We start from the raw sequence: 144,179 nt of genomic DNA, 5'->3' as shown, positions 1-144,179 counted from the left end.
TATCTTGGTATGATAAACTATGTAACATGATTCCAGTAAAGATAAAGGGTTTCAATATTGCTAAGGGATTAGCTTGGTAAAAGTTGATTACTTTTCTTGTCTAGAAGGTTAGAGGTAGTCTTCAAGGAGAATCCAATTTGGGTGAAGTCTATGGTCGCGTGGGGTGGTTTCTTTTGATGGACTTCCATTGGCCTAGATTGACCTAGCTAGGGCTAGAGATACACAAAGGAAGGGCTTGAGCCAGTGGGAACATCTTTGGGATGCTAAAAGGGCTTATTGGAAATTTGACGAAGAACTGAATGTATAGTTTCATCTTAACCAACATGAGGTTTCAATTCTTTGTATTGTTTTCTCCTTCATTACCTAAGAGAGGCCGAGAAATCTAGGCCATTGCAACTCATGAGACTTCTAAGGGGGAAACTCTTATGAATTTCCGATCATCTTAACTATAGAGTAATCAATGGAAGGCGAGAGGAAAAGTCTTAAGGAAAATTTTTGTTGGAAATGTGTACATACACTTGATGGGGTAGAGATATTTAATCCATTATTTAAATAAAATATGTACTTTAACGTGTAGAGCCCTAAATGGTGGATGAATTGACTTTCGGAGATTTGGAAGAAAAAACAACCACCGGGCTAGTTTAGGCACCATTGACCTATGTTGTATCTAGCATGTGTATGATGCGCTCCTCACAGCTTGGGTGCACAATGTTGAAGATGTTGTCAATCAGAAGGACCAACGTGGCTCCAATGGTTGAACGTAGAGTAGAAGCAATGCATGATCATCCTGATCTGAGAAGTCTATGGGCTTCCATAAAATGCAAGAAAAGGAGAGATACCCTAATTGTGAAAGTCATTGCTACAATGATGATGTTTTGGCATGAAAATATAAGAGTTTCTCCAAATAGAAAGGACATCTATAAAAAGGACACGCTTTTACTCGAGACTTGTAATCACCTGAATGGCTTGATGTTGTTGCCTCCGCCCTAATGGCAATGATCAAATGCGTGCATCTGCAAGCTCTTCCTGCTACTATTGCTCTGCAAGGAGTCTTCTTTCCTCTCGTTGTTTTTTCCTTCATAGATGTTGCAAAAGTGTCTTCCATTATTATTTTGATACGATGCCAGCACTTTTCTCGACTCGCAATCTATTCTTTGTGCCTTGACCTTGCTTTTTAGCTTTCTAGGCTTGTTTTCAAGCACTTCAACAATGGGTACAAGAGAAACAAGCTCAATTTTAGGCTGAAAAACAAGCTCAATTTGAGGCTAAGAAACAAGGTCAAGACCCACTCCATGACTTGGCCCCACAAAGTATTGATCACTTCTTGGCCTTGGCATCAAATCCACTTCTTGCACATGTTTATGCCTCTAGATAGGCTCTACACCAATGCATCTGACCTAGCACCTAAAAGGAACAAAAGAAAAAGAAATTATTTTCTATTGTTCATCGCTCAAAAGTTTGCCTAAATTAGATCAAAGTGGATTACTTCATCCATAAAGAAGAGAACTCCAAAGCAATCAATTGACTACCATTTCCCATATCTAGCCAAGGGATGCGTCAATTTTACGAGCAAAAACCTATGAGCAGGTTTATCCGAGCGTGTTTTTCAAGAGATTTTTAAAAATGTTTTTCTTTAGGAAACATGGTTTTTACACTTTTATTTTCACTAGAACTAGATCCCTTTATCATAAAAATATACAGACTAGTCACTCATTCATTTTTACACAACACATTTTTCTTATTTAGAGACATCCCTTTGTACCCCTGTTATTACCTTAAAAAAGTGTTGATTCCTTTAAGAAACATTCCTCATAATCACTCTCAATGTAATAATACTATGCATATATAATTACTTATTAACACATTTATATCATATGATAATATCTTTTTAGTGTTTTTATAGCATATTTATGGACATGTTTCTAAAGAAGTTTAAATTACTATAAATAAGTATTAACTTGGGCTTATATATCACTCTCATAAAATACATGTAATATTTAATGCTATATATGGAAGATTTTCCAAAATATAACTTCATAGATGTGCTCAAATGGGGTGTTCCGATCAATTTGAGTGGTTGAATGACTATATTTGGACATTGGATATGAAAGTTATGTCACTTTTAAAAGTGCTGTCCAAGGTAGTTTCGCCAGCGAAACTACCTTGGGAGACTTGCTTCAAAGGGGTTTCGCTGGCGAAACTACCTGGATGGCTTGCTTCAATAAGTATTCTTTGAAGAAACTCTTTCATGAAGATAGGTTGAGAGAGGGTTTTCAATGTCACCCCCTATTACGTAAAAGTTGTAAGAAGGATCATAAGGGAATTTTCATAGAGAAGTCTACTCTACATGTGGGTTTCTTCAAAAGCCATCCCATTATGCTCTCACCATTCCTACAGATTCACCTAAAGATTTTTGTATAAAATAGGCATTGCTATAATACTTTGCATATTTCTAAGTGAAACTATGTTTTCTTCTGATCGATTTTTGCCATATTTATGCATAGTTGGAAGCTTTTTTTTTCCTTCGCTCGGACGCTCGGAAGATTTCACTCAGAAAATGCTCATCCCCCTAGCCAAGTAGAGATAGGTTTATGGTCTGATAAGGTGAGGGAGGAGAATGTCTTTTGTTTGACATACATACACTCGTGAGACATTACAGCCAAATCACCACAAATCTCTTCCTACGTCTCCTACTACAAATAATGCTAGCAACATCAACAGCAACAAGTTGTAGGATCATCAATCACACTCATCTAATCATGTGCATCTTATCGATGAGGTCCAAATTTTTAATCATGAGTGAATGTTCTTCACAATTAAACTTTAAAAAAAATAGTCTCTCAGGTGATGCTTTTGCATTGAATTGTGCTCCCCCTCCTACGCAATAGTTGTTGTAATGTTTTGTTAGTAAAAAATGAAAACAATGAATGAATCATTTAAAATGATTCTTTGGCTACTGCAAGGTGGTTAGATGTGAGTTACAAGATTAAATCCTCCCTTGGGTGCTTAGATGGCTACTCTTAGGTGGGTAGGTTTGATTACAAACATATGGGCTGAAGGTGGCAAGGTTTTTGCTTCTTAATACATGTTGTCAATCACATTGTCTTCTTTGCTTGACGTAGCTTGATGCATGATGCTTTGTTCTACCATGTGCCTTGATGCTTTATGTGTGGATGCCATGTTTCGAGCTATGGTCATCTCATGCACTTGAGCTTTTGGCATGCTTATGACAACGATGTGTACATCCACCCTTTGATTTGTCATTTGTTGCAAAGGTCTTACCAATTGATTTCTTTCAATATTGGCAGTGTCTAATTGCATACAATGATTTTTACTTGACAAGCGTATAGAGCTCAAAAAGACAATGACTTTTCCTTTTTGGAGTGTGTCCAAATTCCTCTTGGATTGGAAGTTATGGCTTGTCGAAGATTATCTGAAGAAGATGCCTTTGATGATGATGATGAGGCATACGGATTCACATGCAGAATTCAAACTGTGCATGTTAAATCATCGCTATATAGCGATGTTTACCAGTGTCACTATATAGCGACATTTACTAGTGTTGCTATATAGCAACGTTTATCAGTGTCGCTATATAGCGACGCTTATATGGCAACTATTCTTTTTCGACGCTTATCATGACATAAATAACGACCTTTGTGCTCGTCAAAAAAAACTTTTTAGTATAGAAAGGTTTGGCATTTCTGTCGGAAAAGGACCTATGCCTTGTAGTGCAAGGTTCTTGATCGGCTTGATCAACTTGATAACTCCTTGCTCAACCTGATAACTACATTCCCCTTTGGAATTGCAATCTATATCAATGTACACTATTTCATTCTTTTGCATATCCTCACTTGCAAGGTACATATTTTGAGGCTCATTGGCATAATGCATGTGACCTATCTGTGGCTTGAATGGCCACCTAGCTAATTTGATCTTCCACAAAAATTCCCTCGATTGCTGCTAGATTGACCTCCTTGGTCATACTTATTGTTGCAGCAATCTATTTTATAGTGTTTAAACTATGATAGTAGTTGCATTGAATGCTTGACATGTTGGTGGATGAATTCCCTCTTCCTTTGTTGGAATGATTTCCTCTTATATGATGATGGTGATGTTGCTATGGATGCTAACTTTGATGCTGATGACCGCTCCACTGAGATGCTCTTCCTCTGCCTATGCCTCTACCTTTACCTCTATCTGAGGCTATGAATGCTTGGTTGTTAGCATTACCTTTGCATGCTTCAATGGCCTGAATCCTGAGCTCTTTACCAAGTAATAGGGACCATAACTCTTTCAATGTTGAAATCTAACTTTGAATGCCACTACTCTAGACTAGATTCTAGTATGTCTCTCTTAGTACATTCAAGATGACTTCTATAGGATTCATTGTCTTTCTTGCTCCTTTGAGCTGATTGTTGTAATCCTTGATCCTAAGTCCTAAGTATGTATGAATGACCAGTTTCATTGCTGTTGCAAAAAATCTCATTGATCTACTTTCTTAATGTGAGAATCTTAGAAGTGTTCTTAGATATATAAAGAGCTACGAACATATCCCATGCTTCTTTTGATGTCTTCATTGTGTTGAGTTGTCCAAACACATTTTGTTTGATCAAATGACATGCATGTTTGTATTTCCTATCCCATTCTACCTGTGCTTGGGCAATGGCAAGATCTAATGCAAATGTGGACACTGTTGGTGCAGGTGTAGAATCTTCTACTTGTGCTATAGCAATGGCGAGACTTGCTATTGGACCATCAGATGGTCTAGGTGTAGATACATCAACATACTCCCATTTGTCTTGAAGTACAAGGATGTTTTCCATTATGCATTACCATGTGCCATAGTTGGAGTTATCTAGCATAGCATATGACTCCAAATTGAGGTTGCTAGTGGTAGATATAGTGCAAGAAATATACTATGCTATATGCATTGCAATGCACACACACACACACACACACACACACACAGGGAGAGAGAGAGAGAGAAAGAGCAAGTAAAGTTGCATTCTTTCCATACCAACTTATGAATAACTTTTCAAAACTTAAGTACTCATCATTAAACTCAAAAGCCTTTCTAGCAATCCAAATGAACCAAAGTGCATGTGCTCTGATGATGATCCATGTGGCATAAGGTATCTTTAGTGCATCTCCTAGTAAAAGTGACTTCCAATTGATTAGTTATGGTTGGTCAGCACATCTCTAACCTTTTAAATATAAATTATGATGTTAAAAATATGCCAAAAGATTGTTTCATCAATGAAAGGGGTCTATTGGACTCTATCTTTCATTAATTATTTATGAAAGAGGCCCATAGACCCCTTTCGTCAAAAGACTATTTCGTTGATGAAAGGGGTCTATTGGACTCTATTTTTCATCAATTATTAATGAAAAATAGAGGCCAATAGACCCCTTTCGTCGATAAAAGTGTCTATGGGCCTCTATCTTTCATGAACCATTAATTAAATATAGAGGCTAATAGACCCCTTTCATTGATGAAAGGGGTCTATTGGCCTCTATATTTAATTATTTTCTCCAAAAGGGGTCTATTGGCCTCTATCTTCCATTAACAATAAATAAAAATTATTTTCTCCAAAAGGGGTCTATTGGCCTCTATCATTAATTGAATATTAATCAAAAAGATATTTAATTATATGTCAACCTCACACGGTAAAATTATCAACCTCACAATTATGAAAAATTATCAACCTCACACAGTAATGATGTTTAATTAAATGATCACTCATCATTGCTACATTCTGATTTAGTAATCAAATTTGTATGATAATCATTATAAGTCATGGTTCCTATTAACATCATAGTTTGGTAGCATTTCTATAGCCAGTATGTCATCCCGTCATGGTGAATAAAATAAACGCATTGATTGTAATGATTTGAAATAATAAATATGAGTGCTAGCTAATAAAGAGGCAACGTTAAGTACTTGGGTTGGTTGAGGACATGTGGTGGTCCCTTGCTAGCAAAGGTGTTCTTTATCATGGAAGAGGGATGATTATTTCTATAAATATCAATGTGAACTTTAATTTTTATGAGAGCCCTTAAGAAACAAAAGGGGTCTATTGGCCTTTAATTTTCTTAAGGGCTTAAGGGCTCTCATGAAAATGAATGGCCAATAGACCCCTTTCATCGACGAAAGGGATCTATTGGCCATTCATTTTCATGAGTTTCCTTGGATGAATTATGGATTGGATTGGCTATCTGATTAGTTCCTTCGTAACCCAGGAAAGGTCGGTATCCTAGCAGAAAATTAATGATATGGACAGGTGAAGAAATACACTATGTGGTTTAAGGGCACATCACGTGGTTTTCCTATACACCACATGATATTTTGACATATGTACGCATAGCACTTAGAGATTTTTTGCTTCCCTTTTAGACACATGCACTATTATGAAAATAAGGCAAGGAGGGGGGGGCAAGGAGACGAGGAGGCCTTAGGAGACACAATAGTGTATATTCGAGATATTGTGTGATTTTGTGGTTAATAACTTGTTCTTGTGTGCTTAATAACTTTTCTTTGTATGATTTTATTGTCTAGCTAGTCTCCTCAAGCCCCATCATCTCATCAAGTGCAGCTTCAATTAGCAGCATCACAATCAAGCTTCAGGTATTTTCTATTTTGAAGCCTCTTGGTCTTTCTTTGTATGCTATTAAAGTAATGTTGGGCCTTAATTGACCTTGTAAGTCTATTCTATGCCATGTGATGACTTCTTTTTTTAAATGCATTTGTGTCACATTGGCAGGATGGTAAAAATAAAAACTTCTGAGAGGAGGGGGAGAGGTGGAAGAGGAGAACGAGGAGGCAGGAGAGGTGTAAGGACAAGTAGCAAGAGAAGTTTGCAAGTGGAATCTACACCTAATTTAGAGTTTCAAAAAGAGGTAGAAATTGGAGTTGAAGAGGATAAGGAGATGGAAGACTTTGAAGACACTACTATAATTGTGGAGGAATCTTCTAAGAAGAGAAAGAAAGAGGATAAACAACTGGATGAGGAGTTTGAGCAAGAGTTTCTTGCTACACTTGATATTGGCAAGGGGAAGGATGTTATTGAATCTCTTGCAATCAATCCTGGAAAGATTACTCCCTTGATCCCATTATGTCATTGTGTTGTAAACACAAGAGTGAGAGGCCTACGAACTGATATGGATAGCCTAAAGCAAGCTCTAGAGGCAGAAAAATATATTCAACAAAAAGGAATGTTGATTTTATCTACAACACTTCCGGATGGTGTTTCACAAGAGGTGACAGATAAAATCAAACAATCATGGGATTCTTGTTGGAGGGATGTAAATGTAGAATTTGAGGCCCAGATTGTTGATGATGCTGATTGGTAATTTTTGTCTTGAAATATGTTTTTTGTGTGGGAGGGGAATCACCGTACTGTTGCATGGATGTCTCTAATTGAAGAGAAATTCAAGACATCAAAGGCATGGCATATTCGAGTTTTAGCAAGTTTTATTACTCCAGAGAAACAAACAGAAATGAAGCTAATAGCTGCTCTTTAAAGGTTCAATCTGTAAGTGCGAGTTCTTGCTTATATGTGTTACCTTTTTTCGAGCTTTTAAGGGTTTTGTGAACAATTCTTAATATGTTTGAAGCTATATATTTTTATTTTTCAACCTTAATGAAACAGCAATTATTAAAACAAATCTCAAGGATTATTTGTACAACACGAAGACAATGTCTTAGTGTGATGAGAATGAGTACTTATCACTTTTTTCTAAGGAAGAAAAAAGGACAGTTGAAAAGCATAGGGCAAATGAAAGTAGTAAAGGATCAAGTACTTGGTATCCTTTGACATCTCTGATGCTAGGGAGAATGGTATTTGCAGTAAGTTTCATACCATTTGTCATGGATGTCTTTTGAATTAGAACTAACTAATTCATTGTACTCATTCATTTCTTTGGAATATATTTTAGCCACTATACAAGCAAGATTATGAGGCAAAGCTAAAGGAACTTCAGCCAAATTTGAGTGTTACTGATATGGAGAAAGCACTTAAAAGTATTTGAAAGGATGTGAATCTCAAGTACAATCGAAAAATGATCAAGGTATTGTTAATTTAATGATTCTTTACATAAAGTTGACTTTTTAAAGTGTTTAAATGTTTTTTGAGATTGAGAAAGAACTCATAATATTAAAAAAGGATGTAAATATGATGTTTGTTTAGAAAATGATAAAGGTATGGGATATGCATGTATTGTATGATCAGAAAATGCAGTTGAGTGTGACGATTGCATGTATTGTTTATATGTAGATTCTGTCTATTGTCAAACCAACAAATGGTGAAGATTGGTTTAATATCTTGTGGAGCCTCCCATTTGATGATAAATCATCCATTGTCACATTGGAAAAGTTGTATAACATCTCCTTTACAAAGGTCTCAAAGGAGACACAACTAGCAACCCTCAGGATCTTAGGGTCAGATTCAAATTTGAGAACAAGTTATGGGATGCCAAAAGCTGATAGAGAATTCATAAAGTGGATGGCAAAAGAGGCATGGATGGATCAGTTGCTTTGTGAATCTAAGAGGTTACTCTCTCAGGTCTTGGTTGCTAGTCAACAAGCTAGCTTTGTGCTTCCTCAAGATCCTATGTTGAGAGAGTATTTTGGGGAGATACAATTAATGAACAGACTTGAACTTTATGAAGATTCAAAGGGTTCAATGACTGTTGCTACAGCTGCAATAAGACAAATGGAGATGACAAGGGCATCTCGACGATTGGTATTTAGGTAAGCAATACATGCTTTTTCCTTTTCAATTAAAAATCCATCTTAATTATTTCGCTTTTGTACTAAGACTCTTATTGTATGCAGATTCTTACAATCCTTAAAAGCTGTTGGTAAGATTGAAAAATTGTTGCCCATATGTTGAGTATGGACAAAAATTCAAGACTTGAAATTCTGTATGTACTCTCCAAACATGATAGAAAAAGAAGGGAAGCAAGTGCTCTCTGAGTGGGAGAGAAAGAACTGCCCATGGTGGCTTGATATGAAAAAAGGATGTTGCATCAAGAAGGAGGTAGAGTTGTACACACAGCATAAAAAGGGAGAGATGGGTTCATCAAGCTCAAATTCAGTCCATGAGGATGATGCAGTCATTGAGATTCAAAAAATCCTTGAGAAGATGACTAAAAAGGACAAGGATGCAAGTATGGAACTAAAGAAGGGTGGTAGGCCACCAAAATATCCTGGTACTAATAATGGTAAGCTCTCTTGGTCTTTTTTCAAGCTATTATTTGTTTGTGTAATATGTTGTTATCACTTTGTGTCTTTACATATGTGGTGTGGATACAGATGTGCAGGTACTATAGTCTACACCCATTTTGAAAGGATGTAAATGGAAAGATAGGTCTATTTGCTTTTTGTACATTCCATTGACCTCTCTAACTTTGAATCGGAGTGGCACATGTGATGCTTCACATTGCAAGGTTTAGTGCTATGATTATGTCGAGTTTGGGAAGCAATTGTCTATCTCAAACTTCACACAAGCCTATATAGACATGAAGGAATACTTTGTGGGTCTTGGAGGTGAAAGAAAAACAAGAAATGGTAAGAGTGTTGCTTGGGCTGCAGATTTTGTTATTCTTGATCTGCCTACACAACTAGAAGCTCTTGGAGTAGAGGATTCCACATCTCCATCTTGGAATTTATTAACAGAGGACCATGTACACTACTCCTTGCTAGTAGCGGCCACAGTTGTTTCAGATTCTGACTAGATCCTAGTTATGTGTGCTCCTCATGTTCTTCATTTGGTTGAGCATTATGCTAGGATCAGTAGATTGGAGTTTGCATGTTGAATGTACATGCAATGCTTGGATGCATATTGTACAATCAAAGTTGGTGGTATTGATCATAAGGTGAGACAATTGTCTTACAATGACCTGTTGAAAGAACTTATGCCCTTGTATAATGAAATGGCTTGTACTAAGAATAAGTTTAATTCTTTTCTTGTCTTTAGGTGGATGTTGTGGTTTTGTGCCTTCTTCATCGGGCTGGTATGTCATGTGTTTGTAATCCTGGAAATGCTTCCGTGGTTGGTACCAAATTGGGCATTGCTTTTGGAAGTAGTTTGTTTCATCATTATTTACCAACAAGTGAGCAGACTATAAAAGATGGAGAGAGTATTCCATGGAGAGGTGCAATGGAGAAGGCTCCATGCATGATGTTGTACTTCTTGGAGTTATTGTGTCCAATTTTTGGACATGTGGTGGACTTAGGTGCTGAGACTGGTTCTATGCAAAAAGCATGCGTGCATTCTAGGAGAGCATGCTTATCTATTGAGAATGATCCTGACATTTGCAATTCTATATTGCAACCATTTTTGGATGGACAGAAAGGAAAGGGAAATGTGTTAAGCAACTATGGGACTCTAAATGATTCCGAAGATGTGGAAATGGTTGTTAATCTTCTAGATGAGTAGTAAGTATGCTACTCTCGTCTTTTATCTTTTTAAACCTATTTGTTGGAGAATATTATTATCAATGAGGCATTGATATTGATTGATCCATTTTAGCTTTTTGCCTTCTTATGCAGGTGCTATGGCTGAGATGATGTGTAATGACATTGCATTCAATGCCCCCATCAAAGAGAGAAGGCATCATCGCAATATCTATGTGGATGACATCAGTAAAGAAGATTGAGTCTAGTGATTTGACATGAGTTTTTCCCTTCAAGCAATTCATTTTGCTTGTGATGCCCTAGTATTGAACATGCATAACTTTTGTGGTGTCTTGCACCTATTTCATTTGCTAGAGATGTAGTAATCATATTGAAGAACTATTAGTACATCATGTGAGTACCCATGAATATTAATCTCAATATCACATATTCAATTTTGAGCATGTTGGTTTCATAAAACTTTTTCTATTTGCTAGAGATGTGACAATCATGTCATATCTTAGTTAAGGTTTGCATGTCAAAACTATGAGTTGTGTACAAATCATCATCATGGTGAATTGAATCTGAAAGTATCTCCTTGATGCAACTAATAAATGTTTCAGCATAGATGCATGCAAATTTGCACCCTAAATTCTTCACCATGTGACTTGCAATCATTTCATCGATAAATCACTATCTATCATGATAGTATGAATGATGGATGATATAGGTGGAGGGTGTTGAAATGAAGTAGACATGAAAAGTAGTTTTGTGAATAAAGGGATCTTATAAGCCCTAAATACTATTGGAAAGAAATGTAATTAAATGTATATAGCATCTTTGTGGGGTAGTTTTATGACTAAAGGGTGTGTGATGTTAGCGGCATCTTTGTGGGGTAGAAATGTATATAGTATCTTCTTGGGGTAGTTTTATGACTAAATGGTGTCTGATGTTACGATAAAATTATCTACAAAATCACAATATAGCCCTTTTTGTGTCACTTCCCCCCCAAAGGAAAGACCTACAAATCTTGATAAAATTTTCTAAACCTGATTTAGAAGGGCACTAGCATGAGAGGTAGAAAATGAAAATTGGGTAGATACAATGATTTAGGAGAACTCTTCTTCCTGCTAGGTTGGCCGAAAGACCTCTGAGTCTATCTATTCTCTTCCTGTCTAAAAATCACTCCCATATGTCCTTTTTTTTTTGCTTCTTTTAAAATTGTTTGAACACTTAGCACAGCATTTTTCATTCATGAGAGCGAGATTCTATAGAGGAGAAGGCCATGTTCCATTTTTCAATGACCTCTTTCTAAACAGACTGAAGTTTGAATAAAGAGGGGTCTGCTTTAAACCATGAGATCTCTCGCACAACAACATAGAATACTTACTTTCATTATGGGCTTCATTGAAGCCTTTTGCATCTTCTCGACTATTGGGGACATTTTGATCTCCTCTGCGGTTGGCTTCCTCAGGCTTTGGCTTCTTCTCTTTGGGTTTACTATCACTATGGCTCCTTAAAAATTGTTCGCCAGCTCAACTACGACAAATCCTCCATTATGTGCCGCTTTGGTACCACTTACTTTTTGAACATCTTGCATGCTAACTATTCCTCCATGCTTAACTCCCATGCACCACTTCTCACCTCAGCCATGTTTGTGTACCTTCCACATGCAAGTATTTGCATGTGGTCATCAAGGATTGACATCATTTATTGATGTTTATAATTAAAAAACTATCGGCTAAAAGTTTTAAGCTGAGATTTGCCAAAGATACATGAAAAGTGCTAAATGTTGAGAAAAAAGCTTTATGTTTTGAATTTCTGTGTCAAAATAATAAACATCATGATATTGATTCTAAAAGGAAAAGATACAAAAAGGTCGTGAGTGTTGAAGATGTTTGCTCTTGGATAGATTTTCTTTTCGATAATCTTTACATCACAATAGGTGATTCTTTGTATAAACAAATTATAGGAATCCCTAGGAGCAGTACTTATGCTGTCCTTTTTGCAAACTTTTATCTCTTCACTTATAAATTTGAGTATATGCAATGTCTTATCTCCATCAATAGTTGCCCAATCATTTTACACAAATTGAGCCAAGTTAGGCCTTTTATAGATGGTTTATTTGTACCAAATATCCCTAACTTTTAAGACTTGATGTACAAAGATGCTTGTGCTTTTAGAGAGGGAACCTATCCTCATGAGTCTTGTGAAGTTAATTGCACTTCAAGAGGAGATTCTTTTGTTTTCTTAGATCTTTGATTCTATCAATTTGCTATAGGATTAGAGGTTGATATATATGATAAACACCAACAACTTGAATATATTGATTTACAAAAATGCCTCACATTGATTCAAACATTTCTGAGCTGGCAAAATATGGAGTCATTTCTTCCTAATTCCATAGCTTCTCTCACCTTTGTATAGTTAAGAAATCTTTTATCACTCAATGTAGTAATTTGATCACTTTGTTGATACACAAGAAGTATAATCCAATTTAAAAAATGAAAAAAGTACGCACAATGTTAGATATGAAGTCTTCTTTCTACAGTGTATTGGCCTTAGGCATGTTTAGAATGATTTAACATAAGTTGAAAGTAAAAAGCAGGGAGATGAATAACCCATGTTCTTTTAGTTTCAAAAAAGAGTTAAATTGATTATGCATGTGCTTTCAAAGTAAGGAATTTGATATTACATCATTGTAGGAAGTGGTACATAAGTATAAATGTTTCCTATGGAGTCATTTCTTCCTAATTCCATAGATTATCTCGCCTTTGTATAGTTAAGAAATCTTTTATCACTCGATGTAGTAATTTGATCACTTTGCTGACACACAAGAAGTATAATCCAATAAAAATAAGAAAAAAGTACATAATCTTAGATATGTATATGAAGAGAGTGGGAGAGAGGTAAGGAGTCTCACTTACAGCTTTCTCATATACACAATGGGGGAATACACACAAAGGTGGAGGCTAAAAATAGTTTTCCTGTTCTTAATTTTGAAAGCCAAAAAGAACTGTCTCTCTTAGTACAAAAGGAATAGATGAACCCTATATGTGGGTCTCAAAGCAAATTTAGCTAACCTAGGTGGCATACTAACTAAGCCACTAACTAGAGTACATAAAGATAGCTATCATCTAGCTATTATTCATGGGCGGTGTACCAACCGCATCTACACCTAACAAGTCGGTGTCATAAATGCACAATAGTCACCCTGGCATATCACGAGTGGAGCTCGATATCTCAACACTCCCCCTCGAGCTCAATCCCAATTCCTACACACCAAGTAGGTCTCTAAACTTGCGCAACTTCTGTTGGAACACTGAAAAGAAAGAGTAGAGTGGACACAAACTCAGAATACTTGCTTATAGAATGAAGAAGAGTGAGGTCCTTAAGTAGGCACCTCATACAAGCTCACTGACATCACTGATGACCTCAGAGCTCCACAATCATCTCCTCAATCTGCTCCTAGATTCTCTCAATCATCCTATGTGGCTCTCCACCACCTAACTGTGCTTGTGGGCACCTAACTGTGCCTCTTGCACTCACACATAGAAACATAAGGTGTGCCTGAGGCATACACCTTGAGATATCCCAACAAACCCCCCCTCAAGGAAATGCCTCAGGCTATGTCAAGGATACATCTAGTCTCATAGTTTCTCATGCCATCTCATGGTGGTCAAGGATAAATCTATGGCTAGGTTCTCATGCTAGCAAGGGTTCCCTTGGGTGTAAGGTAAACAAAAAGGGATACAAAAAGACCTTCCAATGGTTATCTCCCCTGCATGTACATGCACACAATGTCTGCAGGAGGTACCATGGAGCAAAACATACACATGGCCTACATCATAAGGTGACCAGAGGTGTTTACAAAACACACAAAACACAATAGTTTATTTTCATTCATTTTGGAGGACTATCCAGGCTGAGTACCTTGACATAAAAAGAGAGATCTGGAGCATACATAGAGATGTTTTAAAATGCATATTCTTCAAAGGATGCCTCATCTTGTGGAGGCTCATTAACTGTAAGTGCATTTTCTATCTTTGCTTTGTCTCTGCAAAACTTCTCATTATGGTTGTTCTTGCCACAGTGCTTGCATGGATTAATTTTGAAGCAGTCCTTTGAAAGGTGATTTGTCTTTCCATAGTGATTGCAAGGGGTATACTTGCCCTTCTGGAATTTTACAGCATAAACAGTGTCATTGCCTATCCTAGTGTCATTGCCTTTCCTGAGCTCCATATGCCTTTCTTCTTCTTGGAGAGCAGAGATAATACCTTCAAGATTAGGATTAGGAAGATTTTTCAAAGTGGTAACTATGTGATCATAATCTTCGGGCATACTCTTAAGTAACACTGCCATAGCATCATCTGGAGAAATAGGAGAGTTGATAGAAGCTAATTGAGTCATAAGACTCCGCATATAGTTGACATGAGCTGCCAAAGTAGTACCAGTAGCCATCTTCAATTCAAAGAAAGAGATTTTAAGTGATAGTTTAGAGATGTGAGAGCTAGCACCAAAAATTAAGTCAAGCTTCTGCCAAGCTTTTGAAGGAGACTCCAAGTCAGAGATATGGTGAACATAATCATCTCCTAAAGCAAGAGCAATGATACCGTATGCTTTTTCTTCTCTAGTTGGATCCCTTGCCGGTCGTGTCAGAGTTGAGGATTCTCCAGCATTGGAGGCCATAGAAGAAGCGGTAGGAGTAGGTTTGACAAGTCCCCATAAGTTCTCCCTCATCAATGCAAATTTCACCTTCATCTGCCATGTGTGGAAGCCCTTTCCATTGAACTTCTCTAGATTCAATAGGGTAGCCATGAGAGGGTCTAACCCAGATATTGGGTAGTGTCTTTCTCTCTTACAAGGCAAAAACAATAACTGAAAGACTTCCAAAATATAAGCACTTGATGTAGCAAATACTAGTGACCAATATTCAATCAATGATGCTTCTTCTTACATGCTTCACAGAGGTGGCTTAAAATGAATACTTTCCAATAAAAAACAGGTCTAACAAATCAAGCAAAACTGAAGCCACACTTGTATTGATGCTATTGAAAACTTCAAAAACTCAGAAATGCTAGAGTAGCATTTTATGTAGCATCATCTTCAAAACTTGTCCAAAATTGTCAAAACTAAAAGACTGAACTTGGAGGGCTTGTAGCTCACTCCTCAAAGCAAAGGAAAGAGGGGTTTCTAAGGCAAAAGAGAGCTGGTATACCACAGAAGATCCTCTGGGAAGAAGAGGCGCAAAAACGCATCAGGTCGCCTTATCTTCCCTCTTTAAAGTCGACTGGTTTTTCTCTGTTTTCAGCTTGAATATGTAGCCATTGCTACTCAGATTTCAACACAGGATAGCTCTAGGTATGGACCAGCTCCCTCTGAAAGGAATTAGAGAAATATGGAGTGTTCTCAGAGAAAACGCAGGAAGAAGAGTCGATGATTTTCATGTAATGGCGACGAAACGGGCGTGGCTTTCTCTGATTCCTCTCAGCCAGAGGTTCGCCCCTTCAAGGTGGATCTCCAGCAGGAAGGACGTGAGAAATGGCTAAGAACCGGAGGAGAACAAGCTTAAACAAGTTTTGGGAAGAAGAGGGAGAGATGGTGAAGAAGAAGATGAAGAAGAAGGTGATGATGTGGCAGAAATGGGCTCAAGGGGGATCAAATGGCTCTGATACCATGTTGGAACACTGAAAAGAAAGAGTAGAGTGGACACAAACTCAGAATACTTGCTTATAGAATGAAGAAGAGTGAGGTCCTTAAGTAGGCACCTCATACAAGCTCACTGACATCACTGATGACCTCAGAGCTCCACAATCATCTCCTCAATCTGCTCCTAGATTCTCTAAATCCTCCTATGTGGCTCTCCACCACCTAACTGTGCTTGTGGGCACCTAACTGTGTCTCTAGCACTCACACATAGAAACATAAGGTGTGCCTGAGGCATACACCTTGAGATATCCCTGTGAAGATAGTGGGAGAGAGGGAAGGAGTCTCACTTGAGGCTTTCTCACAATCACAATGGGGGAATACACACAAAGGTGGAGGCTGAAAACAGTTTTCCTCTTCTTAGTTGTGAAAGCCAAAAGAACTCTAGTACAAAGAAATAGAAGAACCCTATATGTGGGTCTCAAAACCAAACTCAACTAACTAAGGTGGCATACTAACTGAGCCACAAACTAGAGTAGATAAGGATAGCTGTCATCCAGCTATTATTCGTGGGCGGTGTACCAACCGCATCTCCAGCTAACAAGTCGGTGACATAAATACACAACGGTCACCCTGGCATATCGTGAGTGGAGCTCGATATCTCAACACTCCCCCTCGAGCTCAATCCCAATTCCTGCACACCAAGCAGGTCTCTGAACTTGCGCAGCTTCGCTGCGCCCAATGCTTTTCTGAATATGTCAGCTACCTGATCCTCTGTGCTGACATAAACTAGATCAATAAGACCTAGTAAAACCTTCTCCCGCACATAGTGATAATGCACCTCAATGTGCTTTGTTCTAGCATGGAAGACTGGGTTCTTTGCCAAGTGTATGCTGCTCATGTTGTCACAATAAATGACAATTGGCCCATCTGTAGACTGATGCATATCATAGAGTAGCTTATGCAACCATGCTACCTCACATGCAGCCATTGTTGCACCCCTGTACTCAACCTCTGTGCTCGAGAAGGCAACTGTAGGCTGTTTCTTACTGCTCCAAGTGACTGCAGCACTCCCAAAAGAGAACACATATCCACTGGTAGATCGTCTATCAGAAATACTACCAGCCCAATCAGCATCAGTGTATCCATGCAACTATATCTCAACCCCAGCCTCATAAAATAGTCCATACTGCAATGTGGACTTCACATACCTGAGTATGCGTCTAGCCGCATCCAAATGCGGTTTCCTTGGAGCCTGCATAAACTAACTTACCAACCCAACAGATAGCTCAAATCTGGCCTGGTAATAGTCATGTAAATCAAACTTCCTACTATGCATCTGTACATAGTAGGGTCTTCTAGAAGCTCACCTGCATCTGCGCTCAGCTTCACATTCTGCTCCAAAGGAACTGAAATAGGCTTACAGCCTGTCATCCCATATTTGGACAGCATGTCCAATCCATACTGCCTCTGCAAGAGCTGTATCATCCCACTTGGTGATCTAATCACCTCAATGCCCAAGAAATAACGCAGCTCTCCCAAATCCTTCATCTCAAACTTCTGCTTCAATAGCATTTTCACATGAAGGATATCTTCATCACTATCACCTGTGATGATCAAATCATCAACATAAATGACAAGCAGCATAATCCCTTTCTCTGTTTTTCTCACATAGAGTGAGCAATCTGCCTTGGAAATCTGAAAGCCAATAGTGACAAGATACTGTCCTATCTTGTCAGACCATGCTCTAGGTGCTTGCTTCAAGCCATACAAGGCTTTCTTCAACCTGCAAACAAACTCAAGATGAATAGCATGAACATAACTTGCTGGCTGCTCCATAAAGACCTCTTCTTGCAAATCACCATGCAAGAAGGCATTCTTTACATCCATCTGATGTAAAGACCATCCATTTGATGCAGCCATAGCAATGACTGCTCTTACGGTTGCCATCCTTGCAACCGGGCTGAAAGTTTCTTCATAATCAATGCCATATGTCTGTGCATACCCCTTGACAACTAATCTTGCCTTGTATCTATTCACAGAACCATCTGCATTGTGCTTGATCTTATAAACCCACTTACAACCAATTGCATTCTTGCCTTTAGGCAAAGGCACCAATTCCCATGTAGCATTAGCATCCAAGGCATCCATTTCTTCATCCATGGCTTTCTCCCATTTTTCATTTCCCATGGCTTGCTCAAAAGAAGTGGGTTCTAGTTCCTGTATCACTTTGACCATATAGGCATAGTGAATGGCTGTAAATCCATCATATTTCAGCCTATCCATAGGATACCTAACCCTGGTAGATCTGCGCAAAATAGGCTCACTTCCAGGTGCTCTCAAAACATCCCTGGTCTTCCTTACTCCAGGTGTAACAACAGAAGGAATACCCAACTCATCATCAATGCTCTGCTCTGAGCCACTGGATTCACCATCCACATAAGAGTGACCTGCATTCACATCAAACATGGGCTGATCTACCTTCTCTTTTCCTTTTCGTGATACCTGCGTACCACTATCTGCATTGCTTTGAGGAGATTCTCATGATCTCAATCTGCCTGTCCATGGCGAAGTATGTGAACCACTGCTAGACGACACTGCAGGTCCACTGATATTTTGTGATTGCTGCTGTGAATTCTGTGCAGCATTACCATTTTGTGCATCTACATCAATCATCACATTTACTGGTTTATACCAGTTGCTCATCTCATCAAACAAAACATCTCTGCTCACTGTAAACTTATGAGTAGAAGGGTTATAGCATCTGTACCCTTTCTGCTGCAGAGAATAACCAATAAAGATGCACTTCTCAACTTTTGGATCCAACTTGGACCTCAACTCATCTAGCACATGGACATAGGCAATGCAACCAAAAATTTTCAAATGAGAAATATCTGGTTTCCTACCAGTATACATCTCTTCTTGCATCATGCCATGTATTGCTGCAGTGGGAGTCCTGTTCATTATATATACTGCTATAGCAACTGCTTCAGCCCAATAATAATCTGGTAGATCTTTTTCATTTAGCATAGCCCGAGATACCTCTCCAATATGCCTGTTTTTTCTTTCTGCAATTCCATTTTGCTGTGGGGTATGACTACATGAATATTGCTGCTTTATACCATGCTCCTGCAAGAACCTTGCAAACTCATTTGAGAGGTACTCTCCCCCTCCATCTAACCTTAGGTATTTTATTTGCAGGCCTGTTTCTTTTTCAACCATAGCTTTGAAAGCTTTGAAGTGCCCAAACACTTCACTTTTCTTTTTCATAAAATACACCCAAAGTTTTCTGCTGAAGTCATCAATAAATGTGACAAAATAGTGACAGCCACCAATAGATGTAGCTTTAGTAGTCCACACATCAGAGTGGATTAATTCCAATGGCTTTTTACTCTCTTGAGCATGCCTAGGAAAAGGTTTCCTTGCCTGTTTCCCAAATTGACAGGCTTCACAAACCTTGTGCATTTCTGCAACCTTGAATTTAGGCAATCGTGCAACAATATTTTGGGCTTGCATTGATTTAAGTCGCTGTATATTAACATGACCAATGCGTTTGTGCGAGATATCAATATCTGCAACTACACCGGTCCCATGTGCAAATATTGCTGCACTCAATTCAGGCATGTCCACATCCAATGTAAACATCTTGCCCTTCTTCTTTCCTTTTACTATTAAGCGACCATTATTTTTCATATCCTCAACAAAGCAACCATGAGGAGTAAATCTGACCTGCAAGCCCTGCTCAACCATCTGACCAACAGAAACCAGGTTCTTGGTGATGTTCGAGACATGAAATACATCAGACAAGTATTTCTTTTTCCCATCCTGCATAGACAAAGGAATTTTGCCAATCTGCACAATAGAATGTGCAGTATCATCACCAGTCTCCACAAATCCTAGTTTTTCCATTTTCCTTGCATCCTGCATCCATTCAGCATGACCTGTCATGTGGTTTGACGCACCTGAGTCAACATACCACACATCATTGCTTTCTTCTGCACTTGTCACAGAATTTGTCATATGCTGCACCATAAACAAATGCTCATTTCTGTCATCACCCTATCTACTAGAGGATGCATAATTGCCTTGCTGCAATTTTCCATTCATAATGTCATTCTGCTTTTTGTAGCAGTCTTTAGCCATATGCCCCATTTTACCACAGTAGTAGCATTCAACATTGCTGTTTGCATTTTGGCCTCTCTGCCATCCACCACGACCTCTTTGGCTCCCCCTGCCTCTAGAGTTACCACGTCCTCCTGCATAGGACTGGTTTTCTTGCGTTTGCTGCATATTCTGATTTCTACCACGGCCTGCAGATCGGCCTCCTCTACCTCTGCCTCTACCTCTGCCAGCATTTGAGTAGAAGACAGTTTCTTTTGAAGTTCCTGCTGAAAAAGATGCACCACCATTTCTCTGCTCTTCAGAAATTAGAAGAGCAATCAGCTCCTCAAAATCAGGAAATTTTTCACGGACGGCAATGGATGTCCGGAACTGTGCATAATCCTTTCCTAGACCATTCAAGGTCACAGAAACCAAATCGTCATCATCCACTGGCGACCCAATGGAAGCAAGTGCATCCGCAATTTTCTTCACCTTCATGTGGTAGTCATTGATGCTCATGTTTTCTCTTTGCACATTATGCAACTCCTGTTTGAGTTGCATTTTCCTGGCCTACGTATTTGTACATTTTAGCCAAAGTATCCCATGCCACCTTTGGCATACTTGCATCCTGAATATGCACAATCATGGAGTCCGAAATACTAATAGACAGCCAATACATAACTTTCCTGGCTCTCTCATGCCATCCTTTGATGCCATCCTTTGAATGCCTGCATTTTGTGTTGACTGGGAACATTAGGAAGAACAGGTTCTTCTTCATTTCCTGTAATGAACTCCCAATAGCCTTTTCCCATCAAGAAATTCGTCATTCTAAACTTCCATGCCTGGAAGTTGTTCTTGTCAAGCTTTTCAGTGACAAATTGTGAAAGAGAATCAGATGCCATTACAGAACACTGCAAAATATTCTGTCACTGCAAAAACACAGCTTTTGCCTCACACGGGCAGATCTGCAAAACTGACGAAAGTGGTATTTGACCACACAGTCACTTCCTAGTGACGATTTTGCATGAACAGGCAACAAGCATGAATCTGCAACTCCCAAAATCTCTGCACACAGGCATATGATGCAATTTCTGCGGCAACTTTTCACCGACTAGCCGAGTAGTGGTCGCATAGCAAAAACAGGGCCTTTTTCTGAGTGCCTGCGGAGAACTTCCGCCTCCAAAACGGCCTCAAATCAGAAAAATAAAGTCACTGAGGGCTTCGCCCACACCCGCAACATATACTGCGCTCTCGCCACACCGCGAAGGGCATCTCAATCTGAAACAGTGCACTCCTGCACTTCTGGCTGTGCTACCTGCAGAGATTTGCTCCCAAACTCGAAATAGGAAAGCAACACTGGTCCTCTTACCAGGACACCACGAACTTGGCTTGCTTTCTTGAGCTCCTTACCACGAACAAGGCTCTGATACCATGTGAAGATAGTGGGAGAGAGGGAAGGAGTCTCACTTGAGGCTTTCTCACAATCACAATGGGGGAATACACACAAAGGTGGAGGCTGAAAACAGTTTTCCTCTTCTTAGTTGTGAAAGCCAAAAGAACTCTAGTACAAAGAAATAGAAGAACCCTATATGTGGGTCTCAAAACCAAACTCAACTAACTAAGGTGGCATACTAACTGAGCCACAAACTAGAGTAGATAAGGATAGCTATCATCCAGCTATTATTCGTGGGCGGTGTATCAACCGCATCTCCAGCTAACAAGTCGGTGACATAAATACACAATAGTCAGCCTGGCATATCGTGAGTGGAGCTCGATATCTCAACAATCCCAACAGCTTCTCTACACCCAATGCCTTCGTGAATATGTCAGCCACATGATCCTCTGTGCTAACATAAACTATATCAATAAAACCTACTAGAACCTTCTCTTGCACATATTAGTAATGCACCTCAATGTGCTTTGTTCTAGCATGATAGACTGGGTTATTTGCCAAGTGTATAGTGCTCATGTTGTCATAATAAATGACAACTAGCCCATCTATAGACTGATGCATATCATAAAGTAGCTTATGCAACCAAGCTGCCTCACATGCAGCCATTGCTGCACCCCTGTATTCAGCCTCTTACTTGACAAGGCAATTGTAGGCTGCTTCCTGCTACTCCAAGTGACTACAGCACTCCCAAAAGAAAACACATATCCACTGGTAGATCATCTATCAGAAATACTACCATCCCAATTAGCATCACTGTATCCATGCAACTGTATCTGAACCCCAGTCTCATAAAACAATCCATATTGCAATATGGACTTCACATACCTCAAAATGCATCTAGCCACATCCAAATGCAGTTTCCTTGGAGCCTGCATAAACTGACTTACCAGCCCAATAGCATAGCTCAAATTTGGCCTAGTAATAGTCATATAAATCAATTTTCCTACTATGCGTCTGTACGTAGTAGGGTCTTCCAAAAGCTCACCTACATTTGAACTCAGCTCACATTCTACTCCAAAAGAAATGAAATAGGCTTACCACCTGTCATCCCATATTTGGATAGCATGTCCAATCCATACTACCTCTGCAAAAGCCATATCCCACTTGTGGATCTAATCATCTCAATGCCCAAGAAGTAACGTAGCTCTCCCAAATCCTTTATCTCAAACTTCTGCTTCAATAACATTTTCATATGAAGGATATCTTCATCACTATCACCTGTGATGATCAAATCATCAACATAAATGACAAGCAGCATAATACCTTTCTCTGTTTTTCTCACATAAAGTGAGAAATCTACCGTAGAAATCTGAAAGCCAATAGTGACAAGATACTATCCTATCTTGTCAGACCATGCTTTGGGTGCTTGCTTCAAGCCATACAAGGCTTTCTTCAACCTGCAAACAAACTCAGGATGAACAGCATGCACATAACCTGGTGGTTGCTCCATATAGACCTCTTCTTGCAAATCACCATGCAAGAAGGCATTCTTTACATCCATCTTATGTAACGACCATCCCTTTGATGCAGCCATAGCAATGACTTCTCTTACAGCTGCCATCCTTACAACCGGGCTGAATGTTTCTTCATAATCAATGCCATATGTCTGTGCATACCCCTTGACAACTAATCTTGCCTTGTATCTACTCACTGAACCATTTGCATTGTGCTTCACCTTATAGATCCACTTGCAGCCAATTGCATTCTTGTCTTTAGGCAAAGGCACTAATGCCCATGTAGCATTTGCTTGCAAGGCATCCATTTCTTCATCCATGGCTTTCTCCCATTTTTCTTTTCCATGGCTTGCTCAAAAGAAGTGGGTTCTGGTTCATGTATCACTTTGACCATATAGGCATAGTGAATGGCTGTAAATCCATCATATTTTAGCCTATCCAAGGGATACTTAACTTTGGTAGACCTGCGCAAAATAGGTTCCCTACTAGGTGCTCTCAAAGTATCCCTTGTCTTCCTTACTCTAGCTGTAACAATAGAAGGAATACCCAACTCATAATCAAGCCTCTGTTCTGAGCCACTGGATTCACCATCCACATAAGAATGACCTGCATTCACATCATGGGCTGATCTACTTTCTCTCTTCCTTTTTGTAATACTTGCATACCACTATCTGCATTGCTTTGAGGAGATTCTCTTGATCTCAACCTGCGTGTCCATGGCAAAGTATGTGAACCACTACTAGAGGGCACTACAGGTCCACTAATATTTATTGATTGCTATTGTGAATTTTGTGCAGCATTGCCATTTTGTGCATCTACATCATCGATCACATTTACTGGTTTATACCAGCTGCTCATCTCATAAAAAACAACATCTTTGCACACTGTAAACTTATGAGTAGATGGATTATAGCATCTATACCCTTTCTGTTAAAGAGAATATCCAATAAAGATGCACTTCTCAGCTTTTGGGTCCAACTTGGATCTCAACTCATCTAGCACATGAACATAGGCAATGCAACCAAAAACTTTCAAATGAGAAATATCTGGTTTCCTACCAGTGTACCTCTCCTCTAGCATCATGCCATGTATTGCTTTGTTTTTTTTTTGTTAGCTCATTTTTCTTTTCTTACATGTTCTCTTTTATTTTCATTGTAGAAATTTGGACTTTAGACCAACAAAATTTTGAATTTGTATGATTTGGATATATCCTAGTCTTACAAAGTATGAGTATATTTAGTTTTTAAACTTTAGTGTTGTCAATATAGATATGCATTCATGTAATGTAGTCTTATGATTTGATATGCAAAAGAGAGCCTAATATGGGAGTGGTTCTCGGTTCCTATGCTAGCAAGGTAGGGGTAGAGCTGCCCGATTGTGGAGGAGCCTAGGCAGGGCTACTCATCGCTGTCTGCGTTACATGTGCTAAAGCTTTGCTTGGAAGCTACATGAGGTCGAGTTGGGGAGCCGTTGAAGATATGTCCCTCACCATTGAGAGCCTAAGGAACCGGTTGTTGTCTTCTTCTACCTTAGGCTATAAAGATTGAAGATGCTAAGCCTAGAGCTAGTGGCTTATAGGAGTAGCTTGACTGCATGGAGGAGCCGAGTTGTTAGAGGAGGTCGGCTATGGGAGTCGGGCTCGATTGGTTGTGGAGTAGAGAGTCATTGGTGTGAGCTAGTCATTACAACTCGATGAAGGGTTGCCTATGTAGCTGCTTGCTTCTTGTCTTTGCAAGCAAGGCTTTGGTTTTCCCAGCCTATCTCACAAAACCATATCTCTCTAAGGAGATTGAATGCTCTCAGAAAACCTCACGAAGAAGCTTATAGAACTCACAATACTCTCATTCACTAAAGCAGGTAAAGTCAATGGGATAGAAAAATACCTTGTAGCATGGTGTTTCCATATGTGAAATTTAGGTTCAAACAGGGTCCAGTTTGGGTCCCAAACAGATGAGTTAGGAGGGGTAAAGAAGGGGTAAAAGTTGCTTTTTTGGGGGGGGGGCCTTGGTCTTAAGGTTTGGTGTGAAGGGGCTTTAAACCTAACTGACGGATATTAACTGACCCAGTTTGGTTGACTTAACTAGATCAATTACTCTAACTAACCTAGTTGTCTAGGTATGGTTACATTGACTGTAGCTAACTAACCACAGTTAGTTCAACTAACCTAGTACAATCAACTAACCTAAGGATCCAGTTAGTGTAACTAACTAACAGTTAAACTAACCTAACTAAAGTTAAAGATATCATAACCTAGGTTAAAACTAACCTAGGTTCAAACTAACCTATGTTATAGTTAACGTAACCTAGGTTAAAAGTTACCTAACCTAACCTAGGGTTAGTGTTAGGTTTTTTTTTTTTGGGGGGAATACTATGCACGGGGGGCTTCGTCGCAATAGTGTGGCAGGCGGGGGGGGGCAGTTTCGAGCAGGGGGTGCAAGGTAGGGGAGGGGAGGGGAGGGGAGGGGGTGGAGGGATGTAGGGCGGGGGTGAGAGGGGACGAGGGCGGGGGCGGAGGGTGGCATGAGGGGTGGGCGGCGAGTCAGGGCAAGGGAAAGGGGAGGGTTAGAGAGGGGGTGGAGGGGAGGGGTGAGGGGTGGGTGGGCAATGCTCAAGCGGTGGGGCAGGCGGGGGGCACAGGGGCGAGCTGCAAGACGCAGGTGGCAGGAGGGGGTGGCGGGGGGCGAGGGCAGGTGCGGGGGGCAAGGTGCAGGTGGCAAGCACAGGGGATGGGTGACAACAGGCCGAGGCAAGGCACGAGGGGCGAGCACGGGGGCGGGTGACAGGCCGGGGTGAAGCGGGTCTGCGGAAGCGGGGTTTTTCACTAGGCGGGGGTTGGTTGGTGGTTGGGGGGGGAAGATGGTTGTGGTGAGGGGAGGGGGAGAGTAGAGAGGGGGAGGGGGGTGAGAGAGAGAGAGAGAGAGAGAGAGAGAGAGAGAGAGAGAGAGAGAGAGAGAGAGAGAGAGAGAGAGGGAGGGAGAGAGAGAGGGGGAGGAAAAGAGAGAGAGAGAGAGAGAGAGAGAGAGAGAGAGAGAGAGAGAGAGAGAGAGAGAGGGAGGGGGAGGGATACAGAGAGAAATAAAGAGAGAGGGAGAGGGAAAGAGAGAGATAGAGAGGGGGAAAGGGGGAGGGGGGGAGGAGATTGGGGGGGGGGGGGAGGGGGTTGGTGGAGATGGACAGGGGAGGGGGAGGGGGTGGTGGAGATGGAGATGAAGATGAAGATGGAGGGGGGAAAGGGGAAGGGGGGAAGGGGTGGTGGAGATAGAGGGGGGAAAAGGGGGGGGGGGAAGGGGGAGGGGGTGGTGGAGATGGAGCGGGGAAAGGGGGAAGGGGGAGGGGGTGGTGGAGATGGAGATGGAGATGGAGGGGGGAAAGGGGGAAGGGGGGAGGGGGTGGTGGAGATGGAGATGGAGGGGGGAAAGGGGGGGGGGAAGGGGGAGGGGGTGGTGGAGCTGGAGATGGAGGGGGGAAAGAGGGAAGGGGAGAGGGGGAGATGGAGGTGGAGGGGGGCAAGGGGCGGGGGAGGGGTTGGTGGAGATGGAGGGGGAGGGGGGAGGAGGGGGTGGTGGTGGTGGTGGTGGAGATGGAGGGGGGAAAGGGGGAGGGGAGGGGAGATGGAGGGGGGAAAGGGGGAAGGGGGGAGGGGAAGATGGAGGTGGAGGGGGGGAAGGGGGGGGAGGGGGTGGTGGAGATGGAGGGGGGGAGGGGGAGGGGGGGAGGGGGTGGTGGAGATGGAGGGGGAAAGGGGGAGGGGGGGAGGGGGAGATGGAGGGGGGGAGGGGAGGGGGAAGGGGGAGGGGTGATGAAGATGAGAGGGGAAAGGGGGAAGGGGTGGTAGAAATGGGAGGGGGACAAAAGAGAGAAGAAAAAAAATTGACGGACGAAAATCCAAAGGGAGGAAGAGGTGGTCACCCGAACGCTCTCCAAATCTCTCTCGATGTAATGGAATTGTTGAGGAACAATGGACGGTGGGTGGATGGCTAGGTTATCACTGCAAGATGGCTCGAAGTTGGGCTTGAAGTCACTTACAATGTGAGGATGGGAGTAAGGTGGTGGTCGATGGAGAGGGAGTGTCTTGCATAGGGCTCAAAATGAAGAAGAGGATGGAGGCAAAATGTGAAAGATGAAGAATGAGGGGATGGAGTGGGTTTTTATAGGAAATGAGTTTAGGTTTAGGATGAAACCCTAAAGTCTTCCCAAGCCATAACTTTTTATGGATAGCTCGGTTTGCTCTTTTGCAAAAAGGTGAAATGATCGAAATTGCAAGCTCTATGCATTTGTGTCCACTACCTAGCCTGATTTTTTAGCAAGTGGCTTCTATTTAAGAAATAAAGAAAACTTCTTAAGGTAGTAACCCAAGGTTGATGCTTGGGGTAGATATGTTTGGCTAGAAATGGAAAAAAAATTTACTTGCCTTGCCCTTGAGTGTTATGTTCGTGAAAGGTCAAAGTAGTTTGTTTTTTTTACACATACCTACATATGTTTACTCACTACTTGAGACGCTAGTCTCCTTGGTAGCAGCACCAAATATTAGCTCTTTCCTACGGCTTTCATAGGAAGAGCAGGGTTTTCTCAGTATGCAGGGTTTCGAGGCTTTTTGTTATTTTATGGATATATTGGGGTTGGTCGGTTGTAGAATATGTGTAGCTTAGGACCTCGAGTCGTGTTCCGGTGAGAGACGTAGGCTTAAGTGTGGTAAGCAAACAAAGTGCATGTATGTGTAAAAGGAATGTGTATCATCATGATTGAGGTAATGAAGGCTTTTACCTTCATTGGGGGTTGCAGGTTTTAGGAGGAGTTTAAGGGTTAGAAGGAGGTTCCAAGGTTAGAAGAAGGTTCTAGGGTTTACAAAGAGGTTCCAAGGTTAGAAGGAGGTTCCAGGTTTAGAAGGAAGTTCCAGGGTTAGAAGGAGGTTCTAGGGTTTAGAAGGAGGTTCCAGGGTTAGAAGGAGTTCTAAGGTTTAGAAAGAGGTTCCAGGGTCGAAAGAAGTTCCAAGGTTTAGAAGAGGTTCCAAGGTTTAAAGTAGAGTACATGGTGGAGAACTCATCTCCCTTGTAGATCATGGAGATTAAGGGTTGAGGAACTAAGGGTTTAGGGGAGCATAGGAGTGGGAGAAGAAGAAGGTGTAAGAGCATGGGGGAAAGAGGAGAGAGGAGGGAGGAGGGAAGAGGAGGAGGGAGGAGGAGAGAGGAGGAGGACGAGGAGGGAGGAGGAGGACGAGGAGGGAGGAGGAGGAGGAGGGAGGAGGAGAGGGAGAGGATGGGTTGCAAGGTCGGAGGAGAGGGGAGGAGGGGTTGCAAGGTTAGGACATGCTTTTGGACGTGGAGTGCAACGAAGCATGGACACTTGAGACAATTTCTTGGAATACCAAAGTAGAACTCAACACAATGCCCCAAAGAGTCCGGGCTTCATTCCATTATGGGGTATTTATACAAGTTGGAGAGCTTCTCTCTCTACATGTAGGAATTGTAACACATTCTCTCTCTACATGTAGAACTTGCATATAGAAGTTGCATGTACAAGTCGTATGTAGAACTTGCATGTACAACATGCATGTAGGAGTCGTATGTAGAAGTCATATGTAGAAGTTGTATGTAGAACTTGCATGTACAACTTGCATGTAGAACTCGCATGTACAACTGGCATGTAGGAGTTGTATGTAGAAGTCATATGTAGAACTTGCATGTAGAACTCGCATGTACAAGTCATATGTAGAACTTGCATGTAGAACTCGCATGTACAAGTCGTATGTAGAACTTGCATGTAGAACTCGCATGTACAAGTCGTATGTAGAACTTGCATGTAGAACATGCAAGTTGGATTTCTAAGAGGGATTATCTCTAGCCTTATGCAAGTACCCTGCTACTCTACAAACACATTCTGTTCTATCTAAGTCCATGTTGGCACAGAGACAACAGTGTCTTTAATATGTGCAATTGTGGTAGATATGGATCTGCAAATCTTCAATTTCCTCGATATCTCCGTTTTTGGAGTCCACTGTATTCAAATCATGCAGAGCACTCACAATGAGGGAATTTCCTCTGTTTATATGGTAATGACTAACTGGGGTTGCAACCATTGAAGTAAATCATGAAGCCTAATCACCTCTAAATCACTGATTACCCTACATTCTATGACTGTACCCTATGGATGTTAACAATCTCCTTACTAGCCTTTGGTTGAGCTAGTACAATACAATTAATTCATAGTCATAGGATAATTTTAAGCATAGGATAAATCATTGTCATTGAGTAATGTTTTGATTCCCTTTCCATTGATTACTAATTATTACTTTTTATGTGCAAAAACATTGGCTCTACCCTACTATGCAATGGGTCATACATCTAGTAATGGCATCAATTTTAAATCACTTTTGAAACTTATCATATTGGTCCCGCTTTCTACACATATTCTTAGGTGGGGAGTAAGTTTTACGATCTTACCTTTTGGGTTGGGGACGGGACACACACACACACACACACAAATATATATATATATATATATATATATATTAGCTCAGTAAATTTAGCTCACACACATGTACACACTTCTTTCTACACACAGACACCTCTCCCCACCTCCCCCCTCCCCCATTTATTTTTTAAACTACTTTTTCCACTTATGATCTTTACTTTCTCCCCCCCCTAAACCCACCCTCTATTTGTAGCCCTAGTTATTCATGTTATTTGTTAAGTACATTAGGTGACAATGTCATTTGATGGATAATCGCAAGTCAGTAGAGCCAATATTGGGTCTTGAGCCAAATAGGCTTGAGATGGTTTTAAAAGAATGAGGAAGGAGAGTGATGTAAAAATATTAGGGTTGGCCCTCGGTTTAAAAGGTAGCATGTATAAAAGGCCAAATGGTTGGCTTTGGTCTTCACTTGTTGGCTGCACACATTGGAATACAAGCTCTCCTCCTCCTCTTTCAAGTTGTCTCTTATTCCCTCATAGTCAATTTTGTGGTTGCCATGTTCTCTTCTCCTCTTTCCAACTTCTTAATCCACCTCTCCCTTCTCCACTTCCCTCTCCCCTCCCTTTTCTTGTCCTTATGGATTCACAATCCACAACAAGTTGAGACTCGCTAGAGCAACACTAGTGGATGTCATTTGCATGCATTGTGCTCAACCTAGAGTAGCTTCAAGGAGTACTCCATCGACACTCCTATAAGATCCTCATGACAAGTGAGTCACCATCATAGACTATACATTTCTGGCACCATTTCCAAGGAGTTATAGGTGCACTTTTGTATTGCATTTGCTTATGTCATTACCCACCCATTGCCCAATGCTAAGTATTGAAAATCATTTGGAGTGATTTTAAAGTTATTTTTGTTTTTTTTAGTGCTCAAAGTTTGTAGGAGGTTGATTGCTAAGGTATGTATGATGGTCAATTTGTTGCAGGTCTATTGTCAATGCCTCTTGAATTGTGTGGTTGAACTAATTCTCCTTCATAATTAGACATTCTATTCTAATTCTTAAATTCAATGGTAGAGATAGAGGACGATGATGGGGATGGTGGAGGTGACTTGTGTCCTTTCCAATCTAGGCTTCCTTTCCCACATCTCAAACAACACAAGTATGGAGCACTCCCACTTAGTATTTTGTCTCACTCAACTCCCATTTCAGTGCATGCAACACTCAAAGAGAATCCACTGTTTCTTTTGTAGCATGAAGTGAAAGCATCCTCACCTCTAAATTCTCTTCGAGCTACCTTCAGCAAGGAACACTAGGGCCTTGACCTCTCAGATCTTTCCTCCTTTCCCCCGATAGTGGACAGCCATCAAGCACCACCTTAACAACATGTCCAAGACTTTTGAAGAAGCAAGGAAGGCTAGAAAGCTCCTTCTGACTCCCAAGGAAGAGTTGTCAAATGAGGAGGCTCCTCTTCCTTCTCGGGTTGAGGAGGTAGCAAACTTGGCAATCTTGCAAAGCAGTTGTGGTGCTCTCCACTCTAGAATAGTGATGGCTAGCCACTCTCAACAAGCTTCAACACCTGATGCCTCGTATGTGGGGGCTCTGCAATAGAGCAAAGGGGGTTTCTTTTCAACACCCTTCTGACAAGGATACAACCTTTTGGCATCTAAAATGTTTGATATACTTATATGTAAACACTCTGTAAAAAATGCTAGCTCATTGAAGTCATTTTAATTTTCAACCATGCTATATAAAGTTTTAAATTTGAGTAATGTTTGGGTGAAACACTATTTTACCATACATTGTGAGCATTTCGTAATGACATGTAATGTTTTTTTGTGCTCCTTATATTTTTAGGAAATCGTCCTATGAGTCTAACTTAAGCTCAAGAGAGGAAATCACCAAAAAACACATCTACACCAAGTTGTGATTTTTTTTAAATATTTGGATAGATGGGACTTGAGAGGATTTGTAAATGCTACTAGCAAAGAGATCAACAAATGCTCTTTAAATGGTAGCACTTTTGGGGAATAAGGGTAGGATGAATAAAGACCTATGGAAGGTGTGGTAGGTCATTAGGGGTGATAGTAATTAATTCCATATGGAGAAGGAGAAATAAGATGATTTTTTAGTGCAAGTACAGTCATGGGTGTTGTTTTCAAGAAGTGGAATTTTCTTTGAGATTAGCTCTCAATATTGTAAAATAGAGCATGCATATGCTATGGATGAGTGACCCTTTTTTAGTAGCCAATTTTTGTACCAAGTCTTTTTTTGGGCCTGACTAGCCCTATAATACAATTGGCAATTTAATTTTTTTAATAAAGAGCATGTGGGTGACAAGCTGTAAGATCAACAGATACAGATCTTTGTTGTAACTATCTCTTGTGAGACTAATATTTCTTTTTTCTTATATTAACATATAGAATATTTATACAAAAACCTCATTGATTCATGAAGGCGGTGAGGGATCTAATTGATTAAAGCTCCATTGTTATTCTATCGATACAAGAAAGTTCAGCCTACTATGTCCCCCTACAGAACTTAAAAAATCAAAATTCCTATTATAAAGAGAGCTTTACTTATATGTCCCCTTGGAGAATTTAGAACAAAAATTCCTATTATAAAGAAAGCTCAGCTAACCTATTACAAAAAGCTCAGCTTATATACAAACATCTCCGCTTAGTTGGTGAGCCAGGCAATTTGTCGACATAAGAGGACCTCAGTTGTTAGTGAGCAAGCTATAGTATCATTGAAGCTTGCTACCATTGATGTAACCACACGTCAAGCATAGCAATTCTACATGCTCCTTGGGGGGGTATTTCTACTACCCAATAGGGACCCATGCCTCTATATTTAAGCTTATACCCCCAATAGGTACCTTCATCTCATTTCATTTGCACCTAGTGTCAAAAAAACTCCCTAGAAGATCATTTATGTGGCCTGGTCAACTTGGCTTTGTGGCCCATAAAGACTACACCAATAAACACCATCAGTGTAGGACTCAAATATAGTTATTAGGTGGACTAAATCAAGCAGATTACTCATCCAATTAAGGTCCATCCGCATCTCAACCAATCTACAATCGTGGGAGAGAGTTGCCACTACCTTGGAGATAGCTAGGAATAAGAATGGAATCAATTGGACCTAGGACATAGCCAAAGGGTGGAGACAAGGGTGGCGTAAGAGGAGAGTGGAGCAAGACATGAGGGTCAAGATGTGTGAAGTCAAAAATGGTGGTACAGACGAGGGTAATAATTGTGAAGTTGACAAAGGTGGTGGAGATGAGGGTGGGAGACAATGGAGCAAGAGATTAGGGTGGGAGACAAGGGTGGAGCTATGTGGAGTCGACAAGGGTGGTACAAATGAGCATAGACCAGTGTGAAGTCAACAAAGGTGGTGGAGATGAGGGTGAAGCAATGTGCATTAAATAACTAATACCCACCAAGCCACCTCTACGAGTTTGTCATCCTTCTAGTTAAGCTGCATTGATTAAATTATCAGCAATTAGTTGCCTCATCACTTCAGAAGGGCCATCAAAATAAAATTTTCCCAATGTGGCACTTGATTTAGCCGAGGGGAAAGTGCAAAGTCCCCAAACCCCAGTCCAAGCATGTGATTGATTGGCAGCTTGATTTTTATTAACAAGTCAAAAGTGTCAGAGTGTCCTTCTGTGTGCATGTTGCAATGAATGCATCAATATCATTGTCAGTATGGGCATCAATAACTAAGTGTTCTCAGTGTCATTATAAGCATCAGTATATACGATTCTTTTACAAAATTAAACAAAAATTATGTGGGGCAGGATGGGGCTTGTTGCTAGAGCATAGAGTGGGAGTGGCAAAGCTAAAGCAATAGGTGGAGCGAGGGGTACTAGAGCCAAGGGTAGGGAGTGAGGCATGCAACGGGTGTTGTAGGCTATGGGAGGACTGGAACTATGGACCTACAATGTCACAACATGGCTAATTTAATGGGATAGGACAAACACCAACACAAATAATAGAACAGACACAAACACAAACCAAATAAGAAGTGGAAAAACAATAAATACTTGCATGTGGAAGAAAAATAAAATGAATCCAAAGAGGCATAAAACTTGTATAAGAAATTCAAGTCCCACTTTATACGTATGAAATGCCACTCAATAGGCCTAGGCACAAGCTCCCAAGCTTATTGAGAGCATGGATCCATTTCATAAAAATTAGTGCATAGATTTGACTTATTCTTATTGTGCTTAAAGTCTCCTCAATCGCCTTGGAGATTTTGAGCTAGAGTCAAGGTCATTAATTAATGCACTAAACTACTCCAAAGTCTTCTTTCAAATTTAGCACGTTAATGCATTTATAAAAGTGTCTTGGTCACCATTTAAAATGTATATAATGCTATATATATAACTAAGTGGATAAGGGTTTCCTTTTAGTCCACATATGCTTGATGGTATTGCATCTTATCTAGTACCATTGACCATGTGCTAAAGTATACACTTTTTGTAAAATAATAATTCATGTGGTAACATTTCTAACAAGTTGGAATAGTGTACCTCTTCAAATTAATTTACCGCTAACAGAAATGGCAACAATCCATTTGATATCTTGGTAGCTCCATGCACCAAAGTCATGAACAACACCATTTGTTATGGAAATAGAAAGGATGAGATGAGTGCCCAAGTTGGCCAAAATATAAGCTTAAATACAGAGGCTGACAAAGTGAGGGATCAAGGAGGATTGTAACACCATGTGAGAGACATAAGGTAGACAACAATCAATCTATTGTATGCTTTTGCAATACAAGAGATAGGCTTCTTATGTCTACTAAGTCATCTGTGTATGAGGTGTGGAAGCTGCCTTTGCTTGGATGGAGCTATGGCATTACATGCGGGCACTGAGTTGGAGAGTCACATTGAAGGAGTTGCAAGGGTCCATGTAGGAGGAGCTATGCTCATTGACGTAGCATGTTGGTGAGTAATGGGTTGCCATGAAGGAGCGTTGATGGGGCTTTGAGCCTTGGCTACTCCAATTGCTTGGTTAGGTTGAAGTAGATGTAGATAGGCTCCCAAAGCTCTCTTTTCCAAGTTCTCTATGAACAAAAATGTCTCTTTGGAGACTCAGCACACTCTTTCTCTCTCACAATGGGAAGACCAAAATTTCAAGAACTCTCCTTCACAAAAACATCAAGAAACCAAGAAGGAACTCTCTCACTCAAATAAGATCTCTCAATGAACGGAAATGCTTGACGAAAATTTCTCTAGGTAAAAGAGCTCTCTCAATCTAAAACTAAAACTAACCTAGGAGAACTCATGAGCTCCTAAGGCATGCCTATAACTAATCTAGGAGACTAGACCTAAGCTCTGATACCATGACAAAGTGAGGGATCAAGGAGGATCATAACACCATGAGAGATACATAAGATGGATAATAATCAATCTATTGTAATCTATGCTTTTGCAATACAAGAGATAGGCTTCTTATAGAGATAGCCTTTTGAATAGTCAACACTTGTGGCATCCTTTGATCCACATCTTTCCTTATGGATATCCTTGATCCACATCTCCACATCATGTAGTAGTCCATAGCCTGGGGTGGCCACTTTAATTCTTTCCTATACCATAACTTAGCCTCTAATTATGTGCTCATGGCACCATATCTCAACAGAGGCATGAGTCCCTATTGAGTGGTATAAATGGTTAACCCCCCAAGGAGCATGTAGAATTGCTATGCTTGACATGTGGTTACATCAATGGTAGTAAGCTTCAATGATACTATAGCCCGCTCACCCTTCATACCCTTCAAAATGTGAAATCTGTTAAGGCGGGGTTCTCTCTTGTACTCTCCATCTGGTGGACCAAGTGAACACTCCAACCAAGCCAACCAATTTGAGGGATTCTTTAAGGTCCTCCCAAGATTGCAATTCAGCACCCCTTACTAGAGTTCCCAAGCCCTTCCATATGTCCTTTCTAATCTCTATCAGCAGCAGCTAGAGAGATGCAAATGCTAGCACTATCATCAAGTTCATTTACAAGAATATTATTATTAGATTTCAATGTCCACTATTTTGATTTTGGTGTCCCCTAGAGATCAAATAATTTGCATCACCTTGATTCACTTAAAGTAGTAGCCTATCAAAGGTGGGAAGCAGTTTTAGAGAGCTACAGTCCATTCACTCAGGCTGAAGTTTGGCCTTTTGACTAAGGACACAATGATTATGCTTTGTGCAACTTTTATGGCATGTGTAGAGGAAGGTATGTGCAACTCATAGCCCTACTTTGCTCATATCTTTTTAGTTGCTTGGTTAGCATCAAATCATGTACAAATATGGGCTATTATTTTGTAGCTTGCCTTCACTTGGTGAGCCATGACGTACATGGTCAATGGTAATTGAGTTTATAGTCTTGTTAATACTTTGTGTTCAAAAACATTTAATTTGACTTGTTTAGATACAGATGTTATACTTAGTAAGGTGGTTGGATCTTCCAAAGGCACCTGTGGATGAGGAGTTAGGGCTCTTTAACTTGCACACAATAATCATGCAACAACATTGTAAGGGTGCACAATAGGTGTGGGCTAATTCTTGCAGTAAGCATTCATCTTATCATGTTTTTTGTTTTCTATGATCTATTTGATGTCCACTTTTTTCCATGAGAAAAAGAAATTCAAGTCATCTTGAATCTATAGGTGCGTCAGTAAAAAGTAGCAAGAGTTAGCTACTTAGACCGAATTCCATGTAAAATTTGTGCTCATATCTATTGTGATAGAAGAAGGTAGTATATGAGTTTATGCATTCACCTGATCATTTAAGATAGATGGGATTGTCTTTTTCTTTTAAGGTTGTATCATAAAATTGATCAATGATATTAAAAAATATCCACATGGGATGCAATAAAAATTGTTGAGAAATTTCCACATGGGATCCAACAAAAGAGAATTTCATAGCATCATGCTTTCAATTCACAGGCCATCACTTTTGTATTTACAAAGTTTTGTTTATTGGTGGGTTTACTATGTGGTAGTGTGTGATGTCTCTTAATGTTGTGGTGTTGTTGCATGAACAAACCATATGTTAACAATATAGATGGTTGTAAGTCTATTCTTTATCTTTTATAGGTATGTTGATGTTTGTTAGTACTGTGAAGATAGTGGGAGAGAGGGAAGGAGTCTCACTTGCGGCTTTCTCACATACACAATGGGGGAATACACACAAAGGTGGAGGCTGAAAATAGTTTTTCCTCTTCTTAATTGTGAAAGCCAAAAGAACTCTAGTACAAAGAAATAGGAGAACCCTATATGTGGGTCTCAAACCAAACTCAGCTAACTAAGGTGGCATACTAATTGAGCTGCGAACTAGAGTACATAAGGATAGCTGTCATCTAGCTATTATTCATGGGTGGTGTACCAACCGCATCTGCAGCTAACAAGTCGGTGACATAAATGCATAACGGTCACCTTGGCATATCACGAGTGGAGCTCGATATCTCAACACTCCCCCTCAAGCTCAATCCCAATTCCTGCACACCAAGCAAGTCTTTGAACTTGCGTAGCTTCGCTACGCCCAATGCCTTCATGAATATGTCAGCTACTTGATCCTCTGTGATGACATAAACTAGATCAATAAGACCTAGTAAAACCTTCTCCCGCACATAGTGATAATGCACCTCAATATGCTTTGTTCTAGCATGATAGATTGGGTTATTTGCCAAGGGTATCCTACTCACGTTGTCACAATAAATGACAACTGACCCATCTGTAGACTGATGCATATCATAAAGTAGCTTATGCAACCAAGCTACCTCACATGCAGCCATTGTTGCACCCCTGTACTCAGCCTCTATGCTTGACAAGGCAACTGTAGCTGTTTCTTGCTGCTCTAAGTGACTGCAGCACTCCCAAAAGAAAACACATATCCACTGGTAGATCATCTATCTGAAATACTACTAGCCCAATCAGCATTAGTGTATCCATGCAACTGTATTTGAACCCCAGCCTCATAAAATAGTCCATACTGCAATGTGGACTTCACATACCTGAGTATGCATTTAGCCGCATCCAAATGTGGTTTCCTTGGAGCCTGCATAAACTGACTTACCAATCCAACAGCATAGCTCAAATCTGGCCTGGTAATAGTCATATAAATCAAACTTCCTACTATGCGCCTATACATAGTAGGGTCTTCCAAAAGCTCACCTGCATCTGCGCTCAGCTTCACATTCTGCTCCAAAGGAACTGAAATAGGCTAACAGCCTGTCATCCCATATTTGGATAGCATGTCCAATCCATACTACCTCTGCAAGAGCCGTATCCCACTTGGTGATCTAATCACCTCAATGCCCAAGAAATAATGCAGCTCTCCCAAATCCTTCATCTCAAACTTTTACTTCAATAGCATTTTCACATGAAGGATATCTTCATCACTATCACCATTGATGATCAAATCATCGACATAAATGACAAGTAGCATGATACCTTTCTCTGTTTTTCTCACATAAAGTGAGAAATCTGCCTTGGAAATCTGAAAGCCAATAGTGACAAGATATTGTTCTATCTTGTCAGACCATCCTCTAGGTGCCTGCTTCAAGCCATACAAGGCTTTCTTCAACCTATAAACAAACTCAGGATGAACAGCATGAACATAGCTTGGTGGTTGCTCCATAAAGACCTCTTCTTGCAAATCACCATTCAAGAAGGCATTCTTTACATCCATCTGATGTAAAGACCATCCCTTTGATGCAGCCATAGTAATGACTGCTCTTACAGTTGCCATCCTTGCAACCGGATTGAATGTTTCTTCATAATCAATGCCATATGTCTATGCATACCCTTGACAACTAATCTTGCCTTGTATCTGTTCATAGAACCATCTGCATTGTGCTTCACCTTATAAACCCACTTACAGCCAACTGCATTCTTGTCTTTAGGAAAAGGCACCAATTCCCATGTAGCATTTGCTTCCAAGGCATCCACTTCTTCATCCATGGCTTTCTCCCATTTTTCTTTTCCCATGGCTTGCTCAAAAGAAGTGGGTTCTAGTCCCTATATCACTTTGACCATATAGGCATAGTGAATGGCTGTAAATCCATCATATTTCAACCTATCCACAGGATACCTAGCTCTGGTAGACCTGCGCAAAATAGGCTCACTTCCAGGTGCTCTCAAAACATCCCTGGTCTTCCTTACTCCAGGTGTAACATTAGGAGGAATACTCAACTCATCATCAATGCTTTGTTCTGAGCCACTGGATTCACCATCCACATAAGAGTGACCTGCATTCACATCAAACATGGGCTGATCTACCTTCTCTTTTCCTTTTTGTGATACCTGCATACCACTATCTACATTGCTTTGAGGAGATTCTCATGATCTCAATCTGCCTGTCCATGGCAAAGTATGTGAACCACTGCTAGAGGACACTATAGGTCCATTAATATTTTGTGATTGCTGCTATGAATTCTATGCAGCATTACCATTTTGTGCATCTATATCATCAATCACATTTACTAGTTTATACCAGCTGCTCATCTCATCAAATACAGCATCTTTGCTCACTGTAAACTTACAAGTAGAAGGGTTATAGCATCTATACCCTTTTTGCTACAGAGAATAACCAATAAAGATGCACTTCTTAGCTTTTTGATCCAACTTGGACCTCAACTCATCTGGCACATGAACATAGGCAATGCAACCAAAATTTTTCAAATGAGAAATATCTGGTTTCCTACCAGTATACATCTCCTCTGGTGTCATGCCATGTATTGCTGCAGTGGGAGTCCTGTTCATTATGTAAACTGCTGTAGCAACTGCTTCAGCCCAATAATAATCTGGTAGATCTTTTTCATTTAGCATGGCCCGAGATACCTCTCCAATATGCCTGTTTTTCATTTCTACAAGTCCATTTTGCTATGGGGTATGACTGCATGAATATTGTTGCTTTATGCCATGCTCTTGCAGGAACCTTGCAAACTCATTTGAGAGGTACTCTCCCCCTCCATCTGACCTTAGGCATTTTATTTGCAGGCATGTTTCTTTTTTAACCGTAGCTTTAAAAGCTTTAAAATGCCCAAACACTTCACTTTTCTTTTTCATAAAATACACCCAAACTTTTCTGTTGTAGTCATCAATAAAAGTGACAAAATAATGATAGCCTCCAATAGATGTAGCTTTAGTAGTCCACACATTAGAGTGGATTAATTCCAATGGCTTCTTACTCTCTTGAACATGTCTAGGAAATGGTTTCCTTGCCTGTTTTCCAAATTGACAGGCTTCACATACCTTATGCATTTTTGCAACCTTGAATATCTGCAACTACACCGGTCCCATGTGCAAACATTGTTGCACTCAATTCAGGCATGTCCCATCTAATGTAAACATCCTGCCCTTCTTCTTTCCTTTTGCTATCAAGTGACTGTTATTTTTCATATCCTCAACAAAGCATCCATGAGGATTAAATCTAGCCTGCAACCCCTGCTCAACCATTTGACCAATAGAAACCAGGTTCTTAGTGATATTCGGGACATGAAATACATCAGATAGGTATTTTTTTTTCCCATCCTACATAGACAAAGGAATTTTACTAATCTGCATAATAGGATGTGCAGTATCATCACCAGTCTCCACAAATCCTGGTCTTTCCATTTTCCTTGCATCCTACATCCATTCTGCATGACCTGTCATGTGGTTTGACGCACCTGAGTCAACATATCACACATCATTACTTTCTTATGCACTTGTCACAGAATTGGTCATGTGCTGCACCATAAACAAATGCTCATTTCTGTCATCACCCTATCTACTAGAGGATGCATAATTGCCTTGCTGCAATTTTCCATTCATAATGTCATTCTGCTTTTTGAGGTAGTCTTTAGCCATATGACCCATTTTACCACAATAGTAGCATTCAACATTGTTGTTTGCATTTTGGCCTCTCATCCATCCACCACGACCTCTTTGGCTCCCCCTGCCTCTAGAGTTACCACATCCTCCTCCAAAGGACTGGTTTTCTTGAGTTTGCTGCATATTCTAATTTCTACCATGGCCTCTACATCGGCCTCCTCTACCTCTACCTCTACCTCTACCTCTTCTAGCATTTGAGTAGAAGATAGTTTCTTTTGAAGTTCCTCCTGAAGAAGATGCACCACCATTTCTCTGCTCTTCAGAAATTAGAAGAGCAAACAACTCCTCAAAATTTCACGAACGGCAATGGATGTCCAGAACTGTGCACAATCCTTTCCTAGACCATTCAAGGTCACAAAAACTAGATCATCATCTTCCACTGGCGACCCAATGGAAGCAAGTGCATCTGCAATTTTCTTCACCTTCATGTGGTAGTCATTGATGCTCATATTTTCTCTCTATACACTGTGCAACTCCTACTTGAGCTGCATTTTCCTGGCTTGTGTATTTGTGCTGTACATTTTTGCCAAAGTATCCCATGCCTCCTTTGGCGTACTTGCATCCTGAATATGCACAATCATAGAATCTGAAATACTGATAAACAGCCAATACATAACTTTTCTGGCTCTCTCATGCCATCCTTTAATTGCCTACACTTCTTATTGATTGGGAACATTAGGAAGAACTAGTTCTTCTTCATTTCCTATAATGAACTCCCAATAGCCTTTTCCCATAAGGAAATTCATCATTCTAAACTTCCATGCTTGGAAGTTGTTCTTATCAAGCTTTTCAATGGCAATCTGTGAAAGAGAATCAGATGCCATTACAGAACACTGCAAAATATTCTGTCACTGCAAAAAACATACCTTCTACCTCACACGGGCAAGGGCAAATCTGCAAAACTAACGAAAGTGGTATTTGACCACACAGTCACTTCCTAGTGACGATTTTGCATCAACAGCCAATAAGGATGATTTAGTAACTCCTAGTATCTCTGCACACAGGCATACGCTGCAATTTCTGTAGCAACTTTTCACCAACCTGCAGAGCAGTGGTCGCACAACAAAAATAGGGCCTCTTTCTTAGTGCTTGCGGAGAACTTCCACCTCTAAAACAGGCCCCGAAATGGCCTCGAATCAAAAAAATAAAGTTACCCAGGGCTTTGCCCTGTCTTGCAGCATATATTGCCCTCTCGCCACACTGCGAAGGGCGTCTCAATCTGAGACAATGCACTCTTGCACTTTTCGGCTGTGCTACCTGCAGAGATTTGCTCCCAAACTCGAAAAAGGAAAGCAACACTAGTCCTCTTACTAGGATACCGCAAACTTGGTTTGCTTTCTTGAGCTCCTTACCACGAACCAGGCTCTGATACCATGTGAAGATAGTGGGAGAGAGGGAAGGAGTCTCACTTGCGGCTTTCTCACATACACAATGGGGGAATACACACAAAGCTGGAGGCTGAAAACAGTTTTTCATCTTCTTAGTTGTGAAAGCCAAAAGAACTCTAGTATAAAGAAATAGGAGAACCCTATATGTGGGTCTCAAACCAAACTCCACTAACTAAGGTGGCATACTAACTGAGCCACGAACTAGAGTACATAAGGATAGCTATCATCTAGCTATTATTCATGGGCAGTGTACCAACCGCATCTGCAGTTAACAAGTCAGTGACATAAATGCACAACAGTCACCCTGGCATATCATGAGTGGAGCTTGATATCTCAACAAGTACATGCTCAAATATGTTTTTGTGGCACATCCTAAAGTATGGTTATAAGTATGTTGCTTGTTTCTTTTAGGTGCTAGCAAATACTAGCTACCATGATGTCAAACTATGCTTCTTCCTCCTTATGTTTCTAGGATTACCAACAATACTATGAGGTTTGCCCTCTTGGTGCATCATTACTAAGATTTGAACGCTCTAGTGCAAAATAATAACATCAATTTTGTTTTTCTTAAATCTTGTTTAATGTGTAAGATAGTTGGCCTCATTATACATCCAAGAATGTGAACCAAACTTCATGTCAATATATGATCACTATAGGACTTTAGACATTGTATAACATACTTATAACATTTTATTTCTTCTATTAATCTTATATTTGAGTGTCGTAGTTTGTTTTTAGAGCCTCCACCTAGCAATAAGGTCACATATTTGCATGGATTCTTCTTTTGATCTCAAAGCTCTATTGCACTAAATCTTTTCATCAAACAGAGTACGTAGACGATGATTGTTTGTGGAGTGAGATATGAAAGAAACCCATTTCTTTATGAACCTTTCTCCCATTCATATATGTCATCGAACATGTTGTCCCACTTTGTTTCTAGTATTTTCATGTCCCTTTGAACACCATGTTGTTTCAAAATATTCTAGTCCTTGACCTCTCACATTTTGGCCTTGTGAATAGTCATAGCTCCACCGCCAATTTCAGACTTGGAATCCCACCATAGTATTGAATCCTCCGAGTCTTTGAGGTAGCACCTTCAAAGGATTTTGGATTGGAGTAAAAAGTGTTCTTTTCTTATTAGTAACTACACATCTGTAGCTTGTTCATGGATAGGAATAGGTTGTGCTTGAGCATCATATGTGCCAATGATGGAGAGTGCCATGTGAATGGCAAAGAGACGGTTACTTGAGTAAAAAGGAGAGATGGAGCAAAGGATGGGACGAACATCTCATCAACAAAGTTTGCAACTCGTGGAACTCAGTAGGAGCCCCACAAAAGCTGGCTTTCCAAAAATAGTTTGTCAAGAAAGATACAATACAACAAACTAGTAATCAAGCCAACTAGACTAAGATAACTAGTCGTGCTTAATAGCGAGTACCACCATAGGGGTGAAAAGAAAAGTATCCTACATGGCAGCCCGGGCTTGGTCCAAATCTTCCTTGACTCTTGAGATGAAGGAGAAGGCAAGGAAAGAAGATTTGTTTTTTAGATGCCTTCAATCACAGTTATCAAAGGATTATCCAAAAAAAAAGAGTGATCGCATGGTGGGATGGTAATCTCCAAATGGATACAGAATTGGAGGAGATTCCCAATGCTAAGGACATAAACTTCTTGATGATGTGTTATTGTTTCCAGATGCTTACCATTGTTGATAATTCAATCTAAGCTATGGCTTGGAGTTCTAGATGTTGATCTTTACTTAGGTTCATCACCATTTGTGTAGTGAGGCTAGGGAAAATCATTGTTGGAAAATGCCTTAGCACAGGTATCCTATGTCTCATTTTATCCTTCCCAAAGAAAGTTGAGAACCAATCTTCTCAACTTACTAATACATGCCTTGAAGGAGTGAATTGGAAGCAGAAGCTTGAGGCCATATACCAACCTATAGCCAAGAATACTTGGTTTGATATCAACGCTTATTTTACACAAGAGGATTTGGTACAGCTCCAATATAGGAGCTTGCGGCACATACTATCATGGACTAAGGCAACTTGTTGGTATGTTGAAACATTGATCCCAACTTGGCAATAGATATTCCTTGCCATCTAGCCTTTGGGGATCCATCCCAAGTCCTTGATCTCTCACCATGTCATGAGAGCTGTTGGGGCCAAAGTAAACTAAAGGGTTTGTGGCTACCAAATGCAATCCAGTATTGGTCAATAAAATAGCAAACACCCTTAAAATAGGCATATTGTCCTCTACAAATAGCTCAAAATCTATGAGCTCATGCTCTTGACAAATAAAAGGATGCAAATCATATGCTCTTGAGTTATAAATGAAGGCCCCTTTCACAAAAAGAAAACAAGAAAGGACAAGGGCATCCTTGAGGCATGAATCTGAAGAGGGGGGAAGGGCCCTCCCTTGTGTCCACCAACAAACACCTAGCTCAAGCGTCCGGCATGCAATGCAAAAGCATCTAGATTCATCTAATGGAGAATTCTATATTGTACATTATTCCCACCAAGCAACACAATCCATGCATTTCATGCACCTCCTTAAAGTCCAACAAAATGATAGTAGGCAGCTGCTTCTAACCTCTTGGGCCCAATCAATGGCATCCCAAATTTTGAAGTGTCTTCAAGAATGTTATGGTCATTAAAAGATTCTATTTGAATTTTCCCTTTCTTGCTTTTGGTGCTCTCCAATTTGAACTTCTCGTCCATCTAACGTAGCATCATTGTAAGGATTTGACCACCACTCATGCTTGCATGAATCAAGGTAGTGGCTCTAGGGGCCTCACAAAGGTCATAATGGTTGCTGCTTTAAGTTTGAGCAATAAACATGCCTGATTCAAAAAGATGGGCAGTCTTTTCTAATGGTGATTGCTATTTTGTCTATACTATCTTTCGAAAGCATTCGTGGCTCTGCACATCCAAAATGCATATCTATTCCTAGCATATCATGTCTTGTAGATTAGTTGTATGAAACGATGATTCCTGTGAATAGAACAGCTAGACAAAGACAATGAGTTCTTTTTTACCTTAGTATGTTGTGCTATTCTCAATTTCTTCTAAAGTTTTGGTGATTCCATAGTTTCTCTTTGAATTGGGAAGGTGAAGGGCTTTCAACTTTTCAAGGTGTTGTGTGTGTTGGGGGGGGGGGGGGGGGGTTGCATCGAGGGTGTGCTTCTGACCAAAAAAATCCTTCGGATGTAGCTTGATGTAATTCCATTTTTGCTCTCCTCCTATTGCTCAAATATGTAAGGGGAGGGTTCCATTTAACTTGGCTTGAAAGTGCCCTACCTAAGTGAGCCTCATGCAACACCACTGCACGCTCATGAATCCCATTTTCACACTGTCGGTACAACTATCCACTAATCAAAGTATATTTCCAAGCCTTAAGAGCTAATTGCTTGAGGCATAATTTCAAGGAATGTGCCTTGAGACAAATAATTGACCAACTCAGCATACTCATTCTCATAATAATCAATTGCAAACAAATTAGCATCTAGTAATTTCATGTCGACTCCTTAAGTTTGCTCAAGTACTGGTAACCTAGAGAAACACTCTATGCCCACATGGGTCTTACCTGGTTTATGAATAATCTTGAATTTGAACTCCTGCAACACATGAACAAGCCATCCTTGAATGACAGTTTTGTTGATGAGCTAAAGTAGGGCTTGATGATCCATATAGAACACAAAAGGATTTTTGAGTAAATAATGCCTTAACTTATGCACACTAAAAACCATTCCTAGAGCTTCTCACTTGGTGGTGCTATAATTTGATGCTATAGAGGTAAGTAGCTTGCTAGCATAATATACTACATAGTCCAATCAACCATCTAACTAAATTAAGATAATACCCAATGCATAACCAAAGGCATTCACATGCACATGGAAAGTGACATCCCATCTTGGTTGTTTGAGGGTTGGAGTAGCCATTGCTTGGTTTTTTAGATCATTGGAAACTATGGTCAACTCGGCATTCCACTGAAAGTTAGTATCTTTTTCTATTACTTAACACCTCTAAAGTTGGTGTTCATACCTTTTCTAATCTTTGCTTTCTTATCACAAACTTGTCATGCTTGTTTGTGATTTTGACAATGGTCAAAAATCTACGTCTTGGTTCAAGGCTGATGATCCTAGCCTTTTCTTTTTCAAATCAATGCAGAGTCAGATCAATAAGATCTAGAGGAGACCAGAGGGAAGATAGAATGCCTCTGAAATTTGGCAGCAAGCAGTCAAGGAAACACAATAGACATTAGAGGATGCAAGAAAGCTCAGAGCAATCAATAAGGGCCAGGAAGCTAGATAGGGTTAAGGTGAATATAGAGGTTATAGAGGTAAGGGCCAAGGCAGGGATGCGTTAGTGCCCAAACGGAATTGCTAAAAGCTAAGGCTGACTTTTTGAGACTAGAAAGTGCTAGATTGCGAGAGCAAATCTATTACAAGACTAGTGGGTTGGAAAATTTGATAGAACCAAAGATGCTTTTAATTTGATTGAACGGAAGAGAGCCAAGGAGGAAATCCCCTTGTTGGAAGTCACTGACTCTCAATGGGCCCAAAGTGAGAATGAGAATGTTCACTTTATCTCTTCTCATTTTCAACAGTTACTCTCCTCCTCTATATCAATCACTTGGGAGATTTGCCAGTAGGAGGGCCAGGTAGGCTCGAGTTCAAAGATATGAACATGCTTAGCTTGATCCCCCTTTGTCTCTTAAGGAGCTAAAGGAAGCCACTATAAGATGGGAGAACCCTGGAGAAGATGGTATTCCTATTGAGTTCTATAAAACCTTATGGGAGGTTGTGCGTCCTCATCTCCTTGCAGTCTAGTAGGAGAGTATACTCAACCAGCATCAACGTGAACATTTAAAGGGCAAAATCATTGAACTCCTACCCAAGGGTGGTAGGATAGACCCACTAAAGAATTGGCACCCTCTCATAATGATGAATTGTAGTTATAAAACCATAGTGAAGGCATTAGCACCAAGGATTCATGACAAAAGGGATAGATGGATTCTACCTAAGTAGAAAGGGTTCATTAAAGAGCATCACTTGTTGGAAGCCATTATCAATCTATAGGAAGGCTTCGATTATGCAGGGGATTCAAACTAGGACATTTGCTTTATAAAAGTGGATTTTGATAAGGCGTATGACCGTTTAGACTAGGAATTTCTTGCCTAGTCCCTATCGGATTTGGGTATGGGGTCAGAATATGTCTCTTTTATCAAGCTACTTTTAACCAATGCATCAACTAAAATATTTGTCAATGGTCTAATGTCTTCTCCTTTTCCTCTCAAATAGGCCATTAGACAAGGTTGCCCAATTGCTCCTCTCTTATTCGCAATTGTGGCAAATTCTCTCGGCTGGCTCTTAGCAGAGGGAGTGGAAAAAGGTGCTATTTGAGGCATTGAGCTCACTTCTAGTAAGCAACTAGTTAGCTAGCAATTCATAGATGATACCAGTTTGGACTTGACATTGAGGTTGTGGTTAGATTGGGGTCTTCTTGACTTTGTGATCCAACCATGGCAACAACTTATTTTCTCAACCCACTAGGGGGTCCAAGGTTTGGCATTCCTCAAGTGAGTGTGCATAATGAGCTTATGCATGTGAGTGTGCTTTTGCACCTCTTTTCTTTTGATGGCTCTCTTCGGTGAACTTGAGCCATCTTGAATTGGCAATCATCAACTCCAAGATTTCTTACTTGAGGCTAGTTTGATGAGTTATTCCTTAGATAAGTTGTATTTGAGCTCTAGTGCAAGGAGGGGTTGTGATGGTCTCAAGGGGCATCCATGGATCAATAGAATTCAACATATTAGGATATATCGTCCACTCCTCCTTACATTGCATGATTACTAGTTGCACATTCACGTGGATTATCCCAAACTGTGCATACTTTAGTTGCTATTACTTATGCTTGCTTATCCTTTAGTGGTCACCTGCCATCACATTTTGCTATAATGGTTTTTCTTTTTTTTGTGCAAAAAGGAAGTTTTTATATTAGCAATAACATATGTATATGATGATCCTAATACATCCGAACTCATAAAGTGATTCAACAACACATAGGACTATTCCTAGTCACAATTGAGTATAGTCTTTCCAAGCATGTAAATAAAAAAAGCTCAGGCATTGTCTAGACTACTTCACTCAGATTCAGAAGTGGATTCCAATGCTCCTTTATAAGGACATTCGATGTGGTGGATCCACATGTACTTTTCTTTGTGTTCATGGATCTCTGTGCAGAGTATGTCTTGGTCTTGATTGTACAATTGAATGACTTAGGATAATCTGGTTCTTTCCCATCATAAGCCAATCCAATATTAGTGCTTTAATAGATTTGAATCATGGTTATTGAAAGGTGTTATGGGCAATCCAGATGAACCAAAGTGAGTGTGATCTAGTTGAATCACCAAGCAAAATAGATTTCCAATTAATGGACTCTCCTACTAGAATTTGCTTTAGTTTCCACACTTTCCTTGCAGGTGGGAAAGCTACAAAGAGGTGAAACATGTGTAGTGACCATCCCCTTTACCAATCCTCAAACTTTGGGAGTTAGTCCACACAACCTTATGAAGTATAAGCTAGAGTAGTGTGGACATTTTTTCCAGCAAAATTGATTGTCATGCATGTTCCAATGTGAATTCAGAGTCTTGTACACGTCCTCTATGTCATCAAAGGGAGTAGCGATAGGGAGCAGGTGGGAACTACCAACCCAGCCAAACTCACGATCGTAAAGCAACAATATTCCTCCCTTCCACTGGATATCATCATCCCACAAGCGAAGATGCTCTCTTATTAGACTTGCATGCTGATTGGAAAGGTGAAATTCCATTCTAATTTTTGCACATAATTTCCCCATCTTCTCTGTTCACTCTGCCACAATTGACCCAAACATTGCAATCCTTTCTTGAACAGAGTCCAAGCTATTCTGACGTCTTTATCACTTAGAGAGGTAGATTTGTGACTAAGAAAAGCCATATGGAATCCAAGGACATGAAAGATCCCTTGCCCGCAAATCTAATCTAAGATTTGGTTGTTTCTAAAGCCACCCAAAGAGACCTCCAGAGCTAGCTGCCTTTAGTGCAACATGGTTCGAGGTCAAAGACTGCATATAGTTTAGAGTAGTTCTTCCATCTTCTCTCTAACAAGCGCTTTAATAATCCATGGAATAGCTAACTCCATAGTAGATAATTGAATATTAATGACACCAAGGCCCCCTTTAGCCTTAGGCCTAGTACAAAAATCCCACTTTACTTTGGGGATTCTGGAACTGCCTCCCCATAGAAACGATCTACATTTGGCAATAAGTTGAGACAAGCCCTTACTGATAGGATGCCAGTAGGACAGGTAAAAAATGGATATACGGTAAAGGTAGTGACTCAAAACCATCCTCTTACCTACAAGTTAGCCTGAAAACCTTTACACTTTTCTAGCTTAGATGAAAATTTATGTCCTTACTCCTAACCCCAAAACCCATCGTGATACCCAAGAGTTTGAAAAATTTATGTCCTTACTCCTGACCCCAAAATCCATCGGGATACCCGAGTTTGAAAAATTTGCCCCATGAAGTAGAGTGTGACAACCAAGCGAATGTTGACCACTAAGAGTGGTGTATCCCATTTTGATATGGTTAATGACAACATCCTAATCATTGTTTCTTGGAGTGGTGTTAATGGTGCAGTCATAGTAGAGATTACTTTTAATAGTGTGAGGGTGGATATTCACATCTTGCTACTTTTGGGCTATACCTCTTCTTTCCAAGAAGATTAATATTCTTGTATCCCTTTTTGTAATTGGGCCCTCTGATGCAAGGTTCTAGTTATAAAAAGCAAGTGATAGACATAGACAAGGCAACCATAAAGAAGGGTTGTGAAAATAGGAAGGCATAAACCATGTATGTATGAGTCCCAAAAAGGTGGCACATGTGGAACATTCATAGTATGGGCTCATCTAAACATCTAGGTAAAGGCACATTAGAGTAGGTAAGAACATATTAAAAGAACTAACTCCTTGACTTTCAAAGGATATTGACTCTCTCTATCCTTTCATTGAAATAAACCTGTGCTTGTGTTCCCTTTTGAGCGATGTGGCTAATGTGGCTTTCATTCCATTCAATTTGAGGTATATTCTTCTTGAGGCATATTATTTTCTCATCGTTTGTGAGATCTACATCCTCACTAGAGCTGCCACAACAATCTTTGGGCAACCCCCTAATGCGTGGTATCTTATTGTTATTTCTACTACAGCTTCTTGCTCTTTAACTTCTGCATAAACATCTGCTTTATTAATTTTATTTCTGGCCACAATAGCCATCTGTTCCTTGGCTAAGCTAACGTGAATCTTGATCATCTCTTTGATCGTAGAAATGAGTGTTGGTGTTGGTAGGGATGTGCCACATTTTTCCATAACCTCTGCGATAATCCCTTGCTTGTCCTTGCTCTTCATCTCCTACACTTTTCTTCGAAGAGCTGTAACCATAAGATTGAGCTCTCTAATTTCATGTTGTAGGTAGTAGATTTGTTCTAGTGGGTATGATCCAATCCTTCTTTTGAATGTCAATGCATATGGACTAGGTGTTGTTGCAACGGGAGAGTACGAAGGCTTGTTGGTCGAACAACTTCGTCTTGGGAAACTTGATATTGGCCTACCTCAATGTGAGAAAACCCCTTTGTTGAAGCTAACCCCTAAGTTGGGCTAGGGGTTCCCTAGGGTTGTGTGAAAAGAAGTCGAGCTGCTCCTCAAACCGAGGGTGGAGCCGAGGCTAACGGAGGGCTAGCAGGGGCTAACGGGGAGCTAGTGGAGGGCTAACATAGGTGGAGCAGGGAGCTAGCAGGGGCTAACGGAGGGCTAATAGAGGTGGAGCAGGGGTTAACAAAGGTGGAGCGAAGGGCTAGCGGAGGTGGAGCTGACGGCGGGGGGGGGAGAGAGAGAGGGGCTAAAAGCTAGAGTAGAAGGGTATGGGGGAGGAGCCATGTGACAAGACAGACACTATTTTCAAAAGTGAGAGGAGAGCGTTGCCTTGCAAGGCAATGCTAAAAATGTGGTAAAACCTCTAAGGAGGCACTACTAATAAACAAGATGAATTGCAATTTATAGGACCTACTTGGAAGAAAGTGAAGAGGGAGGGTTGTATGGAAGGGGATGCCAAAGAAAAAGCGAGGGCTGAAGAAAGCAAAGAGGGAGGGCTATAGAACAGGGGATGCCCAAGAAGGAAATGAGGTGCTATTGTCAATGTTGCACCCAAAAAAATAGCTGAATAAGCCTTCAAAAAAGAAGATGCACATACCGTCGGTTTTCTCTTTTATGAAACGGGAAGTCCTACCCATGCATGCAGAAAATTTGGAACTTAGGCCCAATTCACAAACATCAGCTGAGCAAAAATATTTTCACATGTCCACTTAGTCTAGAGTCATTTGTCCATCTTGCGATTCACAAGGGGTGGACAGGTTTGTGTTAATTATTAAATGCTTTAGACTATTGCCACCAATCAAGGATGGCATGGTGGTAGGACCTTGTGGGTTCAAATCTTTGGTAGAGCCCAATCTTTTTACAGTAGCTAGCCTGGGGAGATGTTTGGGTTTTCTCACACCCCATGAGCCACATGTCATGAATAAGCCCTTGATTTGGTTTCATCTTATGTCCTTGATTTTGTTTGATGTAAAAGCTAAGCTTTTGACTAAAGCGCTAAAAGCATATAGGTGCTTTTCACAATTAAAAGACTATATAAATGATTTCAAACCTATTCGATTTGAAGAGATGGTCTACTTGATTCACAAGTTTGGGCTTATTGGTGGAAGGTGCAACGTCTTCATTTTGCAACAGTGTCTCTATCATGCAATCCCTAATGCAACTGCATTTTTAGCAAGCCAAGACAATCCAATAATCAGCTGACTAAAGAGCATGTTGAAGGCTCTAGTTCTGTTTGCTTAGCACTTGTTGGCTATCATACACGAGGAATCGAGATGACTTCTTACGCGTTAGGATGACGTGAGTGGTTAGCACGATGTGAGCCTTCAATTACTTTTCATATCCTCGTAATCTGATGATGTGAACGAGCGACCAAAGCTCTTCGTCTGTTGTGGACGTAGTTCAAATTCACATGCGCAGTGCAAACGGGTAGAAGGAGGGCCAAAATGTCCCAACACAAGTTCCAAGATTGTGGAAAAAGGCCAGAGAATGATTTTCAAGCAAAGGTTCCAATACATATTGAAGAATCAAGTGACGGAAGTTTAGCACGATCAACATTGTGAACTTCAAACCTGTCGAGTTTTGTGTCAATTTTTGTGAGGAAGTTGATAACTTTTTTTGGGATTTTTTAACTTAAAAAACCAAGGTTAGAAACCGTATTACCCGATTGCATAGGTAGTTCATTGTTGTGAGCTTTGAGTAACATGGGTTTTTGTTAGGTAAATGATTTAGCAAGTTTAGCTTGGAAATTGTTGTCATGAGAAGTAAAGCCATTCTGGAGTTTAATTAGTTTACTTTGTAAGATGCAAAATCTGGTAAAATATGGCTTTGTAAGATGGAATTCATTTGGAAGGAAGGAAAAATGTTGGCTCTTGAGAGATCACAAAACACAAAGTGTAACAAATTTATTAGATTAACTGTAAACTAACTATGACAGGCAGCCTAGGGTGAAGTTTGAGTTTTTTGAGCTCACCTTGAGCCACTCATCACAATCATGGACATTGATTTTTAGCAAATCTAACGGTGTGAAAAGCAAGGTGTAAAAGCATAGTTAAGCTTTTTATCAAAAGGATGGGAGAAAAGCATAGAAGAAATTTTGTCATAAATCTATATAATTCTTAACAAGCTTATGATTGACAGCATTATCTATGTCTTTAACAACAATGGAGAGGTCTGGTTGCTTGCAGTGTCTTCAACTAAGATTTCGAGGTAAGATTCTCTCCCAGTCAATGTGCGTTCGGTATTTTTTGTTTATAGATTTGAGGTTGCGAGACAATTGAATAATTAGAGCTCTATGGGAATGATGTTGATCAATCTATCTATTTGTCTATCACTTTGCGCGCCACATTAGCTACAATGGAGACACTTCGATGAGGTTGTTGGAAGCCGGCCAACATCTAGGATTTGGTGTTAAGCATCTGCAAGCAACCTGGAGAGGCATGTAATGCTGACTAAGTGGAGAGTGGACACATGTAGATCCTCTTAGGGTCACATTGACAAGTTTTTGGATACTGTCTCTCAACGTTTGACTACAATTATGACTATTGACATTCAAGTAATATGCCAGTTTCTTATCCATTTGCGAGATTAATAATCGGCACTAATATTCTCAATGTTTATATTCTTGGCATTATCTCGGCACCCAGGGAAGGGCCCATTCCCTTAGATTATAACTATTTGGAGAAGGAAGTGCGCCGCCTCCCTACCCACACACTGTGTGGTTATAATAATTATATATTATAATATAAATATTTTCAATTACTTGTCCATTCAAAATATCTTGTTTTCAATCTGAATTCTTACAACATTCCTCTCGTTTAATGCATGTTATCGATGCGAGGGAGCAAGGAAATCCAAGATGGATGCAAGATTGAGGGATGACTACACCTTTATTCATATGGTTGTAGTCCATGTGACAATATTGTAAAAACTACAATGAGGATCACTTATTGTATCAGCTTATTCATGTATTTGTTGTACTTTAGCTTCCAAAATATGGACATCACAAAATCAATAATAAATCAATAATAAATATGGACATTTGCTGGGAGGATCGGGTTCTAACGGACCTTGTGTCACATCTCATGTCCACTATTTTACTCATTCTCTTTTTTCCCTAAACAATTGATGAAATAGTAGGCTTCAGATTCAATTTTGAGTTAGTAGTTATGTGCTCCACGATGGAAAGACTACCTGTCGCAAATCTAGATATTTTTTTCCCAGGTGGACAAAGCTCACAGGCAGTCTTAGGAGGCCGGTCATGAAGAATCGATTTCTTGTCCATCCACATTGGGAAGGGTTTGCAGATGGGCTCTCAAATTTCATTGGTGGGGATCTTTTTTGGCCTGTAGTTAGGAAGCCTTAGTGAAGGTTCAACTTTTAGAAGTAAAAAATAATTTCTAGCATTTTCCAAGATGTGTTTTTTTCCCAAATTCTTTGATTGGTTGGTCTGTTGACTTTCGAGTATCTCTTTCGAATTTGGGTGTGCTTTTTTGGACTCCTCTTCCATGTTTTTGGATGTGCATTCATTCCCTCTCTCTCCTCTTCCATTTCTTTCCCTCTGTCACTTTGGGCAAGATCCACCTTTTTCTCCCCCCTCTCTCTCTCTTCTTCTGTTTCTCTCTCTTGGCAAGCCACATGAACGAAATTCATCTTATTATTATGGTAGGAAGCCTAGGGAGAAGTTTCTCTTTTTTGAGCCCTCATTAAGCCATGTGTCTTAATTATAAGCGTTGATTTTAATGAAGATCCAATGGTTTGAGTTAATAAAATTTTCACTCTCCAAAACGTATTTGCTAAATTTTTTGGGTTGCTTTTAGCTTTTACAACGCCTCATCATAGATACCAGTCCCAATGAAATCCTCCATTTATTTATGGGGGTTCTAGTCTGGTTTTTGGAAATCATGAAGTTCTTCATGTGGTAGACAATCACGTTGTCATACTCGTTGATAGGGATCACTCAGCACTTAGAGATTTGCTCTGGCAGCTTGAGGATTTGCAATCCCCTGACCTCCGATTGGATCCGGTGCGACTGGTAGAGTCTTGTGGAGGCAAGATACCAGTCGTCATAGTAATGCAAATCGTCGTCATCTTTCCGCTTCTAATTTACCTTATGCTAGGCAAAATTTGTAGGAAAATCCTGAACTGACAACCTCTTCATGGCTAAACAAAATTGCAAAAGAAAAGTCTGTCAATCGTGTTGAGAGTAGTCTGTTGTGCGCATTCGAAGATGTTACTACCGATGTTGTAGAGCTGGATCCTCTAATTAGCGAGAAGGTTCATCAAAACGTGACTTCATCTCCCCCTGCACTTACATCCTTAAGGTCGTTGCATGGATAGTAAAACTTGTTGTGAGTTTTCTATAGATACCCTAAATTTGTGGAATTGAATGCAATATAAATCTATCAATGTTGGAGTGACTTTATGAAGAATCCCATAGAGTCACAAGATAGGCTGGTTTTGCAAAAGAATTTTGTGGCTAGTGATTGTTGGAAGAGTAACAACTCATGCAAAACGACATAGTTGTGTGAACTTCATAGCTATTTACTTATAGGAATGTCACATAATCGTGCATGTGGTCATCTAGATCGAAACTCGAGGGTGGAGCTTGGACTATGGAGGAGTCAGGGCCAATCAATCAATAGCTCTGAAATGATATCCTTATCACCCACCCTCTCTGGCTAATGAGGAATCTTCGCTATGACAATCTTCGTCTTTGGTTTCTCACATAATTGCAACAGAGCTTTTGAAAAGCTAGCGTTTCACCTTGCTTGACTTCTAATAGAAATGCTATCAATTAGATTCTAAACACAACTGTAAGTTCCTGAGTCGACATTGTTTTGTACATTAATCTTGAGTTTCATGAGTCGACTTGACAAACGGAGGTCCTCACTTTATATATAAAAGGTAAGTCATGTGTGGGCATGTGAGGTGCTCACGGTTTGGGACAGGGATCCAATTCAACGAACTCTTTGGAATTTGATTTCTTCTTAATGGGTTACGTGTAGTTTTTAGCAAGGATTACCTTCCATCGATGTTGTATCAATGCCTGCATTTACTCTTGAGCACTAAATTTTTAGGTTTTTATAGAGGGAGGCTAAGGATCCCCCCAAGCCCTTCACGATTGATGATAAACCTAGTGCACAACATATCTTCTTTTATAGAAGTCATAACAATGAAGATGTCAAAGTGGCATGTGTGTTTCATACTCAAAGCTATCCGCAAATGGATGACGAGGATGGCTAAGAGTACGAAGACACCCTAACACCGAATGTAATGGTTTCTAAACGTGGAGATGACCCCTACCTAGAGATTCATTGGGTTACCTACGGTGATGAGCCTGTTATTGACCATGTATGCTACAAAGAAGTCGCTACTGTTGCCAAAGATCTTCCTTATGAGGGATCCCAATTTTTGTAAGTTGTCTAGCAATTAATTTCCTTCACTATAAGGTTGTTTTTTTTACAAATTGGTTTGTCACTATACCTTCCACTATCCTTACGTGTCGAGTATCAAGGATCTTGATGTCAATGTTCAAGCAGGCTTTCAGAAGTATTTACGATAGGCAGCTTATGGGGAATTTGGGTTTCTTGGCCTCTCCTTGAGCCACGTGTCCTAATATAAGCCTTGGATTTAATTTTGATCTGAAGGCCTACAACACTTGATGAAAAGCATGCTTTTGGATGAAAAGCTCTGCATGAGCACTTTTGAAGACCTCTAAATCTATATATTTTACAAACTTCAACTCTTTGGATTGCCTAGTCGATGTTGGCTCTGCCGCCCTCTCTCTCCAACATCACTCACATCAAGAAACTGCTTTGGAGGTAGAGATAGGATTTCCATGGCAAATGACAGAAGAAATCATGACAAGAATTCGGTCGATGCTCGAGTTGGAATATAGATACACTCATTGAGATTTAGGTGATATATCATTCTCTACATATTCGCGATACTCAATCTCGGCGCTAATATTCTCGACGATTACAACCTCAGCACACGGGGAAGGGCCCGTTCCCTCGGATTATAACTATTTGGGGAAGGAAGCACGCCTCCTCCTCGCCCACAGTATGTGTGGTTATATAAAATACACACACACACACACACACACACACACACACACACACACACACACACACACATGTATATATATATGTTTTCCATTTCAAGTTTTGTGTTTTCTTTTGCTTTTGCATATTCTAAATTCTTCTTTTTCTATTTGTGTGCCAAGGTGTTCGCAAGAAGGGAACACTTAAATACATACGCCATTTGGTCGGGCCTGCTATTGTTAGCTTAGTTTATAGTTAGGTATTTTTCAAACATAGACCTGTCATCCTTTCTTCATCGTTAATTTATAATTAACATATTATAGATAACTCTCTTCATTCATTCCTCTTAGGCGACTTATTGGACCCTAGTTTTTGGCCTGCCACAGGTAGGCCTAAGTTGAGGCATCGACTCTTTGTAGAAGCGAAATTCACTAATTTTTAAAATGTTTCTATCTTTTTTGTGATTTGTTGAGGCTCCTTTGTCTTCCCCCTTTCTCTCTTGTTTCTATTTAGGTCCCCCTTTTTCTTGGCCACTTAATTTCTATTTCCGGTCTTCTTCACGCCAGGCCGCTTGAACGTGGTTCAACTTGTTTTAATTTTTGAGTTGTACTGAAATTAAAAGTGCAAAGAGAGACCCCATAGGGGATATCCCTTTTTGGCTCTTGGCCGGGGACGAAAGAGTGAATCCTGCCTTAGAAGGTTTTTGGATCTGCTAGATTTTAGATTACTCCAACTTGCCTACATAACGACCAACATCCGTCGAGGGAGTGTTCATGTCGAAGGAGTGAGATTGATTGTGTGCGATGCGCCTCGCTGCCCTAGTAATGCTGCACCAGCTTACTGCCCTATCGTCTTCTGTCTGGGGGAATGCTTGTCGCTCTCACTTTCCAAAGTTTCCTCCCTTCTCCGCCTCTCTCTTCCTTCCAGGTAACCTCTCCTCTCCTTTGCATCCTTTGCAGCTTTCAAGTCATTTTTAATCCCCTCTCCAAAACTATAGCCCATTGGACGTCCATTATGTCTCATGATTATTTGTATTTTTTTAAAATAAAAGTCTTCCCCCATGGCAGACATCAAACAAAGACCTCTACAGTTTGTAGTACTTGCTCGCCAGAGGTCTGGCGTTCCTGAACTACTGGTGAATAAAAGGTGCTTTCCTTTTCACTTCCTGTATCGAAGTAAGCTTTGGTTTTCATTGGGGAAGTGCTATTGTGCAAGGGCATTGGCTAGCTTTTTTTCATTTCGTGGGTTATGTATGCTTGCCTATTGGGTTCAGACTGCCAGACCAGGAGAGGGTACAGGAGAAACGAAAGCGATCCCTATTAAGGGCTGGAAAAGTGTCACCGACACTTTTCGTACCTAGCCATATCCCAAGGCCACCGTATGCCAGCTCTGGCAAGCTTTCTGAGTTCTCAAACGAACCTCAGATACATGATAGTGCTGGGATAGCGTGCATGAGAGCTGCTGGTCATCTTGCTGCTGACGTTTTGAAGAATGCTGGGATATTGGTCAAGGTCAGTGCCTTTCCTTTTCACTTATGAGCTTTCTGTTTTGTTTGTGTTTGATCTGTAGTTTTCTTGGAGGTTTGTAAGGCCAATGGCAAATTGTATATGCAAGACTTTGATATGGAAATTAGGTATCCGGAGGGTAGTTTGTATAAGATTGCCAATGCTTTGAGTTGCATTGGTGAGACAAACTCTTTGAGTTTTATCGAGATATAGGGGCAGATCTTTATGATTTCCTTGAGATTACTGATAGTCATTTCGATCGTATTGGCAGCTGGTCCATGTAGGAAGCTTCACACAGATAGACCAGGACTCAGGGGTCATATCATCTGCTTAGATGGTGGTGGCTTGTTATTCCGAAATGGAACGGTCTGCGTTTCTAATGACACAAAGGTCTAGAGGAGGATTCTATACGAATGTCATGACGCTCTGTGTTTTGACTAGATCCAAAGTTGTTTATACCCCGGATGACTGGCACTAGAATTGTCAGACATTTATGATAGGTGCCTCATATCTCTCATCCCGGGTACACAAAACTCACCCCTTCGAAAAAGTAGACCATTCAAAATGGAGTCCTCTAGTAGTTTATTACCAAGAGGGGCATTCCCAGCTTGTACTTTATCCCAAACACTTTGCAAGAATTTATCTTTGGGATAAAGGCCTGTGACAGAGTCATACAAGTTTGAACGGATCTTTGTGAAGCAAAGTTGCGACGACAAAGAACATCCACCTTATTCCAGAGACTAGCAACCATTGTCTAGGATGGTTGTAGGCTCTATAACTGTCTCCGCTCCTTGATCTCTCTACCCCTCATGTGGTGCATCTCCATGAGGAGCTGCTATAGTGCTGCAAGATATCTAGATGAATCATGGACTATTGTGGGGGATATGCATATATAGCATGTAGGTAGGGGGTAGCGGAGAGAACCAGCCATGGTCTGGTAAGGCATGGATATCAGGGAGGGGAGAGGAGACATTGTGTGAGTGGGAGAGGGGATAGGAGTGAAGACTTGGGTGGGCAGAGGTGGGTCCATCTCGATATCTAACTGTACTATCTGTGTGATTCTCGTTGGGGGGAGAGAGAGAAAGAAAGAAAGAAGAAAGAGATATTAATGTCCGCAGGAGGCCTCGCGGGCCTATGGGACAAAGTACAGAATCAAGTAACTCATACGGACCACTGTGGGCCAGGGCAAAGGGCTCACTAAGGCCCTTGCTGAGTACTAAAATGCTATACTAGTACCAAATAGCAAAAAAGTAGAAAATAGCATGAGGGTGGCATGAAAATATCAACTGCTCAAAGCTACTGGCTCCACGTATCCATACTCCATGGTGGCTCTCTGATGAGATGCAAAGAGCTCACGTATTTGCTGTTGTCGGGTTGTCTCCCGTGTTGGTGGAGGGCGTGCTCTTGATGTTTGGATCCGATGGGCTATGTCAAGGGTGACGCCTCGCCTCGATCGATCTCCCTTGAGGAGAGTTGAAATAGGTCGAACCTCGATCGTGTGTGCTCTGGTTGCCTGTCGCATCGTGTAAGGTCTCTGTGTCCCTCGTCCAGCAGTGTTGTGTCCGCTCTCTCCATCGATCCATACATCTCTCATTCGGCTAGCTCCTCCTCCTCTACCCCAGAGTGCCCTGCTGGAGTTGAGTCAAATGCATAGAAATCCGTGACCTATCTTTGCGCAGGTAGAGCCCAATACATACCAGGTCTTGGAAATGGATTAGTTATCGTGAGAGTGGGCCAAAGCCGTGCCCCTCTTGAAAAAGGCAGTAGTAGCGCCCTAGGATCTCATAGTAGGTTGGGCAGACACAGAAAATGCTCCTCTGTCTCAACCGCCCCCATCGTGCACAACTTGCAAGTCCGCTGCTCTTTAAGTATGCCTGCAGCTCTCCCTGCCTTGATCCTCAGCTGATGGGACTAGACCCGCATCTGTCCAATGGCAATCCTCAGCGTGTGTGAGACAACTCTGTCCTCGAGATACTAAGGTCTGATGATGAGCCCATCCTCCGATACTCTCAGGAAATGGTCATAGTAGAGCTGGGTCTTGGTGGGGAACTCTTGGTCCCCCCCCCAAGTGTGAGATGTGTGGAGCTGAAGGAGATCTAACCGTATGATGTGGTTAATCTCATCCCGTGGGATCAACTTGGGCGGTGCATCCATGCTATACTGGGGAAGCTAGTCCATCTGAATGTCGTGACTGGCAAACCGTGCAGTGATGCGTGCATACCATGCTGTACCGACCCCACTCTTTGCTAATCGTATGGAAGACTCTAGTGTGAGTCTCGGAAGTCTCTCGCGAGGTAGGTCCCAAACTCTGTCGAGGAATGTCACTGTTTGAAAAATGGCATCAATCTAGAGAGGGGTCATGGTAAACATTGCCTGTACTATTTGATGGGGGAGCGAGGGCTTACACCGAATCATCTTGGAGCCCATAATCACTTGTAGCTGCTCAAATCTCCTCCATTCTTTTGTTGAAAGATCACACCCCCAAAAAGGTGCCGCATACATGGCAGTCGGCCTCACTAGAGTGTCGAAAAGCCAACACTTCGTTGGTGGATCTTGGAAGTGCGCCTGGAAGCACTCTCGCTCTAGTCAGGCCAAAGCACCGTGCCCTCGTGTGAGTCGTGCTTTGGCTGCGTGGGTCATCGTGAAAATTGGCCTTGTGAAAACTGCACCCAAGTATGTGTAGGACTGCACAATCTCCACTGGTTGGCTCTAGTGTGTAAAGCTATGTCGGTGAAGCACTGTGTGAGAGGTGTTGAAGATCATGACCTTGGTCTTGCGAAGGTTAACCATCAGGTCTCTATCTCTGCAGAACACCTCTAAGGCATTTGAGTGTCTCTGTAGTCCCTCTGTCGAAGATGACAGGAGGACTATGTCATCTGTGTATAGTAGAATCTGTATCATCAAGTCAGCTAGTGGTGCTTCCTCGCCTTCTAAGCAGTCTATTCAATGTAGAGCCCGAAGATAATTAGTGAGAGAGGGCATCCTTTCTTTACCCCGATTGTGCTCTCAACCCAGTCTGATAGGTCTCTTGGGGCACGAACTCTCCCTTTGACGGACTCATATAGGCTCACCACTCCCCAAATCAAAACCTCTAGAATCTGCATATCCTGTAGTCTCCTGATCATGTGGGATCGCGGGACAGTGTCGAAGGCCTTCCGAAAGTCTACAAAACAAGCGTAGACTTTTTGGCATCTCGACCTCGCCGCCTCAATGATAGTCCTCAGGGTGAAGGTGTGGTCTAGTGTGGGTGGGAAGCTGTGACATGGCGTGGTTGAACATTTGCGCTGGACTAGAGCCAAAACCTCCTGTCCATGATCGAAATGCTCAGTTTGTAGCCCCTCATGGTTTTGTGCTCTCCGGTTATGAAGCTGGCTGAGTGCAGCCTGCACATTCTGTGCAGTGAACAAGTGGCAAGTGGTGGGCCTGGGCATAGTGGACTTATCTGGTGGTGCTTGCATCGGAACATCATAAAGAGAGCATGCATAAGTGTGCCAAACACCTGGGTCTTTGAAGGGGATAGGTGGCTTCCCCTCCGATAGAAGCCCCTAGCCAATGGTGGGATCCTCCCCTCGAAATGAAATGATCACCTCGTCCATTCTGTGGGTGAGGAAGGCCCGCCGCTTACGGCGTGTCAATCGTTGTGAGATCCGTTGTGCCTTTGGTGATGTCAAGTGGCCAAGGGCTGGCTCACGTGTGAGGTGAGCTCTCATCTCTCTGCACTCATCATCATACCAAGGGTTCTCTGGCATCTTCCCTGGTGAGGCATGTGCAGATCGAGTCGTGGGGAAAGACCTGATGGCTGCATCCATGACCATTGTGGCAAGGGTGTTTGAGGCATGGGCAAGGTCTACATCGTCTCCAAGTAGTAGGGCTGGAAGCCCGTGCGCGAGGTTGCGCACATAGATGGGGTCCAGGGCACAATCAAAGTGAACCTGTACACGAGTGGGCGTGGGGGGGCCCCTCCTTGTGATTGGCATAGTGGTAGAGATACAAAAGGCAGAGAGAGAAAGAAAGAGAATTTTTACTAGTGTCTTCGGAAGACCGATGGGTCTATGAGACTGAAAGAAAACCTGATACAAATCCCAGTAAGGGTGGAGCTACTAAAACGAGCATCATCACTCGTGCTGAATCCTAAGTCTGATCATACATAATCAAATACAAAGAGAGAGAGAGAGAGAGAGAGAGAGAGAGAGAGAGAGAGTCTTCGGAAGACCGATGGGTCTATGAGACTGTGAAAATCCTGGTACAAACGAGCTGTGGTAGTGGAGCTACTAAATGAGCATCCACACCAATGCAAAATGCAGAAAATGCGGAATGGTAGTCCTTACTAAGTACAACATAGTCATGTCGGTGGTCGACTATATATCAATCTCATCATCATCATCATCATCATCATCATCATGAGAGAGAGAGAGAGAGAGAGAGAGAGAGAGAGAGAGTCTATTACCGTCCGTTGGAGATCAAGATATGGTCTATATGGGACCTGATCAGAGTACAAAGCAAAAGCAAAATCATGAAATGTACAAGTACCCAAGGTGGGTGTAATGGTATACCGATACTTGAATCATGTGCCTATGTTGTAGAACTAGGTCTAAGAAGCCGATCTCAATGGGTGAGCACCTGTGCAAAGAAAGTTCCGAGTGCTGCCAAATGTTAAGTGCTGTGGAGTATGTCTGACAGGTGACAAGATCCACATAAGATGTGGTCATACTTTTTTCTGATGTATGCATATGCAGGACATAAGAGAAGCGTGTGCTCCTCTGTCTCTACCTCATTAGGATCACAAAAAGTACAAAGATGAGCATCCGGTGGCAGAGGGTATAGAGGAAGAGAGTTTAGGGCGTTGGAGGAGGAAGGAGGAGAGTAGGGGAATAAGATTAGATGTCACATCCAAAAGTGTACAAAAATGGTGTGGACTTACATAGTCCCTTCCACAATTCCCTTTAACTCTCACTAGGGTACCACTACATTATCCCCTTTTCCCCCTTGTTCATCGACCATGTGTTCAAGCATCATGGATTTTGCAAAGAGATTGTCAGTGACAGAGATGCGGAATTTATTAGTCACTTTTGGCAGTAATTATTTACGATAGTAGGGACCATACTGACCTCCTAGCACCTCATACCATCCTCAGACTGATGGCGAGTCTGAGAGGGTGAACAATTGGATGGAGGAATACTTGAGTCAATTCTGCCACGACACTCCGAGGCCGTGGCATATGTGTCTTGGACTCGCTGAATTTTTCCACACTAATACCTTGTATTTATGTATTGGGATGAGCCTGTTTGAAGCAATGCATGGAGGCAAAGTAAGCATGCCTCCCACAATTTCAGACATTGCTGTGAAAAAATTGCCAAGCACAAGATGACTAGGAAAAATAGAGTTTTTCTGCAATTGCCTAAAAAGAATATGCAAGATTCTCAAGCCAAGCAGAAGTCATGCATATGCCTCCCTTATGGGTAATACCAACACTAAGCTACCTCATCAATATTGGGCCGCTACAGGATCATCTGCAGGCTTGAGGAGGTAGCTTATCAATTGCAGCTACTGCCTTTTTCGAAGACCCACCAGGTGTTAGTGTTCCATGTCATTGCTGAAAACACATGGGTCAGAACGTGCATGTTCTCTCCGAGTTGCACCACCTATGGATAAGGAAGACCATATTCTCTATGTCCCTGAGTGCATTGTGGGTTTTACAGACACAGTACCTCGTAACAAGGTATATATTGAGTACCTCATCAAGTGGAAGGAATCCCTGGAGGATTGAACACATGGTGGCAAGAGAGCATTCTGCAGGACCACTCCCATCTTTTGCTATGGCCGATCAACAGCACTTGGCTTTTCTGGCACCCTTGTATGACAATCACAGCATTTAATTTTGAGGACAAAATTCTATGGGGAGGGATGACTGTTAATAAAGGGGAAAAGGAGGCCTAGTTAGGGGAAGCCCTAGGGGCAAAAAGGGGAGTTGACAGGCCTAAAAAGGAGATAGTAGAGTCGGGACTATATCAGTTTTTGATGGGTTCGTCTCCTACCTTATCTGTAACTCCTGCCACTCCTTCACGTCTGTGGACAATCTCTCTCTCTCTCTCTCTCTCTCTCTCCCCTTTTTAGTTCCTCTCCGACTTCAGCTAAATCTGCTCTCTTCCCGTAATCTTCCCCTCCCCTTTCATTACCTTGCTTTCTTCTGCCATCTACTGGGCGATGTGCTTGCTCGGCAGGGATTGGTGGACCAGGGCAGGGATAGAGGCCTATATAACCCCTTGGCGTAGTGCCTTCTTCTACCTATCTTATGGGCCAAAAAGGCCCACGAGCAACCCCAATGAAGAGCAGCTCTGTGGCAGTCCCACGTGGAGTGTCAGAGCAACAGCAAAATTTGACAATTATGTGATGAAACAAAGAGATAGATCATAGAACAGTTTCGTGCTGCATAAGACAAGTGTTATTGAAAGTTTGTTGTGAGCATAATGAAAACATTTTTGTTCTAATAAAGAGGTTTTTTTTCCCCGGCTGGCAGCCAGGAGTGACATCAGATGAGATTGACAAGGCAGTGCACAAAATGATTGTTGAGGCTGGGGCATATCCATCTCCTCTAGGCTATGGTGGATTTCCTAAGAGCGTCTGTACTTCTGTGAACGAATGTATCTGCCATGGTATACCAGACTCCCGGCCATTGCAGGTCTGAGCACTTATATTACTTTTTGCAAACCTTTAATTGGGATCTTGACAGAGCACTTTAATCTTTGTTAAAAACACGTAAAATTAAGCTGGAATGTATAGGCATCGTGCTCTTTGCAGGTTCTCATATACCTATTGTTCTGTTGCTTACTTCTTTTTCTGACTGGAGAGGCAACTCAACTTCTACCTTCCTCCTAAATGGATGAGGTGGCATTTCAGTCTCCTTCATCTTTTGTGTGATTGTCTTTGCAAGGATGTATGCCTGGTTTGGTTTAATGATGAGTTTGCAGTCTGTTGAATTTCAGCATGAAAAATTATAGTCTTGTATTTGCAATGTCTTTTGCCCCCCTTTTAGAATACTCTTGATGCAACACAATCAGATGGCGGCTAATTTTCCATTCTGAGTTATTTTCCTCTTCTCAATTTGATGTTGGCTGAACAGTACCTGTCCAACTTGCAGGATGGGGATATTGTGAATATTGATGTGACTGTGTATTTAGATGTGAGTATTATTGCCAAAATTTCATTTTCCATCCTGAAGCAGGCTAAATACCCAAGGAACAGATGTGGCTAAATTAGATTGTTGCTGTCTGATGCTTCAGGGATATCATGGGGACACATCAAAGACATTCTTTTGTGGTATTGTAGATAATGATGCAAAGAACTTAGTGGAGGTATTGATGCCTTTGGCACCCTTTTTCTGTTGAGAAGCATAAATGATGGGCTGTGTATATTGCCTTCTCTTTTTGGGGCATGGATGTTATGGAATAGTGCTTGGATAAAACCATTGTTCTCTTTTCATCTTGCGAAGCATACATTTACGTAATTTAGAAATTGCAGCAGGAAGAGCAAAAGGAAGTTCTTGAACATTACCACATCCTTCTTAATGTCAATCTATTTCTTAGAGTTATTTCTGTTTTTGTAAATGTTGATCAAGAACTTCACATCCCACTCTTACACACTCTATGGTCACACGATCTTGTCAGATTCCTGGGACCATGTTCGCTTGGGGATACACGGCCTTCGCACACAATAGGCAGAGAAGGATTGTCTTATCCACAGTCTGAGCCAGGAGATGGCAGCCCAGTGACAGCTACACACAGTGGGCCCACAGTAGAGGTTGTTGAGGAACAGATAGCCACCATGCAATCAACCATTGTAGAGACCTCCAGGTGGTGGATGTCGCGAAACGGGAACCTGCGGAGGCGATCGTTTCAGCCACCATTTTGGAGCAGCAGCAGAGGAGCAGTAAGGCTCTCAATGTCAGAGTACGTGGGATACCTCGCACAGTTACCGCCCCCATAGATGACACGATTGACTTCGTGACTTCCACCCTTGGGGTTCAAGTACACGGGATCGATGGGGACTGGCGTATTGGGAGGGACCCCAAACGCGAGCAGCCTCTCATCATCCTCTTTAGAGATGCCCAGGCACGCCTCACGGCACTTCGTAGACGTCAGTTTTACGTGATCATCTTGAGATCCTCCTAGATGGGGATCTTACACCCCTTCAGCTAAAGGAGAGGCATACCCTCCTACAGCAGCGAGATGTGGCCTGCAAGGAGGAAAAATAGGCATTAGTCCGAGAGGGACAGCTTTTGACATTTAGGGGGTGGGGTCTATGAGATTCAGAGCACCGAGACCTTGACTCGTAGTGTTTGGACTGCAATGGTACTTTATGGTTAGATCCAAGGAATTTCTTGGAATCATAGACAGGTCGGGACATAGCCTTTTATACACAGACACACTATAGCCCTGTTGGGATATCTCAAGGTGTATGCCTCAGGCACACCTTGGTTTCTATGTGTGAGTGCTAGAGGCACAGTTAGGTGGTGGAAAGCCACATAGGATGATTGAGAGAATCTAGGAGCAGATTGAGGAGATGATTGTGGAGCTCTGAAGTCATCAGTGATGTCAGTGAGCATGTAAGAGGTGCCTACATAAGGACCTCACTCTTCTTCATTCTATAATGCAAGTATTCTGAATTTGTGTCCACTCTACTCTTTCCTTTCAGTTTCCCAACATGGTATCAGAGCCATTTGATCCCCCTTGATCCATTTCTGCCACATCATCATCTTCTTCTCCATCTTCTTCTTCACCATCTCTTCCTCTTCTTCCCAAAATTTGCTTAAGCCTGTTCTCCTCCGGTTCTCTACCATTCTCCACACCCTTCTTGCTGGAGATCCACCTCGAAGGGGCAAACCCCTGGCTGCAAGGAATTGAAGAATCTCTGCCTCGTTTCGTCGCCATTTCACGCAGTTCGTCGATCTTTCTTTCTGCGTTTTCTCTCAGCATGCTCCATGCGTCTCTAATTCCTTTCAGAGGGAGCTTGTCCATACCTAGAGCTATCCTGTGCTGAAATCTGAGCAGCAATGGCTGCATATTTAAGCTGAAAACAGAGAAAAACCAGTCGAAAATGGAGAGACAAGCTATGGCGCCCTGAGGTGATTTTGCGCCCCTTCTCCTCAGTGGACCTTCTGTGGTATATAAGCTTTCTTTTGCCTCAGAAACCCCCTTTTTCTTTGCTATGAAGAGTGAGATACAAGCCCTCCAAGTTCAGTCTTTTGATTTTGACAGTTTTGACAAGTTTTTGAAAGTGATGCTACATAAGATGCTACTCTAGCATTTTTGAGTTTTTGAAGTTTTCAATAACATCAGTACAACTGTGGCTTCAGCTTTGCTTTGAGTTGCTATACCTGGTTTTGATTGGAAAGCTTTCATTTTAGCCACCTCTGTGAAGCATATAAGAAAAAGCATCATTTATTGAAATTTGGTCACAAGACTTTGCTACATTAAATGCTTATATTTTGAAGCACTTCAGTTGTTATTCTAAGCCCTGTAAGAGAGAAGACACTGCCCAATACTTGGGTTAGACCCTCTCATGGCTTGCTTATGCAAAATATGTGAAAAGCCTAAACATAAGGCAATGTCTTATTATGCTACAAAGGAAGAAAATGCCAACATGGCTTCCTTGTTGAAGATTGCCAAGATAATGGTTGCCAAAAAGGAAGCAACTTCAAAGACAGAAAATGCCAATCTACTTTCAGTTGATGTGCCTCCACAAGATGAGGTATCCTTTGAAGATTATGCTTTTTAAATCATCTCTATGTATGCTCCAGATCTCTCTTTTTATGTTGAGTCAAGGTACTCAGCCTGGATAGTCCTCCGAAATGAATGAAATAAACTATTGTGTTATTTGTGTGTCTTATAAACACCTCTGGTCACCTTATGATGTAGGCCATGTGTATGTGTTTTACTCCATGGTACCTCCTGCAGACATTGTGTGCATGTACATGCAGGGGAGATAACCATTGGAAGGTCTTTTTGTATCCCTTTTTGTTTACCTTACACCCATGGGAACCCTTGCTAGCTTGAGATCCTAGCCATTGATAGATCCATGACCACCATGAGATGGCATGAGACACCTTGTGCTAGCTGTATCCTTGACATAGCCTGAGGCATTCCCTTGAGGGGGGGTTTGTTGGGATATCTCAAGGTGTATGCCTCAGGCACACCTTGGTTTCTATGTGAGTGCTAGAGGCACAGTTAGGTGGTGGAAAGCCACATAGGATGATTGAGAGAATCTAGGAGCAGATTGAGGAGATGATTGTGGAGCTCTGAAGTCATCAGTGATGTCAGTGAGCATGTAAGAGGTGCCTACATAAGGACCTCACTCTTCTTCATTCTATAATGCAAGTATTCTGAATTTGTGTCCACTCTACTCTTTCCTTTCAGTTTCCCAACAAGCCCATAGCATCCTTTGCCCATAGTCAGTGGATATACATAGAGACAAGATTTCGGGATGAGACGCGGGAGGAGTCTGTGGATCGGGAGGGTGGGAGTGCTATACCGATCATCTCTGGTTGGGATGATCTCTATCAAGAGGCGAGACCCACATGCCAGGTTCCTATGGTTTCGGATCTGACGACCTCCCAGTCAAGACCCTTTTATTGTAGTTTGCTACTTCCCCCCGAGACCTCACATTTTGCTAGGGACCTACACCTCTTCTTGGACATCATGGATTTCTCAAGCCACAAAGAAGTTCTCCTTGTTGGCGACTTCAACGCGAGAACATGTACACGCTAGGCATCACTTTTGGATTTCAATGATGATTCTATCTTGTTACTAGATGTTGACATAGATGAGGTCGGGATTTGATGCCCTATTAAAAGAATTTTGCTTCTACAGCATCCTCACACATCGACGCCACGCTCCCTCCTAGTATTGACACTCGCGTCAACTTTCACTGAGAGACTCTTTCCCCTTATATGTACAGACACCGTTATGGGCAGGGTTTTGGATTCTTGATTTTGTATGCATCTTGGGTGTTGATGCTCATGTAATGGCTCCACCCATCAGTTCATTGAATCTGCTTCTTTTAGTCTCATAGACCCTTTTTGGTCTTCCGAAGACTTTAATAGTCTTTCTTTCTTTCTTTCTTTCTTTCTCCATTGGAAGGGTCTAATATGTTTTTTAGGGCGACCCTTGTTTCCTTTCATAACAGGTTTTACAAGTGGATCCTGGAGGCCTATTGCAAGTTGAGATAGGTAGGGAAGGTCTAGATGAGGCTGCCCTGGATGGTTTGGAGTGGTAGCGGATCAGGCTAGTGGGCCACTTAGGCAAGGGATGGCACATTGATTTGGACACAGTCCTATCAGCCTCGGAGGAAGCAGTTTGATGTCTATGACTTTGGGAGGGCCGTCCTTTCGTGATATTCAATGGGACCAAGGGGGCTGGTTTCGGCCAGCTAGAATAGGGTACTTGAGCAAGGTCATACACAACTCGCATCGGCCGTTGTCTTCAACTGGAGGCAGCTATTTGGACACCCTTGAGAGAGCGCTACTAGGTCGAGTAGGAGGTTCCTCAAGAGGTCATCTCTCAATTCTGGCCTCGTCTCTGGACTAGCATGAGACCACAAAGATCTTCTATTTCTTTTGGTTATTGGCCCATGAAAAAGAAAGAAAGAAAGGAATTTTATTAGAGTCTTTGGAAGACTGATGGGTCTATGAGACTGAAAGAAAACCTGATACAAATCACACTAAGGGTGGAGCTATTGAAACGAGCATCATCACCCGTGCTGAATCCTAAGTCTTATCATACATAATCAAATACATTTGGATGTAACAATGAAAAGAAAAGGACTGGAGCGGGGTGGAATCCTCCGTATGTCATGTCCCCCTGGCTGGTGCATAGTCGGTGATGGGATGCTGGTGCCCGTCAAGGGGTGCCGTGCATCTCGGTCTCTTGGATGATGCTCGACGCAAGACTAGAGCCGTCGTGACTCCCGTGGGACGTATCCCGGGTCTAAACAATGACGGGAGGTCCCCTAGAGTGATCTGTGTGTCCCCTCGATGTCTCGTGTGTCGTGCTGCGATCATCGGGTCGGGGTCTCTGTCACGTCGGCGGCTAGAGATTGGGCGATCAATGTCACTCGATGGGAAGAACTCTGTGATCCTGCTTTGAGAGGGGTCTGATGATATGGCCAAGCCCCGTCGCTTGAGTAAGTACTCTCTATGTCGGATTCCCTCGTGAATGAAGGCCATGAGGCATCTCTGATCTGGGTAGGCGAGGAATCTGGAAAGGAGCTCGGAGTCGTCTCTGAAGAGGTAGTGGTAGCGACCTCGGATCTTATAGTACACTAGACACCTGAAAATAAAATGCTCCTCCGACTCAACCTCTTGACAGTTGCACAATATGCATAAGCGATGCTCCCTAGGAATCTCCTCTGCTCTGCCGCTCTCTATGTGGAGGCGGTGTGATGATACCTGAAACTGATCGATGGAGATCCGTAGTGAGTGAGGCATATGAAGCTTAGTGTACCTCGGTGGTGTGATGAATTCCTCCTCCGAAATGCGAAAAGAGTAATCTCTGTAGAAACTGAGCTTCACTGGAAGCTCCCTCTGCTCCAACCAGGTCCTAAAGGTATGTAGCTGCAGGAGATCCTCTCGAATGACCTGGTTGGTATGTGGCCCAATCGGGATGGTGGGTAGGAGAATTGGAGGGGCATCTAAACTGTACTGAAAAGGAGGTATCCTATCGATGTGGAATCCTAGTCTCACAAACCATCTGTGAGTTCGTGCATACCGGCATCGCTCGTCTCCCTCTGCTACCAACCTCATGGAGGAATCGAGAGCCAACCATGGTAAGCTCTGTCTCCTTGATGTGCAGTCCCCATATGATCTAACCCGGTGTAGATATGTGATGTTCTGAAAGGTTGCATCTAGTTGGAGTGGAGAAGCACCAAACTCAGCCTGAATGATGTGATGTGGTACAGACGGTTTCCCCCGGATCATAGGTGAGAGCATGAGGATCTGCAAGCGCTCCACCCGTGTCCACTCTATCTCTGACATGTCAGGCCCCCAACAAGGGCTGCCATACATACCGGCTGGTCGGACCAAGGAGTTGAAGAGAAGAGCCTTGGTCCAAGGGTCCTCGAAGTGGGAGTGAAAGCATTGTCTCTCTAGCCGAGCCAGTGAGGCGTATCCCCTGCTCAGTCTGGCCTGCATCGTTGGTCTCATCGTGAAGATCAGGCCGGAGAAGATGACCCCCAAGTAAGTGTATGAGGATACGATCTCAATTGGTGACCCACCCAAAGTAAAAGTAGACTGTTTCCGTTGCATGTTTGCTCGAGAGGTGTTAAAGATCATGACCTTGGTCTTGCCAAGGTTGAACTCCAAATCATGGGATAAACAAAAAGCCTGCAGTGCATCTAGGTGTCGTTGGAGCCCCTCGGGTGTGGACGACAAGAGTGCACGTCATCTGCATAAAGAAGAATCCTGATGATGATCCTGGCAAGTGAGCAACCGGTCCCTCCGAACGTCCCCATGAAAGTCTCAAGCTCATCGATGTAGAGGCCAAACAGGGTCGGTGATGAGGGACAACCCTGTTTGACCCCTATGGTACTCAGGATCTCATCTGTCCAACCTACGCCTGTACAAACTCGGCCTGAGACTCTCATACAGTGCCATGACTGCCCAGATGATCTCCTGATTAAATCTTAGTGTTTGTAGGCGTGTGATAAGACGAGCTCGAGGTACCGTGTCAAAGGCTTTGCGGAAATCCACAAAGCAACAGTATACCCTCTCCTTCCGTGATCTGGCCTCCTCAATGACACTCCTGAGTGTGAGTATGTTGATCCATAGTCCCATGGTCTCGCTTGAAACCGGCCTGATCCTCTGCCTATCGGCCCTTGGCTAGAGCATATGCGTGTAGATGGTAGATGCTTTTGCTGCACATATGGACTTCTGGAGAGGATACCCCATTGGCTATGGGATGTCGTGCAGCTGAGAAGATTTGGCTTTCGGCCTTTAGGATTGTGGCCCACATGCAACAGATACAGCTTAGGGCGATGGGCGCATGGTTCACGGAGGGAGGTCATGTGTTCTCGGTCTCGCTAGCGTACAAGGTCCATGGCCCATAGGTCTTCTGTATAGAGACTGGTGACGCATCACCGCCTTTCTGTGTATGCTTGACCTTACCAGAGGGCAGTGTTTGGGGGACGGTATCCAGCATCACTGCTCGGAACATATGGGTTGTGCGGTGTAGTCATGTGATGCGAGGTCAACTGATTACTCCATCTGCTAGCCTTGTTGACATTTGGCAGGACATTGCGGACCATTTGACAAGATGGCCAGCGATTGTCGAAGGACAGGAGCGGGTTTTGCAAGGCATGGCCTGTAGGTGCCTTTCCGCGGTGGGGGATATCCGTTGGCTGTAAACCATCACCTTGGTTGTTAGCCCCTGCTCTTGAAATTCCCTAGACAGTCTGCTTGGTTCTCTAGGAAACTGGCTGGTTATTTTTTGATAGCCAGTTGTTTCTCTTGTACTTGCCTTCCTTAGCTCCCTTTTAGCATCTGAGTTGTACGGTGTTTTTCAAGCATTAATAGAAGCTTCCTTTTTCTGAAAAAAAAAAGAAGGATCTAATACCTGAAAATACTTGTTTTGATGAGGAGTGCAAATTGCCTAGGTAACGCATGCACTTCGAGACCGAACAATGACATCTTGACCAGGAACAGATTGGAAGAGAGTATTAATGTTTAGTGTAATCAAGGAATGATAGTTTCTTGCTTGCCATGAATAAGAACTCACAAGAGCTCTTGGAAAGCTTACCACAGTCTACAACATTCTCGACCAACCCATGTCTGGTTTAGAAGTTATGGGATGGCAAAAGCCATCAAGAAGTTATAGGATGGCAAAAGCCAAGGATCGTGAGGGCCTCCAAGTAGAACTACTAAGCCATGGTGGGAGTACTTGTTCCAATCCTAATCAGGCTATTTAATGAGGTCTTTTGCAAAGGATTTTCAACCTCTTGGACTACCAATACCATCATAGCCACTCACAAGCCAGGTGATCCTATGGATGTAGGCAACTATTGGACTATCATGGTCCGTCATTTAATGGACAAGCTTTATGGGTCAGCTCTTGAGATAAACATAAGTGAGTATGATGAGTGCAGGCATGTGAGGGACTGGCTAGGTAGGCTTAAGGCGAGATTGATTGACATTGGTTAACATTTTAAGTGAGTATGATGAGTGCGGGCATGTGAGGGACTGGCTAGGTAGGCTTAAGGCGAGATTGATTGACATTGGTTAACATCTTCACCCTCGGAGCCTTCATAGAGGAGTCTTGTCAGCATAGGCAGTCATGGCTTTGTATGGGAGTTACAAGCAGAGGCTCTACCACACAAGGTTTGTCAGATGAGCTGAGCTCCTATTGGGGTGAAACAGGTTGGCAAGGTTTGCCATGCTGGCTTTAGACACTCAGAGGGAGTATAGATGCATATGACAGCTTTGCAGGCCTATTGTGAGAGCAGAGACATGAATGTCAACTTGGGTAAAACCAAGGTTATTATCTTCAATGCTACAGATGTGCCTCAAGAATTGCATGGCAAGCTTAATGATAAGGCAGAAAAGTACATTTTTAACGGCTATAATGCTGAAAGCAAGGGTTAGAGACATTACAATCCCATGACTAGGAAGGTCTTTACTAGTCGGGATGTTGTTTTTGCCAAAAATGCAGATCTGCCCCTAGCTGTTTGGAACAGAAATCAGGGTTCATCTGACGTTTTGACGGGCTTCTGACCATTTCTTTGGATGCTGCAGTAGATATGCCCATGAAAATCAGAATTTGCAGCAGGATTATACAATGGTTGATAGTCTTGTTGCAAAGGGCTATGCACAGAAGAAAGGCATCGATTATGATGAGACCTTTGCCCCTACATCCCGTATGACCACTGTTAGGGGTGTGGTTGCTGTGGCTGCATTTCATGGATGGAATATCCATTAGCTGGACATTAAAACTGCATTTTTTGGAGATTCTGGCTAGCATTGCAGCTTGGTATATTTGGAGGGCCAGATGTACGGAGGCGATGGAGGGTTCACAGATTCACCCTTCCCAGTCTATGGCCAGTATATGGACTGATACTATACACACGTTGATGGCCATTTGGGTGAGCATGCAGGGATCCTCTAGAGCAGTTACAGCCAGGAGGGAGATTTTTTTCAGAGTTTGGAGAGGATCTCCGTTCTTCTCTGAGTCTGCTTCAGGGTTGAGGTGGCATTTTCAGCGTCCACCTTGGATTCTTGTTAGCTCTTTTTGAGCTGTTTTTTCTTTCATGCATGACATGATGTACTCCCACAGTTGAGCTTGCTCAAAAACTGCATTTTTGAATAGGGATCTTCAGGAGGAAGTTTATTTTATGCAGCCCAATTTTTTTGAAGTGCTTGGCATGGAGGGCACGGTATGCAAATTGAAGAAAGCCTTGTATGGCTTGAAACAAGATCTTATGACAAGCAAGGGAATGTAGCATAGTTGATGTGAGAGCACCCCTATGTGTTGGGAAAGAAGGGAGGGATTTGATGTGCTTGTTATTGTCCTTTATCTCGATGACATGCTGCTCACTAGGACAAATGCCTGAAAAATTGCTGATTTCAAGGCTGAATTGCAGCAGACTTTTGATATGTCCGATTTGGGGGTGCTTCATTATTATTTGGGCATTCATTTTGTGCAGGATGATAGAGTCATTAGGTTATTGCATTCCAATTATATTGGAAAACTGTTGAAACGGTTCAAATTTCAGAATTGTGAGCCCATTTCCACTCTTATGGAGCCATGGTCCATTCATGATGCTAGCGAACCATTCGATGCCACTGTTTAGAGCCAGGCTGTGGGATGCCTCATTTACCTAGTGTATTTCGCGGCCAGATATTCAGTATGCAGTGTCGCAGCTGAGCATAACAATGCACAATCCTAAGACTTCTCATTGGCAGCCTGTGAAGCGTGTGTTCCAATATTTCCATGGCCCCCGATCCCCTGGTTTACTCTTTCCAGGGGGTTAACTTTCATTTACATGCTTACAACGATTCATATTCATCATACTTGTGCTTATTCATCATATTCACTCTCCTACTAACTCTACTTATGCACTTACTTGTGCTCATTCATCCTATTCACTCTTCTATTCACTCTATATATTCCAGCCCAATTAATTAATTAGTTTTGGCGCATGGAGGCTTAATTAAGCTATGCTTATCCATGGGTTAATTTATTTATGTATTTATTAAGCTATGTTTCTGGCTTAATTTATTTTATGCATAGACTATGTTCAAGGGGGGCTTCCCCAAATGTTCAAGAAAAGATTTGAACCCAAAACCTTCTTATTCCCATGCGTGAGTCCTACCACTAAGCTACAAAGTATATTATATCCCCATTCTCTTATAATAGTATTATAAATGCTCCCTTATCCCCCTTCGAGATGTCCTTTCCTCTTTAATGAGTGGTCCCTCCCCCCCCCCCCCCCCCTCCCGAATCTCATGTCCCTCCTTCTTTAATGCCCTCCCCCTCTATGCGTGATGGAGTTTATGGTTTTCAATCTTGTGAGTGACTCTGGTGAGATTGAAACTGCACTATGTTGTGTTTTTAGAGGATGAAATTGGGAATGTTCGTGGATTCATCTAGGTATATGGCTTTCCCCTCTTCCTTTCTCCAAAACTAATTAATAGGACTTTCCCATTTTGTTTCAATCTTGGACACTAATTCTTTTTTTCTTGGTTAAGCAAGAAATTGTCTACGGTGGCTACCTCATCCTGTTAGGCTGAGTATAGGGCAGCCTTAACAACCACGTCGAGTGTATTTGGTAGAGATGTTTGTTGGCAGATCTTCGTGCATGATAGGAGGAGCCTATGCCAATTCTCACTAAGCCTACTCCAATTCTCACTGACAGTTAGTGTGCCATTGCCGTGACACAAAATCCTATGTTTCATGCTCGTACGAAACACATTAAAATTCATTATTATTATGTCAGGGAGCGGCTACATGCACGGGATATCAGTTTGGTGTTCTGCCTTACACAGTAGAATGTGGCTGATGTTTTCAACAAAGCATAACCTTGTTCAAAGGTTAAGGCTTTTGGCAAAGCTTTGAATTTATATCCGTTTGGTGATTGATGCTTACCTTGTACATTGTGACATTGTCGCTGCTGCAGGGGGGGTGTTAGAAGTATTTACCTTTCTTAAGGCAGTGATCAATGTCATGTAATTAAGGGGCTAGGTGCACTTTTTCCTTTTATTAAGGTTTTTAAGCGCTAACCTCAGTTGGGGACGCAAAAGTTGACTGGTTAAGTGCAATGAAATCCTTGTCCAAAAGCTCCCGGACTTGCTTGGCTACCTCCTCCCTTTCAACCCTTGAGAGCGCTATAAGGTGGTTTATTTACTGGTTTAAGGATAATTGCATGATCCACATCTCTTTTGGGAGGTAAGTGATGAGGAAGATCAGCAAAAACATCTGAAAGCTTCTGTAGCAACTTCTGCATATCCTTGTCTTCCACCCTCAGTCCATTGCTGTCCTCTGTTAGTTAAGTGTACAGTATGGAGTCCACAAACCCTTTTGAGGTCCCTGGCTAGTTTTCTAGAAGACATGACTGTCACCTTAGGAGCCCATAAGTGTGATCTGTTTTCCATCATGCAGAAACATCATACACACCTTGTTCCAGTCCATAGAGAGCTCTCCTAGGGACCTGAGCCATTCACAGCCCCCAATACAACATCAATAGGTCCCATATCTAAAACAAGTAGATCACCCATAAAGCAGTAGTCTTCAGAAAGTTTAATTTGAGTGGCCTGGCAACATTGCTTGCTGATGGAGCGCTCACCATTAGCCACTTCAACCTTGATCCAAATTAGTAGGATGCGACCTCACTGCCTTAATGGACTTGGAGTTGATGAAATTATGAGTGCTGCCACTATCAATTAAAATGTGGACAGGCTTGCTTGAATAAATCTCTTCAAACGGAGAGTCTGAGCACCTTTACAGCCCATCATAGCCTCTGGTATGATGCTGTACGAGACTGGTTGAGTGTCTCAATACACTTCATCATCCTCAACAGACGCCTTACCTTCTGAATCCCTGGCCTCATCCATGTAATCATCCACAACTTCAACATTCAAGTGTTTGCGCTGATGCCACTGGAACAAGACTGCTCCTATCTACAGCTTGAAAAGAGAATCTTAGGCTAGCCTAGCATGCCTAGAGGTGTAATGTTTATCTTAGAATAGAAATTAGGCTAGGATTACATCATGTATAATAGAATAGGAATTGCATTGCTAGAGTGTACAGAAAGTACCTGGGAATGAACATAAAATTAGCTCTAGAAATGAGGTAGATGAGTAAGTCGGGATGGACTTACATAGGAACCTGTGAGGGGCTGCACAGGGACAGAAAACAGGTCAATTCTATTTTAGATTCAGCTAGAGCTAGAGCTCCTCCTTGTGAGAATCCAATTTGCATTAGAAGCTGAGTACAAATGAGAGAGCCATTCCTTTTATAGGATTAGGTCAGGCTGTTTTACATCTTTATTTATGGGATGGTACCCACAGATTGCCACGTGGCATTATTCCAGCAGCCTAGAGTTCTTAGAACAAAACACAAAGCCAACTTAAAAGCTACTAACAAACTCCCTTTGTTACAGGAGCACATCATACAAGCTGCAAGCAATGATGGGCATGAACAACTTGAGATAAAATGCCATCGCTATACAAGAAGAGGCAATCGGCACCTTGGACATGCAAGGAAATTTGAAGCAGAGAGAACTATTTCAAACTGCCCTGAAGATTTTAACATCACATCTAGAAACAGGGTTTTTGCCACTCTTGGGGTCCTAGAGAATACGCATGATTAGAATGATAGATGGCAGTTTGTTTGAAAACTACTGTAACATGTGAATACTTTCAAAATTTCACTGCCCTCAGAAATATAGAAGATGCCATACATTGTTTTACCTAAAATCAGGTAAAATGTACAAAATTTGACCTCAACTAATGCCTGAACTGCTGCAAAAAATCTAAGAGTTCAAATTGCCCCAAGGATTTTAAAATCACATGACTGCAACACGATATTCCCTGCTGGAGGTCCGAAATTATGAATATGGTTGCAATAATAGATGTCACTTTCTAGTTGTGGTTGTTGCTATTTGTAACCCAACCGATAAGAGCATTGATGAAATGGCCAATAATTAATGGCTCCAAGCATACTGCCTACACATTGGTAAACAACGCATTGGCTTTTTGCATCTCTTTGACAAATTCTTTTGCGATCCATGCATTTCTGTGATCTTGATATCACAATACTGTATTGTAGGTGACACGGGAATGTTTGGAAAGAGCTATTTCCCTCTGCGGCCCCGGTGTGGAGTTCAAAAAGATAGGAAATACGATAAAGTAAGCATTTGCATGCTATGATGCGTTCCATCTATAAAAAAGTTATGTTTATAAGGGCAAGATATTTACTTTTAAAAGGAAAAAGGAAATCCATCTTCCATGAACATTGTAATTTGCATGTGAGAAATTTTGTGTATATGTCTGTGTGCTCTTATCCATGTGTGCTTCTATGAAGCCCTTAATTTTGGTGTCTATGTAACCTTGGTTCAAATGATTTATCGCATACATGTTTTGTTGACTTCACTGCTCATGTGCCAATTGCAGTAAATAAAAAATGATATATATTGAAAATGTATCGGAGTTTTCTAGAATCTTTGAAGGGTACTAATTGTAAATTTATATGTTTAGATTGCCAAATGGTCTGGTCGGAACTATCAATTGGTCATGCTAAATTTAGAACAGGGTCAGTAACCATATATAAACCTGCATGTGCATAGTCTTATATACAAATGGGAAGCATTCATTAGGTGAATCGTTGCCAGGAATTCATTGGAGCTTTATCTGTATGAAAATTTCTCACTAGTACAAATTTGCAATGCCCATTATCAAGAAGTGTAAAGGGACAACTTCAAATTCATCAAGAGCTCTTTTGTGCATTCATTTCTCATGCATGGCAGGAAGTGTGTATAAAGTACAAATATACATGTTATTTCATGTGCACACTTTATTTATATTTGTGTATATAACTCTAATATTTTTTTAGGTGGAATAGTATGGTGCACGCCTTGCCTCCTATGTGTGGATAATCAGGGAGCTCAAGAATTGAATTCAGCCACCAGTGACATGTGCTTGCCAAGCAACCCTTGATCAGGGAAGGGAAAACAAAATTTTGATGCCATTTTTGAATCAACCAGCAGATGTGTTCTAACTCTAACATGACTGGAGAGAGGAGCAAGGTAGCTTATCTATGAAATGGGCATGTCATTTTCTGTGGCTTGCCTCGTTTTCTAAGGTTGCGAAAACCTACAATAATAGAGACATGAATCAATAGATGGAGATGATGATGATGATTGTTTTAACGTCCATGAAGGCCGAATGTGACTTATGGGACCATAACCAAAGCCAATACATATATGATAGGCCATATCAGTGATTACGTATGGTGGAGAACATGCTGCATGTCTAGTGATCCAACAAAAGATGCTTTGTCTCCATAACCTTAGTGATGTATGCTCCCATAGCTAAGAAATGGCCACGTTGGGAGAGGAAACTAGCAATGCCCAAAATCTTGAAATTCTCTCTGATGCTTGAGTACGCATCACATTCAAAAAGGAATGCTGCTCGGATTCTATTGTGCCTTGATGGCATAGTGTGCATAGCCTCTCTAAACGAGGAGTGGGTGTGAGGCCTGTAGCATGCCATCTACCTGTTTCACATTTGTAAACTATGTGAGCCTGTCCGTGTTGAAGCAATTGCACGCATCACAAATCACCGTCACCTCGTGCTATTTGGTTTATCTCAATAGGGTTTCTTGTGTTGCTGCATCTCAATCAAATAGGGACTAATGCAAAGCTGGTCATGAAAGTGGATCGACCAAGAAAGTCAATGGTATCATCCACAAGTCTCATAGTAGAATGGGCAGCTTGCAGATCCGTTGCTTTATAGGTGCGCGTGTTGCTCTTCTAGCCTCGATCCTCAATTGATGGGACCAGACCTGCATGTGTCCAATAGCAATCCTCAGTGCGTGTGAGCCTCGTCTGCCTTCCAGGTACTGGGGTGAGATGATAACTCCTTCCTCAGATACTCTCAGGAAGTGATGGTGATAGAATTAAATCCCGCACCTCCCCTCCCGCCCAAAAGTCCGTGATGTGAAGATCTGGAGTAGATGCGCTGTATGATACGGTTGATCTCATGGGAGGGGGACGGGACATCCATATTGTACTAGAAAGGGGGGGGAGTTGGTCCATCTGAATACTCTAACTGGTCAACCATCTGGATATATGTGCATACAATGTCGTGCTAACCCCTCTCTCTACTAGTAGTCTGGTTGACTCTAGTGCCAACCTCGGTAGTCTCCAACTAGGCAAAGCCTAAACCTTGTGAAGATATGTCACTGTTTGGAAGATGGCATCAATCTGGAGTGGTGTCATAGCAAACTTTGCCCGCACGATGTGATGAGGGATTGAGTGCTTACTTTGAATCATCCTGGACTTCATAATCATCTGTAGCCTCTCAAACCTCTGCCAATCGATTGCCGAGGGACCTTGTGTAAGGTCCTGTGGCTGCATGATCCATTGTGAAATTTGGTCCGTGGAGACAACCCCTAGGCAAGTAGGACTGCGCTATGTCCATGGGTTTTCCTTGGTAAGTGAAACTATGTCGATGAAGTACTACCTATGAGGTGTTGAAAATCATGACCTTGGTCATGCCAAGGTTGACTCTAAGGACTTTTGGCGGAGATTTCTAGAAGGACGGTCCCCTATGCCACTCACTGACACCCAGATCTGGTTTGATTATGCATGCACACTTTAAGACATCCCAAATCAGCTAGTCCCTAACCTCTCACACATCCACATCCTGCACTCTCTTCACTAGAGGAGAGGTAAAGGATGCCGTAATGAAACTTCATAATGGCCGAGCGAAGGATCATGAGGGGCTATGCACTAAGTTCATTGCATATGGGATTAACCTCCTAGCCCCGATCTTAGCAAAGCTTTTTAATGAAGCAGTTTGTTTGGGATTTCCACACACTTGGACCATTAACACTATCTCACCCATCATTAAGGCAAGGGATCCCATGAGCCCGGAGAACTACAGCACCATTATGATTGGACATGTCATGTCCAAGATTTATGCATCAGTACTTGACTCCGAGGTTAGTAGACTTGCAGAGTGTCGAGGACTTCGAGCAGTAGGACAGGCCGGATTCCGGCGTGATCATGGAACCATGGACCGCATTCTCATGCTGAGATGTATCATCGAGGAGGCGAGGTCACGGAAGTAGAGGGTTTATTGTTGCTTTGTGGATTTTCTCAAGGCATTTGACACAGTCCCGAGAGCCCGCCTCATACGGTACCTACACGACTTGGGTTATGACCAGGAGATCATTTGGGCTGTCATGGCACTTTACGAGAGTTTCTGGCAGAGTTCGGGCAGGATCCGGGTGGAAAGAAGAGATCATGAGTATCATCGGGGTCAAACAAGGGTGTCGTTTGTCGCCTACCTTGTTTGGCCTCTACATTGACGAGCTTGAGACAGTGATGCAGACATAGGGGGGTGTATGTTACTCTCTTGCGGGCACGTTGATCTAGATTTTGCTCTATGCAGATGACGTGGCTCTCTTGTCTTTCTCAACAGAGGGGCTTCAGAGACACCTAGACGCACTCACAATCCTTTTGTGAGTCTAATGATTTGAAGGTCAACCTAGGTAAAACCAAGGTCATGATCTTCAATACATCTCGAGCCATCATGCGTCAGGAGCAGTTCACATTTGCAGGGTCATCTGTTGAGATAGTTTCATCATACACTTATCTTGGGGTTATCTTCTTCGGACTGAGCTTCACTATGAGACCTGCGATGGAGGCACGCTCGAGTAGAGGATATGCCTCATTGGCTAGGCTAGAGAGGTAGTGCTTCCGCTCACACTTTCAGGATCCACGTACCAAGGGGTTGCTTTTTGACTCCTTGGCTCACCCAGCGGGGATGTACGGCAGTCCTTGTTGGAGGCCAGACTTGTCGGATATAGAGTGGGCCCGTGTGGAGCGGCTACAGGTTCTCATGTTATCACGGATGATTCGTGGTAAGTCATCCATTCCTCACTAGATCATTTAGGTTGAGTTTGGGTCACCCCCTTTACAGCTAGATGCTGCATTTCAGGTCATCACATATCTGTACCGAGTTAGGGAGTATGGGGATTATACCTCGGGGCGTAGTAGGCTATCATGGATAGCTCTATCCTCTTCTATGGCACTTGCAGCAGGAGGAGATTAGAGGTGATGATATGCACGTATAGAGAGATGGTTTGAGCGACTGGGGCTCCACATGGATAGACTACCTGCCTTCCAGTATAGCATGGATGCTCCGTTTTCTCCCCTCTTATCACATGAGGTCAACTAGGTCATCCGTGAGGATCTACTACAGCTACACTTTTCGGACCTGGTTGGAACCGAGTGAACTCCCAATGAAGCTTAGCTTCTACAGAGATCACTTCTTACATATCACAGCGGAGGGTTCATTGACCCACCAAGATACACACAGATTCACCTACCCCACTCGCCGAGGATCTCTCTTGGGCAGTTCCGGGTCTCTTCACACAGACTTTGCATGAAGAGCGGCAGAGCAGAGCGACTACCCAGGGAACGGCGCATATGCACACTGTGTGACATAGAGGAGGTTGAGACAGAGGAGCATTTCATCTTTAGGTGTCCTGTGTACTATGAGATCCGAGGACGTTTTAACTACCTCTTTAGGGATAGTTATGGGATTTTAGCCTGTTTCCTCTCCTATCCAGACCAGTTGTGTTTGGTAGGTTTCATTCATGAGGCATTTAGACACTGCGAGAGGATACTCCGAGCACGGAGATAGGAGCAGACTTCTTCCTCGGTCGATCCCTCTCAGAGCTCTATCACGGAGTTCTTTTAGCTAGATCACATGGACCCCAACAAGACGAGGCCTCGACATGACCGTGACTCGGAGCCCGTGACCCGACAGCTCAGACAGAGGGTGGACACACAGATCACACTTAGAGACATCCCCTCCTTGTTTAGAGTCGGAGCCCAACCAACGGGGCTCATAGTAGCCCTAGTTAGACGCAGAGCTACGACCAGGAGACGTGCCAGGATCGCATCTCTGAGTGGCCGACATCACTCTATTGCCGACTTCATGCGTCCACTGCCTCGTCCATCCTGATATCTTGCTGTTGCTGGGGATGATGATGATATTGATGATGATGCTGAGATTGATATATAGTCGACCATCGACATGACTATGTTGTACTTAGGACTTAGTAGTGCCATTCTGCATTTTTGCATTTTGCATTGGTATGGATGCTCGTTTAGTAGCTCCACTACCTACCACAGCTCGTTGTATCAGGATTTTCACAGTCTCATAGACCCATCGGTCTTCCGAAGACTTTAATAAACTTTCTTTCTTTCTTTCTCCCTGCAAAACACCTCGTGGGCTTGTAAGTGTCTTTGTAAGCCTGATGCTGAAGTGGATGTGAGGACTATATCATCAACGTACAACATTATTTGTATCATCAAATCAGCCTACAGTGATCCCTCACCTACTAGGCAGTCAATGAAGGTCCATGTACAGCCAAACAGTGTTAGTGAAAGGGGGCATCCTTGCTTCACTTGGATCGTGCTCTCAATCCAGTCTAGTAGACCTCCTGGGGCACGTACTCTCCCTTTGATTGACTCACATTAGTCCTAGCTATTGGAGCACATATGCTCAAGCAAAGGACAATGTTCAAAGATACATAAGCATGCCCATACCTATTAATGTCAGGCGTAATATTGCAAGTATGCGTACCCGTTCTCATATGCTAGAGGTGGAGAGAGGAGCCTGGGGAGATACTTCAAGAGATCGACGAAATTGCCAAATGCGTGATTTGCAAGACGTGGAGACAGAAGCACATGTTTTATTGACATGCCCACAGTATGCCCACATAAGGAAAGATTTTCAGAATGTCGTAGAGAGGCACTCAAATCTTGTGAGCCTACTCACGCATGTACATCCTCCTATCTTGGGCACATATATTGGTAGGATTCTTAAGCACAGAGAACAATGCACGATGTCGTAGGCTATAAAGCAATGATACTGTGTTACTCTATCACCCCTTCCTCTTTGGAGGACAGAGACTTCCTTTTTTGTATCTTCTCTGATCAGATGAGGTCCCATGGGTCGTTTTTCGGCCCCCAGAAGACGATAATACAACATTCTATTCTATTCTATTCTATTCATATAGACTCATCACCCCCCAGATCATGACTCTTGGGGTCTGCATCTCATGAAGCCTCCTGATGATACGAGATGGTGGGACTATGTCAAAGGCCTTTTGAAAGTCTACAAAGCAAGTGTAGACTTTTGGGGATCTCAATCTCGTCTCCTCGATGATGACCCGTACAGTGAAGATGTGGCCAAGAGTAGAGCGCTACCTCTGGAACCTAGCGTGCCCCAAATCTCGTTGTCCTTGTGCTTGTGCCTCTGTGTGTGTGTGTGTGTGTGTGTGTGTGCACGCACTAGTGTGTAGGAGCTATGGAGAGCTCGATTGCTTCTCCCTCCTTGCCCGTACCTCAGCCCTCCTCTGTACCTTGTCCGTCCACCCCAAGGCCTTCCTCGCCCTCATTCGACGTCCGTACAGCATGTACGACCGTCTTTGCCATCCGTACAGCCTTCGTCCTCTTTCGTACCTGTCCCGTTGCCAGTTTTGCAGCCCCCAGGTCTGTCCGTACATACTTTCGCTGCATCTGCATCTTTCCCCTCGCCAGTTTTGCAGTCCGTACCATCTGTACGGCCTACCGTACAGTTTGCATGGTCGTCTATACAGGCTGTATGGACATCCATACAGCCCCTGCCTCTTGATTCAGCCTGCAGTCCCTTTTCCGTTCAGTTCTCTCCCACTGAACTTGTGCGGTCTGTACACTCCTTGCAGTCATCACCTTCCTATCCATCTTTTCTTGCTGCTGCTCCTCCCGAAACCTCTTTTGTGTTTTCCGCTTCCTCTCTTCCTCCTGCCCAAGTTTTCATTTGACGGAAGCACGGTGCTTTGCCTTCTTCATCCTCTTTCAAATCAGCAAAGCTTGATCTCGCAGATGGCCCTTCTTCCCTTCAGCTGGGTCTTCTGCGCCAATTATGTTCAGCCTTTGTCACAGATGTTCCTTCATCGGGTTTCCCATTTGTTTGTTCATTGGATTGTGCCCTTCTAGTTTCAGGTCTTTGACAGGCTCAGCAGTTTGGAGTCTGTCTCTACTTTATGGGCAGGGTTCTTTCTATCGCTCATCTTCGTCGTTGGGCTGAAGCCGCAGTGGGTCCGGATTGTATCTCCTCCTTTGTCTTTCTGGGCAAAGTGTTTTATTATGCCCATTGTTCTTTGACTGATGTGGTGGAGCGGCTTGTCTGTTGTGCTGGTGTTCATGGGGTTGGTTTCTTTGCTTATGTGATGTCCTGGGATCCACTTTTCGATCCTTCTGCTACCCTTCTGACACACTGTCTTGTTTGAATTACTCTCAAAGCACTGCCTGTGCCTCTTCTGTAGCATCTTCCTACTCTTGCAGCGCTTTTGAGGAGGCCTCCTCATGTTCCGCGACATGAGTTCTTGCGAGCTTCGCGTGATGTTCACCTTTGCGTTTTGTGGGATATGATGCAGCCCGTGCCACCTACTTTAGATCTTGATTTGAGATTTGCCCATCTGATGCACATCACGCTGCATTTCGCATCTTTTCCCATTGCATGTTATCGGTGCCGATAGGTTGGTCATTTTGCACGTGATTGCCCTTCTGCATCCAGGCCCACTCCTCCTGCTTTTTCTTACTGTCAAGGTTACTCTCCCTTCTCCTCCGGTTTCTGCTATGGCTTCATTGGAGAAGTCTTCTTCTACTGCTCCGAAGTACTACTGGAGGAAAATAGATAAATCACAGGCCAATCTTTCTTTTGTTAAAGAAGCTCAGGATCACACCTCTGTTGAGCACCATCAGTCTCCTCCTCAGGATATGGATGTGCCCCTTGCAGAGGGGATTTACACGATGATCCACATGCTCTCTCTTAGGTTGCTCTCCCGACTGAAGTTGACATGATGAGTCCTGATTTATCTGATGCAGCTCTTTCATTAGATGCTCCTTCGTCAGAGAGTACATATATTAATCCAGTTCCTATGTCTGTGAAGACTGTGCCAGAGTCTCTTTCTGTTCAGGGTGCAGATGTTTCTTTTTCTCTGGAGTCTTTTCATCCTATGTTGCAATAGATTTTTGACCCTGTGATTCAAATTCCAGCTTCTAGCTTATATTAAGAAGAATCACAAGGGCAAAAAACAGGTGGTTTTTATTGATGGTGTGTTTTCTTCAGTGCATCAATTTTTACGAAGCAACAATCTAAAACTGGAGGATGTTGTGTTTGATCCTCCTCCAGTTTGATCTTGTGACTTTTTACTTGGGTGCCTCATGACTTTTGCTCTGAGGCTTTACTTGTAAATTTTTTCTTTATACTTATTGGTGGGTTTTTACCTCTTTTTGGGGTTTCCCACACAGAAATAAAAGAGTTCACTTAAAAAAAAAAGTGTGTGTGTGTGCAGTATCAACCTGTAAATCTTGGCCAGTACATGACCAATCATGAGTGTGGTAGTCCCCAGTGTCCATGGGCCCCCCTGCTCTATATATTTGTACGATTGTGGTGGTACTCCAAACAGGAGGGAAGCTGTGCCATACATCATGTTTGAACATATGCGCTAAGATAAGGGCCAAGACTTTGGGTCCATGTGCAAGTGCTCAATCCGTAGGCCCTTGTGGTCATGGGCTCTTTGGTTGTGGAGTCGACGCAATGCAGCCCACACATCGAATGCGTTGAAAAGGTGGATGTGGTGGGCTTGGGTAGGGAGGATATATCACGTGGTGCATGGCTCGAGATGGCATAGAGAGATGTTGCGTATGTGTGCCAGGCATCTGGGTCCGTAATGGGGATATGTGGCTTTCCCTCAAAGGGAACCCCCCATGCAATAGTGGAGTCTCCTCCTAGGAAAGAGAGGATCACAACATCCAGCCTATGCGAGAGGAAGCCCATCTCTTACGACGTGTAAGATGGCGTGAAATCCGCTGTGCCTTGGATGTCGTCGAGTGCCCCCAAACTTGCTTGCGTACGAGTCATGAGATGTCATGACTCGGCACTCAATATCAAACAATGGATTTTGGGGCATCTCCCTAATCGAGGGGCATGCTGCAGATTAAGTTGTGGGGAATGATCTGGCGGCAGTATCCGGAACCACTGACACAAGAGTGACTGAGGCATGGGCAAGGTCTACATCATCTCCAAGGGAGGTCGATAACTCAGGAGATAGGTGGCTCACATAGATTGCGTTAAGGGCATGATCAAAGCATTTGAACACATGCGTCCTCAGGTAGGAATGGTTAGCGCCAATTGGGGGGGAGGGATTGCAAAATCATGTACTGGGGACATTAAGGTTGGACAACCCATTAAGTGGTAGTGTACTTGTCCCCCTCCATGTTGGGAAACAAGTGAGCCCTTTGGATAATGGCCATGTTTGAAGACGATTATATATGATTAGGTCATCTAGAAGGAGGATCTCCTTTTCCTAGAGAACTCCATCATATTGTCTCATATGGGTTGTGACCCCCTGTGGTGACCTCATACACATAGGATGATGTATCTAGGGGGAGGTAGCACACTTATCTTGGGTGCAGGAAGCAATAGAATGGGAGTGGAGTGCAAGGGAGCAAACAACAAGTTGAAGAAAACGTGAGTACTTGCAAATGGATAATGAGAAAGTACAAAGGGGTGGCCTATATGGCCCTGAAGTCAACCATATGGTTGAATAGTGAAGTCAACCTAAGGGTTGATTGAGTCCTAAGACTAGCCTACAAGGCCATACCAAGGCTAAGTGCTAACAAACCCCCTCCATGGTATGGCTGAAGTATCCTGGATACATCTCAGGGATACCTGGAAACTATATCATGGTTGCACATATTCGTCCAAGATGGATATAGCAACCTATGACAGTATAGGGAGATCATTATCACGTAACAAATGATGCCAACTGGAAGGCATGTCGAAAAGCCTCAAACTTGGGCCGTGGTAGAGTCTTTGTGAAGAGATCTACTAAGTTGTCCTCCATGGGAACATAGGACAACTGTATGTCTCCAACTGATAGTCGCACTCGAACATATTGATAATGAACATCAATGTGCTTTGTGCGCGCTTGAAACACTAGGTTTCTCGCAATAGCCAAAGCACTCTGGGTGTCAGTGTAGATGGTAGTAGAGGCTGGTTGGCTAATGTTAAGATTTGCGAGTAGCTCATGGAGCCAGAGATCTCTACTGCAGCTGTGAAGGCTGCCCTGTATTCAGCTTCACAACTGGAAGTAGCAGCTGTAGGCCTCTTCTTGCTGAACCATGAAATGCATGAAGATCCAAGCATGAAACGGCTGCCACTATGGGACACTCTCGTGTCATAACAACCTTCCCAGTCATTGTCCATGAAAGCATGCAAGACCACTGGACTCATCATCATCGAACAGTCCCAAATTTTGTGTGGCCTTCAAGTAATGGAAGACCCGCTTCACGGCTTGCCAATGCTGTGTACTAAGCATGTGCACGTACTTGCTTGACACAACCTTGCAGGATCTGACCCTATCACTGACCTAGAATCTCGTCCTCAATCCAATCAGAATCATAGCGCAGGTGCCTCGATCCGCTCGACCACCCTTGAGCACATGGGCTACAGTATTCATCCATAGGCCCGTATCTAACCCAGGCGTCCCATACCACCTGAGCCTGTCCAGAGGACCTTCGATACACCACCTATGATCCGCCATGTAGATGGCCAGAGTCCCGGCTTGGGTCCAAGCCCCATGCATCAGTTGAGGAGCGCTCAACTGATCTACACAATAGCACTGGCCCTCCCTCTATATAGAAGGAAACCTGCTATAGATAGCACAATGCTATGCGTCGAGTAATCTTCTCGAGAAATCAAGTAACGCCTGAATCCACATAGTTAATTCTGTTGACATATCCATATACAAGCATGGTAAAATTTGTACGTGAAGGTAAATGATTCTATCAACCTTATCTATTGAGTATCCTTGAACTCAAAATCTTAGGTTGAGATCGAGGAATCATTGTTCGAACAACCCCATCAATTGAACCCCTCGAGGCTAATTGTTTTGGTTGCAATTTCTATTAACCCTAATTCTTGAGTTACTTAGTATGATTGAGTCTAGACTATGGAGCTCCAGGGTTGAACCCAAAAAATACATGGCTTCTCTCAAGGTAAAGAATCTTAGTCAGCCCTCGTAAAAAAATAAATAAAAAAAATCTAATCAGGTGGCCCCCAAATCAATGTAGCCTACTTGTACTTCACCCTAGAGGTCCTTGGGTATTATTTCACGCTGGATTATACCACCACATTAGAGAATCTTAAATGTAACATACCTTAGTGTCTCATACTACCAAAGTATACTGCAAATAAAAAACTCGGTAGACAATATGAGTGAATCAGGTAGCCAATCCCTCTGCAACTGAGATGATCCCAGATTGAATCAGGGTGGCAAATCCGTTCTCAATCCTTTTCTTAATGTGATTATATCACCCCCTTGTGTTACAATACCCCAACCAATCGGTCAAAGAAGAAAACAGCAGGTAGCATCCCTAACAACTCTTGAATCCTGACTATCCACGACCTCAGGCTAAAAGAGTGAGAATCAGAATGACCCCGCCTTTGGACATGATTCAAAGGTGTCCAACAAGACTCATCTTGGTCTAATCAATAAGAACCTTCATATGTCCAAACGGTAACTCGAAGAAACGCCATAGCTCACAATCACATCGAGATCAAAACTTCAAATAGAAACCAAACAGGAATCTATGCACCGAGATTCGAGAAAGGGAAATCCAATTGTCTTAGTTAAGTCCAGTTTAAGATGTAACAAAGTCTCAGGCATCCTCAATGTACCATATATCTACAAAACTGCAAGATATATGGAACAAAAGTACACGTTCTATAATTTGAAAAAACCAATCAAATTATAAATGCCACTTAGTTACAAATCAAATTCAAATTAACCAAAACCTGGTCAATTTATTAACAAGACAATTTAGAACATAATTCATACAAAATTGGGGAGCTTCTTGAACCAAGAGTGGTTCAAAAGATCCAGTCGAGGAAAAAATAATTAAGTGTTGGTCAAAAACTGAGGATTTCAATTTCTTCATCGCTTCTCAATAACTCGGAAGCGGTATAAAGACTCTAAAACAAGCTGTATACATTTAGAACAGCATGAGCCTTCTTCAATATATTTCTGGTACTGAGGGGTTTTATAGTAGTGAAGAGCTGCCTAGAGTTCATTCATCAAGGAATCCATCTCTCATAGCAGGTCATGAGGTCTACGCTTTTAGAGTTGGCAAACCTGATTTTCAGAACCTTTTTTGTCAAAGCCAGGTGGCTGAGTGACATAGAGCTCTTCCTGTAAATCACCATGAAGGAAGACGGTTTTAATGTCCAACTGATGCACCTCCCAGTGTCTGTGGGATGCAAGAGCAACGATGCACCGCATGGTTGTGATAAGTGAGGTGGAAGCGAAGGTCTCTTCAAAATCAATGCCACGTTGCTGTGCATAACCATTTGCAACAAGACGACCTTTGAAGCAGTCAACACTGCCATCAACATTCCATTTAACCTTGTAAACCCATTTTGTGCCTATACCACGCTTGCTTGGAGGCAAGTCACACAACTCCCAAGTGCCATTCGCATGAATGGACTCAAGTTCAGCATTCGTAGCATCCACCCATTCTTTGCTGTCAAAAGCATCCTTATGACATAGTGCCTCTTTATTACATGCAGTGGCAATCAAAGCTATAGCAAAAAAATTGCCTCGCATCTGTTTGTGCGCACCTCTAGTGCGGGGAGACAAAGGCTCAGCTTGCTTGCTGTCCCTAAGGGTATCCAAAAGCCAATGAGGAACTGATTTTTGCTGTCTCATGACAACCCTTTCCTCTGACTGCTTGCTCGATAGCATGGCCATTTGGCGGTGGAAAATCATGCTGAGTAGGAGCAATGGGAGGAGGATTGGAGTTGCTAGAAGCATGTGGCATGGTGCTCTGCATTGTGTCATCTGAATCTGTGAAAGGAGGAATAGAATCAAACACACCAGATGCTTCCACTGAAGGCTGTGTTTTACAGTTCAGCCAAGGTAAAGAGGCATACTCAGCAAAAAGCACATCCCTGCTGACGATCACCTTGCTTGTGCTAGGCAGAAACAACTTGTAACCTTGGCTTTGTGAGCTGTAGCCAATGAAGATGCATTTGACAGCCTTATGATCAAGCTTGTGCCTCAACTGAGAGGGTATATGCAAGAGACCGAAACACCTGCATGTGAGAATTGACAAGCTTACGACTTGTCCATGCTTCATAGAAAGTCATGGTCTTCAATGTCTGCTTGGGTGCTTGGTGGAGCACATATTTGGCACATCCAACCAAAATTTATTGGTCAAAGATTTTCCCTTTAGCATGCACCAGTCCATTTCTGTTTCGGTTCTATTTTTATGCTCTGCAAGCCCATTCTGTTGCGGAGTGTATGGCACTGTGCACAGATGAATGATACCCAGGGCTGCTAAAAAATCAGAATATCCCGAGACATGTATTCACCCCCCCTGTTAGTGCGGAAGATCAAGAGTTTCTCCCCACTCATTTTGCCAAGGCAATCCAATGCTTGAAGCAAGAGAAGACATCTGACTTCAGCTTCATGGGATATATCCAAGTGAACCTGGTGAAGTCATCTATAAAAGTAACAAAGTAATAGTACACCGCAATTGATGCTGTCTGCACCGGTCCGGATGTACGAGATGCAACTTCTTGGACCAAGGATCCCGTCCTTGGAAAATGGAAACGTGCGTATTTTGCCCAACAAAGCAGCCCTCACATATGTGTTTTTTAAGTGCATGCATACCATGTCATGTGAATGCACCTTCACCAAACTATTGAAGTTGAGATGTCCCAATCTTTCATGCCATAGATGTGTATAAAAAGGCACAAATTCAGCCACGTCATGAGCTTCTGTAGCAGCCTGTTGTGCATATATGTCAAGATGATATAGCCCTCTATCAAGTATTCCAACGATAACCATAAAAAAGAATGGCACAACGATAACTATAAAAAAGAACTCTGATGCCATGTGTGGAGATGGCTGAGATAGAACTCAGATTCTTTTTGATACCTGGAACATATAAAACTTCCACAAGTGTAATGGTATCACTTGACAGTGTGGTGACAATCACTTGACCAATCCCTTTCACGGGATATGCTGTATTATTTGCACAAGTGACCGTGTGGCCCTGTGGAACGCCACTCAATGTGTAAAAGAGATTATTGTAAGAAGTGATGTGCTTTGAAGCACCACTATCAAAGTACTAGTCTAAGGCAGAATCTGAGACTTCAAAAGCTGAATCATGCGGAGTAGGATTATAATGACACTCCACAAGAAATGTCCACTCATCATGAGCAAGATTGGCTGCCTCCGTATTTGTGACATGAGTTGCTGGCAAGACCTTACCGTCCTGGCTATCCCTGCTTCATCTTCTCGGAAACAATACGCCTCCGGTATTCAGAGATTCATGACCTAGTTTCCTGCAATAATTGCAGCGTTTCTTCTTCTTCCCATTAGTAGGAGAAGAACAGGATGAGGTACTAGATGTAGGTTTGGGCTTGCTATAAATTCCCCCCCTTTACTTTGCCCCTATGATCAGTAGCAAGGGCTTGATCTGCATGAGTAGAAGCAGCCCTGTTTTGACGACTCTGCTCCTCCTGCAGGAGTAAGGAACAAGCTGATCAAAAGAATAGTGGTTGGGGTTACCCATGGCCACTAGTCTAAATGCTTGTAGCAAATCCGTGATATGACTCAGAGAGTCCATCAAGTGAGGTGGACACGACTTGTGAGTCTAGTACTATCATCAACATTGATGAGCTGCTCTCTGAAGTCCTTGACCTATGTCAAATAGGCATCCATGCTGCCCCCTTTAATCATCTTAACATTGTCAAGGTGCCTGTGCATATAAACAACTCTGGTGTCATTAAAGATTTGCCAAAGTGTCCCGTGCAGCCTTGGCTGTTTCGCAAGACCGAATGTGAGGTATAACAACTCTCTTGCAATTCATGGCAATCACTGCATGTGCTTGTGCGTCTTGTTGATCCCAACGGATCTGTTCAGTTGTGGGGAGCAGTGACCAAAGGAGCGAAAGTCACTACAAAACCTGCAAATGTGACACAATCCCTAAATCCCAACTATTCTTGATAATAACCTGCAAATACAAGCCAATCTGGTGCAAAGTGGAATCAATGTCAACCAAAAGCCCCAAATGTGGGACAAATGCAACGATTTTGCAATTCTATTGATGATTTGCAGTTATAATCATCAATTGCAAGGGAAATTTGTAGATTGTACGTCACTTTTTGACCATTGTATGGCAGATTTGACACTTGTATGGTTGAGGCATCTAACCTTGGCACTGTTTTGGGTTAGAGGACTTTGCCAGGGTGGCTAGACAAGGATGACTAGGTAGTTGGGCAGTGGGATTCCTTGGCACGTGGTAGGACTGGCTTCTTGGAAAGATCACACTGTGCCTTGATCGAAAAGTTTTTGTTTTGAAACCTTATCAAGATACGCTTCATGCAATCCAGTGTCTTGATGATTATGATTATTGAGTGCCAATTGCAATGTGGTACTCCAAGGATTCTGATATTGTAACACCATGGAACCTAACTTGGGAGTCACCAGAGCCTGTTTTGTTTCATAAAGATCATGCTTGCTATCCTTGCCCCTATCAGGGGCAAGTTTTTACTCGAAGAGGTGGTACCAAATCTAGCATTTGCTTCTCCTCTCCACAGTTTTGCAAGAAGGCTATTCATACAGTAGACAAGGCCATTCAGTTGCAGTGTAACCATTGTTGGGGTAGCAGTAGGAGTAGTTTATTTTGGAGGGTGGAGAAAGAGTGTGACTAGAATCTAGGCTGTTGCAACCTAGGCTCTAGCAACTTAGTCAAAGGGAATGATTTGTATCCATACATGGTCGAGAACAATTGGGTGGTTGTTAAGAGGGAGGATACTCAATCTTTGAAATTCCATTTCTAGTGGCTATAGATATCTAGAAGTACTGATCTAGAAAAAGAGAAAGGTGAAAGTGTGTTTGTAGAAACAGTAATTGGAGGGAATGCAAACAAGCCTTGCCGTTCTCTTGTTGGTACTTGGGGACCTTCCCAACCTTGGCGTTGACTTTTCCAGTGGGGTTGTCTATTGGCTGCCCTTGGATATGACATAGATTGTCCATAAGTCAGTCCGAGATCTGTCTCTTCATCTCCTAACTCGCTCTGTGGGTCTCACCCAAGTATGCAGCAAAATGGCTTGGCATTGTCAAGTAGTGATGAGAGTGCCTACGATGGGGCGTTTGCTCACTACTCACATCGCTGTTCTCATGTTGGGAGATCAGGCTCATGATTGTGTGTCAGACACCGTCCTGTGAAGAACAAGTCTCTTATCTGCTGCTATCTGTGCTCTTGGCCAGACGCTTATAAACCATGAGACTGTTTCTTAGACACATCTTATACAAAAAGGTAGAATATTCTTGGTCCGAGGGATCAATGATCCTACTCATATCTTGAACCCTTGCTCAAGAAGACAATGGTATCTCCCATGGATCTCATAGTATTGAGGGTATCTCATGAGCACATGCTTCTCTATCTCCACCTCCTGCATATGACATAAAGTGCAGAGTCTCAACTCACAATGATGATGCATGGCCTTGATCTTTTGCCCAGTCTGGATATGAAATCTGTGGAGGTTTGAAGCTGCCTATCTGCACTCCATGTGAGATATGAACGTGGAGAATTCTTGGTGTCTCAATTGATCCTCGGCCAAGTGGAGAAAATAATCATTGTAGAGGGATATCAAAGTTTTGTGAATATAAACCTACCACAAGTCATACCTAATGAGTGGATGGACCTCCTATCATGTCAAGCGCAGAGTGGGTGCATCCAGAGTGTATTGGTATGGTGGGAGAAGGTTCATGCATCGAGAGGGCAACTATCTAGTAGGGGGTGAGTACCACCATTTATCCCCATCCTTTGCAAGCTGCATAGATGATGAGATGCCATTCATCGTAATCTTTGTGTGCCCCCCTTAGTCTTGTTGTACTCTTTGACTCTATCTAGATACGTGATAATCTGACATGAGACGGGTGTGTAGGGTTTGTGTTGCAACTATGCGAGCATGATGTCGTGTGGAGTGTTATCTCTTCCTAGTGGTTATACATGTGAGCATCATAATATGCCATCTTTCAAATCCATTCCACTTGGTCCCTTGTGTGCACATGCTGGAAGTGAGCTTGAAAGCATCCTCTAATCTGGCTAGTAAAGCACGTCCTATACCATGAACTGCCTAGGCTAGAACAGGAAATATTGGAAAGGCGCTTGCAGACAAGGGCCTATTTATAGGCAGCAACAAGTCAGCTAACGTGCAGTGGAGTTGGGCATCACCGGTGTTGAAGATCATAATCTTAGTCTTCTCAAGAGACATTCATGTCCAAATTGTCATAGAAGCCCATGGAGGTGCCAAATGGCTGCAGACCTGCCGATGTTTCTAAGATCAATACTACATCATTGACATAGAATAGGAGACAAGTGTCTCTGACAGTGCCGATCCTTGCCCACCGAGTGTGTCCACAAAGGAAGCCGACTCATTCGATGTAGATCCTGAAGCGTGTTGGGGACAAAGGGCACCCCTGCTTAACATCAGTGGTGCTACTGGCCTCCTTTGACATGCCCTGTGGGTTGTGCACTCTAGAGTGCCTATGTGTTATGCTCTAGCCGAGATAGCATGACCTCGGAAAGATCGGTGGGCATTTTCTCTTAGATGACCGACTTCTGTAATATTTAATGTGCGTAAATAAAATGGTCAAGAGAAGTAATTGCCAAGGTCCTAGGTGAGGGTGAAATGGCATTGACTAGGTGGTTCTGAGTGCTGAGGTCTAGGTGCACCTAAATGTGTAATAATGCCAAGGGGCAAATGGTTTAATTGTGCCCCAAGAGAGGGGTAAATGGTGTACCAAGAAAAAAGGGGCTAGAATGATGACATGTGGCAGAGGGAACCATCTAGGGAGTTGTGGGTTTTGTGGATAGGCATGAGAAAAAGAAATTACATATTTGATGAAATGCGATCCACGAGATAAGGCTGGGTGGAAAAACGAGATGCCATCACCCGTGATGGACAAAATCGAGATTAGAGAATTAGCTAAGGTTCGTTTCATTTAATGTTATGCTCTAGCTGAGATAGCATGACCTCGGAAAGATCGGTGGGCATTTTCTCTTAGATGACCGACTTTTGTAATATTTAATGTGTGCGTAAATAAAATGGTCAAGAGAAGTAATTGCCAAGGTCCTAGGTGAGGGTGAAATGGCATTGACTAGGTGGTTATGAGTGCTAAGGCCTAGGTGCACCTAAATGTGTAATAATGCCAAGGGGCAAATGGTTTAATTGTGCCCCAAGAGAGGGGCAAATGGTGTACCAAGAAAAGGGGCTAGAATGATGACATGTGGGAGAGGGAACCATCTAGGGAGTTGTGGGTTTTGTGGAATGAAATGCGATCCACAAGATAAGGCTGGGTGGAAAAACGAGATGCCATCGCCCGTGATAGACAAAATCGAGATTAGAGAATTAGCTAAGGTTCGTTTCATTTTGGTATCAGAGCCTATGGTAGAAATCGTGAGCTGGAGCGGCCTGATAAAGGGAGAGCGTGATTTGGAGCGGTCTAGATTAGGGAAAATTCGGTTGCCCGTGACGACGAACAGCAGAGCCCGATGATAGCGCGTGCGGTGTCTGAGTTCGTTGTGAGGGAGGTCTTCGACGAGCGTTCACCAGATAGCGGAGCAAATTGGCGTTGTGACCTGCGATTGAAGAGCGGGGAAATTAGCGGGGCAGGCTGACAGGTATTCTGCAAGGAAACGAGTTGCAGGCCTGGAAGATCCCTGGGGGACTGACGACGTGCAGATTTGCTGAACACCGACGGGCACTTGCGTGGAGTCAAGCGAAGGTGGAGCGGGACGATAATTTACGTAATAGCAGAGAAAAAAAAATCAGACAGTCCCGTTTTACACAGGCCGGAGGACCTCGAAACTTCGAGACTTGTCCCTGAGGTCCAAACCCAGCGTAACAGGGTTCAACAGGAGGAGTGACGAGTGGAACCTTGTCCCGGATTCCTTTTGAAGCCTGCGTGGAGCTTCCAGGGAGCAATTTTTATTCCTTTTTATACGAATTTTGAGTTTGCAGTCGATTCGTTCTGTACAGCAGAGGCTGCCGTTTATTATTCCTGTATAACAAAAGGGGGAATCTGAAAAAAAAAAAAACCCCCCTATTTTCCCTTTTGAAACTATGGAGGCAGAAGGACAAGATTCCAGGGTGAATCCTAGTGAATCCAGAGCACGGTCTACACAACAAATGTCCCATCACACAACACCTACTCTGGTAGATAGGATTTCGATATTAGAAGATGCTTTACAGCAAATTATGAACCAGTAGCTTCAAGTGAATGCTGGTCAGAATGAGATTAGGGAAATGGTGCAAGCCTTGTCGGCTAGGCCATCTAGAATTGATAAGGGCAAAGGTCCAGCAGAGCCAGAGCCCAGTACACACTCATTAGAGCGTGCGAAGGTCAAGGTGCCTATTATTGCCAACTATAGACCGGAGAAGTATGCTGGTCGTATGACCGAGCGCAGTTCTGATGTAATCGAGGTTTGGTTACACAAGTGGGAAGAAGCCTTCGCCATTTGTGAAATCAGATCTGATCTAAAGAAAATCCGTGAGGCCACTCACTTGTTTATTGAGGCAGCGGATAGATGGTGGATAAAGCAACAGAAAGATCAAGTTGCCCCTACCACCTGGGAAGGGTTTAAAGCTGAATTTAAGAAACACTTTCATCCACCTAACGAAGAGTCCCGAGCTTGGGATGCTTATAGAAACCTTCGTCAGAGGAATCTGTCGGTGGCGGAGTACACTGACAAGTTCAGGGAATGTGTTATGAAGATAACAGACCCTCTCCCTATGTCGGTTCAGTTAAAAGACTATATCTATGGACTGAACGACAAGATTAAAATGGAAGTTCGGGCTAAATATGTGACTACATTAGATGAATCTATTGCATTAGCCCTCAACTATGAGGATGCCAGAGGCAGATCTGGTGGATTTGTGCAGGCAGGGACTCAGTATGAGTACCCGAGAAAAGGGGGGTCTCAGAGGAAATGGATTTCAAAGACAAGCGTCTCCCAGCCAAGTGGCCAAGCTAAGTAGGTGAAGCCGGTTGAGGGACCAGCAAAAACAAGTACCACCGTTGGGGTGAAAAGGAAAACAACTCCAATGGCAGCTCGGGCTTGGTTAAAGTCCTTGTTGACTCCTGAACAAAAAGAGAAAGCTAGAAAAGAAGGATTGTGTTTCGGCTGCCTTCAGCGGCATCAGTGGAAAGATTGTCCACTGAATAAAGACCGTCGCACGGCCAATATGATAATATCTGAATGCGACACAGAAATGCAGGAGAGTCCCAATGCGGAACATATGCAGATGCAATTGGTGGGACCTTCTCAGAGGTTAGTACCTGTGATGTTAAGTGTGTCTGTTACTAAGTTGGTAAGCGGTGCACCTGATAACATCCTTTCAAAGCCCGCAGCAACGGGGTATACGGTTTTCAATGAGCCCGAGTTGATTAAAATGAAAGGGCAAGTAGCCAATTATGATGTGATTGTGTTGTTTGACTCAGCGTCAACACACAATGTAATCAACTCGAAACTTATTAAGAGGCTCAAGTTGAAAACTAGTCCGTCTGACTATGCTTATACGGTCAGGATGGCGGACGGAAGTTCAACTGAAGTATGGGACCAAAGGGTTACCCAGTTGGAACTTCGAATTCAGGACTATGTTGAGAAGTTGGACTTTGAACTGACCAGACTTGCTCACGCAGACATAGCCCTAGGCATGGCTTGGCATTTTTGGAAAAATCCAGCCATTGATTGGAAGAAGCATATTTACGAGTTCAAGATGAACGGGGTAGAATATGTTTTGCGAGGTGAAAAGGATTTACCTCGAGGACCATTGATTTCAGCCATGGAAATTCGGAAGACTCCGAAAGAGTTTCTGTGTCTGTGTATAGCATCGGTAGAGTCGATTGATGATGCATCGACTAGCACTGAGGCTATCCAAGACGGGGAAATGGCCGAGTTGGCTAAAGAGATATCAGAGAAGTTCTCTGAATGTTTTAGGGATGAACTACCTTATGGGTTACCTCCAGAGTGGAAAGTTCAGCATAAGATTGAACTGATCCCGGGGGCAGAACCTGTAAATAGACCTCCCTATATAATGAGCTTTACTGAAGAGGCAGAGGTGCGTAGACAATTGGAAGAATACCTCAAGTTGGGGCAGATTCAACCAAGTTTCTCACCTTTTGCTTCGCCAGTGATATTAAAGAAGAAAAAGGATGATACATTTCGCCTCTGTATAGATTACAGAGCATTGAATAATATCACTGTTAAGCACAGGTATCCTATGGCTCGGATTGATGATCTGCTAGATGCATTGCATAGAGCCGTGATTTTCAGCAAGATAGATCTTAAGTGTGGCTACCATCAGATCCGGATTAGAGCCGACGATGTGCATAAAACTGCTTTCAGAAGCAGGTTTGGTCATTATGAGTTTTTGGTAATGCCCTTCGGACTTACCAATGCTCTAGCGACATTCGTCATGCTTATGAACGATTTAAGTTTGTAGTACATTTTGTTAACGATATTCTAGTGTTCAGTAAAAGTATTACTGAGCATTGTGAACACTTGAGAATAGTGTTCAGTACTTTGAGGAAAGCCAGTCTTTATGTAAATAAAAACAAAACTATACTGTATATGGTTAGGCTTGAATATTTAGGGTTCATAATTTCTCCACAGGGGATAGAAATGGATCCGAAGAAAGTGGCTGTGATACTAACTTGGCCAATTCCTTAGAGTTTGACCGCGTTGCGATAATTCTTGGGATTTGTCCAATTTTATAGAGAAATAGTATCGCCATTGATTGATCTAACCTCAGATAAAGTACCTTTTATTTGGGGACAGAATCAACAAGAAAGTTTTAACACCATGAAACAAGCTATGGTCACAGGACCGGTGTTAAAAATAGTTGATCCCCAGAAACCATTGTTCCTAGAAACCGATGCAAGTGGCATTGCGGTAGGAGCAGTTCTCCTTTAAGAGGGAAGGCCAGTAGCCTTTGAAAGCAAGAAGCTTTCTCCCTCTCTCATGAATTGACCAACTCATGAAATGGAGTTGTATGCTGTTATGCATGCTTTGAAAACATGGAGGCATTATTTGTATGGTTCAGAGTTTTATGTGGATGTGGATCATGATACTCTGAAACATTTCTGTAAACAGCTTGACTTGAGGGGCCGCCAAGCTAGGTGGGCAGAGCTCATGCAGGAGTTTAATTTAACGATTCGGTAACGAAGAGGAAAAGATAATAAGGTTGCTGATGCGTTGTCTCGCATTATGCACAACCTGAGTTTCACGGTATTAGAGAGTGCTCTAATGACCGAGATCAGAGAAACTCAAAAGGTGAACGAGTTTGTCCAGAGCTTATGGCCTAAAGCTCATGTGTTAAAACCCGGGGAAAATGGAAAGGATGACCTGGCATCCAGAAAAGGCCAAACTTATGCAAGATATACCATAAGGGATGGTATGCTAGTTAGAAATGGCAAGGTTGTAGTACTTGGTCAGAATGATCTCAGGCAGAGAGTCATTCGACAGCGCCATGATAGCCCGTGTGCGGGACATCCAGGAGTCGAGAAGACATATGATCTCGTGAAGCGAGATTTCTTTTGGCCAAAGATGAAAAAGCATATTTATGAATATGTGACACGGTGTTTTTCGTGTCAGGTAAGCAAGGCCGAGCGGGTGAAGCCACCCGGACTTTTACAGCCCTTGGAGATACCACTAAGTAAGTGGGAGAGCATTTCCATGGACTTTATTGTAGGGCTGCCTACAACACAAGGAGGGTATGATTCTATCCTTGTGGTGGTTGATCGTCTAACCAAGATGGCTCACTTCATTCCGACTAGAGAGTCTGTTAGTGCCCTGCAAGTGGCGGATTTGTTTATTAGACATATATTTCATCTGCATGGATTGCCTAGATCCATAGTGTCAGACAGAGATGTCAGATTTACCGGTCATTTTTGGACAACGGTATTTGAGACACTAAGGACTAAGTTGGGAATGAGTAGTGGGGATCATGCTGAGACGGATGGTCAGACGGAGAGAGTCAACTAGACTTTAGAGGATATGCTGAGGGCATATGTGTCATTGAGGCAACATACGTGGGACAAGTGGTTGCCATTATTGGAGTTTGCCTACAATGATAGAAAACATTCCTCTACAAGGTTTAGTCCATTTGAGCTGAACTATGGTTATAGACCAGCAAATGCAACTATAGTTGGAGTACCTCAGAAAGTGCCTAGTGCCGCGAACTTTGTAGTTCAGATGCGGGAGATGCTAGCATTGCGAGAGCTAATATCCGCCAGGCTATGGATAGAGCCAAGGTGTATGCGGATGAAAATCGGTCTATAAGAGTATTCAAGGAAGGAGAAAAAGTTTTTCTCAGAGTTCCTTCGCACTCGAAGTCGTTGACTTCAGGAGAGTGTGCTAAGTTATTACCTCGATACTGTGGGCCGTGGTTAATTTTAAAAAGAATAGGCAAGGTAGCCTATAAATTAGAGTTGCCACTGGGGTGTAAGGTGCACCCAGTGTTTCATGTTTCTCGTTTAAAGAAATTTTTGCATACTGGTGACTCACTAATCGAAGGTGTGGTTTTGTTTTAGGAGATAGAGGATAATGCGAGGCGCAAACCAACAAGAATCCTGAATTGAGGAACAATGCAAGTGTGCAATCGGAAGATCCCCATGGTGTTGGTTGCATGGCATGGTCTAACTCTATCGGAAGCTACCTGGGAATCCGTATATCAGTTACGGAGAGTGTTGCCAAATTTCATCATCGAGGACGCTGATGCTTGAAGAGGGAAGGAATGTTATGCTCTAGCCGAGATAGCATGACCTCGGAAAGATCGGTGGGCATTTTCTCTTAGATGACCGACTTCTGTTTTAATGTGCGTAAATAAAATGGTCAAGAGAAGTAATTGCCAAGGTCCTAGGTGAGGGTGAAATGGCATTGACTAGGTGGTTCTGAGTGCTAAGGCCTAGGTGCACCTAAATGTGTAATAATGCCAAGGGGCAAATGGTTTAATTGTGCCCCAAGAGAGGGGTAAATGGTGTACCAAGAAAAGGGGCTAGAATGATGACATGTGGCAGAGGGAACCATCTTGGGAGTTGTGGGTTTTGTGGATAGGCATGAGAAAAAGAAAATACGTATCTGATGAAATGCGATCCACGAGATAAGGCTGGGTGGAAAAACGAGATGCCATCACCCTTGTTAGACAAAATCGAGATTAGAGAATTAGCTAAGGTTCGTTTCACTATGATTCTCATACAGCACCATAACTACCCAAAACATTATCTGCAATCCCCAATGTCAGTTGCATGCAAGGGTTTCAATGAACAATTCATTACTAAAAGCAATGCGTTCATGATTTATTAATTAAGTATGTCTTTCAGTTTTCTTTGGCCTTACTTCAATCAAGAAAAGCCCGTGCTTCAGTCTTTTCAGGATTATTACGAAGTTTTGTTGCTGTTTGATATGTGTAATGATGAAAGTGCAATCTATGTGCAGTGACTATGCAGATAAATACAATTATGGAGTGGTGAGACGTTTTGTTGGTCATGGTATTGGAAGTATTTTTCATTCTGGTCCAATTGTGCTACATTATCGTAAGTTGCAGTCTCTTGCTCTTACTTTCTCTTTATTTTCAATATATTGTGTCATTGTGTGTGAAGCGTCTACAAGAAGAGGACAACAATTCATGGTTCTTGAAAATTTAGCCAAATACATAATATCACTGCAATTTTTCACAATCCTGGTTGTGTATTGTGCTCCCATTCTAGTGTCATCGAAATTTGAAATCTAAGGACTGCTTCTTACAGGAACTCCATAAAATAGGATTCACATAGATCAAGGCTATTGTGAGGGGATGATCAATAGAACACTTAAGACATGCATCAGCTACCTTTAGGTTCAAGGCTTCACCTACAGTTTGACTCCTTTTGTGTGATATGTTGGTCAATAAAACTGGTCAAATGCGTGAGGATGTATTTGAATAGTTTGGTCCTAAAGCATAAGTCAGTAAGACTCAAGCCACTTATGGTATGCTTTATGCATGGGATGTGACATAACCTCGGTATTGCATAGACAATGCTTCTTGCAATTATAGAAACAGAAAAAGATAGTAGCATATTCTAAACATGCGACAATAGTTTTTCTACTTCTTCAATAAATATCTACACAGTGTCATAAAGCGTTAAGCAAGTCTGTAAGTCTTTCCTACTTTTTAGCAATGTATGAACAATGCGAGGCCTAAAACCCGGAAGTCTAAATCGTTTACCTAATTCGGCTGTCAGAACTGTGAGAAGTGGAGATGGAGGGGAGAGCCAAAATGTGGAGCAATTCTCAATTGAAGTTGCAAGAATGAAGTACAGAGGGGACTGTCAACATGACAAAGCCCTCAAACTCTAGGTAAACCTTAGGGGAGTTAAACTCACTCAACCACTAATTGTGGTTAGGGGGAAAAAACCTTAAAAGGAAGAATTGCCCCTAACCCTCCTAACTAAATACTGCCTTTGATATTACAATATTTCCAAAATGTGGACACAAATTTGCCACAAACTAGTTGACCAGCTCTAAAAACACCTCGAAATGAGGTAGTCTGGTCCAAAACTGAGGCAGCCTGCTCTAGAGTAGCTGCAGGAGTTCCCATGATGCAAAAAATGCAATCCGCTGATCAAAATCAGACTGAGAACTGAGGTTCTTGCAATGATATCAAATATTCTCGCCACAAAAGTTGTCCTTGATGCTTGGGCAATTGCAAGGAGGCGCTCTGGTACCAAATGTGAGAAGCAGGGATGGAGGGGAGAGCCAAGACATTCCTGAATTGCAGTTGGAAGAATGAAGTACAAAGGGGCTGTCAACATGATGAAACCCTAAAATCTTAGGTCTAGGGGGAAACATAGAAGGATAAAGTGCTCCTAAACCACCTAGCTGCGTAATACACTGGCTAGTGCCTTAAATATTACAATATTTCCAACAAAAACTAAATATCAGGACTATTAAGGGTTGAAATATCAAGCTTTGGTGTGGAATAGATGAGCTTGCTCATTATTTGTCTCATCCACTCATCATTTATCTCGTTGCGATGATTCTCTTCCCTTTCATGGATAATTGCATGGATTTGTGCTCTTTCGCTTGTGCAGGCATCCTCGCCAACTGTCCCTATGCTAGCTCCCCCCATTTTGAATTGAGGGGACAGCTGAATGATGTTGTGAAAGACACTTTTAAAAAATAAAAAAATACATCGTATGTGTCCAAATTAACAGATGTTTCAAAACATCTTGTTTTGCTCTCTATGGGAGAAAGTCAAATGTAGTATTAAGGTCCTTCATATACCTAAACTTTTTCAATAGCCACATGCATGTTCTGGTTCTCATTCATACTCAAGCTGTCTACATCCAAGTATCTTTTACCTCAAGCTCTCACTTTTGCCATATGTACACATCTTTGTATGTATGGCCATTTAGTATGAAGACCTTTGTATAAATGGATGCTCAAGTATGTGTGGATGTGTGGATTTGTATGTTAGAGAGCATATGCTTATACTATGGTTTACACCCACTGTTGGGCGCTAATGACGTCAGTCGTAGCTCGTCCCCGCTATGCATGATGGAGTCTATGGTTTTCAATCCTATGAGTGACTATCATGAGATTGAAACTACACATTGTGTTGTGTTTTTCGAGGATGAGTTGGTGCATGTTCCTGGATTCATCTAGAGACATACGTTGTAGGCATCTTTCCTTAAAGGGACCCTCTGCCTCTCTGAACACTTGAATGCACTATTCAGCATGCAACAGCTTTGCCACTGCAAGGAACAAGTTTTCAAAGATTTTCTCATCTTGTGTGATGTGCTGCTGCGGCGTAGCTGTGCTTGTGTGGACAAATTTGTTAGCGCTTAGCCTTGGTATGGCCTTGTAGGTGAGTAAGGATTCAATCAACCCTCAGCTTGACTTCATTGTCAACTCGTGTGATTGAATTTGGGGCCTATATTGGCCACCACTTGTACTTTCTCTTTATCCATTTGCAAGTACTTCCTGTTTCCTCAGCTTGTTGTTTGCTTTCTTGCATTCCATCTCCATTCCATTGCTCCCCGCACCTAATGGTGGTATCAGAGCGAGAGTACGTGATCTTATGTGCCACTCCCGTGCATTTGCTGTCCATTGTTCTAGTTCCAGCTTTAGCCTTGGATTGACACTGTTGTCGTTCAGCTTCCTGCCCCTCCGTACAAGTGTTGCTGAAGATCCATCAACACATATGTACAATTTGGTCAACGTCGAGGAATCGACGACATAGTTGACATCCGTAAAGTTGTAGAATTCCTTAACGCATATGCAAAATTTGGGCCAACGTCAAGGGATCACCCATACAATTGACGTCTGTACAATTGTATGGTAAGGTCCGTGCAAACCTGTGTAGCATAAGTGCTCTCGTCAGCTTGGTTGCTCGTATAGTTGCCCCGCTCCGTACAAACCAACGCTTCCTTACAAATCTGCAAATCAGTCATTTGTACAATTGTATGGAGAATGTACACTGTACTTGCAATGAGCCCTACAAGCGTACGGCAATCTTGCCCATACATTGTCTATCTCACTTTTGGAAGCTATCCTTACATTGAGTGCGTCAATGTCTGTCCATTTGCCGTATATCTGTACATTTGTCAGTTAAATATGTCATACACCAAACTACCATACAATCGTTGTTTTTCCTACAAGCTTGCAAAGTTTTGTTGTTTGAGGTCGTCCATTTCGACTTGGTTTGGTACCTGTCAAACTCGAAAATATTTGGGGCATTTTGGGTACATTGATAGATATTGCAAATGGATTATTTTTAGAGGATGAGTTTGGGAACGTTCGTGGATTCGTCTAGGTATATGCTTCTGCCGTATTAGCGGACATGCAAATTTCACCTTGTGAAGTTTTCGTCCAAGTTGCGGCCTGCTGGTATTGCGATAATTCTTTCTATCTTAAATGGTGCGTTGCCCTATCAGCTAGATTTAGATTTAGACGCTCGTTTGGGAGAGACTAAAATGAAATCCTTTAGACTTCACAAGCAGTTGTAGCTTGAATGAAGAGATTTGGACTACTTTTTGATTAGCCTTCTCCTTTAGTGCTAGCCTTCGTCGTGGTTGAGTTTGCCCTTCACCTCCGGAGTGCCGACAGAAACTCAGTACGAAGACTTTTTATAAATGGATGCTCAAGTATGTGTGGGTGTGTGGATTTGTATGTGTGAGAGCATACTTTTATACTATGGTCTACACCCAGTGTTGGGCGCTGATGACGTCAGTGGGGATGTCGTAGTAGCTAGTCCCTGCTATGCGTGATGGAGTTTATGGTTTTCAATCTTATGAGTGACTCTCGTGAGATTGAAACTGCACTATGTTGTGTTTTTAGAGGATGACTTTGGGAATGTTCATGGATTCATCTAGGTATATGCTTCTGCCATATTAGCGGACATGCAAATTTCACCTTGTGAAGTTTTCGTCCAAGTTGCGGCCTGTTGGTATTGCGATAATTCTTTCTATCTTAAATGGTGCGTTGCCCTATCAGCTAGATTTAGATTTAGATGCTGGTTTGGGAGAGACTAAAATGAAATCGTTTAGACTTCACGAGCAGTTGTAGCTTGAATGAAGAGATTTGGACTACTTTTTGATTAGCCTTCTCCTTTAGTGCTAGCCTTCGTCATGGCTGAGTTTGCCCTTCACCTCCGGAGTGCCGACATAAACTCAGACGAAGACTTTGTATAAATGGATGCTCAAGTATGTGTGGGTGTGTGGATTTGTATGTGTGAGAGCATACTTTTATACTATGGTCTACACCCAGTGTTGGGCGCTGATGACGTCAGTGGGGATGTCATAGTAGCTAGTCCGTGCTATGCGTGATGGAGTTTATGGTTTTCAGTCTTATGAGTGACTCTCATGAGATTGAAACTGCACTATGTTGTGTTTTTAGAGGATGAGTTTGGGAATGTTCTTGGATTCATCTAGGTATATGTTTCTACCGTATTAGCGGACATGCAAATTTGACCTTGTGAAGTTTTCATCCAAGTTGCGGCCTGTTGGTATTGCGATAATTCTTTCTATCTTAAATGGTGCGTTGCCCTATCGGCTATATTTAGATTTAGATGCTCGTTTGGGAGAGACTAAAATGAAATCATTTAGACTTCACAAGCAGTTGTAGCTTGAATGAAGAGATTTGGACTACTTTTTGATTAGCCTTCTCTTTTAGTGCTAGCCTTCGTCATGGCTGAGTTTGCCCTTCACCTCCGGAGTGCCGACAGAAACTCAGTACGAAGACTTTGTATAAATGGATGCTCAAGTATGTGTGGGTGTGTGGATTTGTATGTGTGAGAGCATACTTTTATACTATGGTCTACACCCATTGTTGGGCATTGATGACGTCAGTGGGGATGTCATAGTAGCTAGTCCGTGCTATGCATGATGGAGTTTATGGTTTTTAATCTTATGAGTGACTCTCGTGAGATTGAAACTGCACTATGTTGTGTTTTTAGAGGATGAGTTTGGGAATGTTCTTGGATTCATCTAGGTATATGGCAAATGGATTGCCAATTTGCAGGCAATTTTTGAGGCTTTTCCTTCTCAATTCGCCCTCTTTTGTTGCAATCCGCTTTTATAAATTCGAGCTTTTCGCATTGGACTTCACTTTTGCCCAGGACAATGGTGGTACTTGATTTTCCTCTTCACTCCAATGGTGGTACTTGATTTAGGAGTTTTTGCTGGTTTCACCTGCTTGGCTTGACCACTCGGCTGAGAACCACTCCCTTTACTAATCCACTTCTTCTTAAACCTAGATTTTTTCTGGTACCCATACTGGGTTCCGACCTGCGCAAACCCACTTGGCCTGTTGCCTTTGGCATCTTCATAGTTTAGGGCTATGGCTATTGCATCATCCAACGTGTTCGCCTATAATTGGCAATATTAGGTACTCTAGCCCTCTTAGGCTCGACCGTATGGACACTAGACTCCGGTTCCATCGGAGCCTTTCCTTTCTCATCTCGAGAAGGTCTGGCAGACATACTGTGTATCACTCTTCTAAGTTCATACTGCCCTGCATTTGCCTGTAACTGTTGCGCCAATAACTGCTGTAAGGCATCCTCAAGTAATGCAATCCTGCCAGATAAGGTGTGAACTATTGGGTGCGACATCTGTTGGGTCGGCCGGACTCCTGACTCTACAGGGTCCATCCTGGAAGCTCCTGCTGCTTCCATTTAGGTCAATGGGTGTTTTGTTTTATTTTGTGGGTTTTTTTTAAAAAAACACTGCTAGAACACTGTATTTACAAACTGACCAAATTCGGTGTACCTGCACTCTGACACAATTCCCTATTCTAGGGAATACCTGCAATCCCACATGCACACTGACTAGGCATTTGACACAGGCATAACCCAAATACCGCTTTTCCCTGTACTAGGGAAATTCTTGCAAATCAACTCTAACTGAAGCACACAGGCATATACACAAGCATAGTCTCAAAGACTGTCCACAAATTCTTTTTTGAAGAAGCCAAAAAAAATTCCCAAGTCTGCTACAACTACTAACACATCTATGGCATCTTCTCCTTCATGCAACCTGGCAACCCACGAAAATGTAATCTGTTTCTAACAAAACAGAAATTACAAAAACAAAGGGGAAAATGGGTAAAGTGCTCCTTGGTCTATGAATTCGATGTTAAGGAACCCCAATCAGATCGTGATTTCTCTGCTTCCTTAGCAAACTGGTGGTTGAATGCCAAACCATTAACCATCCGTTGAGTCTCTGTTCCAAGCAGTGATCGATGACCAACAGTAAACCATAATCCGCTATTGCATCGTCTTTCGAATCGTGATCTTGCGCCGTCAACCTACTGGTACCTAGGAACACAGAAGACCATAGGGGCTTCTGCTACGCCCTGATCATCCGAAGGTCTTATGCCTCCACGAACTATCTGCAAGCCCTTTTAACTCGTAACCTTCGAAACTCTTTATTCATGTTGCGGTGACCACCACGCTATCACAACTGGCCGAACAAATATATAGCACTCCCGCTCTTCCACTACGTAGCTCCTCGTCAATCTATTGGATGATATTCGTCGAAATCTGCTCGCTGTATTACGAGTCGCTATATCCTAAAACCAGGAAGTAGGTCAAGCCTGTGAGCCTTCGCTGCAGCTTTGCTACGTTACTCTTGCACCACCGTCAACCAACGCAATCTGCTGACGAATTGCTATGAAGGTAGATCGCTCGACCCTTCAATTCCATTCGCTTCTCGATGCACGAACTCGTAGTCAACCTCTACGCTACTTTGATGGCGATCTGTTCTCTCAGCTGCATGCCAAGCTATTTCGATGTATCTGAGACGGACTGCTCGTCACGTTGCTCCAAGTTTCGTCACAGCCTACTACGCAGGTACCGTCTCCAGCGCTCTGCATCACGTCACGCTGGCCACCGTGAAGCCTCACGCTATCACTTTCCAAGCTCGCCTCCCCGAGCTCTGATACCAAATGTTACAGACTCTCAACTAACTACTGATAATCACGGGAGCTAGCACCATAACTTTCCACCATAATGTTCTATTGGATAGATTTTTGCAGGACAGCTTATTGACAGCATTTGGAGGTCAGCCTTTTGCATGTTGGCTCAGTGTTTGAGCAGCCCTTTGTGACATTTACACTCATAGAGCATTGCTGCTATTTTGTGGAGTTGACATTTGCAGACTTGCAATCCACTCTTGAGCAGCAATTGTAGCCTTGAGGCTAGGGCACTAAATTTTAGGAGAATTTTCATTGCAATGGCAAACCATGAGTCATTTGGAATGCTTGCTGCTGAGGACAAACTTGATGGTGCCAACTATGCCATGTGGTTGACTTGGTGTGCCACCTGTTGGTGACCATGAACTTTTGGGGAATTTTATCTAGATCGGAGGCTAGATCTGCCTCTCCAACAGAGGCATGTGGTGCCTTTGTCACTACATGTGGGGCTACGACTACCACTGCCACTTTTGGTTTATCTACCATTGCTCCCACAGTGCCTGCCGCAGTGCTTCCCACACCTGAATAGATTTGTTGGCATTAGAGAGATGCACAAGCACATGCAGTGATTGTTATGAATAGCAAAAGGGAGGTTATACCTCACATTCGTTCTTGCAAGACAGCCAAGGCTGCGTGGGATATTTTGGCCAACCTCTATTAGATTTGGAATGAGGCTAGGGTTGCCTATTTGCGTGGGGAGCTTGATGGTGTTAAGATAACAAAGGGAACAACATGGATGCCTCCACGGAAGATTATAGAGAGCAACTCATCAATGTCGATGAGATTGTCCCAGATTTACAGGTAGGGGCTATGACACTTGATGGGCTCCTTAGGGATTACACAGGTTAAGGATTATAGAGAGCAACTCATCAATGTTGACGAGATTGTCCCATATATTTAGGTAGTGGACACTTGATGGACTCCTTGCCAGGGATTTGATAGGACATTGAAGTTAGTCGAAATGGGTAGCCCCAACTACTATTCTTTCGAGCAGCGTGATGGTTTTAAGATGAACAAAGGGGACAACATGGATGCCTACATTGAGGATGATAGAGAGCAACTCATCAATGTTGATGAGATTGTCCCCGATTTACAGGTAGTGTCTACGACACTTGATGGGCTCCCTGTCTACATGGACTACACAGATTAAGGATTATAGAGAGCAACTCATCAATTTTGATGAGATTATCCCAGATTTACAGGTAGTGTCTATGACACGTGATGGCTCCCTGACTCATACTAGGGATTTGCTATGGCATTGAGGTTAGTGGAAATGGGTAGCCCCAACCACTATTCTTCTGAGCAGCTTGTTTTGCCACTCCTGCAAGAGGAGCAGAGTCATCAAAATAGAAACAAGGCTGCCTCTACTCATGTAGATCATGCCTATGCTACCGATCACAAGGCCAAAAGCAAGGGAGGGGGGGGGGGGGAGTTACAGCAAGCCCAAATCTTCATCTGGTACCTCATCATCTTCTTCGCTTGCTGACAGGAAGAAGCAGCGCTGTAATTATTGCAAGGAAGCTCGGCCATGACATCTCTGAATGTCAAAAACGCATTGCTTCAGAGAAGAAAAAACAGCAAAATGGTCTTGCAGTCACGCCTTCTCCTGCTGTCCATGATCACCCTCATGAGGCAGATTACTTGGCTCAAAGATGAGTCGGCATTTGTTGTGATCTGCCACTACAATCTGGAGTTGAATGCTTCAGATTTATCTATTTCATATTCTAAGTCAGCGTGGTATTTTGATAGTGGTGCTTCTAAGCACATTACCTTGTGCAAATCTCTATTTCAGTCCTTGAGTGATTCTCCACATGGGTGCATTGTCACTTGTGCCAACAATACAGCTTATCACGTGAAAGGGATTGGTGAGGTGCTGGTCACATTAGTGCTAGGTGATACAGTGAAACTTGTGGAAGTTTTGCATGTTCCAGGAGTCAAGAAGAATCTGATTTCTAGTTCAGCCATCTCCACAAATGGCTTCAGAATTTATTTATTTTTGATGGTCAGCACTGTGCTGTGTATGATAAACGGTACGATAACTACTTTGTGCTCACTTGGACACTTGAGAGTGGGCTGTATCACCTTGACATCTTTGAAAAACAGGCTGCTATAAAAGCTAATGCCATTCCTGAATGTGTGATTTCAGATGCTCGCTTATGGTATGAGAGCTTGGGGCATCTAAACTTCAATAGTTTGGTGAAGATGCATTTCAAGGACATGGTGTTAGATCTCCCACCCATGCATGCCATTACAAAACATGTATGCAAGGGCTGCTTATTGGGAAAAATACATCGGTTTCCATTTCCAAAAGACGGGACCCTTGGTGAAATGTTACAGACTCTCAACTAACTACTGATAATTACGGGAGCTAGCACCATAACTTTCCACCCAGCCAACCTTGCTGGAGCGTGAGAGTACACACAGAGAAAATCAAAATCTGAAAACATACGTGAAGGTCCCTTCGCATTCTATCACTAATTCCAACAAGTCCCATCTCCCTAGATGGATCTAGATGCCACATGCCATCATTATAGGGCCTTTCCTAATGCATCTTTTTTTTAAACCCCTCACTTGGGATACTTTGAAATCCTTTGCCCCTAGGCACATTTCTTGCATTAGGCCCTTAGCCTTAAATCCACCTAGTCTGGTGCTATCAGCCCTCACCTAGGACCTTGACATTAATTCCCTCCCGATCATTTACATGAAGCGCAAACACATATATTACAAACGTAGATCCTCAAGGGAAATGTTGACTGATTCTTCTGAGGTCATGCCACCTCAGCTAGAGCGTAACATTGGTGCATCCAAGAAGTTGTACCTCGTACATAGTGATGTATGTGGGCCAATGCGGACATAATCACTTGGATGCTAGTACTACTTTGTTATTTTTGTGGATGATTTCACCAAGCTCACTTGGATCTATCCCTGTCTCGTCTAACTTGAAGTATTTCCTTGCCTTAGCAAAGAATGAGAGAGGGGAAACACTCTTGACCCTGTACATTGACCAGGAATTTTCTGATTTTTTAGCAGCGTCGCGAATTATACATAAGTGCACATTGCCATACACTCTGCAACAAAAAGGACTTGAAGAGAGGAAAATAAAAAATGGGCAGCAGCATGCCTAAGGGGAAGTCTTTGCCAAATAAATTCTAGTTGGATGCAGTTATGTGTGCCAAGTGTGTGCTCAACCGAGCACCCACTGGAGCATCCATGACCCCTTATGAAGCGCAAACCTATAATTTCACACATGCGGGTGTTTGGATCTCTTGCATATGAACATGTACCCTCTTAGTGGAGGCATAAGCTTGATGATAAGGCCATCAAATGCATTTTCATGGGCTATAGCTTACAGAGCAAAGGATACAGGTTATTTCAGCCTAGCATAGGCAAGGTATTTGTCAGTACAGACGTGGTTTTTGCTGAGCATGCCCCTTTACCTTGGTTGGACAGTAAAATACAGCCATCAATGGAAGCCTTTGATGTATTTGATTCTATACCACCCTTCACAGGTTCATGACACTCTGCAGGATATGACTCCAAACGCTTCTAGCAGTTCACAGCCTCCATGACTATGCAGTTGGTTAGACAGCAGAAAGAGTTTCAAGGTGGCTCTTGCATACTCTACGGGACAGCAATCAAGCTGAGCCCTTGGTCGCTCGCACCAAAGGTGCACAAAAACAAATGCAGGGAAATTTACTTCCTATTGCTTTGATTTCTATTGCTTGTAATGACGAAACTCTTTGTCATAAGGATGCATTTGATAGCAAAGAATGGATGGATGCCATGAGACCTGAACTTGATTCCACAAATGGCACATGGGAGTTCTGTGACTTGCTAGCAGACAAGCATGCCATCAGCACTATGTGGGTCTACAAATTGAACCAGAAAACTAATGGCCGGTGTTGATCGTTACAAATCCCCCCTTGTTGCAAAAGGCTATGCCCATCAACATGGCATTGAATTTGAAGAGACATTCGCTCCCACGTCATGTATTACAACCATTCGGTGTGTCATTGCCTTGCATCTCATAGGCATTGGGAGGTCCATTAGTTGGACATTAAGATCACTTTTATTAATGGGGATTTACTGGAAGCACTTAGCCTCTAGGATTTGAAATTGCAGGTTTTGAAACTCAGGCTGAAAAAGGTGCACAAATATGGAGAGAGAGAAGAGGAGAAGACTGGAGATGAGGACAAAGGGCACACCACAAATACGGCGACCCCCTGTACTCGACGCAACCAATGGTAGGCTGCCATGTGGCAGCCTACCCTACAAAAGGCAAAAGACTAATTGTACACTAGATTTAGTTGAAACTAAGGATATATACAAATCCCTTTAGGGTTAGGATTAGGGTTTTCAGCCCTTTTCTTTTTAGCACTCTTTTGAGTCAGTGCTATGCACATATGATCACATGATTGAGACGAATCTTTAACACCTTCCCTCAAGATCAACATCATCAAGTAGGCCTTCCCTCAAGATGATGATTATGGGAAATTGACAAAGGACTGAGCATTACATTCCATCACACCCCTTTAATGAGAATTCCCTTTCTCTGCGTCAAACCAAGAGCTTGTCGGTGTTTCTCAAAAAGCTCTTTCCCAAGTGGTTTGGTAAAGATATTTGCAACATTCTCTTTGCTATCACAATGTTGCGATGTGATGTCACCAAGTAACACTCTTTCTCTGATGAAGTGCTCTCTGACATCAATGTGCTTTGTCTTGGAGTGATATATTGGCCAACGCTTGAACCGATTGATTATCACAGTATATTGTTGTTGGCTTTGACTCATCAAAGTAGTTTGTTTCTGACAGTAATCTTCTGAGCTAGATAGCCTCACATGCAACTGTTGTGACTGCCCTATATTTCGCTTTTGTTGAAGACAAAGAGTTTTAACAACCATGATATGGCACCTTGACCAAGGAAAAATGCATATCCTTGTGTGGATCTTCTGGTCTCATGATCTCTTGCATAGTCACTGTCACAATATCCATGCAACCTTGGATACTTTCTCTCTTGTTCCCCCTTTGTTTTTCTGTCAGGTGAACAGTCCATACTAGACATTTGGCTCTGCATTTTCCGTTCTTTGATATTGTGCTAGAAAAATTTGAGTACTCACCAAGAGTGTGCCGTTCTTGATTTGCAGGTCACTGTTTTACTGTCTTCTTGGTCTTGGAGCTGTTTTCTGCCTCTATTCCACTGTTTTGCAGGCCCGAGAAGTGCTGGACATGTGCAGGAGGGGGCGTAGCAGATGTCGTGGAGACGTGGAGCCTAGAACAGGTTGAGGGCCCTGTAGGGGCCTTGCAGGGGCAGCACACCTGTTGCGCACTGTTTGTTGGGGGCTGGACGGAGCCTAGGCAGTGCCTAGGACTGTAAGGGCTGCTCCAAGCACCCAGTCTTGGCTAAGCCAAGCTAGTGACTACTCACAACAGTCACGTGACCTGGCAAGCAGAGCCAGCAGCCACATGACAGGAGTGGCTCAGCTCATAAGGACTGAAGAGGCCCGCGACAGAACTAGGGCTCCCCGTGGTCTTGGACTTACAAGAGTCTTGGACCTACAAGAGAACTTATGAGGGGCTGCACAAGGACATGAAAGGTTAATTCGTTATTGAATTCAGCTGGAGCTTTGAGCTCTGGCTCTTAGAATTCAATTTGGCATTATAACAATGTATTATCATAAGCTGAGTACAACTGAGGCAGCCATGCCTTTTATAGGAATTAGGGCAGGCTGTTTTGTTGTACTTGTAATTCTCTCTCTCTCTCTCTCTCTCTCTCTCTGAGTTTCTCTCTCAATCTCTCTCTCTCTTCTCACTAACACAAACATTGGGCCCAGGACAACATTCGGGCTGGACCACCCCGAAGGTCTTTATTACTTGAAAGAAATCTAAGTACAAAATTCAGTAAACAGGCTTCTAAAATCATACGTGAGTAGTTTTACAAACAGCTCTCAGCTCACTTTCTTGGCAACATGCCACTCGTCAAATTCCTAGACTGGTTCCATGCCACATAGGGCAGTTCTAGAACTTTTGTAGTCCTTGGTTACATGGTGATGTAGACTCCTCCTGCTAAGCCGTCCTTCCTTAAATGTAAGGTATTGCACCCCTCTTGATACCTCCACCCATTTAATGAAACATACCATCATGGTGCCCTTTAAATGCTAGCACTTTTGCATGCAAAATAAACTTCTAGTCATTGTGGTCATCCCCACTAAGCACATGTGCGCACATAACATAAACAATACTTTGGTTGACTGAGGCCAACCCTTTTGGCTGTAATTAAGGTGCTTTTACGAGGGTCAAGATGCCTTGATTAAAGCCAAACCTCCTCGACCGGGGTCGGGATAACTTAGTTGACCGTAGTCAACCGGGGCCCCCTCCTTGGCTAAAGCCAAATATTGTTCGTAAAAACCAACGCTCTTTGTTTGAAGTGAGTTTTGAAATGCTCTGGTTAACTGTATAAGCCAAGTCTCCCTAACCGAGGTTAGGCTTACCTATCCGAGGTTAAGTATCGTTGACCGAAGTCAATATTTTGACCAATGAAAAATAACTCTTTGACCATAGTTAAATAAATGGAGTACTCTATAATTATCATTTATGATCGAATAAATGGTCAATTGGAACTTTGACTTGGAGTATTTATAACTTGGTGACATTTTGAAATTGGATCGGAACAGTGGGATTATTGAAGTTTGGAGTCTTTTGCTTTTGAAGTGCCTTCATAGAAGCCTGGAAATAAGGCTAGAAAGCAATCGATGATGGAACTAGGACCTAGAAGTGACTGAGAAGCACTGGAAGACATTGCAAATATTGGATTGGGCTTGTCACGGGGGCGTGAAATTCTAAGTACTTTAGTATACTACAAGACTATGACAACTTTGGTTTTAAAAGTCCAAGCGTGGGCTTAATAATGTGTAATTAAACGTGGCATGGTGCCTAGCACATAAGCGTAATTAATCCCTAGGCCAAAAGGCATTCCAAGGAATTAAAAGAGTGGTTGTTGGGAAACGATGATGTGGCATTTTTAATGGATCCCCAGAGGGTCATGTACCTTCAGTGGCCCCCTTAGAGTTCCAGGTGGCTCTAGTGCTTTCTACATGCTCCTTTGCCATTCTCGGACCTTCGTGGGCCTTCTAAACTTCACATGTGTGGTTTTCTCTCTCATCTTCTCCCTTTGTTGAGATTTTGGACTGGTTTTTCAGCCTTCTTTAGCTAAATTCCGTTTTTCTTCATAACTCCTCACCCGTTTGGATTCCTCGACTTCCGTTTGGCCCGATGACTTCCCCTTTGCCTCGCCTTTTCCCTCCGTGCGTTTGGTAGAATGGGCAGAGATGAGCACTTCTTTTGCTGGTCGAATTTGCAAAAATGGCTTTTTCTGGACCTTTTTGCTTCTATAGTCTCTTGGGCCTCTCCTTTGACGAGTTTGTCGCACAGATGATCGATGCGGAGGCAGCGGGATTCTTCTCTTTGCTATCCCAGAGGACCTCAGCAAATCCCTCTTCTACACCGACGGTTGGACCTATTGTCCAACCGTCCCCTCTAGCTCCTTCAACTAAGGGGTCATCACCTGGGCATGCCCATCGTAAGGGAAGGAAGAGTAGGAGGGGTTGCTTATGCTGTGCTGACTCGGGAGATGTAGACGAGTCAACACACTCACATGTCTACAGGTCTCCACTTGGTCCCGAGACCCAGTACCAATCAGATCCCTTGTCCTCTCGTACTCCCATTGCTACTCCTCGCTTCGCAATAACACCACTCGCTCTGACTCTGCCACTATCATGAGTCCTCCTTACCCGGTCCTATAGCTTTCTGTTGAATTTCGAGTGGTCCCACGCGCTGGTTGATTGGTTTTTCTCAGTTTTGGAGGACTTTCTGGCGATGAAACTTCTCCAAAACCTTGTCAATGCATTTCTCTCTGAAGCACGCTTCTTTTGAGTCCAAGAACTCCCACTTCTTCGTGACATAAGTGCTTCTTTTCGCATTGAGGACTTGGTTCGAGTTTTCAGGGCTTGGTGAGTTGTGATTTTGCTACTGCAATTTCTTTTTGCCATAAGCTATTGGTTGGCCTAGTGTGCCACCTCTTTCTTGGTTCACAGGTGCCCAGGCAGTGCTACATGAGTCATTCTTTGGTTGGGTACTTTGCTGATTTTATTTTGGAGCTTTGAAGAGCTTTGTGAATGCCATTTGGAAACCACTAAAAGAGAGTGCAGCTGGGGTGCAGTGTGATTGCATCTGGACAGCCAATGGAATTGCACTCGGAAAAGAGAATGCCTTTGGATTGAGCCTATGGGTTAAGTGCACTTATGTGATGGTGTTCTATGCTTGAAAGCCTTGCGAAGGCCTAGTGAATTGGGGCTACGTGCTTAGTTGCAGGGAAGGTCTCCCTGATGAAACTTGTAATCATTTCACTGTGAAATATAAAGAAATACCGAAAGGGGCGCCACGGTGTATGGGGTCAATCGAGTGCACTTGTCGATGTTTGTTGAGCAGGGGCATTGTAGCATCCATCCCTTTTTCAGTGGTTTTGTTTGTGAACAAATGGATAAATGCCAAATGGTGATCATGCAATGGTTAATGGTTGTGATATATGCTTTGTGAGCTGTAAATAAGTGCTGAAGTGATTAAAGGTTTAGTTCCACTGCCCTCTGAGTGATTAGAGGCTGGTTTCATTGGTTCCATTGCCGGGACACCACACACTCTTCCTCAAGAGGTGGGCCTCGGTAGTTTGGTGGAAGGATATCTTTGCTGCACTTTTTGACAGCTGAATATTACAACCATAAACATGGTGAGTACCCATGAGCAAGAGAGCTCATGACTCCTCAAAGGAGAAGGCAGGAAAGCCTTAATGATCCAGCTAGTGTACAACTGCAGAGAGCACAACAAATGCCTTTTGAGCAGGCCACACATGAAGCTACAACTGAGCTTAACGGTGATACTAGTTCTAGCAGAGAGTTAGATGATGCTACTATGTTGAATGCACAGCGTGCAAGTGCAGTGACTGCTTTGACTCAGATGACTCAAAATTTGGCTCAGATTGTGGAAACAAATGCCAAGAAGAAGAAGAAATCAAGAAAGCACAAGCACGGAAAGAGTGAGTACACACATGCATTAGCTTCTCATGGTGGACTGCACACTCATGCATCAGTTTCCCATGAGGGACAGCCATAAAAAATGACTCAGAAAGTGACTTCCAAGAGAGAGGAATCCCCCAAAGGAGCACTTGAGAAAGAGGTACAAAAAGTACAGCCAGTGCAACAGTATGAGCAGCTAGCACAAGGCCTTGGTTTGGGTACTTCTACTCCTCAAAATAATAATGTGCAGTCCATAGATGTGGCTCAGCCAACTCAGGCATATTTGAGGCAGCAACCTGAATATATTGGTACAGATTATATCTTCGATGCTATGTTGATTTCATCGCCAATTGGGCATAGAAAGCAAGCCATGTATGACAATGTGGGAATGCAGCCAGGCATGCAAGCCACATCATATGCTCCCATGCCTAATGTTCAGCCAAGCATGGCTCTCCCTAGTGAAGGGAATGCTGCAAAAGTACAGCCATCTTTGGGACAGCCAATATCAAATGTATATAAAGAATTCAAGGATGGTGGTTCTCATGTCAAGTTTGAGACATATAATGGAGTACAGGACAGGTACAAAGCCCTCACATTCCTTCAACAGTTTGATGCTGCATTTCTTGGGGGTTTGTTTACAGAAGCATCCAAGATGAGGAAGGTTGCCACATTTTTGAAAGGCAATGCACTTAAGTGGTACACCAACCCTATGCTTCATGGAGATGCACCTGCTACTTGGCTGGAATTTAAGCAAGTGTTCTCTTCTACTTGGCTTACTCCAACTTTTGAAGTTGAAGTACTTTTACACTGGCATGACTTGTCATACAAACTTTGCAAGAATCTTGATGATTACACCCAGAGGTTTTGGGATGTTTTGCTGCCATTGAGCTCTTACAGGCATGTTTCTTTGAAAGAGCAAATAGAGAGGTACTGTTGTGGATTGCCTAGTGAGCTATGTGATTATTGCATCAAAACCAAGGTGGGTTCTATGACTCGATTAATTGAGAATGCAAGGACAGCATATGCATGGATGCAGGAGAAGAATTTGGGCTTTATGGACAACAAGAAAGAAGACAGCAAACGGGCTGCCAAACACCAAGATAAGGACATCAAATCTGAAAATAAAAATTATGGCAAACGGCCATTTCAAAAGGGAGGAAAAGCCCAATTCAAAGCTGGTCAAAGGCGTGGACAGCCTGATAAACATCCCCGTACCAAGTTATCTGATGAAGAGAAAAAGTCACTCATGGAGCAAAACAAATGTTTTATATGCAAAGGATAGGGACACCGCTCTTATGATTGCCCATCCAAGAAAAGAGACAGGTCAGATGATGATAAGAATGGTGATAAATAGGCTGATCAGAACGGGAAAAGGCCTAAACCTTCCACAGGACTTCTTTCAGATGTGATCGGGAGTTTGCCACATGCACATGATGAAGAGGAAACGAAAAAGACTGAGATGTGCAGAGCATGGGGAAAAATTAGAAATCAGAATTATTTTGTTTTTCTTTGATTTTGAGGCAAAGGCGAATTTCATAACTCCTGATATGGCAGGAAGGCTTGGCAACAAGCCTGAGGAAATGGGGCCATCCGGCATGTGTGATATGGCCAACCCTGAACTCAACACACTTGTCACTCCTATCATTGGCAAGTTGAGGATGCATATCCAGGGATATCAGGATGCAGAGGACTTCTACATTATGCCTTTGCCAGAGTGTGATGCTTTGCTTGGGATGCCTTGTATGTATAGGGTGGGGGCTGATGTACAGATGAGAAACAAGAAGATTTCTTTAACTCATAGAGACAAAAATCATGTACTTCATGTGAAGTTGAAAGGGGAGTCCATCCTTGTAGTTTCAGCTTCTTGTATTTCCCATGTTATAAAGCGTCATATTTCAGAGTACTTGATTTTTGTCAAAGAGGATAGCCAACCAGTTCAAGAAGGCTCTACTCTTTCTGCTTTAGATAGAGAAAGGGTTGCTTTTATTTCATATTAGGATAGTTTCTTAGAAACACTTCCTCAAGAATTACCTCCCAAGAGGCACGAGGATCATCAAATTGATATAATTCCAGGAAGCTCACCGCCTAATATACCTCCCTATCGTGTCAGTAAGGCACAACAGGAAGAGATAATGTCACAAGTAAAGGAACTCTTGGAAAAGGAATCAATACAGCCAAGTAATTCTTCTTACTGTTTCCCTGTGTTGCTTGTGCAAAAGAAGGATGACAGTTGGAGAATGTGCACTGATTATAGGGCTTTGAATAAAGTCACAATTAAGAACCGTTTTCCAATTCCACACATTGATGATATGTTGGATCGGTTGGAAGGTTCCTCAATGTTCAGTCGTATTGACCTTAAAATTGGATACCATCAGATAAGGATACGGCTTGAAGATGTCTACAAGACTGCCTTCTGCACCTCATTTGGCTTATATGAGTTCCTTGTGATGCCTTTTGGTTTGACTAATGCACCTGGCACTTTCAATAGAATGATGGACATAATTTTTAGAGCACATAGAAAGTTTGTGGGCACTTTCTTTGATGACATCATTGTGTTCTCTAAAAATGAGCAGGAGCACAGGAAACACCTCACTATTGTGTTTCAAGAGTTGAAAAGACACAAGCTATTAATAAACACCAAGAAAAGTGAGTTCTTTATGCATGAGATTCATTTTCTCGGTCATATAGTGTCAAAGGATGGAGTCAAGATGGATCGTGCAAAAGTTGAGGCCATAAGGAGTTGGCCAATTTTGAAAAATCTGCATGAAGTTAGAAGCTTCCTTGGGTTGTGTTCATACTATCGGAGGTTTATAAAGTACTTTGCAGAAATTGCTTCTCCCTTGCATGCTTTACAGAAGAAAGCTGTACCGTTTTGGTGGGGACCAAAGGAAAATGCAGCTTTTGAAGAGCTGAAGCAAAAGTTGTGTTCTGAACCCGTTATTATCTTGCCAGATCTTGCAAAACCCTTTGCTGTAACTTGTGATGCATGTGGGAACAGCATAGGAGGCACTTTGATGCAGGATGGCAGAGTGGTTGCATATGAGAGTAGAGTTCTCAAAGATGCTGAATTGTACTTGTAGACATACGAGAAGGAAATGTTAGCAGTGATACATGCTTTGACCACATGGAAACATTGCCTTCTTGGAGCTGATTTTTATGTGTAGATAGATCATCAGTCACTTAGATATTATCTCACGCAGAGAAAATTATCTGAAAAGCACATGAGATGAGCTAACTTTCTCTCCATGTTTCATTTTCAAATTGTACATGTGCCGGGTAACAAAAATGTCGTGGCTGATGCACTTTCCAAGAAACCAAAGCTTGAAGCAGTCTGCAAGAAACCCAGTTTCAGCAGTGAGCATTGCTTACAACAATGTGTTAGATGTGATGAAAGATCAGTATGTTAATGATGCTGATTTTTCAACTATTTATGATCAGCTTTCTGATGGTCAAAGGCATGATCACTATATGTTGAAAGAGGGTTTCATTTTGATGCATGGACGACTTTATGTCACTGATCAGATGCGATAGAAAGTCATAATGGAAAGTCATGCTCCTCCATATGCAGGACATAGGGGAATTACAGCAGTGGAGCAATACTTTTATTGGCCATATATATATATTTTTTTCCAAGAAAGAGACTTCTATTAAGTAAGAGAAAAAACTCGCGAGAGCAAGCTCAAAGCGGAATACATCATGAGATCATGAGGATAGATAAAAAATCCCCTCAGAGTGAGGTGGAAAACAACCAAGGTTGAGGCTGAAAGTGCCATTTCAACCCTGTAGTAGTCTCAGAGAAGAAAGGAGAATTCTTCCATTCCTTGAAGAAAGAAGCCCTCCTAGCTGAGGCTGCACGGGAGTCTCCCTGCATAACCGTCCATAGGGCCATCAAAGTATGTACGGTGTCTGTCCAGATACTAGCCAATGTGTGCGAGGGTTGAACCTGAGTACCCTCCAAAGCCTCTATGCATCTGGCACTCCAGATATGCCAGGATGCTATGCTCGCTAGAATCTCCCAAGAAGTATCCACAGAGGCATGTACAGTTGTAAAAGGAAGGTGTGGTACCACATCCAACGAACAGGACTCAGTCCGATGACGTCGAACCGAAATGGCACGAGAGGAGTCAAATCTCTCATGGAAAACCTGAGGTCCTCTAAGAGAAAGCCAAGCCACTGAGCCCCATGTCATAAAAAATGGGAAGTGGGCAAAGTGACTGAAAATCCTGGCTACCCCCATCTAAATCATCTTCGCCTGTCTGCAATCACATAAGCAATGCTGAATAGTCTCCGAAGCAGAGAGGCATTGAGGGCAAGTAGGGTCGGCTCCGAACCTGGACCTCCAAAGGTTCACTGCAATCCCACCATGAATAGAAAGCTAAAAGAAAATAGTGATCTTTCTATTCTTGTGGGATTTCCAGAGTCTCCTCCAGAAGCACCTCTGCAGATCCGCAGTATATCAAAAGTCTCCCAATGAGGAACTCTGGAAGGTCTCCAACCTCTACTACTTAGCTGATATCTCCTTGCATTACTGACCGTGTAACGAAAGAAGGGGATGCTCTTCTCTCGATGCCATATTTGAGTAAAGATGTGGCAGAATATGTGAGAACATGCATGGTTTGTCAGAAAGTAAAGTTTGACAGGCAGAAGGCACCTGGGTTGTTACACCCTTTGCCAAACAAGCCCACTTTGTGCCAGTAAGAAAGAAAATTACGGCAGATCAAATCGCTAAATTGTTTCTGCAGCATGTCTTCAAGTATCATGGGATGCCTGAATCCATAATCAGTGATAGAGATCCGAGGATGACCAACCTCTTTTGGAGAGGGCTGTTTGAAAATATGGGCACTACTAATCTTTTCACCCTCAGTCTGATGGACAATCGGAGCAGGAAAACTCTACTATCTTGGATATGTTTAAATGCTATGTCTCAGACCACAAAAGCAAATGGGAGCATTATTTGCCTTTGTTGGAATATGCTTACAATAATACGGTGCACACATCCACAGGTAAAGCACCTTTTGAAATAGTGGAAGGTGCCAGGGAGATACCTCCTATTTTGCATACAAAAGAGAAAATCTTCAAAGCTGATTGTTTTGTGGAAAGCCTTGAAGAGGCTTACAAGAAGATCAAATATGCCTTGCAAAGAAGTCAGGACAAGTAGAAAAGAGCAGCAGATAAGCACCGCAAGGAATTGGTATTCACAGAAGGTGATTGGGTTTCGCTGTGTTTTTAGAAGGCAAGGCTGAAAAATAAGAAAGGCAAGGAAAGGTTGTACACAAAGCTGAACATGCGATACTATGGTCTTTTCCAGGTCTCTGAAAATATTGTAAGCATATTCCAGGTTAGTGGGAATATGCTTACAATAATACGGTGCACACATCCACAGGTAAAGCACCTTTTGAAACAATGGAAGGTGCCAGGAAGATACCTTCCATTTTGCATATAAAAGAGAAAATCTTCGAAGCTGATCGTTTTGTGGAAAGCCTTGAAGAGGCTTACAACAAGATCAAATATGCCTTGCAAAGAAGTCAGGACAAGCAGAAAAGAGCAGCAGATAAGCATCGCAGGGAATTGGTATTCACAGAAGGTGATTTTTGCTGCGTTTTTAGAAGGCAAGGCTAAAAAATAAGAAAGGCAAGGAAAGGTTGTACACAATGCTGAACGTGCGTCACTATGGTCCTTTCCAGGTTTCTGAAAAGATAAACGAGGTAGCTTACAGGCTGAAGTTGCCTCCGCATTGGAAGATACATAATGCCTTTCATGTGAGCTTGTTAAAGCAATATCATGGAGATGTTCCTGAGGATTTACCTGATGAGGTACAGTCTGAAGTGGAAGAACAGGATGAACTTCTGGTCCCAGAGCATATTCTGGCACACAGAGATAGAAAGCTCAAGGGTAAAGTTATCCGTTGCTACTTGGTAAAATTTTAAAATTACCCATCACTTGATGCAAAATGGCTGGAGGAAGGTGAATTGGCAGATTCACATGGGATATTGCAGCTTTACCTTGATGCTTTCCAGTCAGAGTCGACTGCGGTCCGGGCTCCTACAGGTAGTTCAGCAGAGTGAGCGTCTGGAGCATTACGTGGTGTTCGAGAGGGGGGTAGCACCTCCACTCCCTCAGTACAGATGGGCTCACTGTGATTTCATGAGGTCGCTTGATGACACTGTATGTTTCATCCGAGATACTGAGCTGACAAGTGGTTTTGTTTGTGAACAAATGGGTAAATGCCAAATGGTGATCATGCAATGGTTAATGGTTGTGATATATGCTTTGTGAGCTGTAAATAAGTGCTGAAGTGATTAAAGGTTTAGTTTCACTGCCGTCTCAGTGATTAGAGGCTGGTTTCAGGACTCAATAGCAGAAGATCAAGCTGAGAAGTCACTTTGAAATCAGGAACCTATGGACAGTATTCAAGTCTTGATGGAGGCTATAACAAATGTAAGTGCCGCCAATTCAAGAGTAATTGGTTCAAAGTTGGCTGGGCCATATGAAAACGTTTAGATTGCACAAGCAGTTGTAGCTTGAATGAAGAGATTTTGGACTACCTTTTGATTGAGTCTGCCCTTCATCTCCGGAGTGCCGATAGAAACTCAGTACGAAGACTTTGTATAAATGGATGCTCAAGTATGTGTGGGTGTGTGGATTTGTATGTGTGAGAGCATATTTTTATACTATGGTCTGCACCCATTGTTGGGTGTTGATTGTTGGGGTAAAGGCACTATGGCCACCCAAGTACAGTTAGTACACTTAGTACTTTATTTGTTAAGTTCACTAAGTACACCGTACTTAGTGTTGTAACCTTATCCTTTCATATAAAAGGTTGACTGTGTGCTAGGGGAGGTACACACATACGTTTTATCCCCACACTTCTTGTGTCTTATCCTGCTTGTGTGTGTCGGTGTGCTCCCACTCTCCCCTTCCACAACTGGTATCAGAGCAGCTAGGCCTTTGATCTGCTCCCACACCCTTGCATCCAATCCTCACCAGCCCACTCAAAGTGGTGGAGGAGGAGGACCAGCTTGGGCTGTCCCGTGACCCCTTCTTCCTCGTCCATCTGCTGCTTCACTGTGTCATCGCCAGCCTTGCACAGGCCCCTACCAGCCTCATCGATGCGCCATCCTCGTGTGTTGTGACTACAGCCCCGACAGCTGCTCTTGCTCTCCTCGCCATTACGTTATCACCTTCCAGCACGTACACATGCCAAACAGAAATTCTGTAAAAAGACAGCATATCTGCTGCGATAACGTAAGCTCCTAAGGTAAGGCTACGTTGAAGTACAAGCAGTAGAGGCGCGTCGGTCAAAAACTGGAAGCTATTTGGACCTCTGTCTCATCTTTCTGCGCTTCCGCTTAAGTCTGCGCATCCTTTTTTTCTTCCACTTGGCTCTCATGGCGGAGGCAACACGAGATCCCTCCAACCAGCACTTGGCAAAACTCGCGCAGCAACAATCACGATAAGGACTCCATGCCTTCGTTCTCTGAATCGAACAATTTTGACCAAGTTTGACTTTAGTCAAATTTGGGGCTTTTGTTGCCTGACCGGCAATCTGTCAAGTGGGAGTATTCTACATGCAGCAGATTATCTTGTGGAGCACAATTATGCGCTGAAAGTGCAAAAATTGATTTAGATCTTTTGGTCAAAGGTCAAACTTTCCCAATTTGCGGTCAAATCTCTGAAAATCTTCGTGCGTTCAAATGCTTTTAGGCCACTTCACTTCCAGACTGAGTATTCAGTTGGGGGGGAAGCTTCTGGAGCAATAGAGGCCAAAAAAAAAAAAAAAAACACCAGAGAATTACTGTTTTTTTTGATAGTCTGGGACTGTCAAACAGCAGGTTTGACCTGCTTTGACCAGCAGAATTCAAAAAAGTGCAGCTGTAAATTATTATATCAGTTCTGGGATTTTTCTGGAGCGTTTATACGCAGCTGTACCGCATTTTCGCCAGTAAAGACAGGCAGGAAACAGACAGTATTTACTGTTAAGTGGGAGAAAGTTGCAGGTCCTGTGTTCCATTGCAGGAATTAACTTTTGAGCACAACTACAAGTGCATCTGTGCACTTAGTTTGCAGGGAGTCAGGCACCGAAGTGTGGGTTATATTTCTTGCTGATTGTAATGGCTTCATCCTCGGAATCTTCTCTTCTCAATATTAAACAGTTGCAGGGTGCTGCTAACTACCCAATGTGGAAAAAGATGGTCCTGAATGTGCTAATTCTCAGGCAGTTTCATGCTCCTATTATACACAAAGGTGTGAAGCCCACTGGCACATTTGATGATGCTTGGGCACTAGCTGATCTGTCAGCAAAGTCCATAATTGAATTGTCACTCCATGAGAGTGTTGTTTGGAATGTGGATGGTGAAAAAACAGCCTGGGGTGTGTGGAAAAAGCTACAGGACACATATGAGCAGCAGAGTGTAGCCACAAAGATATATTGGCTGCGCAAGTTCTTCAATCTGAAGATGAAGGAAGGGACCTCCATGGATGCACATCTCAATGAGTTTAATTCAATTGTCACTCAACTTGCAAATCAAAAATATGTGGTGGATGAGGAAACCAAGGGTATGGCACTCTTGATTTCTCTTCCTGAAAGTTGGGATACATTCACCACAGCTGTAACAAATGCAAACACTTTTATAAGTTTTTCAGATATCACAGGGCTGATTTTGCAAGAAGAGCAGAAGCTGAAAGCTCAAGATGCAGTAAAGCCTAACAATGCCTTAAATGCAAGGGGGAGAAGTCAGCAAAGAGGCAAATCTCAGGAAAGGGGAAAAGGGAGGAGCAAATCCCGCTCCAACAAAGATGTTGAGTGCTACTACTGTGGCAAAAAGGGACGTACTAAAAAGCAGTGCTTTAAACTGAAAAATGATAAGAGAGACAAAGCCAAAAACACTGATGCGTCAGATGCAAAAGCAATTGTACCAGTAAGCAATGGCAAGAGCAGTGTGAAGATTGAAGAGCTTCATTCTACACACGGTTATGACAGTGAGGGAGAGGTTCTATTTCTCTCTACTTTGGATGCTCATTCTCTCCATGCAGGAGATTTTGCAGACATGCACTCTTGGATCATTGACTCAGGTGCCTCATTCCATGTTACACCTTACAAAGAATTGTTTGTAAGATATGCAGCAGACAGTAATGGAGTCGTTTTTCTAGGGGATAATCATGCATGCAGTATTGTTGGTGTTGGAGATGTCAGGCTTGTATTTGCTGATGGTACTCAGCTTATGCTTCACAATGTTAGGCATGTACCCGAAGTCAAGAAAAATCTGATTTCTACTGGCATGTTGGATGACGAAGGTTTTGTGACCAGCTTTGGTCATGGTTTCTGGAAGGTCACCAAAGGTGCCCTGGTTGTTGCCAGAGGCTCTAAGGTTGACACAATGTATACTCTTCATGCTAAAGTATGTAATCATGCTGATATTCATGTCACCGAGCTGCCGAATATTTCTATGTGGCATAGCCGGATGGGACATATGAGCATAAGTGGAATGGAGCAATTGGCTCGCCTTGGCTACTTACCGTCTCTTAAATTTTCTGATTTAAAGTTTTGTGAGCACTGCATATATGGTAGACAGTTAGAGTGTCCTCATAAAAGGAGATTAGGACATAAAGATGCTCAACTTGAGCTTGTGCATATAGACGTGTGTGAGATGCCTAGTCCTTCACTTGGAGGTGCACGGTACTTTGTCACATTTATAGATGATTCCACAAGGAAGGTGTGGGTGTATCCTCTTCGATTGAAGAGTGATGTCTTTCCAGTGTTCCAGAAATGGCTTGCTATGGTTGAGAACCAAACAGGCAGAACACTGAAGGCTTTGCGGTCAGATAATGGTGGGGAGTATATGTCTAATGCATTCAATGCATTTTGTGATGCTAGAGGTATTAAAAGAGAACTCACTGCTCCTTACAGTCCAGCGCAAAATGGCACTGCAGAGCGTATGAATAGAACCATACAGGAAAAGTCTCGCTCTATGATGTCACATGCTGCTTTACCTCATGGATTTTGGGCTGAAGCTGTAAAAACAGCAGTACACCTCATCAATAGGTCACCAAATAAAAGACTAGATGGCAGAGTGCCAGAGGAGCTTTGGACAGGAAAACCTCCTTCCTATAAGCACTTGAGGGTCTTTGGCTGCACGGCGTACTTGCATATACGCAGAGAAGATCGCAGCAAGCTTGATCCTAAGTCTCTTAAATGCATTTTTCTTGGATATGGTGACAGTGGTGAGATGGGTTACCGCCTATGGGATCCTGTGAATAAGAAGCTAATACGCAGCAATGATGTCTTATTTGATGAGTCATGTATGTTTAAGGTAGCAGATAAGCCTTCTGATGCTTCAGAGGTTGACATTGATGACTCGGGACATCCTGTACAATTCAGGCAGGCTGCGAATCAGCCACAACAGCAGCGTAATCAGCCAATGCATGATGCTGCAGCAGGTCCAAATGGACAGCCCGCAGTGGCGGAAGATGTACTACGTGACATGCCACCTTTGGAAGACCTCCCAGGCATAATTCTGCAGCCTGATCTACTAGAACAGCAACCTATTTTAGGTGAGCAGCAAGTTGGACAGCAAGACCAATGGGTCCGAAGGTCCACTCGACAAATGAAACCGCCAGACAGATTTGTTCCAGGAGCAGATTTTATTATGCTTACAGATTGTGGAGAACCTTCCTGTTACAAGGAAGCCGTGCAAATGCATGATAAAAGGCTATGGGAACTAGCCATGAAGTCTGAAATGGACAGTCTCCATAAAAATGGTACTTGGGAATTGGTGCAGTTGCCTAAGGGCATGAAAGTACTGCCATGCAAGTGGGTGTATAGATTGAAAGTCACACTTGGAGCTAAGCCAAGGTATAAAGCGAGGTTGGTTGCCAAGGGCTTTAAGCAGGAGTATGGTGTCGATTTTGATGAGATCTTTTCTCCAGTGGTTAAGATGACCACACTCAGGATTGTACTTGCTTTGGTTGCATGTGAAAATTTGGAATTATGCCAAATGGATGTGAAGACAACCTTTCTTCACGGTGATCTTCATGAGGAGATCTACATGCAGCAGCCAGAAGGATTTGCAGTCAAGGGCAAGGAGTCACTTGTATGCAAGCTTAAAAAGAGCCTTTACGGGCTGAAACAGGCACCAAGGGAATGGTATAAGAAATTTGATACCTTCATGAAGTCCCAAGGTTTCAGGAGAAGTGATGACGATCACTGCTTATATACCAAAAGGGCTGCAAATGGCAGCTTAATCATTCTCATTTTATATGTGGATGACATGCTTATTGCTGGTAGAGCTCGTAAGGAGCTTGATGACCTTAAGAAAAGATTGCATGAGGCCTTTGATATGAAGGACCTTGGTGATGCAAATCACATACTGGGAATGCGGATACGGAGAGACAGGGGACAGCGTTTGTTGTATTTGTCTCAGACCGAATATATTGGCAAAGTATTGCACAGGTTTCATATGGAGGGGGGGAAGACCCTTAGTTCTCCATTGCCTCCGTATGTGAAACTCAGTGCAATGGACAGCCCACACTCAGATGCTGATAGGGCTGAAATGGCCAAGATTCCGTATGCTTCAGCTTGTGGCAGTCTCATGTATGCCATGGTTGCTACCAGACCTGATATTGCGTTTGCAGTGGGAGTGGTTAGCAGGTATATGGCAAATCCAGGCAAGAAGCATTGGAATGCAGTGAAAGGTATCATGAGATACCTGAAGGGCACACAGGAGTTGTGCATATGCTTTGGCAAGCGAGATGCAAAGGTGCATGGTTATGTGGATTCAGATTTTGCTGGTCATCCAGATAACCGGAAGTCTACTACCGGTTATGTTTATACATTCACTGGTGTCATGGATGTCAAGGATGCAGCAGTGCATAGCCTTGTCTACCACGGAAGCTGAATATATTGCAGCCACAGAGGCATGCAAGGAGGCCTTATGGTTATCTCGGCTAGTGGGAGATTTGGGCATTACAGGTGATATTCCATTGTTGCATTGTGACAGTCAGAGTGCTATTCAGTTGGCACACAATCCTGTCTTTCATGCAAAGACAAAGCACATTGATGTGAAGTATCACTTCATCAGGGAGGTGATAGATGATAAGCTGATTCAGCTTGTCAAGATTCACACAGATGATAATCCAGCAGCTCTGTTGACAAAAGGCTTGCCTGCAGAGCGGTTTGCACATTGCCGACAGTTGATGGATATAGGTTGAGCCTCATTTATTTTACTTGAGGGCATATTGCCTTTAAGTGGGAGGTTGTTGGGGTAAAGGCACTATGGCCACCCAAGTACAGTTAGTACACTTAGTACTTTATTTGTTAAGTACACTAAGTACACCGTACTTAGTGTTGTAACCTTATCCTTTCATATAAAAGGTTGACTGTGTGCTAGGAGAGGTACACACATACGTTTTATCCCCACACTTCTTGTGTCTTATCCTGCTTGTGTGTGTCGGTGTGCTCCCACTCTCCCCTTCCACATTGATGACGTCAGTGGGGACAACAATATTGATAGACTTTTCTTTTGCAATTTTGTTTAGCCATGAAGAGGTTGTCAGTTCAGGATTTTCCTACAAATTTTGCCTAGCATAAGGTAAATTAGAAGCGGAAAGATGACGACGATTTGCATTACTATGACGACTGGTATCTTGCCTCCACAAGACTCTACCAGCCGCGCCGGATCCAATCGGAGGTTAGGGGATTGCAAATCCTCAAGCTGCCAGAGCAAATCTCTAAGTGCTGAGCGAGCCCTATCAACGAGTATGACAACGTGATTGTCTACCACATGAAGAACTTCATGATTTCCAAAAACCAGACTAGAATCCCCATAAATAAATGGAGGATTTCATTGATGCCATAGTAGCTAGTCCTTGCTATGCATGATGGAGTTTATGGTTTTCACCGGTGTGAGTGACTATCATGAGATTGAAACTGCACTATGTTGTGTTTTTAGAGGATGAATTTGGGAATGTTCCTGGATTCATCTAGGTATATGCTTCTGCCGTATTAGTGGACATGGAAATTTCATCTTGTGAAGTTTTCGTCCAAGTTGCGGCTTGCTGGTATTGTGATAATTCTTTCTATCTTAATTGGTGCGTTGCCCTATCAGCTATATTTAGATTTAGATGCTCGTTGGGGAGAGACTAAAATGAAAACGTTTAGACTTCATAAGCAGTTGTAGCTTGAATGAGGAGATTTTGGACTACCTTTTGATCAGCCTTCTCCTTTAGTGCTAGCCGTTGTCATGGCTGAGTCTGCCCTTCAGCTCCAGAGTGCCGACAGAAACTCGATACGAAGACTTTGTATAAATGGATGCTTAAGTATGTGTGGGTGTGTGGATTTGTATGTGTGAGAGCATATTTTTATACTATGGTCTGTACCCACTATTGGGCGTTGATGACGTCAGTGGGGATGTCATAGTAGCTAGTCCCTGCTATGCGTGATGTAGTTTATGGTTTTCAATCTTGTGAGTGACTATCATGAGATTGAAGCTGCACTATGTTGTGTTTTTAGAGGATGAATTTGGGAATGTTCCTGGATTCATCTAGGATATGCTTCTGCTGTTTTAGCGGACGTGCAAATTTCACCTTGTAAAGTTTTGTCCATGTTGTGGTCTGCTGGTATTATGATAATTCTTTCTATCTTAATTCGTGCATTGTCCTATCAGCTAGATTTAGAGTTAGATGCTCGTTGGGGAGAGACTAAAATGAAAACCTTTAGACTTGACTAGTAGTTGTAGCTTTAATAAAGAGATTTTGGACTACCTTTTGATTAGCCTTCTCCTTTAGTGCTAGCCTTCGTCATGGTTGAGTCTGCCCTTCACCTGCGGAGTGCCGACAGAACCTCAGTATGAAGACTTTATAGAAATGGATGCTCAAGTATGTGTGGGTGTGGATTTGTATGGATGAGAGCATATTTTTATACTATGGTCTCCACCCACTGTTGGGCACTGATGACATCAGTGGGGGATGTCATAGTAGCTAGTCCTTGCTATGCATGATGGAGTTTATGGTTTTCAACCTTGTGAGTTACTATCATGAGATTGAAATTGCACTATGTTGTGTTTTTAGAGGATGAATTTGGGAATGTTCCTAGATTCATCTAGGTATATGCTTTTGCAGTATCAGCAGACATGCAAATTTCACCTTTTGAAGTTTTCATCCAAGTTGCGGCCTGTTGGTATTGTGATAATTCTTTCTATCTTAATTGGTGCGTTGCCCTATCAGCTAGATTTAGATTTACATGCTCGTTGGGGAGAGACTAAAATGAAAACGTTTAGACTTCACAAGCAGTTGTAGCTTGAATGAAGAGATTTTGGACTACCTTTTGATTAGCCTTCTCCTTTAGTGCTAGCCTTTGTCATGGCTGAGTCTGCCCTTCACCTCTAGAGTGCCGAGAGAAACTCAGTACAAAGACTTTGTATAAATGGATGCTCAAGTATGTGTGGGTGTGTGGATTTGTATGTGTGAGAGCATATTTTTATACTATGGTTTGCACCCACTGTTGGGCGCTGATGACATCGGTGGGGATGTCATAGTAGCTAGTCCCTGCCATGCATGATGGAGTTTATGGTTTTCAACCTTGAGTGACTATCATGAGATTGAAACTGCACTATGTTGTGTTTTTAGAGGATGAATTTGGGAATGTTCATGGATTCATCTAGGTATATAATTAACCAATGACATTAAGCTCAATAATCAGAGATTGGACCAAAGGTTGCAAAATGTGGACAAAATGTATCTGCCGCTATGAGTAAGGGGTTTGATCATATGAAGAGGAGCCAAAAGAAGACACCATAGTAACTGATTTTGAAGCAGGTGCTTTCTGAGATGATTACCTTAAACATGTGATGAATCTTGAAGGGTTTATTGCGTCAGCTAGGAAGGCACACCAAGTTTGAAGAGAGAGTTCATAAAGCAAAAGAGCTTTTACTTGGAGAGGTAACAGTCCTGAAACTGAATTGTTATGTCAGAGATTTAATGAATACAAAGGATTGCCTGTTGATCTCAGGTCACTCCTCACATACTAGTAACGGTAACTAGCAATATGTGCTAGACCCTCAGAATCCAAGGGGGGATTACGTCAAGACAATGAGGTCAAAGATAAACTAATTGTTTCCAAGTTCAAGAGTGGCTCACCCAGTGAGCTGGAAGTATGGATCAGTAAATTGGAAGCTTCTTTTTATATCGTAAAGGGGATCAGGGTAAAATAAGATTTGTTGTGCTTCATCTTGAGGATTTTTCGCACAGATGGTGGAGGCATTTGCATCAGGATGGTGTGGTGATTGATACCTGGGAAGGATTCAAAACAGAAATGTTCTAGACTTTTATTTCTCTTGTAGCCAGGGATCAACATATCTACAGGTGTTACGATTTGACTCATCAAGGAACAGTAAAGATTTATGTCAACGGAAAACTAGCATTGTTCATACATATCTACAGGTGTTATGATTTGACTCATCAAGGAGCAGTAAAGATTTATGTCAATGGAAAACTAGCATTGTTCATCCTTGGCATTGGTGACAGAAGTAGAATGCTCAAATTTATCCATGGCCTGCATCCTAATATTGTCTCAGATGTGGCAGCTCAAAGGCCCACCACTCTCAAGGAGGCCATGCAGTTGGCTGAGTTATATGAACCCCAAGTGCAATCTAAAGGAGAAGAGCTTGGATATTGGCCATTTTGGAACCAAACCTCAATTAAAAGTGGTCCAAACAAGTTTCCTATATCATTTACAACCTCTTCTACCTTTAGATATCCTATTGCTTATTGTAGTAACATAGGGCATCCAAAAACTTATAAGGCTGAGATGCAAAGGCCTCATTTAAGCCTACCCCAAGGGATCCCTTATGGATGAAAGGAAAAAGAAGAACCTGTGCTACTTATGTGGTGAAAAGTGGACTGCGAGCACCGGAGTGTCTTGCAAGGCTAAGACGGGCAAAAGTTAGCATGAAACTTGAGGTTGATATTGATCTACCGTCTGATGATCCATTCAGAATTCATGATTGTGAGAATGATGGCAAAGAGAATGATGAGGTTATTCTAGTATCCCAAAAAAAGACAACCTTTCCATTTGACCCAGATGGCTCTACATGGGAATGCTCCATAATCAATCGAGACTACCAGTCCAATTACCCAAGAATTGTTAGCAATGGAATGTTGAAATTCTTGATGATAATATGAATGATGGTAGAGAACCTGAGGGTCACTCTTGTGTTGAGGATGATGAAGTGTTTTGGGATGATATTGAGGATGATGAAGTGTTTTGGGAGACTTAATCTGTCTTGTACAGCATTTCTCCAGAGGCTATAATGGGCTCTAGAGGTACCCAAACTAGCAAATTGACGGCAATCTGTCCACATTTTGGTTGATATTGGAAGTACCCACAACTTCATCAACTCTAAAACTGTCCAAGTACCCAACGACATTGGATCATGGTCTTGTTGAAGTGGCTAATGGGAGGCACTCTTTCAGCATGCATTGTTGCTGGGCCACTAGTGTTTTTATATTATGCTATTTGAACAGCGTCTTCACGTGTATCATTTTATATGTTGGAGCTGGCAATGTTCTTGTTGCAGCTAGGAATCAATATGTATGCTGCTCTTGTGCTGTTCCCAATCAGTCTGGTGACCCATTCTGTTATGGGAGGACTAAAGGTGTTATTTGCATCATCTTACTTGCATGCTGTGATTATATAACTCACATGTTCTGGGGAGCACCTGTTTCTGGCAACAAGGCTGGGAGCTATATGACAAAGTATTGCAAAGGTGGTTTAGAATTTGGGACCTTGAGTCTGATTTCTCGCTTTGGAAGCATTTGGGCTGATCAGTCTTACTAGCAGAGTGCCATTGCAGACAACCCAAAAGCTGCATTTCAAGCTTACATCCTCGGTGGGCTCAGGTGGAGTCCTAGTCCATTGGTATTCCATTGGAGTCTTATTCCTATGGATGCAGCTTAATTTATTCGGTAGGTCTACTCTGTTCCTCAGTAAATTACCATCACTTCTTATACTTCTTAACTGTAGTCCTGCAATCTTTTTCCACGCCGTCCTCCAAAGCTGAATTGAGTTGGCCTGACCGATAAAGTAATTGCTGCTGTTGGTCCCTAAATTGCTGCATCATTTTTCTCCGCCTCACCATCATTTGTTCATGCTGCCCCATCATTCTTGTCATAAAGTCCTCAAAGTTAACCTTGGCGTTCAGGTGGAGTGACTTACAAGATGATGGACTATGAGGAAGTGGAGATGGGTTCCTAGATTTCTCAGAAGGAGCATTCTCTACTGGTTCATGTTCTCTCACTTGAATATCCTCGACGCTTCTTGAGCTTCGTCATGATCCATTTCCATTGCAATGTCCCTGTTGGCTTGCCCTTTCTGGAATTATGGGCAGACCTTTTTAAATCCATTAGAAATTCCCCACTCCAAACATACTAGTTTGTCACAAAATGAACTAAGTGTTAGAAAAAAGAAATCCCACCAGAGGGTGTGCTCAAAGACAATATAGAAGCAACTCTTATATATTTCGGTCTGTCCATAAACAGGACAAGATACAATACCAAAAAGGTTCTCCTACTATATGCTTGGCACCTCTAGATCTCTGAGTCCGCGTGCTCCACTGAGCGTATGGTGACTCTCCGTCCAAAGGATCCTTTCCACCTTGCTGTCCAGAAACTAGTCTAGGTGGGCAGCTTCTTGAGCTATGTCTGCAGCCCTCTGTAGGTCACCTTCACCTCCTGTGTATAGGCCCAAGGGTGCTCTTCCTGCTGCTCCTTCCTGCTCTTGGATTGCTGCTGCAAGTGATAATGAATGGGGGCCCAAATGCCCCCTTTTATAGGCCCCAAGGGCTCTTGAAATAACCGGCCCAGTAGGGGGATGAACTGATCCCCCCTTGGCCAATTTCTGGGTCTGTAGCAGCCGACCTGGTTGGCTGGCTCCAACTAGCCCAATACTCACTTCCAAGAGTCAATTTCATCCTAATATCTTACCTTTTTGCCATTGGCATTCTTTAGGGTTCGCTATATATTGGGCTCTACACGCACGACAGGGCACTATGGGCATTGATAGGAATGCCATAGGAGCTTGTCCTTGCTATGTGTAATGGAGAGGATGGATTTACTGCCCTAAATTGTAAGATGAGTTCATGCAAGTTCTTTTCGTTTATCTATGTATGTATCTGTGTATGGCCACCGTCTTATTTGTTTCACATAGTTGAAAAGATAGTTTTCATATAAGGAGTTTGTCACCATGCTCATGGATAATGATCACTTGGTAGGAAGGGTATATGTGCAATGGAAGAGTTTGCAAATTTAGATCCTAAATTCCTTTACCCCACCCTTGATTGGAGCATACCTTTGCAATGGAAGAAATTGCAAATTTAGATCCTTAATTCCTTTACCCCACCCTTGATTGGAACAAACCTTGAGGTTAAAGGGCTCTACTAGCAATGTCAAGACTTGACCATAGATTCCGTATTGTGCCTCTCATTGCTTTTGGGATTCGTACATGTCAAATATGATGCTTTCACTACATATGTAATTTTATGGGAAGCCCACCACTTAGGGGCTTGAGATCTCTTCTCCAAATAGAACTACCCAGCTATAGCTAACTCCAAGTCATCTACAAGGGTTGTGCTGTAGGTTCATGTTCCATTGAAGAAGAATAAACATTTGTTTGAGGAACATGCAGCCTACCTCACTTCGAACCTCCCATACCTAGCGGATCTCCACCTAATCTCCTTTTTATTGTACCCTCCATGGCCCTTGTACTTTTCACCTTCCTTGAACCATTAATCCTTTTGTTGCCTATTTACCTACTCCTGTCATCATTACCACCCTCCAATTTAATGTGTTCAAACTTTTATTTGATAAATTAAATTGATTGATATGAAAAATTCATGTTTGTTAAGTTTATTTTTCTTTGATTGATTGGACACAAGATAATGACAGTGGGAAAAAAGCTCTTTCAATTTACAAGTGGTATGCTTGAAGTAGCTTTAGAGCAATCATAATGCCAATATTACGACGGAAAGATGGCAAGAGTGGTTTGTAGATGAGGAATGTGCACTTTACAACCATACTCGAGAGTTTTGATGCAAAATATTGATAGGATGACACTCCTTGAATTACTTTTCTTTTGGAATGTCATAGGGCGATGCTACCATGGATTTGATGACGTTTTTTTTCTTGATATGTGTATGGATAGTAAAGCAATGATATATTGATTTTCTTGTTGTGGACTCGAATTTCACAAGGTGTTTGCATATGTGCACTAGGTAATGATGGTGCTGGACGAATGGTGGTTGGACAAACCTTCACCATTGGTATACGCTTACTAATCAACTTTTATGATTCCAATAGCTCATTACGCTTTTTTAATTTAAAAAAGCAGGGGAGAATAGGAGATTGTTATTATGAAAGTAGTATGTATGCCTCTTAAAGGGTTGTGCTTAAAAGTTGAAAAGTCAAATTCAACAATCAAAATGGATACCATCAAGGAGAATCAGACTGTCACAATGGGAGCAGCTAGTTGAGGAAATGCCTTTGTTCACCATCAACTCAGACAACTTGCTACCGCTTTGCTCCTCAACTTGTAGCTTCTCCCCCTACATGTTTCACCCTCGTGTTGTCAGACCTCATGCACCTTAGTCCAACTCCCTTAGCCCATCCCCCTTGAGGTTCCCTCCTACATTACCGCCGTCTCACCTTGGTACGCAAATTGTCCCTTCTCATGGCCTTATTCGGTGGATCCTTGGGCCCACCTTGCCACTTTGAGCTTACCATCAAACCTCGCGCGCCCCCCTTGCAATTGTCAAATTAGGGAGGCAAGGGGAGAGACCAAGACAATTAATTGTGAAATCTCAAGATGCACAATCACGACCAAACGTACTCAACCATAGGTAGGGAGGCAAGGGGAGAGACCAAGATAATTAGTTGTGAAATCTCAGGATGCACAATCATGACTAAAAGTACTCAACCATAGGTACCACCTCAAGAGGGATTCTAATGTATAAATGAGGACCTCACGAGGAGCCTATATCTCTAAAAGCTCAAGGAGCTTTAGCTAAGGAAGAAATGCATAAATCTGAAATGACAACGTTATTATTACAAAAAATAACAAAGAAGGCGGGGAGAAAAAATAAGGCACAGGGACTCAAGACCCTTAGGATCAAAATATGGAATGTAGGGGGATGGTCTCTAGACAAGACCCTCACATTAAAGGAGGAGATATCTGAAACTGAAATACTCTTAATATTGGAAACATGGGAGCACGAAGGAGATGAGATCCTAGCGGTACAAGGAGTTTTAAGAAAATCAATATGGAACAGAAAAAACTTTATAGGAGGACAGGGTGTCAGTGGGATAACATACTACATTAGCAAAGCTTGGAGAACACAAGAGGTCATAAAAGAAAACCCACATAGTTAGTCTTGAATTTAGCTTATGCAACCATTCTTTTCCTAGAATTACCTTCACTCTATCTAAATTCATAAACATGAAATCTAGATGTGTGAAGTAATTTTGGATAGTAAGGGGAATCTGTGTAGCACGTCTTTCCCATATGTGCTTTTTTGCTGCCATATCCACCCCGTAGACATGGCCACTTGGCTGTGTTGGAACCCCTAACTCTGCACAAGTTTAGCATTCAAGAAATTCGTGAAGCTCCTAGAGTCTATCAAAATGTGCACTCCCTATCCATGATCGACCAGTAGGTCTGAACACATTCGCTGCTGGGCTTTTGAGGAAAGTTTTCTCAAAGCATTGCTTTCCAAAAGCAGCCTGTTTGGATTTCCCCACATAGTCTACTACTCCGGCTGTCTAAGAGAGGAGGGCCATGAGCTGGATTTTAGAGCAGAAGACCTTCTCACAAAGGAGCATCACGCAGAATTTTGACACTTAGATGAAGGACTAGATGCAAGCCAAACACTGAGAGTTGTATTGCTGCAAGCCACGGTTACAGGCTTGGTAGCAAAAACACCCTCCTTCACACCCGAATGTCAAGTGAGAAGGAGCACACTCCCAAGCGCATCAATGGTGGTTGAACTGGCGGCAGTACACTTTTTGATGCTTTGAAAATCCAAATGGCACAAGGGATGTCCAAAGGAAAGGTGTTGGCTTAGTGGAGGGAATTGAAAGAGAAGCCAAAGACTTGGGCTGATTTTGAACAAATGTCTCAAGAGGAGTTCGTTTACACTTGAGCATGGACAAATAACATTCGATACCTACCTGCAGTAAAGGTTTAGGGAACTTCAATCCAAAGCCTCATATATCAATCCTACCACCATCTGAGTTTTTCATAAATGATTGGCAAAAGAACACAAACTTCAAGTGAAGAATAACCGAAGAAAAAACCTTAAGAACTCGATTACATACGCCAAGATCTGTGATGATACTATGGCAAAGGGGAGTTCTTCACAAAAAGCACAGGCTACCATGAATTCCGAGCAAAAGACTTTTAGGAGGAAGAGGCATTCCAACCTCGTAGGGCACCACAGACTCAAGCCTCAAGTCCTTCATAAGCTCCGGCTGAGGCAACTACAAAGCGCATGATGTAGGCCGAACAAAACCTTCAGTACATAAAGGAAGGCCATTGCTTCCTGTTCGTACAAAAGAAGGGGCATATGTAGATGCAATGTCCCAAGTGGAAGGGTAAGGCGAATAATGCTCCTTTGACAGAAGTCAAGGTCCTAGAATGGATAGGTGGTACAGAGTTGATCCTCAGCACTCTGATACTTTTACTACTACCGTGTCAGTTGATTATGCATTTGTGCATTCTGATCATACACCTCTATGTTTGAGGATTTCTCTGCATGACATGTCGGATGATAGGCTTCCACTCAGAAGGCTCCTCATGGTTAACAATAGCTATTTGGATCATGATCATTTTAAGGCCATGGTGTATGATGCGTGTCAATCTCTTTCACTTCGGAGTTTTATTGATATTGATTATGCCTGGGAGACGGAAAAAAATTGCCAAATGGGAAACAAGAGCTCGTCAGCGAGCTTTCTTGGATAAAGATTGCTCGTCGAAGGGTTTTTTTAAGAGCTTACATCATAAGCGAATATTTGTCGTACTCTGCTTTCTGATGAACATTGGACTTCCTCTCGAGCTCAACTTGCTGCAGCTTGTGTTCATCATTTTTCTAGGTAGTTTGGACAAGCTGATCCTCTTTCTCCGGCACTATAGGAAGTTCGGACTCAATTACTGCAGCATGTTTTCCTATTGTTTCACATGCACAAGCTCTTGAGCTTGAATGCCCTTTCATTGAAACAGAATTGATTGTTGTCGTCAGACCATGTGGTAAATGGAAATCTCAGGGATGGGATGGCCTTACACTGGAATTTTTTCTTGAATTATGGGATCTTCTCAAGCCCATTTTGCTGCGTATGATCAACCATGCCTGGGAACAGCAACATATGCCAGTTTCTTGGAAAAAAGGGCTAGTAAAGCTTCTTCCCAAAAAGCAGATTTGTGAATCATTGGCTGATTGGAGACACATTACTCCTATGCTTGTCATTTATAAAATCATCACCAAAATGGTGGTTGATCGTATTAAAGTATACTTCCATGATGGTTTACATCCTACACAATATGGTTTTCTTCCTCGCAGGCATATCACTGATAATATCACAAATGCTTATGTTGGAATTGAGTATGCCAAATACACAGAGCAGGATGTTCTTTTACTGCAAGTTCATATTGCCAAGGCTTTTGATACTGTTCAATGGGACTTCATCTCTCAGACAATGCATGCTTTGGGATTTGGGCAGAAATCGCAGCATATCATATACTGGATTTATAGTGACAGCCAAGCTGCTTGCATTCTTTCTGGAGATATCTCTGAAGCATGGACTCTTCGTTGTTCGGTGCGTCAAGGCTGTCCACTTAGTGCGCTCCTGTATGCTATAGCCATGCACCCCATGCTTCAGTATATGGATCATCTCGTAGCTACGGATAAGCTACATGGTTTGGAAATACATGACAGTAAACCATTGCTTGCTCAAGCTTATGCAGATGATTCTTTTTTCACTCCCCGCAATACAGAGCAGGATCTTTTTGAGCTAATGCAAGCTCTTTCTTTATATGGTTTAGCTGCTGGGCTTCATGTAAATTTTCAGAAATCAAAATTGTTGCCTTCGCATTCCAAGGAATGGCACTCTCTTTTATGGCTTGGAGAAATCATCCCACCAACTCAATTGGTTCGTCATCTTGGCTATTCTTTGAGTTGGACAATTTCTCTTATCAAATTTGGCCTTGGAATGCATTATCGTCCACGTTGGCATAAGATTACTTTGATGCTCCAACCTTTTCAGCCAGTTCCTCCATTGCATCTATAGGATTGTCTTCAAGACTGGACACTTTCTTCTGTGGGCTTGTCATGCCGTTCTCTGCAGTTTGCACATATTCATGTCTCTTCTCTTTATAAAGTTTTACTTTCTTCACCATTTATCTCGCAAAAGGTGAATCAGCTTTGGCATCTTAATCCTCCTATGAAATGGTGGCGAAAACGTTTGAGACAGATTTGGCATTCTAAGTTTCCTATGGAATGGTGGCGAAAACGTTTGAGACAGATTTGGCATTCTAAGTTTCCTCTCTCTCAGCAGGTTTTCTTGTGGAGAGTTTTGTTGGGTGTTCTTCCTCATGGACAGCTCTTGGTACGACGACATATTGCTTCCTCTATTTGTCGTAGATGTTTGGCTCCGAGAGACACTGTGCCTCATCTCTTTTGGCATTGTCCTTCCTCTTGTGCTTTCTTGGACTTCCTTGGGCAGATTTTGAGAGCTCGGTTTCCTCAGATTGCTTTTGGCAAGTTCTTCTGGCTTTTTGGTGTACATCCATCTAGACAAGAGTTTGATTTCTTTTTTGTTTGGGTTCGGTACCGGGCACTCTGGACTCTCTGGAAGGATCGCAATCATAGGGTCTTTGGTGATCATGTTTTTTCCGATTTCTCTTTCTTCAGACACTCTTTGTAGCAATCACTTTTTGATTGCTTGCAATCTCGTCTCTTTGATCATGATGTATATTTGTACTACAGTGAGATTTTCTCTTGATGTATTATAGCTCTCCCTTTATGGGATAGCTTTTTTCATAATATAATAACTCAGAGTCCACCAAAAAAAAAAAAGTGTGTGGAGAGAGAGAGAGAGAGAGAGAGAGAGAGAGAGAGAGAGAGAGAGAACTCTGCATTTGCTACAAGTTTGAAAATTTACGTGTGTGTCCAATATAATGTGTACAACCATGATGTATCTATTAGTTGCGTTAACAGATATGATGTGACTTCATTTTGTGCTCATTGAGAATTGATTGTCTACAGAGCCTATGTTGACACAGGGCAGCATTGATGATGTGATGTGGGATGATAATTGGACATTTGTGACAGCGGATGGAGGTCTTTGTGCTCAATTCGAACACACACTCCTTGTGACTGAGACTGGGGTGGAAATTCTAACTGTCACCTGACCAACGACGTGTACTGCAAATACATAACATCAAAGGCTGTGGACTCGATCGATTTTTTTAAAATGTAAGTCATTTTTTGATCTTCACACAAGCCTTGCTTTTTAAAACGTCCTTGCATTCTATATGTCCATGCCAAGAAGATGACATACTTTATTTGGACATTTTGACGAGAATAGAAAATGCACTCCTTTCAAATGAATCATAACAAGGAGACCAATTGTTTGAATTGATGACAAAATTGAAGAACATCAAGAAGAGACTATAATTCTTGGATGGGACTCCGGGTTTCATTGCACTAGTAGTGCCAATGTAGTTGTCTTGTAAGTCTCATGTCCCTACTCAAACGTGCCACATAAGCTGTTGGTAGGTATACTACGGGCATTAATTGAGTAAATTAATGTACTAATGACAACAGATGTGTATTGCTTTGTTTCGTATATCGGATACAAGCAGGATGAAGGACTTTCCCAAAAGACGGCACTTCCATTGCATTCTCCAAGCAAAATCGTATGTCGAATGATCCCCCAATTTTTCTCTTAGAGACTCTTTCCTTCATCTCATTACCTTAGTTTTTATCTCCTAACTAATGAACTAAACCCCATATAGCCATCAACTAATTGTTTCACATAAATATCCCCCCCCTAGTTGCACAGTACGGACTGCATACTTAGTAGTTACATGAGCTCAACCTCTCAAGAAAGGTTGATCAATCTGTATCAAAAGGAAAAGGTACGAAGTTGCCATCCATTACTGAAGACTCATCTGGAGTATTAAGGTCTCACTAGCTTGCACATGTACGTTGCTTGTTATGAATGATAGTAGAAACGTCAAGCCCCTC

At 42.5% G+C, this 144,179-nt stretch overlaps 2 protein-coding genes across 3 annotated transcripts; both read left to right on the top strand.

The window, feature by feature from the left end:
• Window positions 1-10,004: 10,004 nt before the first annotated feature.
• On the top strand, window positions 10,005-10,752 carry LOC147888678 (uncharacterized). The gene is made up of 2 exons (XM_087393043.1): window positions 10,005-10,441; window positions 10,536-10,752. Exons 1-2 carry the CDS (start codon window positions 10,020-10,022, stop codon window positions 10,660-10,662), a joined length of 549 nt encoding a protein of 182 aa, XP_087249169.1. The 5' UTR covers window positions 10,005-10,019; the 3' UTR covers window positions 10,663-10,752.
• A 46,477-nt stretch (window positions 10,753-57,229) lies between these two features.
• LOC147888677 (methionine aminopeptidase 1D, chloroplastic/mitochondrial-like) lies at window positions 57,230-143,827 on the top strand. 2 transcript variants are annotated; one of them, XM_087392303.1, is made up of 10 exons: window positions 57,230-57,393; window positions 57,534-57,612; window positions 57,740-57,977; window positions 64,489-64,650; window positions 65,092-65,151; window positions 65,252-65,323; window positions 78,281-78,360; window positions 102,816-102,913; window positions 138,156-138,203; window positions 143,196-143,827. In XM_087392303.1, exons 1-10 carry the CDS (start codon window positions 57,270-57,272, stop codon window positions 143,339-143,341), a joined length of 1,107 nt encoding a protein of 368 aa, XP_087248429.1. In that variant the 5' UTR covers window positions 57,230-57,269; the 3' UTR covers window positions 143,342-143,827. The 2 variants fall into 2 exon arrangements, with proteins under 2 accessions (XP_087248429.1, XP_087248430.1); XM_087392304.1 differs by having other exon boundaries at window positions 65,110-65,151; window positions 143,196-143,825.
• The last annotated feature ends 352 nt before the right edge of the window (window positions 143,828-144,179 follow it).

This window comes from Dipteris shenzhenensis, chromosome 21, assembly GCF_047967505.1.
Source record: "Dipteris shenzhenensis isolate YYH24624 ecotype China chromosome 21, Dip_SZ_1.0, whole genome shotgun sequence".
Taxonomy (NCBI): Eukaryota; Viridiplantae; Streptophyta; class Polypodiopsida; order Gleicheniales; family Dipteridaceae; genus Dipteris; species Dipteris shenzhenensis.
Note: the sequence above shows the minus strand (reverse complement) of the source record. Positions and strands in the feature narration are given on the sequence as shown.

Bases quoted from the DNA above. Each gene is read 5' to 3' on its own strand.
- LOC147888678 (XM_087393043.1), top strand. From the start codon at position 10,020: ATGTCATGTGTTTGTAATCCTGGAAATGCTTCCGTGGTTGGTACCAAA. The intron at 10,442-10,535 runs GTAAGTATGCTA...GATCCATTTTAG, and splicing joins GTTAATCTTCTAGATGAGTA to CTTTTTGCCTTCTTATGCAG.
- LOC147888677 (XM_087392303.1), top strand. From the start codon at position 57,270: ATGCGCCTCGCTGCCCTAGTAATGCTGCACCAGCTTACTGCCCTATCG. The intron at 57,394-57,533 runs GTAACCTCTCCT...CCCCCATGGCAG, and splicing joins CGCCTCTCTCTTCCTTCCAG to ACATCAAACAAAGACCTCTA. The intron at 65,324-78,280 runs GTATTGATGCCT...ACTGTATTGTAG, and splicing joins ATGCAAAGAACTTAGTGGAG to GTGACACGGGAATGTTTGGA.